At 40.2% G+C, this 144,179-nt stretch overlaps 1 protein-coding gene across 8 annotated transcripts; it reads right to left on the bottom strand.

Annotated features, from left to right (window-relative positions):
- Window positions 1–22,632: 22,632 nt before the first annotated feature.
- On the bottom strand, window positions 22,633–125,557 carry CBFA2T2 (CBFA2/RUNX1 partner transcriptional co-repressor 2). 8 transcript variants are annotated; one of them, XM_060772345.2, is made up of 12 exons: window positions 125,385–125,557; window positions 47,818–47,961; window positions 46,809–47,050; window positions 44,078–44,167; window positions 40,805–40,986; window positions 36,884–37,134; window positions 36,462–36,574; window positions 32,823–33,018; window positions 31,209–31,283; window positions 30,096–30,242; window positions 29,272–29,462; window positions 22,633–26,684 (listed from the first exon to the last, which is right to left on the bottom strand). In XM_060772345.2, exons 1-12 carry the CDS (start codon window positions 125,410–125,412, stop codon window positions 26,394–26,396), a joined length of 1,950 nt encoding a protein of 649 aa, XP_060628328.2. In that variant the 5' UTR covers window positions 125,413–125,557; the 3' UTR covers window positions 22,633–26,393. The 8 variants fall into 8 exon arrangements, with proteins under 8 accessions (XP_060628328.2, XP_060628329.2, XP_060628330.2 ...); XM_060772346.2 differs by having other exon boundaries at window positions 29,272–29,459; XM_060772347.2 differs by having other exon boundaries at window positions 36,489–36,574.
- Window positions 125,558–144,179: the final 18,622 nt, after the last annotated feature.

Genomic DNA, 144,179 nt, shown 5'->3' with positions numbered 1-144,179 from the left:
AATCACTGTTATAGCTCACATGGGGTACTTCCTTTCTTGCTGCTCTTCCAGGGAGAAATTATTGGAAGTCATTTCTTTTACAAAAGGAGGTCATTAATAGATTATTTGTGTTTGTAAAATAAATGCTTTCCTGGCTTTTCCCACCAGGACATTAGTGGTGAAAGAGTGATACTACATGAAAAATCCAAGGCAAAGTCAGTTTTATCTTGCTTTAATTGTGATTTGCCTGCCTCATATGATAAACTCCTTTGGAAAACAATTTTCACATGAATATGACTGCTTGTCATGAAACATCCAGGACTTTACAAAGGATTTGGGGGAGTCAGGATTTTGAGTCAGAGAGAGGCTGGAGTCCTGTTTGATATTTTGCTGGCATAGTTATTCATTCTTCTTCCTGCTGCACTGTTTAAATGCTTACATGAGGAGCTATTCAACGCTCCTTTACAAATATAGCTCCCCATTCACCCACAGTGCAACAGGAACAGGAACTGGTATCTTCTCCCTTGGATTAGATGATCCTTGTGGTTTCTTCCAACGCCATGCTTCTATGACACTGGAATATCCTCAGAATGGCTGTCATCACCCCTCCACTACCACCATTGCTGTTGTCACCTACATCCTTGTAAGTATGCTTTCAGTGAACAGGATTTGGGTGGCTGCTGTGTTCATGTAAAGTATCCTTACAACACCATCTGAGTGCAGCATTCTTCTGAATGAAGCAGAGAGTGTTTGAGGATTGGGATTTTCATAGGAGAGATTGAAATACTTGTTTATAAAGCTATTGTTCTCCCAACCCTGTTATATGCCTGCAAAACATAGACAGTCTACAGATGTCACCCTCAACTCCTGGAATGATTCCATCAGTGTTGCCTCTGAAAAATCCTGAAAATCTCTTGGGAAGACAAGAGGACAAACGTCAGCATGCTTGAAGAAGCAAAGATCACCAGCATTGAAGACACCAACACTGCTGGACTGGTCAGTTTGTCTGAATGGCTGATCACCATCTCTCAAAGCAGTTACTTTACTCTCAACTCATGAATGGAAAACAGAATATTGGTGGATGGGCTTAAAACTAACCTTAAAAATGTGGAATGAACAACAAGAATTAGGAAAACCTGGACCTCAAGTGTTCCAGCTGCTAACAGTACTATGGATGTTGAAGGGGCACTAATAAAGGGGAAAAAGGAGAAATAGGCCAAAAGGAAGGAACATTAAGCAAACCATGGTCAGGACTGCCTTCTCGAACTCTATGTCCTCATCGCAAAAGAACATGCACATCCAGAATAGGAAGGCAATAATTCTTGGCCACGAGTGCCAGGCTATGATGAGATTCTATGCAGTCTTTCCTTGTTTCAAGGCAGCTTTGAAACTCTACCACTTACTGAACAAGGGACCTAATTGATGTGTACACACACTCGTCATGCTGCAAAAGTGAGAATGTGAGTCAGAGTCAAGGAAACTGCAATAGCAAAAGCCCCAGAGCTCCTCCCTGCTGTGTTGCCTGACAGTCATCTCACCAGCAGAATGGTCCTGTTACATCTCTTGAATAACAGATCAACCAGAACTTCCACCTGGGAGTGGTAGTGAACCGCTTCCCTCTCCCCAACTGGATCACATAAGGGCAACATGTCAGCACAGAAATGAAGGAAAAAATGCTTGGCATTCTTAATTGGGAAGTGAAAGAAAACTATTGTACCCTGAGTAACACAGAATGACAGGCTCGGTAAAACAAAGCAGCTTTGGAGCTACGTTTTCCAGAATTCCAAAAGGTCCTGGAATTCTGGAATCTGAAAATCATAGTCCAAAACCATCATTACTAAACTCCAGTACAGAGCATTATCAAGGCCAAATCAGGGTACAAAATTAATGCCCAGACCAAACTACTACACCCGGGGGGGGGGGGGGGCACTTTTAAATAGTCTGCCCTTGAAGGCTTAATGGATCCTTTGCTGGCATAAAAATGACAGAGAAACGAGCCTCTAAATATTCCTCATTGCCACTAATGGGGAAAAAATCTTGACAAAACAATTATGAAGCTTTGGAGTTTCCAATTACTTATCAGATCAGGACCACTCCAAATCTTTACAAATAAAGCAGGGGAGCCATCTGAATCTACAAATTTATTTATTTATTTAGGGCATTTCTATCCCGTCCTTCTCACCTCCGAAAAAGGACTAAGGATGGCTTACAGCAGACAGTCAGTAGGTGCAAAAAAACAAAAACAAAAACCCACCAATACATTAAAACACATAGTTACAATTAACACAATTAAAACAATTATAAGCATTCAATTAAAAACAGTTTGCCATTCAAAGCATAATCCAAATCAATCCATTGCAGTCCGCTAAAACATTATTTTCCCAATTGATCCAAGAAGCAGTGAATTTCATCTTCTTCATACACCTCTAATTAGGAGGCCTTGCAAATATTTGGGAAACCCTTGTTTTCCTCCCTTCTTATTGTTCTGTATCTTTCAGTGATGGACTAGGCAGCTTTACAATTAGAAGATGCCTTCAAAGAGTAACTTATCCTCTTTAACACATGGACACTCAACTCAAAATTAACACCAACAGGGAAAAAATGGAAGGCACAGAAATTCTCTCTCAAAAGGAGACACTTTGCACTATTGAAAAACAGAATTTCAGCTTCTTCTGTCTGACGAAGAAGAAGAAGAAGAAGAAGTTTATTTCTTACCTGCCCTTCCTCAATTCAGAAAACTAGGATCCTAAACTATAATTGGGGGACTTTCCAATTATAGAGAGAAGAGTATTAGGACCAGTTGACATTATCAGACAATAGGCCTGCCCCTTGTCTCATGCAATACAAGCAACAGATTTAGGGTATCATAAAAGGGTAGCAAACTGTTATTATATTCATTGTGGTTGTAATTTTACAACCAAAAAAAGGAGCAAAATCCCTTGTGAGATTTTCTGCCTCAGGTGCCAACATAACCGGATTCACTCTAGGAAGAGGGCAGTATTTGCTTCAGGCAACAAATTGCCTTGGGCAATTTTCCTGGTTAGCTGGAAGTCTGATTTGTGTAGCATCCAGCACATGCTCAAGCAGTCATTGGATTGTTAAACTCACAACAAATCTGATTTTTTAAAAATCCTAATATTATACACTTTCACCACAAATTCACTGGGAGCAGCTGCCGGTTTACACAATTCATGATCACCACAATGCCAGCATAAACTTGATGGTATGAAGTGACTTTTGTTTGATTTAATGAGCTTTGCATGCTTCCTATCTGTCCATTTTTTTCAGGAACCATAAAATTTTCTGGGACAATATGACCTCCTTAAACATGCAACAAAACATCTACACTGTAAAATTAATGCAGTTTTGCACCACTTTACCTGCCATGGCTCATTGCTTAGATGATTCCATAGCATTAAGCCAGGACAGTCAGAGGTGGCAAACTGCATTAATTCTACAATCTAGATGCATTCATTTAGAGGTATTTTTCCTACCAGGATATGAAGCTAGCACTTAAACCCTTAAATGATGTGAAAACTGTATGCAGATCTGCATATATATCTGGGAAGTGCAGTGTGCAAAACATATTTTGCCAAGAACCATATCTCTGAAAATCAATAGCCAAGCACATTTAGTCTTTCAGAAAGTTGACTTTTAATTACACATCTGATGACTTCTTTTAATGCTTTGCCTCTGACTCCTGGATATTTATTTATTTATTTATTTATTTATTTTATTGCATTTATTGACCGCCCCTCTCAGCCCGGAGGCGACTCGGGGCGGTGAACAACAACAAGAAGACAGTGTACAGTAAACATAACGATACAAACCAGACAAACACAACATCTACTTATACTAAAAATCCGCTTCGCCAAGTCCTGGGGTCATAGCTAAAAATTCATAGTCCTAGTTCGTTCCATTGTCATTCAACACTCAGCCGAAGGCCTGCTCGAAGAGCCATGTTTTCAGGCCCCTACGAAAGGCCATCAGTGAGGACGCCTGTCTAACTTCAGCAGGGAGGGCGTTCCACAGCCGGGGGGCCACCACCGAGAAGGCCCGCTCTCTCGTCCCCGCCAGACGAGCCTGTGAGGCAGGCGGGACCGAGAGGAGGGCCTCCCCGGATGATCTCAAGGCCCTCGTGGGCTCATAGGCCGAGATGCGGTCTGCAAGGTATTTTGGGCCGGAACCGTTTAGGGCTTTGTAGGATAACACCAGCACCTTAAATTGGGCCCGGTAGCAGATCGGCAGCCAGTGGAGCTGAGACAGCAGGGGCGTTGTATGCTCTCTGCGTCCAGCTCCCGTTAATAACATGGCTGCCGCGCGCTGGACTAGCTGTAGCTTCCGGACCGTCTTCAAGGGCAGCCCCACGTAGAGAGCGTTGCAGTAGTCGAGGCGGGATGTGACCAAAGCGTGTACCACCGTGGCCAAGTCAGACTTCCCAAGATACGGGCGCAGCTGGCGCACGAGCCGAAGCTGTGCAAATGCTCCCCTGGTCACCGCTGAAACCTGGGGCTCCAGGCTCAGCGATGAGTCCAGGGTCACACCCAAGCTGCGAACCTGTGCCTTCAAGGGGAGTGCGACCCCGTCTAGCACAGGCTGTAACCCTATACCCTGTTCGGCCTTGCGACTGACCAGGAGTACCTCTGTCTTGTCTGGATTTAATTTCAGTTTGTTGGCCCTCATCCAGACCATTACAGCGGCCAGGCACCGGTTCAGGACTTCGACGGCCTCCTTAGTAGCAGGTGGGAAGGAGTGACAGAGTTGGACGTCATCTGCGTACAGGTGACACCGCACCCCGAAACTCCGGATGATCTCACCCAGCGGCTTCATGTAGATGTTAAACAGCAAGGGGGACAAGATGGAACCCTGAGGAACGCCACAGGTCAATGGCTGTGGCGCTGAACAGGAGTCCCCCAGTAACACCTTCTGGGTACGACCCTCCAGGAATGACCGGAGCCACTGCAATGCAGTGCCCCCAAGGCCCATCCCTGCAAGGCGCCCCAGAAGAATACCGTGGTCGACGGTATCGAAGGCCGCTGAGAGGTCCAGGAGCACCAACAGGGACACACTCCCCCTGTCTAGCTCCCGGCGCAGATCATCCACTAAGGCGACCAAGACCGTCTCAGTACCATGTCCCGGTCTGAAACCAGACTGTGCCGGATCCAGATAATCCGTGTCTCTCAAGAATACCTGGAGTTGTGAGGCCACCACGCTTTCCATGACTTTGCCCAAAAAGGGAAGATTGGAAACAGGCCGAAAGTTGTCCAATTTAGTGGGGTCAAGTGATGGTTTCTTCAACAGCGGCTTTATAACAGCCTGTTTTAGGCTCGCTGGAATCTTGCCTTCCCGAAGGGAGGCATTAACCACCACCGTTACCCACTCGGCCAATCCCCCTCTGGCCTCCTTAAGAAGCCAGGATGGGCAGGGGTCTAGGATGGACGTGGTGGGTCTCATTCCTCCAAGTACCTTGTCCACATCCTCGGGTTTCACAAACTGAAAAGAATCCAACAAAATCTGACAAGCAGGTGCTTGTGTCACATCCACAGAGACTGCATCTAATGTGGCGTCCAGCCCAGAACGGATCAAAGCGACTTTGTCCGCAAAGAACCGAGCAAATGCTTCACAGCGCGTTGTCGAGTTGTCAGGGCTCCCACCAGTGGGGGGAGTTAAAAGACCTCTGACAACCCGAAACAACTCCGCCGGACGGTTCTTTGCAGACGCAATAGTGGCCGCAAAGAAAGTTTTCTTTGCGGCTTTTATTGCCGCGGCATATGCCCTCAGAAAGGACACAAACCGTGCTCGGTTTGACTCGCTTGGGTCCGATCGCCACACACTCTCTAGAACCCTCTTCTTTCGCTTCATCGCTGCCAGCTCCTCGGTGAACCAAGGGGCTGGTTTAGCTCGGTTACTTGAGAGGGGACGTTCCGGAGCGATCATGTCAATAGCCCTGGTCATCTCCCCATTCCAGAGAGCGACCAAGGCCTCGACATTGTCGCCTACCGCGGTGGCGGGAAACTCCCCAAGAGCCGTCAGGAATCCATTCGGATCCATTAGCCTCCTGGGGCGGACCATCTTAATGGGTCCTCCACCCTTGCGGAGGTTAGGGGGCGCAGTGAGCCTGAATCTAACCAGGAAGTGGTCGGTCCATGGCAACGGAGAGATGGACAACTCCTCCACACCGCCACCCTGCTCCCATCCCTGGCAGAAAACCAAGTCCAATGTGTGTCCAGCACAGTGGGTGGGGCCAGTTATTTGTTGGGACAGCCCCATGGTTGCCATGGCGGACATGAAGTCCTGAGCCGCACCTGTGAGGGTTGTCTCGGCGTGGATGTTGAAGTCCCCCAGCACAAGAAGCCGTTGGGACTCCACCGCCAGGCTCGAGACCACCCCCGCTAGCTCAGGTAGGGAGACTGTAGTGCAGCGGGGTGGACGGTACACTAACAGAATCCCTATTCTGTCCCGGTCACCCACCCTCAGGTGGACGCATTCGAAATTTGTGGTCTGCGGGATGGGGCTCCTAGTTAGATGAATGGTATCTCTATAGACCACTGCGACCCCGCCTCCCCGTCCTCCGGCTCTTGGTTGGTGTTGCACGGAGAAACCTGGAGGACAAAGCTGGGAGAGGTTTACGCCCCCCGCCTCGTCCAGCCAGGTCTCCGTGATGCACGCCAGGTCTGCCCGCTCCTCCAGGATTAAGTCCTGAATCCAAGTTGTTTTCCCGTTGACAGACCTGGCATTCAGCAACACCACCTTCAAGCCAGAGGGCCCGCTCACCTGGTTACACCAAATTACCTTAGGAGACCTATTGGGAGTGATTAATTTGGAAAAGCGGTCCGAATCAGGCCGAATTCGAGGTCTCCTTCTCCCGCATCTCCTCCTTCCCACCACGACCTCTATGGGGGCCCCTCGGCTAGTGGAACACCTCCCCCCCTCCATGCCGCAGTTATGAGCTATAAAAGTGCTTTCTCCTATGCTTGTGGATACTCTCTAGTCTGCTGCAAATTGGGTCAATCACACTAAAATCACTCGGAAAGAGTGGTTTTAGTTTCCTTTGGTATTTGATACACCAGCATACATGTGGAAATCCAGCAAACAGGTCTAAGCATGTTACATGGAATTGACTTACATTTCTGCTTTTGGGAAAAGTAACATGCACTCAGTTAGTAATTTTCATGTCCTGGAAATTCACTGTGTTTTCATTGCAAAATCTAAATGCTCGGATACAGGTGAATAGTAAGAAAACAAAAATAATAACTACAATTGATTTATAGAACTTTTTAAAAGCTAGTGATTTTCATTTACCCAAAAGAGACTTTAAAAAACCATCATAACTCTAAGACTTTTAAGGGCAGCTTCGAAGGAAGTAGATAGAATACTCAGGTGTAAAAATATATGATTAAATACCAGAGTCAGAATCATCCATGCCATAATATTTCTGATTTCCATATATAGTTCTGAAAGCTGAACAGTGAAGAAAGTGTACAGGAAGAAGAAAAAATCATTTGAAACGTAGCAGAGGAGAGTTCTGTGGATATCACGGACTGTCAAAGAAACTAATTAACAGATCTGAGATTAAATCAAACCTGGACCGTATGTCAAAATGATCAAACTGAGGCTGTCACACCTTGGATATATGATGAGATGATGTGATTCATTGGTTGTAAAAGAGAAAAACTGCATTACAAATAGATTGATTCAATAAAAGAAATCTTAGCACTAAGTTTTCAAGATCTGAACAAATCTGCTGATGGCTGAGACTTGTGGAGATTTCCCACTGGGTTACAGTAAGTCAAAGCCAACTTGAAGGCAATCAACAACAATTTTGCATCACCAGATACTGCTTTGTGAACTAGATAATCAACATATCATGACTGGGAGGTGGCAGCTAATTACTTCTGTACCTGAGGAAAACCAGCATTGATTTTTATTGACCTAGCATTTAATATGGAAAGGAGCAGAATTCTTCTGCTGAGCATGTCTAGAAAATGAAAGAACAACTTATTTTAAGTTGTGTAAGCTGGCTGGCCCTAATAACAGTTATTTATTTAAATAACCCCTAAACATACTAAAATATATAATGATATTAGTGACGTGTTTGACATCAGGAGCTTCGTAGACTGAATTTTGTTCCAGTTTCCAAAGCTGCTTTTCTGCCTTAAGGAATTAATGCACAGGTTTTAACCCAGCCCTCAAGAAAAAAATCAATTGGATATATACTGATATATCTCTACAGTGCTGCTTCTTTTATATTGTTTTCTTCATTTCATCATTCATCTAACTGGATTTTATCAATTTCTCAGTAAATCAGATAATTGACTTTTTATATATCTTTTGCCTTTTTTGTGCCAGGAGCAACCTAAGAAACTGCAAGTCACTTATGGTGTGAGAGAATTGGCTGTCTGCAAGGACGTTGTCCAGTGGACGCCCAGATGTTTTGATGTTTTATCATCCTTGTGGGAGGCTTCTCTCATGTCCCTGCATGGGGACCTGGAGCTGACAGAAGGAGCTCAACCCACTCTGCCCGCACAAGGGTTTAACCCATTGCGACATTGGGGGCTTCCAAGGTTATATTGTAAGTAGTAGAAGGAAGAGAGACTTTGTATATATTGTACAAATTGTATACATTTTGGTTTATGGAACTGTAAAGATAAAAAGCCTTCTTGGTTGGAATGAAGACAATCTCTGCTGTTTGTTTAATGTGCTCCAGAGTTACTCAGAATATCAGTACAAACTTTTGCTGAGTAGCCTGAAGTTTGATAAAATATTTATAGGCTAGAGAATTATCCAGGGGATGCCTGTTACCTGTTTCATACTGCGATAACAGAAGTATGAATAGAAGATGTGTTACCTTCCTGTGGGAGGCTTCTCTCATGTCCCTGCTTGAGAAGCTGGAGCTGACAGATGGGAGCTCACCCCATTCCCTGGATTCAAACCGCTGACCTTTCAGTCAGCAGTCCTGCCAGCACAAGGATTTAACCCATTGCACCACCGGGGGCTACCTTTGCCTGACTTCTATTATCGCAGTATGAAACAGGTAACATACTTGGGAAAGGGGAAAAAATTACCCTTTTTCAGAAGAAAGTCTCAGTTGTGGGGAAATTAGATATACAAAACATCTGTAGATGACTACAAGTCCAAGCGGGTTGCAACTATAAATAACAATGAACTTTAACTAAGGCTGTTTACAACAGAAATATTCACTTCTAGTTTCTAAGCTAAGATCACCAATATTCTATCAAGCATCTGTCTGACCTTCTCTCACAACAAGAGCGGTTGCTCCTGACACGACAAAAAAAAATGACTGTTATGAAGCTGCCTATGTAAACGTCAATAATGAACCCATGGAATTTCTGAGCCTGGGACCCAGGACATTTTCAAGTCTTTCCTATTAATTTTTAAACTGTATTGAGTCTCAATTTTTAGGGGAAAGGAATGCTATAAATAAAATTAACAATAGGAACAACAATAAGTCTGTCATTAGATCTTCCTGCTGTGGGTTAGATCAAGATATAGTCAAACTTAGAGAAGACCTCATGAATCCTTATACTCATTACATTCTGTTCTATTCATTTATATTAGTCATGACTGATTTGCTTCATTGATCTCAATAGATCTCTCCAAACATGATGGAATCTGCTGTTTATGTGATAACACCTCTGAAGTTTATTTACAGAATTTCCATGCAAAGCAGACTCAGATGCTTTGCATGGAAATTTGGATGAGAGCTTCATCATGTATCAACCTTTCATATAGCCTATTAATGGTTAAGAAGCATTCAGCTTTTATATTTCATTCCAAAGCCACCAAGCAAATGATATAATAAAACGTAGGATCACTGGATTAGAGCATGAAGATTCTTTGATTAACATAGATGAGATCATTTGCCACCCTTCACATAGTTTCTTGTTCCCTGTAAATTTCATTACCAAAGTTGCAGAAACTAATATACTTTCAATATTGCAATTATAATGCAATATTGTTTGGTTTCGAACAGACAATCAAGATCAGCTAAATTAAAAAAATACAAACTTCTCAGATGATGAACCTTATTAGTCAGTTTGGCAGTTAAGTATTAAACCAGCTGCCTTGATGTTTGAAGTTGGCTTCAGGGACCATCAAAATGAGTATATATAGTCCAATATTTACCACCATGTCTCTGCACAAAGCTGTTCCTAAAACAAGTAGATAAGCTTCTGGAGAATTCTGAGGAGAAAAAAGCATGCATACAAATATTAAGGAAGCAGTAGAGTCAATGGAAGAACAATTGAAGTCTGAATGTCCTTCTCGTTCCATTTTATTGGCTGACAATCTGCTTGGGTCTTCTGTCTTCATAAATGATGTTACATGCGCACAAAATTGAACTGAGTGGTTTTATAATGTCCATATTCACCCAGAGGCTGCCTTGATGCCAAAACATATAGGCATCCATTGTACAATGGAAGAGTTACTTAAGTGCCATAGTCCAATGTGAAAGCAGCATTGCTAAGCATCAGAGTGCTCCACCGTGTGCACCCAAACACCAGCTAGCAAGTCGTGGAGCATGTCAGCAGTGCCTGATGAGCATAAGAAAGGCCCAGTGGACATCAGATGTGCCTAATGTGCATTGGAAGTCCCTGATGCACATTGGAGCTTTACTGCTAGTGCCCAGATGTGCATCTTTTGACTTCACTGCTGCATCCCTGCAATCTATCTATGGATTAGTAAAGTTATAAAATGTAGATTCTGACATAGGACCTCTGCCATTATTTTCATTAATTTACACTCATATCCCATTAATTACATTGCTATCTACTCCCAGTTTTAATCAAGTTTTTAAATGAGCACTCCGGGGTCATGGGTCCTATTCCTGACGACACCTTGGAGAGCTTGTTTAAAACTGGTCAAAACCTGGAATGGATTCACTACCCTATTGGCATGAGACCCAGCAGTTGCCATTGTTATATCCAACTTTCCTCCAGGAGCTTGGACTGTTTTCTCTTCTATCCCACTTTAGCCTCACAACAATTTGGTGTGGTAAGTGAGGCTAAAAGAGAGTGACAAGCTCAAGGTCACCAATGTGGTTATGTATTTCGCTACCAAAAGCAATTATATATATGGTATGTTTCAATTGTAGTTGTAAACTGCCTTATAAACATTTTTATAAACATTTTCCAAATAAATATTTCAGTACGGATTTCAGTCTGGATCTCTAACACGTTCTTATCATGCATTCTAATTACAACAACATACCGGCTCCTTTTCATCAAAACCTATCTGGCTATGAAACATTGGACTCTCCTGTACCAGTGTATCTAATCAGTGTACCATCCAAATCTTGAACTTATGGGGGGGGGGGGGGAAACATGTCGCCTCTTCTTTCCTTCATAGACTCGGGTGAAAGAATAATGCTTTTTGAAGAATTAATTATGCTGATAGATGGAGATGTAAATGGTGTATCATTGAACATTTATAGTACAGTAAAACTAATACAGATTGCTTGTACACATTTTAGATGTAAAGGCAATATGACAAAAGGATTTATATTATGACAAATGGAGATATGTGGAATCAGGTGAATCTGCTGTCAACAAAACAGCATAAAGTCCTAAATTCATAAATGATTGGTGTTTCACTCCTGTTAAAGTCATATAAATCAGTGCTTCCAAGCTACCTAATATGCAGATTCATCAATTAGTTTCTTCCACTGTACTAGGGAGAAGCACCACAGATGTCTTTCCCAGAAACTTACCAATGACTTAGAGGCCAACACTGATCTAGGTACTACCACTGATATAGTAGCATTTGTATAAATGCAAATATTTCAGATGAATTACAGAAGTTATACTCATGGAATAATTAATAAATCCACACACTGTGGTTTAGCCACAGAGCCCCTGGTGGCACAGCAGGTTAAACTACTGAGCTGCTGAACTTGATGACCAAAAGGTCAGCAGTTCTAATCTGGGGAGCAGGGTGAACTCCCACTCTTAGCCCCAGCTTCTGCCAATCTAGCCGTTTGAAAACATGCAAATCTGAGTAGATCAATAGGTACCACTTTGGTGGGAAGGTAATGGTGCTCCATGCAGTCATGCCAGCCACATGACCTTGGAGGTATCTATGGACAACACTGGCTATTCAGCTTAGAAATGGAGATGAGCACACACACACACACACACACACACACACACACACACACACAGAGTCAGACATGACTAGACTTAATGTCAAGGAGAAACCTTTACCTTTTTAGTGATTTTTCCCATGGATGTAGCAGTTGTGGTAGAAAATGTTCTCTAAAATGGAAAACCAAACTAATCAAACCACAGTATCTAAAATATCTTTGGCATAAGCACCATAATCTTAGGGCCCTTCCACGCAGCCATATGACCCAGAATATCAAGGCAGAATAACCCACAATATCTGCTTTGAACTGGGTTTTCTGAGTCCACACTGTCATGTATTCCAGTTCAAAACAGATAACATGGGATTTTATTCAGCTGTTTGGAAGGGGCCTAAGTTGACGATTTTAATATGCTTGTGATCTATAAAGAATTGATCTGTTTCTGTTGTTTGGCTGTTAGCTTAAAGACTGCTCTAAATTGAAAAAGGTTTGAGACTGTAATAACAAATTGTCTCTAACCTAGTGGAAAAACAGATTATGGCATATTGCGTTAATGGAAAACCTTACTGTAGCTAGCTATCCATCATTTTAGTAATTGTCATGCATATTTTTTAAAGGTTTGGTATCACCCCAGTTTTAAAGCAGCAATAACAGCTAATCTGGCAATATTCACATTCTGTCCTAAATTTTGTTAAAGTATATTGAGTTATGGCTTGACACATGCTTGGATAAATCATCCCATTCTGTTTATGTTATTGTATTGTATTGAATATCAATAGGTGGTCTAACTGAAGACCTTTATTGTGCTTTTACTGAAGATTGCTTGATATATTGTGCTGCATTTTGTCTATTTCTAAATCAAACATTTTTTTTAAAAAAATGAAAATTAGTGGCTTTACCTACAAATCTCTACAAATCTCTTTGTTAGAACAGGATGTCCTTTACCACTTGTATTTGATTCTCTGCCTCATTAATGGGATATGAACTGTAGTCTACATACTTCTAAATCCTTCTTCCATTTCCAGCTCCAGTTTTAGCCCCCCCCCCTTTTTTAGTATTAACTCCTAAACCAGAAGTGGTAGTCTTGTGACCCTCCAGATGTTTATATACAATTCCCAGTAGCTTTAGCTAGCACAACCAGTACTGAGGTATTCTGACTATTGCAATTGTAGTACAAAAATATTTTTTGCAAACTACAACAGCTACACACCTGTTTCCTGAGTTTCATACCTTAAAAATCAGAAAAGCAGAGGTCATCCAGAATGTTGGAGCGTGGTGCCACAATATCTGTTTTGAACTGAATTATCTGAGTCTACACTGCCATATAATCCAGTTCAAAGTGGCTTTTATACAGCTGTGTGGAAGGGGGCTGAGTCTGCCAGATAATCTAATTCAAAGCAGAGAATCTGGATTTTATACAGGTGTACAGAAGGGGGCCTTAGTTATTTGGTGGAAACCTGGAAGTTATCCTGGATGTACCAAAGTTTCCAGCTGGAGCTTGAAACAAATGCAAAGAGATAGCTGTATCATATCATCATCATCATCATCATCTCATTTTCACATTCACAGTATGCCATGACTTAATGGCAGCATCAGTGATTCAGAGTCTTTCCAACAATTTTGGAATATTATTGAGTAATGGCATGTTCTTGGTATTCACTGGGGTTTGGTTCCAGAACACCCCCCCCCCTCCCAGATATCAAAATCCATGGATGCTCAAGTCCCATTATATACAATTGCATAGTAAAATGATGTCCTTGATATAAAATGGCAAAATCGAGGTTTGCATTTTGGAATTTAAAAAAATATTTTAAGTCATATATGGTGGAATGGATGGATATGGAACACTGACTGTAGTGTTGCTTTTTGTGGTGCTACTATAGTAATCTGTGGGGCAATTTCATTCAGTTGTTTCATCTGTCTGGAACTACTCCCAGTATTATTACCTCTGGAAGCACATTTTGTCATCCTTTTCTCCTCTTTTCCCTACTCAGTTCCTTTGTCTCAAGGGATGAAGATGATGGTGGTGATGAATATTTTTATTCCATTCCACCACCTGTATTAGGACTCAAAGCATCTCAAATGCAAGCACATATGGGTAAAAGCATACAAAAATGAATGAATTATTATGAAGACTCTTGTATACACAAAAAATGTATTGTTAAACTGACATTATTATACTAATAAAATAGTTCCAAATAGTCCAAGATCCTGGATTCAGCTCCTGACTAGTGGAGAGTAGAGGAGTAACAAACAAGTCATTTTTCTATAGCTGGATGCACAGCAACAGGCACCTGCAAGGTTCTCCAGAGGTCTCTGCAAATGATGCCTTCACAGCTAAGAAAAAGGGGGGTAGGTAGAGGGTTGGTCTTTGTAAAGAATCCTGATCTCTGCATCAGCCAAAAAGTGAGTCATAGTGGCATCGATCCAATTTATGCCATTGTAACTCAAAACAGGAGGCCAGCCATATATTTAAAAGGCAAAGAGTAAAAACAGCACAGCACACTATTAAAAGCCCTTTCCTTATAGACAGTCATTTCCCCAAAGAAGAGCCTTGACCTGCTGATGAAAGAACAAAGGGGAAGCCAGTCTAGACTCCTTAAGAAAGAGTTGTCCCCTATCTCATCCACTCCTCTGATGTCATATAGTATGGTTGATCTTCTTTTCCTGATATCATTTACCTGTCTGTGCCAAAACTTCTCTCTCTTTCTCTGCCATACCCTCTCATACACACTCATATACATACAGATACATAAACACACACACACACACACACACACACACACACACAAGAGTCTCAGATCAGTGATGATAAGGGCATTGCACCCCAACATCACTGGCAGGCCTGTAGCGAGGGGGGGGGGGGTTAGGGGTTCAACCCCTCCCCCCCCGAAATGTTTCAGATTTTTTAAAAAACCTGGTTTACTCATGATTTTTAACTGGCTAACCCAATTCCCATGCTAAGTCTATGAGGTGCAAAAAATTAAACGTCCCTCCAGAACTGCAAGCACTATCTCAAGCAAATATTGACAATTTATTCACACTGTCATTACTTGCAGCAATAGCCAATGTGCCAAAGCAACCAAGTTGGGGGGGGGGGTGTTGAATGCTCTCATTAAGGAGGACAGACTTGGTGGAGGTGATTGACAGGGGCAGAGCTGCAGGCTATTGAAGGCTGCTCTGCCCCCTGCTGTGCTCTTTGGTTCAGCGTGAGCTAGGAGGCAGGTTTCAACCCCCCCTCCTGCTAAATTTTCAACCACCCCCCCAAAAAAATTTCAACCCCTCCCAAAAAATTTTTCTGGCTATGGCCCTGATCCCAGTGAGAAACACAAACAAAATGGAGAGAGAGAGAAAAATCACACAAACAACTTTAGTTTTTGATTGAAAATAGCAACAGTGCACTCACATTCCCTCTTAGGAATGTAAGAACAAAAAAGAAGGGAAATCCTACCATATTTATTATTTATGATCAACAATTGTACCCTCAATACAAATTCTTATTGGGGATTCATGTAGGGCAGAAGGATTATTGTCATTGCTCTATCTAGTATCAGACTACATATAACAATATGTACCAATCTGCAGATTGTTTTTTCCATTCTGGAGGGTGATCTTTCTGGGGGGGGGGGGGAGCTTTGTTGGTCTGAGCCTGGGAGCCAGAAATTCTCCTTCCTGCTCTTTTGGAAAGTCAGGGCCATTCCAACAGCCATATAACCCAGAATATCAAGACAGAGAATCCCACAATATCTGTTTTGAATTGGGTTATCTGAGCCCTACTGCCCTACATTCCCATTCAAAGCAGATAATGTGGAAGCGACTTCTGTTGTATCCAGTCTAGAGTGCTGAAGAAAGATCTAAAAACAGCCTCAATAGCTTACTAGACTGGGTTCCTCAAAAAAGATATACACTTCAGTCTTGTCTCAGTTGGGACCACTGTATTTGCTAGTTTACTAATAACGAGGAAACAAAATAGTTATCAATTAGTAATAGTTTCATTTTTTGGTGTAGCCTACATCAAGGGTTGATGTAGGCTACACATCGTTTAGCAGTATGGCCTGCTAAAAAATGTATTGATGAGGGCTATCAGAGAATTCAGGGAGATGAGTTCCCTTGTTTTCTTCCCCCATCGCATATTTCAAGTCCTAAAATCCTTCAGTAGATAAACATCTCATCTGGATGCAGATGGGAAAGTGCTTCCTTCCTGGCCATCTCTGTTCATGACCTTCTGCTGTCACTAGGATGTGAATTATCTTGACTATTCGCCAATTTGCTGCTCAACTTGAATATCATTGATAAAGTCTGTGGAGGTTTTAGTGATGAATATCTGATCCCCTGAGGGAACCCAGAGCAGCTTGGCTTCTACATCAATCTTGACTTTCACTGAAAAACTAAATGCAATACTTTAGATACTAAACTCCAAGAGTGGAGGAAAGAAAACAAATATTACTGGAGCTTTGGTCTGCTAGCAGAATTTTTCATGGGTGTATCTGTGTTCATATGACCATATCATCATTCCATTGTGGGTGGCATTAATATACTTGTTCCATTGACTTGCAATTCAGAATAATCATATCTGAACCTTAGCCAGGTCTCTGGACAATTAATTGCTATGTGTCTTCAAGTCAAGTCTGATGCATGGTAACCCTTTCAAAGTTTTCTCAGAAAGATGTATTCAGAGGAGATTTGTCACTGTTTTCAAAGACTGAGGAAGGAAGACTTGGGCAAGTCTTCCTCTAAGATTTACCCAAAGTCAAGCAGTTAATTTAAAAAAAATGTTTTAATGATGGGTTACTCCTATTTTGTATGGAGGAAAATGGTGTCATACATACATGGATGGATGGATAATCTATGGATGGATAGATAATCTGGGAGGCAGCTAAAGAGCACCTTTATTTACAAAGAAAAATATCATTTTCTGGGATGCTGATGGAGCACAGGCTTGAGAGGAAGCAATGACTTTTAGTTGGGAAGGTCTGTTTGACTTGTAGCATGGGAAAGCCATTGTAAGAATGCCTGTGCAAGTGAGCGGTGCTCCAAGCTGCATGATGATGAGGTGGTTACCATGGAGTTTTGAAGTGGTTAATGAAGTGAAACCTGGTGAGGTCCTGAAGGAAGCTGCTCAGGCACTCCTGAACAGAATGATTTTTTTAAAAAAAAGAAACCCATGCTTTCTCATGTACCAAAGTGGTCAGTGCTACAGCATTTAGCCTCTGACATGCCCACCTACTTCATATTCTAGCTGAAGACAAGGGACCGAGCCACTGACATCACTTCCACACAATGTCACACACAGTGAAGGAATACGGAGAATAGACATAGACTAAAGGTCCTGTTCCTTTATACAAAGGGAATATTTGACATCACTCCTGCTAAGTATCCTGAAATAATATTGGCAAAATGCAGGAGCAGTGGTGTCAGCTCTTGACAGAATGATCTGGCAAAAGTGGGCCCTAAATTCACGTGTATTTGAGCCTCCTTGGGCATCATTAGACAGAAGATTACAAACTACCAATCACTAAAAATACAGGCAATCCCCAAGTTAGAAACAAGTTAGGTTCTGTAGGTTTGTTGTTAAGCTGAATTTCTTTGTAAGTCAGAACAGATATATTTTAAGGGGTAGATGTCTCTTACTTCCTGTTGTCTCATCTTCATTCTTAAATATGAGTCAGATGTTAACTTTGTAACTCAAGGACTGCCTGTATAAAGATAGCACCCATCACTGAGCCTTCCTGGAAATTAGAATGGCTGCCTGAAATATATCCTATGAATATATTTGTAGGAATTGAGGTTGAGAACCAGTAATGTAGTAGCAATCTACATTAATGGGTCTCAACCTCTGGTCCTCCAGAGTTTTTGGACTCCAACTCCTATAAATCACAGATAGTTTGGCCAGTGGTCAATTTGAAGTTTCTAACATCTGGAGGGCCAGAATATGCAAACCACTGAGATACACTGAATATTTGCATGGCAAGTTGAAGTACACATTGTGCTTGTAAGAGTCTTCATATTCAAGATATTTCAGTAATAATGGATGTGGAAAACAATTTGCTCCCTCCTTTAATGTACATGACAGTTGGCAATTAATAATAATAATAATAATAATAATAATAATAATAATAATAATAATAATAATAATGTTGGCCTAGGAGGCTGAGGTCACAGCAACTAAAAAACAGTTTCAAGATCTCTGAAGGAAAAGCTGCATCTGCTCAAAATTTCTCTTCTTGTACTAGCAGTTCTGCAGTTCTTCTCTACCTCAGAGGTACATACAAGCACAAACATGTACACACATGGACACACTAAGGTTACAACAAAAAGAAAGAAAAACAAATTTAATTAGCTTCAAAGGAATTTTTTAGGTCATGGTAATGCATCAGAAGTGTAAGAAGTGTACGAAGAAGTGAAATGCATTCAAATGCCATGAATCTGGTTGATCATGTCATATTTCCACAAGTACGGCTGCTTCTACTGTTTTGCTTTGCATATATTCAGCGCCTTGGCTAATGGATTCCTGAGCATTTTACAAGCTAGCCAGAACTTCTGGGAGTTGGAGTCCCAAACACCTAGAGGACCAAAGGTTAGCTAGACCAAAGCTGAGAGAGTAAAACCCAGTGTGTATTGAAAGCCCAAGTCCTATGGAGCCTGCTATCTGCTATTATTTGGAGAGCTCCAGGCATATCAAAGGTTATTCCCTGGCCTTCCTTGCATCCATTGCTAATTGAGGTAGTGCTTCACTTTGCCTAATGGTGAGTCTTGTCCTGATGGATTTTAAATTTCATCTTTAGGATTTGCCATAGAAATGTTAACTGCTAAACTTCCAAACTTGTCTGCTTGCAAAACAGGGAGATTGAATGAGAGCATGGATTGCTTTTAGTCTGTGTTGCAAATTCTATAGTCCACATGTTCTAAAAAGTCCTGAGAGGATAGTATCTTCAACTTCTGTTTCTTCAACCCCATTTTGCTGAAGCACGTGTGTAAAGCACATGTGACTCATGATCCACTAAAAATGATCTCCTTTATTTCCTGTTTTCTTGCAAATCCAGCATCAGTAATAATATCTAGGGCCTTGATCTCTTTTATGTCCTTTAGTCTCTTCAGAAATACTGGTAATCAACAGTAATAATGAATATTTAGTGAGCAACAAATTAATTAATTTTTAGTAACTACCATGGATATTGTGATGAATTGAAGAAATGAGTCTAGCAATTTGTGTTTATTGCCCTGCAGTTTCCTGCAAACATCAAAGATGCTATCCTCCTTGGTGTTTTAATTAAGTCACTTGCTTTATCTGGAGGGGAAAAGCTGATGCTTTTGTAGGTTTTTATTAATGCAATTATTTTATGCCGATGCTTTAAAAAAAGTAAAACCAGCTGTTTCCTGTCCTTAAAGTCTTCCTGAAAGTGTTGTAATGACAAAGAATTGACAGCTTTGCAGGCCTACATTTATCAGTGTCCCCTCTAGATTCCCAGTTTCAAAATGGGGGCTCACTCAACTATGTCAATATGGAAGAAGAGAGAAAAACAGTTTAAAACTACATTCCTACAGTTCAGCGCTCCTCCCCCAGTGGACCATAGACTATATTGAGAATACTACTCAGTCTGTGGGATGACACATCCCTGGAGGACATGTGGGTGTTTCTACACCTGTGGAAAGCTCTTTTGCTGTAGATCGATGGTTCTCAGCCTGTGGGTCCCCAGATGTTTTGGCCTTCAACTCCCAGAAATCCTAACAACTCGTAAATTGTCTGGGATTTCTGGGAGTTGCAGGCCAAAACACCTAGGGACCCACAAGTTGAGAACCACTGCTGTAGATGCATATTCTGAGAACATGGCAGAGGTGGTTTGGAGAGATACTTTTGATCCACAAAACACAAAGTCCATACATTTTTTTTTCATATGGCCCACCAAGGGAAAATAATCAGGCATAGTGATTTTCTAAAGAAAACATGTCCAATACCAAATCAAGTCTAAACTTTCCCTAGAAGCCAAGATAACTACACTGAGACTGTCGTACTTTGGCCATACCATGATAAGACACAACTAACCAGAAAATATCATAATATTTGATAAGGCAAAATGTGGTAGGAAAAGAGAAAGGCTACATTACCAATGGATAGGGTCAATCAAGGAAGCCACAGTCCCTGAGTCTGCAGGACGTGAGCAGGGTTATTTATGGTAGGATGTCATTTAGGGAGTTGCCATAAATTGAAGTTGGCTTGTGGCAGTTAATAACAACAAATAGTGAATTCCATATAACCTAAATGCCCTTGAGGGTATCAGATCTTGGAAGCTAAGCAAAGCCAATTAACCTGGTATTTGGATGAGAGAGAGCAACAAAGAATATCAGGTACTGAGAAGAAGTCAACGCAACCCACCATACATGGGAAATCATCTTTCCAGAGTATTTCTTGCTTGTGAAACCCTATGAAATTCATGCATCTGGCAATAAGTCAACAGATGACCCATGGTCCCTGATGTGAGATGGTGGTGATGATAATGATAATGCTTATTTAAAATGAAATGGAGAGAGGAAACTCTTGTGCCCATTCCTCCATCCTTGGTAATGCAAGCATAAACAAGGTTAAGGAAAATTATAGTTTCTGTGCCATGGATTACACACAGAGAGATACCACTGTTTCAATAGAAATTGTTACTTTTTATAGGGACTAAGAATCTCTGATAGTGATATGTCAGTACCACAACAAACTAATTGGATTTTCCACCCTATCACAGATTTGTAAAGCTTATTATCAATTGGAATCTGAGTGCAGTAATGGGAATCATGCAGCTGTCTAAAAGCTATTGGGACTTCTACTGCAAACATTTTAGTGTCCAGGGCTGATGGTAGTTGTAATCCAACATCATCTGGAGGGCTCTCTTGGTGTGCAAAATCTGATAGCTACCGCAATGTGTGTGAATGTGAGAGAGAGAGTAAGACCTATTATTCTGTCTAGTTTACAACTTGAGTTTTTAACTTTTCCCATTCAAATTCTAAATAGAGCCAAACTAATAGAGTACACCAATCACAGCTTGTTCCTTGTGGAAATGCACGTATTATATTGCAAGCTTCAGCTTATTAATTTTCTGCTGGATTCCACTGGAGTACAAAATGTTAATTCAGCTCTAGTCTGAATCATCAAGGTATACAGCAGCCAAAAATACATGGAAAAGATTCAAACTAGCAAAGAGGCCCTTTTGTTCTACAAAGATAGATCACAGGCGCCACATTGTGGTATAAATTAGGTATAGGAGTTTGTAGTCAATAGCCAAGTTGGCAATCTCTCTGTTGTGTTTCTGTCTGTCTGTCGGTGCAATGGAGTTTAGTCTTCCCTGCTAAATAGTGCTGGAACCTTGCCAAACTACAAATCATAGGATTCTATATACCGTAATTGAGTGGTGGAAAATAAAGTGGTGTCGAACTGCATTGATTCTACAATGTAGATGCACCCCATGTTTTCAGTTGTACCCAAATCATCTAGGACTTTCAAAGTCAAAACCCACACTTTGTACTTTGCCCAGAAACTAATTGCCAACCAGTTGAATGACTTTAGTATAGGTGCAATATGCTCACTTCTAAATTTTCCTATAACCAATCTGGCTGCCATGTTTTGCAACAATTGGAGTTTCTGAACTTTGTACAGAGGAAATCCGATGTACAGCACATTGCAGAAATCCAACCTTGAGGTTACCAACACATGCAAATTCTAGGAAGGCGTATAGCTGGAGTATCAGCCAAATCTGATAGCAAGCACTCCTGACCACCTGGGCTGACATTTGGAGAGACAGATCCAAGAGCACTTCCAAGTTACGAACAGTGTTTCAGGGGGAGTGTATCCCGTCCAAAGCTGGTTGACACACCTCCTTCCCCAAGTTAGGACTCTTGATGGGAAGTATCTGTGTTTTGTCTTCATTCCATTTCCATTTGTTTTTCCTCATCCAGCCCATTACCTCCATTCAGAGGAAACACCCTATCCTTCGCTAAAGCTGGTTTTTGAAGGCATGGTGAAATGTATTTGGGTGTCATCAGCATACTTTTGCTTTGCTTTCCAAAATCCAGACCCAGACATACAGCTCACTTTCTTTTTACTGCTTCTAGGCTCAGATCAAAGTGCTACTTCTGGCCTTTAAAAGCATTGAATGAGCATTCCTTATGTAAGATCCTCCAAATGTGCTAGATGACAGACACACTCTGATCTGTATCATGTTCAATCTAGCAGTTAGTACATTATATGATTTTAACAGTCTTCATGGGAGAATGGGAAAATATGATTTTCAAATGAGATAAATTATAGCAATCACTATCCAGTTAGATAATTTGCAATATAACTTGCATTTTATTGATATTCCTTTATTGATATTTATTAATATTCCTTTATTGATATTTCCTTTTCTGGAAGTGGGCCCTCTGTATCTGTTGTGGTATGGTTCCAGGACCCCTGTGAATAGCAAAATCTGTATAGTAAAATGGTATCCCTTATATAAAATGACAAACTCAAGGTTACCTTTTTGGAATTTTAGGAAGTCTTGTTCTAAACAACGAAGTGAAAGCAGGCGTTGTAAGGTGAATATAGTCTTTTTATTGACTACTGTGAGTAAAACAAACTAAATACATCTGTAACAGTTTGGGTTCCTTTATACAGTACATTAAATAAGTTATGGACATGAAATAGGTAACAAAAAGAATCCTAGTATAGAACCAAATGACAAAAAATTATATAGAAAACAGAATCCACAAAGTCTTCCCATAGTAGAATTTCACATCTTTCACTCCCATTTTCAAAAATCATTTTAAAATCATGACAGGTAGTATTTCACTTATTTACATTAACATATTTTTTTCTTTTAATATATAGCAAGCAATTGTAATTGCAAGTTAAGTTATGGAAGACTGTCTATTTACACTCAATTTCAGAATACCAGCGTTCTCTCTCTCTCTCTCTCTCTCACTCACACGCACACTCACACAGATGCAGACTCAGAGTTCTTTGGAACTGATCTTGCAATATTCAGTTCTCTTCAAAGTGTTAAATGGCAACTGAGATTTTTTAAACTAATATTTTCACATCATATTTTTAAGGATCTCTGCTGAAGAGAACAATCTTAGCTGATCCCTACAGCACTAGACAGGTTTGATGTCTAAGACTTTTCAAAGTGGCAGGGAAAGTTCTGCAGCTAACAGAGATGACCAAGAATTTTAAAAATGTAGCAGACAAAAAGTATTTATTATTCCAAAATATTTCAAATTCTTTTAATCGCAGCAGTTTTTAAGGGAAATAGTCCAAATCCAAGTGTTAGTCCAAGGCCAGATCTACTCCATCAGTTACTAATGAATACACCACTACCTAAGTATATCTCACTGGTCTATTACAGTGGTTCTCAACCTGTGGGCCCCCAGGTGTTTTGGCCTACAACTCCCAAAACACCTGGGAGTTGTACCAGTTTGCTGTTAGGATTTCTGGGAGTTGAAGGCCAAAACATCTGGGGACCCATAGGTTGAGAACCACTGGTCTATTATAAATGAGATTAGCAATTGATTTAGGCCTCTTGATGTTGATATTATCTGACATCTGTGAAGGTGGACAGCCAGTAAATTTGGTTACTTCATTATTCAAGATCTCCCTAATGAAACAGTTGGAACAATACAGGTTCTGTCAACACTTTTTGATTTTTTTCAAGCTCTTGGTGGTGCATTTTGGATTTCTGCTTTATTATATCTGCCAGGAGATACCAATAAATCTTCAGATGCATACTCCTCCTCACAGATCATAAGATTTCCCTCTTTGGCAATGTGTCACTAAGAGAGGAGTTTCACGGATGATTTTGGATATTACTTTTCCAAGCATTTGCATATCTGGATACATTAAGACACATAACATATGAAAAAGGGGGAAAAGATAAATTATAATGTACCTCCTATTGGGCTAAAACGGGGTGATTTAGATCAAGGTGGGAAAAATATAGTCGTGGGCTATATGAGGCCCCCAGGACCCCTATTTTTTATTTTTAAAATGCCCATAAATGTCTTGGGGGGGGGGGAGAGTTTTTAGCACAAGAAGAAGCCTTTTTAACCAAGAGGAAATGACTCAGAAATGGAGGGGCACATGGGAAAACCTTCTTCTTCAAGGGGGGCTGCAGACCTGGTCATGTGGTGGACAAATCTAGCCCCTCAACCTCTGACAGTTGCCCTCCTGGTACAGACACAATACCAAACTACGTTTCAGCTTCATGCAAACATCATCTGTTTACATCCTCCTCCTAACTCTCTAACATCATTTTCTTCTTCCGATTTAACAGCAAAACATTGAAATAAAACAGAACAGTTTTGCTGCAAAACTAAAAGTGGGAGAGCACCGTGTACTTCCTCCTACATAGTGTATGTGTGAACTAATCCCAATAATGCCTCAAAAGTTAAACCTTCTTACAAAGCAACTCCTTTAAGGATTAAACTAAAGATGATTTCAGAGATGTGTAAACATTATTTCCCAATGCCTTATGTTTGTGTGTGTGGTTGTGGTGTGGGCTAAAAGCAGCTTTGGGGAAAGGAATGACTCATACTTGAGGGCCTTGATGTTTGGGAGGATAACCTTCTCCCCTCTTGTCCAGTTCCCTGAGATCTTGCACAATCAAGGTATCAAAGCTATAGTTCCACGTGTGGCATTTGGTGATTGCCCTTTGTTAACTTTGGTCTGGTCTTTATGTCCATTTGGCAATTTGGCATGTTTAAAATGAGGTGCCACAAGTCTGTGATTTAAATTCTTCCACAAATGTTGGGATAATTGTGGTCCTCCAAATAGTGACAATTTGCAACTCCCAAATAGCAAAACCAATGGAGAAGGATAATAGGGGTTGTAATTCAAACACTAGCTGAAGGGTTATGGGTTGCTCAGCCCAGGTTTGAACAACGGATTGACTCTATATCAGTGGTTCTCAACCTGTGGGTCCCCAGGTGTTTTGGCCTACAACTCCCAGAAATCTCAACCAGTTTAGGATTTCTGGGAGTTGAAGGCCAAAACATATGCGGACCCATAGGTTGAGAACCACTGCTCTATATGATCACAGTCAACTTTAGAGATGGGGAGACTGTTTTTACCCAGCTGCTAATCTACAGATATTTTCCAAAATACAACAGAAGTATGCAGCAGGTATGAAAAGATGGAAGGGGCAGAACTCGGATCCACAATCAAATGCTTTGGCAAGGTATCACAATGCAAGATTTTCCCTGTAGGAAACTTTTAATTGGAGTCAACATACATATACAATGATGAGAGAAGAAAGAGAACTGTATCAGCCTTTGGTGTTTGTGTAGGTTATTATAGCTAGCCAAAACTCTGCTTGGTTTAGCAAGCATGCTCTGAAAGGCTGGAACAGAAATTAAAAGATCAGCACCTAATGTGTACACTGATGAACCTCAAATAATATATTTCTAGCAAACAGCTCCTAGGCAAAGACAGAACAGTTACAACAAGATAAACCAATTTAAAAAATGGCAAAGAGCAGGAAGACATTTTGCAAACATCTTTGGATTGAACATTTCAATCTGTCAAACCCCAAGTACAACATAAACCATCTGCTCTCTAACTAGATGGGATTAAATGGGTCATGTGAGATAGCTGGTGAGTCATTATATGAAGCAGTTTTAGATCCTCCTTTTAACAAACAAAAATAGCATCCTTCTGCTGCCTCCTTCCATCCCATGTGTCCAGACTGAGGATGGTGGGGAAAATTAAAGGAGTGGTGAGATGCTGATAAAAATCCATACATGACCTTAAATGGAGGATGGAAGGAAAGAAGATGGAAATAGGTAGAATAAATTCTCTTCTACTTATCCCTCATTTTCAATCGATTGAGTTTTTCCCTAAGAAAACAGTTTCTAATAATGGCCCACTTGTTCTATCCCAGTATGTTCAAGCCCAGAGTCATGGAGTTTGTGTGTGTCGACAGTCTAAGAATGTACAATGAATCGAAGTATCAAACTGAAAGGAAAATCTGCCTCAACAGCTATGCTTTGTGATTAAAATGGAGACGGATCTATTAAGAAGCATGACGGGATAACAATAAAATCTCCTTTAAGGAACTTTAGATGAAACAAAACAACAGGCCCAAAGTCCTCATGGATTCCAGGAAACCAGGAAGACAAACCTGAGATCCAAGTTCTGGAGGGTGGACATGAATTCCAAAAAATCACATCAAAATGCACCAGATGGAATAACGTTAATGCCTTTGTGCTGAAGGACAAACTTTTGACCATGTTTTGAGGTGTTTTTATTTTAAAATGTAGAAAACAAATAAAAATGTGCTGAATGAAACCTTCTTTTTTAGAGACCATTTGAGTCTATTGCTGTCACAGAGGCTGGGGTGGAGGATCGTGAAGTGGTGGTAGACGTCTTCTCCAGAGCTGGACTGGCTATCCCGTCGACTGCTTTCACAGCAGCTGATGCAGACCGCCCTGCTGGTAAAGGGATTGGTTTGACTTGGCTGTGCAAGCTCTGCCCACAGATCCGGTGGTGCTTTTCCCAATCTTTGTGTTGGCAAAAGGAGCCACAATAGCGGGCAATGTTGCACCCACTGCACGTCTCGCTGGCTTTGCGACCACAGTTCCAGCAGCTCTGGAAAAGCAAGGAAAGAACATCTTTGTTAGAGCCGCTTGCCAATCAAGAAGTTTGATTATCATTTCAAGGATCACTAAAATGTCAAAGAAAGTGCTACATAAGGAACTGCTTCAATGTCCTGGTGGTGGGAAAAACACTTTTACATTTTCCATGAAATGTGCTCTATAATAGAAGGAAAAGATTTTCAAATCCTATTTGTGTGACAGCCTATTGACAACTAATCCCAAGTGAAACAATCAAAATGGGATAACAAATATCAACTCATAGTTCCATTAAGCAGATCTGATATGAACATAAGCAGCAATACTTCACAAGTCAACCTTCAGCTAGTTCGGCATACTGAGGATTTGAACAACCTCCTTTGGAAGAAGCACGTGAAAACCTTCCAAGACAGATTACTCAACAGGATACTGGGACATTAGCAAGTAGGTTTACAATGTGTAACAAATTTGCAATGGCAGGAGGGAACACTTGAGTATTCCAACAATTAACTAATCACTTATGCATTGTTTGCTACACTCAGGGGTTCATGGAAGAAAGTGGGAGGAAAAGTGTTTTTTGTTGGGACAAAGTATCTTATAAAGGTGTATTTATTTGACTGAATTTTACCAGCTGCCAAAATTCTTCAAAACGAGCAGGTGGCACCTAGAAGGGATGGGAAGCTCTGCTGCGACTGATGACCCTGTGCCCACTGGCATTGCTTTTCAGCTTTTCCCATTTTAAGTCCAACCAATCATTGTTAAAGAACAAACAAAAATACGAATACTGCCACATTTTCTGGGGTTAGCAACAAAGTTGTGCTGAAGGATCTTGAGATTCCCAGAGAAAACATCTTAATCACATCTGCAAAAGTGAAACCCGAAAAGGTGGAGAGCTGAGTGTATTAGCTGTGAAAAATTGTATTACTGCTGTTGAGCATATATTTCAGTTATGGCAGCTACAAAACACAAATAATATATATTACAAATTGTAGCAGTATTACTAACAATAATTTTATTAGTATCGATAAGACACCTGTTCATTATGTAGATTCCTCTTGTTTCTCACTGATGGTTGAGAAACACCATAGATCTGTGACTCTGGATTAGAAGCTACTATCAAAGAATTCTTTCACAGAGTCATAGAGTTGGAAGAGACGACATAGGCCATCTACTCCAACCCTCTCCCATGCAGGAAAAGCCCAATCAAAGTATCCCTGACAGATGACCATCCAGCCTCTGCTAAAAAGTTTCAAGGAAGGAGCTTCCACCACACTCTGAGGCAGAGAGTCCAGTGTTGAACAGCTCATATGGTCAAGAAGTTCTTCCTAATGTTCAGGTGGAATCTCCTTTCCTGTAATTTAAACAAATTGCTCATAGTTGTAGTTTCAAGGGCAGCAAAAAATAAGTCTGTTCCCTCTTCATTATGACACCCCTTCACATATACATGGCTATCATGTCTCCTCTCAACCTTATTTTCTGCAGGCTAACATACCCAGCTCTTTAAGATTCTCCTCACAGAGATTCATGGTCTCCAGACCTTTGATCATTTTAGTTGCCCTCCTCTGGACACCTTCCAGCTTGTCAATATCTCTTTTCAACTGTGGTGTCCATAATTGAAAACAGTATTCCAGGTGAGTTCTAACCAAAGCAGAATAGATAGGCACCATGGCTTCCCTTGATGCAGGTACTATACTCCTTTTGATGCATCCCAAAGTCCCACTGGCTTTTTTTCCTGCTGCATCACACTTGTTGTCCACGAAGACGCCAAGATCTTTCTCATGTGGACTTTTGTCAAGCCAAAAATCACTTATTTTGTATCTTTGCAATTATTTTTTTCTGCCTAAGTATAGTATTTTACATTTTCCCTTTGTTGAAATTCATTTTGTTAGTTTTGGCCCAGCTCTCTAATCTGTTAAGGTCATTTTGAATTCTGATCCTGTCCTCTGGAGTATTAGCTATCCCTCCTAATTTCATCCAAGTCATTAATACAGATGTTGAACAGTACTGGGCTCAGGACCGAACCCTGCATCACTCCACTAGTAACATTTTTCCAGGATGAAGAGGTGAGAACACTTTGGGTTCAGTCGCTTAACCAATTACAGGTCCACCTAACAGCAGTATTGCCTAACCCACATTTGACTAGTTTGACTAGGTGATGGGGGACTTTGTTGAAAGCCTTACTGAAATAAAGATATGTTACATCCACAGCATTCCCTGCATCTACTAAGCTTGAACTCTATCAGAAAAAGAGATAAGATTAGTTTGCTATTACTTGTTTTTGAGAAATCCATGTTGACTTTCAGTAATCAAAGCATTCCTTTCTAAGTGACTGAAGACTGCCTCCTTAATGATATGCTCCAGAATCTTTCCTAGTATTGATGTCAGGCTGACTGGATGGTAATTGTTTGGGTCCTCTCTTGAAGATCTGGACAACACCAAGTCACCCTCCGATTTGTCAAGATCAGACATAACAGAATTTAATCTAACCCGAATAAAGTGGTTTGATGAATCCTGAAAAGTCATGTCAGCCATCTTCATGATCTTGCCTTAGGACTTTTCACCTGTGCTGTTAAGACTCGGCAAAGTTTCCATTGTCTCCTCACCTCGGTAGACTCCTCCTGCTCATTGATCACTAGGAAAGCGTCTTCAGTGGCCTGCCGCTTTGCATCTGCAATGGTCTGCTCCATACGGGCCCTTTCAGAAGCAATCATTTCAAAGGCCTTCTGCTCAGCCTCTGCCACAGCCTTTTGGACTTCGGACATGGCCTGGCGTTTCACTTCATTCACAGCTTCTTCTGGAGAAAAACAAGAGTCTTGTCAAATGGCTTCACAATGGAATTATTATTATTATTATTATTATTATCATCATCATTATCATTATTTAAACATGACAAAACATACCAAACAATGCAACATGGTGGAAACAGTTTAAACTGCAGTACTATCAAGTCAACTATCTCCCAGCAACTAAGGCTCATAAACATGTACCAGACCTGAACTATAAGGGAAGTGTTGAGCCAGCAGAAAGAAAGGGAATGGAATGGTGATCATACATAAATAAAACCTCACCTTACCCTCGCCATCCAATGGGTCAAACAACTTAAGCTGAGAAATTCTGACTTGACCATAGATGCCTAGAAAGGCTCAAAGATAAGAAATTCATCCTGGTTTTCTTACACCAAAATACAACCTCTTCTTCCCAAGCCTTTCCCAAAACTTTACACACATTTCAAACAATGCTATCTAAATCCTATGATTCTATGTCATTCAAAGCCACTGGCCATACTAACAGAGATTAATGTAGTCCCAAACATCAGACATCAGACTTTCCTTAATGAGTTACACTGGAAGTTCAAAATATATTTTTCTCATTCCTTTCAGAAATAGATTATTGACACAGCCAAAGTGGTTACCCAAAATATACCCACCTAGATACATGTGCATTGCTTTGATGCCATTTGGCAAATTTTTGTTCCTTTGGCTGCTGATGCTTTGGGGTGTCACTTTCTTCTCCTTCTCAGCCTCATTTGTCCACAATGCAATGATTCTGTTTACAACCATCTGTTTACAAGCATCTATGATATCATCATATAAGAGGTAACTTTGTTGCATCATTAACAACATTGCATGAATCACAACAGCCAATAGGATCAAATGTCAGTGTGGGCAAAGGAAGCTCTTTCCTCTCTGTTGTATATTTATTTATTTTTACATTTTTAACCAGCTACCAAGAAAAAGAGAAGGCAGAAATTATCACCTGCTCTAAAGGCAAACATGTTTATTTGATCTTTAAGTTTTAAAGCTAAATTATAATTATAATCTTATCATTAAACAAAGTTCTTTTATGTTGGTAGCTGACTGAGAGTCTGTGTTGGGAGAAAGGGGGCAGATTTAATTGATTCATATTTAATTGTCACATTTGCCTGGATAGTCCTATTTTAAACAGCAGGAACCTATCATCAGCCAATGCAGAGGAAAGTCACCTCCAGTGGTAAATGCTAGGAAGTGGCAGAAAGGTGTTGGAGAAGAAAACTATTTGTTCAGCAGTCTGTTCTATGTCTCCTAAAATAGCCAATTGCTTCTAGATCAGTGGTTCTCAACCTGTGGGTCCCCAGATGTTTTGGCCTTCAACTCCCAGAAATCCTAACAGTTGGTAAAGTGGCTGGGATTTCTGGGAGTTGTAGGCCAAAAAACCCGGGGACCCACAGGTTGAGAACCATTGTTCTAGATGAAGGATTCAGCTATCATTCCAGTTGGCTTCTATAAATGGCATCCGGGATGGAGGGGCATCTTGTATCTCTCATGCAGCGAAAGGCAAGAACCAGTATTGCACTGAGATCTAATGGCACGACTGGCTAAGAGAATTTCACAGGATGCTGACAATGCTGCCTAAACTAACAAGCAGAAAATTGGGTCTTACTATTACGGCTAAGGTAATGAGAGAGCAATGTAATTCTGCTTTCCTCAAATCAACCTGTGTTTTTCTCTCTCCTCTGACATCTCAAATGATTTGGTCCTTTGAAGAAGATCTCCATACTTACCAGCTTTTTTCCATATCTCCTCAGTGACATAACTGGCGGGTGCTCCTGACCGGCTGCTGAACTCCCGCTGAGATTCTGTAGCAAGAAGAGTAGTGTCAGGAATATTAGAGACAGAAATGTTCCCTCTCCTAACTCCTAAGATCTATACAGCAAGAGGTGGCTCAATAATATATCTAATAAATAATAATACAACTTTATTTCTATACTGCCTTCTTTCCCCGAGGGGACTCAGGGCAGTTTACATATTAGAAGGCAGACATTCAATGCCTAAGTAAGTACAAAACATATCAAAATGCATAATTGAGCACAATAATAACAGTGAGTTTACCACAAATGATTAAGCATTGAGATAAAAATATAACACAATAGTCAGTAAGACAGAATTAACTAAAACATAAATAAACACTACAACAAAAACCCTCAAAACAGTTTAAAATACAGAACACTGGCACCAGTGTTCATGGCAGCCATATAGAGCAAGTGGAGTTGGTCAGCATTCCAAATGAGTAACATGTTTTAGTCTTCCTCCTCTCCACACACTAAAGTGTGTTTAGAAGTGTCTTAAAGGAGATGAGGGTAGTGGCAGTATTTTACTTCTTTAGGAAGGGAAAAGACCCTCTCTCTCGTTCCCACTAATCGAGCTTGTGACGGGAGTGGTACCAAGAGAAGGGCTCCTCCGTTGACTACAGTTCCCGGGATGGTCTGATTACACAAATGAGAACAGGGTAAGATTAATCACATTAAGCTCGAGCCTGGCGATTTCTGAAGTTAAGAGCGTTCATCACCTGGCAAAATGAAAAATGGCTGCTTTTAATTTGATGCCCCGTGTAATTTATTATACAGCACATGCCATTTCCATCTTTTAATACTCTTGTCCTCACAGGCTATGCACTTCTAAATGTATCTCATCAAACATCTGCTTTCTCTGGCTGTAATGGACATTAATCCTCGCTAATGGCATTTACATAGCACCTTGTTTTCCAGGAATTGCAGGCAACTTAAAGCAGCAGCTGAATTTTAAGGGATCAGTCCTTTGAGAACTGGAACGCTAAGATCCACAGAGATTCAGGGTACATCTACATTGTAGAATTACTGCAGTTTGACACCACTGTACCTGACATGGCTCAATGTTATGGAATCATGGGAGTTGTAGTTTTACAAGATCTTTAGCATGCTGGTGTCTCAACAACTATAAATTCCTGAACCCCATAACACTGAGCCATGACAGTCAAAGTGGTGTCAATCTGCATTAATTCCACCCTGAGTAAAGTGAAGATTGACCGAAGATACCATAAAATATTATATTCCCTAAATTGAAACAAATATTTTATATATAACTAGCATTCCTATCTTCAGCCCGCTCTTGAAAGGGTAAAGCATAATAGAGATTGCACAAATTACTGTATACTTGCAGAACAGCCCCACTAATAATCTGGATGTGTGGAACCTATTAAGCAATTGGGCTACAATGAAAAAAAACTTCCTACATCCACTCTTCTGTGATACAAAGTTGTGTGATAGTTATCCTTTAGCAATCAATCTGAAATGCGCTAATGCGCGTACACCTCACAACACAGTGTTAACAGAAGCTATCTCCTGAGTTTCATTCCTTACCACTGTTAATAGAGTCTGAGCTCCCTGGGCTGTGCTGCCTTGTGATGATGTCACTTCCCCCTTTCCGTGGCTCCGTGGGTTCACTGCACCGTCTCTTCCAGTAATTGAGCTCTTCCCTATCAGCCTCTTGACAACGGCGGAGAACAGACATGGAGCGCCTGGTCTTCTCTACCATTTCCATGATGCAGTTCAATGCCTGGGATGGGAGAGAATAATGTTATCAGCATTTATCCTCGGGGTGGGGGGGGGGGGGGGTGGAGGGTCTAAAAGAAGTAACTCAGAGGGAAATTATACTATTATCAAAACAGTATGGCACAGCTAGATAGTACCAGGTCACAATGGAAAATAGCATATGTTCTGTTTTATTTACGTAATAAATACATACTATGTGATTATGTTTGCTAGGGTTGTCAAGTTTTATATTTTTGGCTACTTTCTATTTGGTGCTAAGTTTATAGTAATAGCTGTTCTATTTTCTTTTATGTGCATTGCTTTGATGTAATTTGTTATTATGTCTTTTTCCTGGCATTGAATGTTTGCCATATATGACTCCCTTTGGGGAAATAGGGTAGTCTATAAAGATGATGATGATTATGATGATGATGATTATTATCATCATCATCATCATCATCATCATTATTATTGAATGTTCCCTTAGAAAAAATGATAACAGCTTACAAACAAAAAAACTCGCATTGTGGGAAAGGGTTGTATCCAAGTATGTGCTAATTTGGAACATGAAGAACTTTTTACATTTTCGAATAGAAAAATTTAAAAACATCTATCATCCAAAACCATAAAGCCTAGTAAGACCTATACCATGTGTTGTTCAGGACATATTCACAGATTACCAACGATTTATAAATTTTCAATAAAACAATATGTGGACTCTTCCAACACAATTGTCTGTGGAAAATTGTCACATGCAGAGTTTTCTATGTGAAGTAGTTTGCCGAATGCCAAGTGGTATTACCACCTTGATACTACTTCAGATTTACAATATATGAGTAAATGATGTCAAAAATGAGAGTGCCAAGATGAAAGAAATATCCAGTTTTCAAAAACGGTGACATATAAAACTTTGTTCATTGTTGGCCTATTCATTGTGGAAACTTTTTGCATTAATTCCAGGCACTCCTCTTATATGGACAAACTGGAATGGATTCCAGGCTGCATGTACATGGAAATAGACTATAGAGAATGTATTGTCAAAGGCTTTCATGGCCAGAATCACTGGGTTGTTGTAGGTTTTTCGGCCTGTATGGCCATGTTCTAGAAGCATTCTCTCCTGATGTTTCGCTTGCATCTATGGCAGGCATTCTCAGAGGTTGTGAGGTCTCAAACTAAGGCCCGGGGGCCGGATACGGCCCTCCAAGGTCATTTACCTGGCCCTCGCTCAGAGTCAACCTAAGTCTGAAATGACTTGAAAGCACACAACAACAACAACAACAACAACAACAACAATCCTATCTCATCAGCCAAAAGCAGGCACACACTTCCCATTGAAATACTTCGTTGTTGTTCATTTGTTCAGTCATTTCTGACTCTTCGTGACCTCATAGACCAGTCCACGCCAGAGCTCCCTGCCGTCCGTCACCACCCCCAGCTCCTTCAAGGTCAATCCAGTCACTTCAAGGATGCCATCCATCTTGAAATACTAATAAATTTATATTTTAAAAAATTGTTCTTAATTTTAATTATTGTATTGTTTTTAAGTGCTTTTTTTTGCACTACAAATAAGATATGTGCAGAGCGCATAGGAATTCATTCATGTTTTTTTTCAAATTATAATCCGGCCCTCCAACAGTTTGAGGGACTGTGACCTGGCCCTCTGTTTAAAAAGTTTGAGGACCCCTGCTCTAGAACATGGCCATAGAGCCCGAAAAATCTACAACAACCCAGACTATAGAGAGCACTAAAAATACATTTCAAAAGCTGGCTTTGACCTTCAGTTTAAAAAGAACAGCAGCTTAAACTAGTATAAGTGTTTATATTGTATAAAAAGCTGAATATATGGATAAGATGGATTTTGGGTGCACAACAAGATTTCCGTTTTAATTTTCCACAGTACAGATTTAGGCATTTTTCTTTTGAATTCTTGTACAGCTCCAAATACTTTTGCTAATGAAATCTGGGAATGTTCACATTACGGATTTGGTCCAGAAAACAGAACAGCAGAAAGGGGCACAATACTGTGCTTACAAGTGAACAATGTCCATATGAGATGGCACATGTAATCTCATTATTGGTCACATGTTTCTGCATGTGAGGTATGTTTATTGAATAGGGCCTATAGAAAATATTTCATCAGCTATTTATAAACAGTGTTAGAATAGCACTCTGATTTTGGCTTGCAATTTCTACCTACCAGTAGCAAAGCATTTTCAAAGCTTATTACTTGGCAAAATCTTAGCCTTTGAGACTCTTTTCCCTTGCAGTTCTTGCCAACTGTAAGAACGAAATATGAGTCTTGGTTGGATACAGAAATGCTAACTTAACTGTGTGCTTCCCAGCAGCTCTTTATAGGATGCAATCATGGGGATCGTAGTATAATCTTTAAAATTACATTTTACTGGGGGTTTCAAAGTAACAGTTTACCTCTATGTGAAATTCAACCCTGTTAAAGACAAACAGTCTGCAAATCTTGTATAGAAAATCACTTTGGATAGCAAGGCATTGAATGTTTGCCTTTTTGCTTGGAAGCCACCCTGAATCCCCTCGGGGAGACAGGGTGGCCTATAAATAAAGATGATGATGGTGATGGTGATGATGATGATGATTCCTTCTACCAATCAGATCACTGGCAAACACACATTTTGGTGCCTCAAATGTTAGCCCTGTTTCTGTGTATATTTGACCTGCTGATTCCAGAAATTGCATCAGTTTCTTCTCTATCAGCTCCAGTTTCTGAGATACAGAACATACGCCACATACCAGTCACCATCTGCTCACCCATGGAAAATCATGATAACAGTATCTAAGAATCTAAAGCTGATATGGTCTATATTAAATGCAATTTTCTGAATCAGAGCCCCAAATAACCCCAGGCACAGTTTTAAAAACCAAGACACCAAGAATTTTTTTTCTTTGGTTGGGCTGTGTTATTGATCTACTTCATTTAGCCCATGTTGCCTAATTTGACCAGCAATGGTTCTCCAAGGAATGTAAGCATTTTACAAATTGCTATTGGAAAATTCATCTAGGATGTCTGGGGGTAAATATCAGCCACTATAATACAGCCTTTCCAGACTAACGATCATATAAACATTATATTAGGTCTACTTGGTTTGTGAGCACACATACTTTTGTTTTGTCTCAATTTATGGGGAGAAAACATAAGAAGAGCCAAGCTAAATCAAATCAAAGGTGTATCTTATCTAGCAGTTGGTTCACATATTGGATAATTGGTTACTCATAGGAAGTCCAGAAGCAGGGTATGAGTGCAACAGCACCCTTCCATTTACGTTTCCCAGCAAGTGATATAAATGAGAACACAACATCTTTTCATGGAGGAATTATCCATTGTGACCAGGAGCCACAAATAGACTTAGCCTCTGTGAATTTATCCAGTTCTCTATGAAAGCTGTCCATATTGGAATTTATGGTAGCAAACATATGGATGTCTACGATGCAGCGTACCAAGACATACTTCCTGCAGTTTCTTACATGGTCAAGATGCTTCCATTCATCAGCCCACTCTCTCTCTGTTAAACGATGATCCACAAGTTCATCTTGATAACCGCCATTTAATCCTGAAGGCATGGTGAGGAAAATGGTACAGTTAGAGAAGTATATCCACAAGCTGATATAATACAAGGTCTACTAAACTATTATTTCTGGACAAGACCCCAAAGGATTTGCAAGATCAATAAGGAGTTCAGGGTGTATATGGTGGAACTTGATGTCTTTATACAAGAACAGAAAACACTACTTTGAGGTAGAATTTGACCTCCTGAGATTCTCAGACTACATTTCAAATAGGGGAGTTGATAATGGTTATGGCCAAGGCAATGCAATTGGAACTGTACAAGCAGGGATATGACAGAAAGCGTTCTCCTTACCTATACTATGTCGATCTCTCAGTTCTCTATGCTCTAACATCTTGCTTGGGTCTCTGTACAAATGGGATGTTGCAATGTCTTCCAGGGTGTAATGCTGGAGAGGGGGTGGAGTAGGATGGAACTGCCCAGCTGGATTTATGACGGGCAACATCAGAGCTGGACTGTGGCGTGGTGCTGGGCTAATGGTGCACACCCTCTTAGCAGGAGGCTCTGATGGGAGCGGTTCTCTCTCAAAGCTGTTTTCTTCCCTCCTGTAAGCGAGTCAAGAAAGGGAGGCTGCTGTTAGGGGTGAGAAAGCAAATGGGAGAATCCGAGGAAAGGAATCTTGAGCCATCCGAGAGAAGCACTATTTGGGTGTGTTTTGTGCATAGCACAAAACAGAGTTATAAAAGTGAACTCCCTGGAAAGAAAAATAAGTAAAATGCAATCTCAGGCATCTAGCTAGAAACAAAAGATGAGCTCTGATGGGTTTATATGGTCCAATAGGTCTCAAAATCTATTCCTCCTCTGCCAGCAACTATTTAAAAAGCCAATACATGTTAAATATCCCCAATCTGAAATGCTTGGGGTCAGAGTGTTTTGGATTTTGGCCTTTTAAAAAATATCTGTATTCTACAGTGTGTGTGTGTGTGTGTGTAGAGAGAGAGTGTTATTTTGAAGATGAGCCAAAGTCTAAATGGGGAATGCATTTCTGTTTCACATACACCTCATACTTATAACCCTAAAGTAATGTTATACAATGTTTTAATATGCATACATTGGGCAATCAGAAAGTAAAGGTGTCACTAACTCAGCCACTCATGTAGACCACCTGGGAGGATTTTAAATTTACAGATAAGGCATGCTCTACTTGTAGTGACATTGGAGAAGGAGAGCTTTCACTTATTTAATTGCCAGATAAGGAAGGAGTTATTTATATATACCATATTCTATGTGTGTTTTTTTTTTAAAAAACCCTCAGGCTACAGGGATACAGGAAATTAAACAGATCTAAAGAAATTAAATTTGTGCAAAATGCTATAGAGCAGTAGAAAATAATGTAAGGCATCATATATGGCAAAAGCCCCTTTGAGTATTCCTTTTCTAAGAAAACTCTAAGGGCCCTTCCACACAGCCATGTAACTCAGAATATCAAGGCAGAAAATCCCACAATATTTGCTTTGAACTGAGTTATCTGAGTCCACACTGCCATATATTACAGTTTGATGCAGAAAATGTGGGATTTTATTCAGCTGTGTGGAAGGGGCCTAGGAAAATTAATGGAGTCAGTATAAATCAAAGGAAGATTTCAAGGCACATATACTCACACACTTACTATATGAGGGATAGCATGGTGTAGTGGTTTTAATGTTGGACAATGACTCCAAGGACCAGGGTTCAAATCTCCAGTCTGCCATAAAAGCCCACTTTGGGATATCTCACTGTTTCAGCCTCAGAGGAAGGCAAAAGCAATTTCCTTCTGAAAAAATCATGCTGAAACCCCATGATAGGTTCATCTTAGGGTTGCTGTATGCCGGAAATGACTTGGAAACACACAATAACAACAACAAATACCCTAAAGGTGAAATGCACAATCCAATCAATGTACGGTCAATTGTCTCCAAAAGTTTTAGTGATGTTTTAGTTTTAACTTGGCACCGAATTAGGGCAAACAGCAGTACCAATGACATCTTCTAGAATGAAACTCTCCTCCCTAATGTTGTGGTGGCATGAGTGAAAAACAACTCCTCTCCAATCCTACTATTAAGGTCAGAAACAGAAACAAACCCAGACATGTTTTGCATCATGATTAGCTTGGTCCACAGTGTTCAGCCAGATACTTCTGGGAATCCAGCAGGCAAAAATATCATTGGACTGCTCCATGCCATAGTATCCCCCTCTTTTAAATTACCTCAATAGGTTGTAGATGAGGCTGCCATTGAAAAGAGCCAAGAAACTCCAAACACTACAGAGTGTGACTGCATGACCAGGCTGGAGTACAGTACACCAGTACTTCACCATCTTCACCAGTGTAATCTAGTTTTACACTGCTAATTTTGGCCTTGAATGCTCTGCTCCATGGCTTGTACCTGCCTTATGTAAGCTGTCCTCTTCTGATATGCACCTACCTGAGATTATGAAAAGAGGTCCTTCTCCACTGTGCACCTAAAACCTAAAACATGAAATACAGCCGAAAGAAAGCCTTGCTATGTGCCTATTTTCATGTTGGTTTGGCACCAGACAGGGACATTTGTATTCACACATGATTTTGAAACTCAGTTCTTTTTACGCTTGAGTTTTACTAGGGCGATGGGGCTCTTTGTGCTCTCTCAAACTTTAAACGTTCCCATTTGTTGCTGATATTAGTTTAGCTTCTTGAGTCATTGTTTTAACATTTGATTTATTAATTGATTTATTGCTTTTTTTATACTTTGCTTTTCTTATACTTTGTATGCTATCAAGACAGGATTTGAAAATTGATTTGAGTTAGATATAAGGATTTGATGGCAAAAGAAAGGTCAAATGATATAGATACACAATAAGTAAAATCAATCATGGTTTAAAGTCTGTATCATTATCTAATCCCTTTAAAAATTATTTAATCTAGTATCACAGAGACAGCAAAAGCTGTACTTTGAATAGCAAAGCCTACATTTTAGTTATGTACTTTGCAAAATAATATGTCCCCTCATCTGTCCCAAATCATGCACTTTTTATTATTCTATTCTCAAAGTGTAGTATCTTCTGTCAATCACCATTTTTTTTCTGAACTCTCTGGACTGATCTCATTAAAAAAAAAACAGGGAATGTGAAAAACATTAATTTCAGGGAGAGGACACAATTACTTAGCCAAAAAGTGAAACATCTATTGACTTAGGGGTAAATCAATGCAATGCTGAACAGCATTATAGTATTGTCTCCCTATTCCTAATATGCTCCTTCAGATGTACCTTAACTCATCCCAAAAATAACCAACCAAATTTCCTGTGAGAATTACTCAGAGATAAAAAGGGTTGTGCTCTAAGCTTCCTGTAGGGGGCTAAATATTTGTTAAGGAATTCAGAGAAACGTATCTGTGTTAATTCAACTCAGATGCATATATACACTAGGATTAAATAAGATTCTATGACTTGGTTACAAATGAGAAACAGAACGGTTGCTGCTGTATGTCTTCAAATAATTTACAACTTAGGTTAACCTTAAGATGAACCTCTCATAAGGTTTTCTCAGCAAGACTTGCCATTGCCTTCCTCTGATGCAGAGAGACTTGCCCAAGGTCACTGTTCTCCCATAGTTGTATTCCAACACTTAACCATTACTCCACACTAGCTCTCAAAACAATGAATTCAATATAACAAGTTGACATCTCTAATTTGACCTATCTTTTGCCATCAAATCCTTATTTCCAACTCAAATCGATCTTGATGCAAATGCAACACCTTTGTTTACATCAGTGGCTCTAAACCTGTGGGGACCCAGATGTTTTGGCCTTCAACTCCCAAAAATCCTAACAGCTGACAAATTGCTGGGATTTCTGGGAGTTGTAGACCAAAACACCTGGGGACCCAAAGGTTGAGAACCCTGGTTTACATGATCCTAATTCTTCCCTCCATTGTATCTCTGTTCTGAAAAAAAGGAAACTGAGAAATTGGGTCTCCAGTGTGTCAAAAATACGTGGGAAAGTATCACAAAAACTAAAACCCCAAACACTTGCAGAGATCACAAGTTTTATGACAGACCATGATCTATTTTCTCATAGAAGACTTAGGGAACTCCAGGTGTGCTGGGCTATGTCTCCCATCATGACTAAGCCATGATAGAGCTGATGAGAATTATAGCTCAACACATCTGTCAAGCTATTACATGGGGAAGACTGGCAGAAGGAGTCCCACAGACATCTTTTACAAATGGCAATGCACTTTGGAAGAAAGCTTTTGCTACCTGTCTGGACTATGCCTCTTTCCATTCCCGTTCACTTCCATCAGCAGCTCTGAAGAATCAGCTGGGGAGGCAGTGTTTGTATTCAGAAGGATGTGTTCATGCTGGGCTAGGTACTGAGAAGGGGTCTGTTTGGCTGCCCGAGCACAATGCAGTAGCTCCCTTTGCAGAAGTGGAAGGTTGGCCTGCAAAGGAAAGTTATCAGTTGCCATATAAATCTAGAAACTGCAGAAGGTCTATTACTGTTTTTCATTTAATCTCCTATGGCAGAAATGCAATTGCCATTTTTTTTCTCTAGTCCAAGATCCCTCTCCCAACCAAAATTCAAGCAGTGGGTTACTGTGAGTTTTCCTGGCTGTATGGCCATATTCCAGAAGCATTCTCTCCTGACATTTCATGCACAATTATGGCAGTTATCCTCAGAGGTAGTGAGGTCTCAACACCTCTGAGGATGCCTGCCATAGATGTGGGCAAAACGTCAGGAGATAATGCTTCTGGAATATGGTCATACAGCCTAGAAATCTCACAGTAACCAGTGATTCCAGCCATGAAAGCCTTCTACAACACAACAATCAAGCAATTGGAAGCTTCAAGAGCAAACAAAGCAAAATGTAGTGGAATCACTAGAATCACTAGCACCCTACTCCCGAGCATGACATTAGTGGTTTTGACAAAGATCCCAGAATACTGCAAGTTAGTATGGTTTCCTTTACCTGCTTCCTTCTACATGAAAAATATTCACAGAAGAGATACACAGTCCAGTAGTTCCACATAAGAGAGACAAGTGGATCAAAAAAGAAAAGAAAAGAAGAAAACAGACCTAAAAGGGCCTGGGGCATAAAATAATGTTCTTAAAGTGTGGAGCAGTGTCGTGTTACCTTTTAAAGTAACTTATTATTGGATTTCTGTTTCTGCTGTATGGCTTTGGCTATTGTGGGAATGATTGAGTTCAAAGGCCAATCTATCATTAAAACAGTAACATTGTATTTTTGGAGAAGGGACTAGCTAATGAAAAAACACCAGAAAAACCTTCGGTCAAATTGGCACTCCAGGGCAAACAATCTGTGAAACAGGAGGAAACTCCTCTCGCTTGGCCTTGCCATTTTGTCAAAGTAATCAAAATAGGAAAGTTGCTCCTGTTGTACACATGCTGCAGGCAAGGAGCAAGTACATAATCCACTAAACAGAGTTTGCTGGGAGGAAGGCTGTATTTGGGAAGATAGAAAAAAAATAATTCCTCAGCAGCTATTCTTGATTCTTGTAGAAGACCTTCCCTCCAACATCCAGACCCTTCCTAATAGAATCTCACAGCCTTGGAATTTTAATAAAATGCAACCCAATTAAAGGTGTGACAATTTCTTGCATTATTGTTGTTTAAGAAATTCTTAGGTATTTTTCATGATTATATTTATTATTTATTTTCGCAAAAGCCAAGTTTAAATCTTGCTTAAAGCAATAAGGAAATACTGCTGCCTTGAAATTCAGTAGACGTGCACTGGGACCAAAGCACGCCACCAATATAGTATGCCACCAATATAGTAGCATCACAAATTAAAGTGAGACTCTTTCAGGCATCTACACAAATCTACAACATTCTTCAGCTTCAACTTAAAATTGCTCTATTTTGTATTGTGTAAGAAGCGAATTGAGAATACACTTTATATTTATATATATTTTTGTTGTGTCAAGAGCAACTTGAGAAACTGCAAGTCGTTTCTGAGAAATTGCAGAATGGCTGTCTGCAGAGGCATTGCCCAGGGGATGCCTGGATGTGTTACCATCCTGTGGGAGTCTTCTCTCATGTCCTGCATGGGAAGCTGGGGCTGACAGATGGGAGTTTACCCCATCTCACAGATTCGAACCACCAACCTTTAGGTCTTCAGGATACATAAGGTGAAACATTATCTGCTGTGTTTGCTAGTCAAGGCATGCAATTTCCAAATCTGCAAAGTATTTGGTTGGGGAAACAATCTACCTTAGAATAAACTTGGCCTAACAACATTATCAAATATTAGAATTTAAATAATTTAAGCCATATGTGCTTTAATTCAGGAAATCTATAAATAAAATAGTTTATAAGTCTTGAATCCCCTTTCAAAACAATGACTGGGCAAAAAGTGGAAGCCTTCTGAAGAAGTTTCTTGTGTATGAGAAAAGCATTACAGCACAGCAAAAGGTATGTACAATGGGCCCTTGGGATCTGCTGGGATTTGGTTCCAGCCCACCCTCCCCCCCCCCACTTCCCCAAGATATCAAAACCCACAGCCACTCAAGTCCCACTAAATATAATGGGACCTGCCCTTATGTAAAATGGCAAAATAAAGGTTTGGCTTTTGGAATGTACTTTTAACATTTTCAAGCTGTGCATGGTTGAATCCGTGGATATGGAGGGCTGATAGTCAGGGCCATAGCCAGGGATGGGTGGGTGTTAAAAGTTTGACCCTGCCCTGAAATGTGTCAGGTTAAAAAAGAAACCTGATTTACTCATAGCTTGGTTAACTAGTTAAAATTCTTGAGTAAACCAGGTTTGGGGGGGGGGTGTTAGAACCTTTGGGGGGGGGGTGAGGACCCTTAACCCCTCCCCCCCCCCCCGGCTAAAGCCCTGCTGACATTAGTCTACTCCTGTACTTGGAACAAATCTGGTCCAAGAAGACATTTTGCTGTCTGAGGCTAAGTAGTGAACCCACCCTCCCTCAATTCAAGATTAACAGCGGTGATCGTTAAAGTTCTTCAAAGCTCTTCATCAGAACAGATGTTGCGAAAAATTGGAACGAGAAGAGACAGTAAAATTAAAGAATCAGGTCAGGTGTTGTGGCCATAAGTTCAGTACTTGGACTTCAGTCTCAAGACAGAAACCGAAAGCTGAAAAATGGCTGAAATATTCCAAGGAACATTTTTGTGGCATCTGTGGTATTATCCAAATCTGCTTTTATTCATAGATCACACTGCTATTTCTGTTTTTTTATATACAATAGTAAAAAACAACCAAGTTATATTTTGTCACCTGAGGCATAAAACCTTATAAGTACCTCCGCAACCTCCTTAGGGCTCTAAATATCATAAATTGCTTACTAATTATCTGCTGCCTACTGATAAGAGGAAAAGCATGTTGCCCGAGGCAGCCATCTAACAGTATGGTAGCCCTGACTTGCAATTCAAATGAAAACTGCCTACACAAGTGCAGATGCTGGATATTCTGAATATTGTAGGACTAAATAATCATCCTTTGGTAAAGCTTACAAAAAGGGTAGCGGTTACAAAGTATGAACTAATCACCTTCAAGAATGGAATCACAAATGGACGAAGAGGAAAATTAGTGGCCTCTTGAAGTTTGCAGTGAAACTCCTCTATTGTCACTGTAGAATTCTGTAAAAAAAAAAAAAAGAAGAAGAAGGGATTAATTGGGATTTAATTAATTTTACTAGCTCTCCCTTCCTGCACACTGTTTGCTTTAGAAGCTGGCTTTGCATTTACTGAGGGAGAACTAATTAATCATTTGTAGCATCCAGTTAGCTATTCAGTTCCATTCCACATGTATCTAAAACATACTGTGGATCACAAATCACACCAGCTCTAACAGAATATTCTAATTTAAACAGATTGAGATACAAAAAACAACCAAATGTTGAGGAGTCTTGAAAGCAAGTCCTGTGAGGGATGGTAGGGGGGAAATGGGCATGTTTGACTGTAGAAGATTAAACAGCCTTCTCCAGAGACACTCCATTTTGTTAGACTATTTAAAACTGCCATCCAGAATTGAACACAGTAGTCCAAACGACTAGCACAAAATAGAATGGAACTATGACCTATCCTAATATGGTTCTCTAAGCACAGTTTGAGATTGTTTTAGCAGCTGCATGCACAAATACAGCTTCTGATCTTTTATTCCTACATACTTTTTACATGCAATTGTGCCAAACAAGATCTTTCCCAATTAATGTGCCCATGATTTCTTGTACCCACATTTATACCTGCTGAAGCTCATCTTGTTGACTTTAGCTCTGTGTTCCAGACTGGAACTATAGGTGAGAGTCTTGCTTTCTGCCTGTCATGATACTAGCTTTCCTGCCAAGCTTCATAGCAGGCGGTCTCGAGTTATACAACATTTGACTTACGAACTACTCATAGTTAAGAACAAGGGTAAGACAAGAGGAGGTGAAAGAAATCTACCCCTAGGAAGGAAATTCACTCCTGAAAGAGTTATTATGCAGAAAAGGTGTCTCCACTGAAGCTTTACCACCAATCTCTGTTTCTACAACAAACCAATTATTTCAAAATCCAATTATCACAGGGACAGAAAGTGAAATGAAATCTTCTGAACAGAAGTACAGACAGCAAACCAAACACCACAAGAGTGTTAAACTTCCTTGTGCTATCTAAAACTTTAAAAAAACCACAATATTTTTGGCTGGAGTTACACTTTAAAAATGTACCTGTTCTGGCTTACATGCAAATTCAGTTTAAGAACAAACCTACAGAACCTATCTTGCCTGTAACTTGGCGACTGCCTATCTTTGAAAATGTGAAAAGAATTCCCTACATAATCTCCACTTAATCAATTATTAAAATGCTGACCAGCACAAGTTCTCAGACAGAGTTCTACAACTACCACTTGAGACCCTTCTCCACTTTTACACAGAAGAACTTTAAATTGATTCTGGCTGTTCAAGCAACTGCAAATTCACCTAGCTGTTACTATGTAGCCCATTTTGACCTGCATGCCAACAAAGACATCATAAATAACTCTATGAAATACTCAAAATCAGGACATGAATATAGCTTTCCTATCACCTAATATACTAGAAACTTTTTCAAAAAAGGATGTTAAGATTGATCTGGCATGATTTATAATGTATGCATTCTTTTCTGAAAGCTCACAGGCTGACATGCTATTTGTAAATTTGTAATATTTCTCATTTAAAACATATTTTACATACACCAAAATACACACTGAAGCTGGAGGTCACATTTTTATTAGTTAAACAAAATGCTTTTTTAAAAAGATACTTTATCTTCCAAAGCTGCTTCTACCCTGTTTTAGGATATGACTGAGCTTGTCAGAAGTGAGCCAGAATTTGATGTTTTTCCCAATCACCATACAGACATACTTTTAGTAAAACAGTTTTCAGAAGAAATTTAAAATTAATTTAAAGCAGTAAGAAAACAGAGTTCAGCCAGGATGTTTTGAAAAATTTCACAGAATGCAATTGAACATGAGAAAATAATTAAAACATCATTCTTCTGGTGCTTATGACATAATAGTTTCTCCAAAAAGATTCATAGCTGACTTCCAGAAGAATGTAAATAAGCTACTGTATAATACAGCCACAGGCAAACTAAGGCACAGGGACTGCAAGGAGCCTAGGTGCTTACCTTAGTCCTCCTCATTTTCCCTGGCTGAACTCTGTTTTCTTACTACTTTAAATTAATGATGTGGTGGTCCGTGACATCTTATGCCCGCAGAAAGGACGGGAGAGGAAGGCACACAGTAGCTGAGAGCTCTCTAGAGCACTCTCAGTTACTGCATGTCTCGCTCTCTTCCCAGCGTAAGGATGATGCGAGTGGCCCTTCACTTATGCCAGGAGGACAGCTTGAGGAAGGCACACCCTCCGGAGCACTCTCAAATGTCAACTGTCTTGCCCTCCTCCCAGCATAATGCTGAAAAGACAGCCCAAAGATTGAGGAGAAGGGCTGGGGCAGTTGCTCCATGTCTCATTTTCTTCCCGGCATAAGGATGGGGTGAGCATCCCTGCTTTTTATGCCAAGAGGACAACCTGAGGATCCCTCTCCCAGGCCTTCTGCCTCCTGGGCCCATCCCACCCACTGTGTGCCCAGCCAGCCTCCCTTCTAGTCAGATCCACAATGCAGCCACAAGGCAAAAGTTTGCCTATGCCTGGTATAACACCATTATGACGAAAAATTCCGAACACTGTGAGATGTTCCAGCAATCAACGGAAAGAGCCTCTATTTCTCATTTCTTTGCTGCTTTCAACCTATCAACACTCACCACTAATGCCAAAACAAGGGTTCGGACTTTCTCTCCAATCTCTGGTGAAATGTCGTTGCCAAACTGTTGGAGGGTGGTAAGGAAGCGCTTCAATTTGCTGAGCTGTCGAGCCCCACAGGTAGCGGGGAGCTGCTGATTGGTCAGAGAAGATGAAGATGAGGAGGCAGGCCCATTGCTGAACCTCTGAGGTGGTGACGGTGCCCCATTCAGTGTTGGGGGAGAATGGTTCATCCCATTGGGTACTACGGGCCAGGAAGAGATTAAAAAAAGGAAGATGTGAGATATTTAAAATCTGGCTACTTAAGGTCATCGTAAAACTATCACCAACCACCATTCCTTAAAAATACTGAGTAGAAAAAACTGTTGGACAATGCAGAATCTGTAGGACAGATATCTGAAGTTTCGTTTATCCATGTCTATCTCTATGGGTATTTTCTAGGTATTCCAGCATGACTCTGATTTTTCTTTTTTTGGGGGGGGGGGGGGCAGAGGTCATTCACTTCAACAAGGTTGGCTAGTATTTGTAGAAACATTTCTAAACGTTTCTAAAGGAAGATGTGTTTTTAGTGCTGTTGTAACCTGCCTTGAGCCACAAGGAGAGGCAGGTAAGAAATGCAATTGTTGTTGTTGTTCTTGTCGTCATCATCATCATCATCATCATCATCATCATCATCATCTGTGGTTTTGCATATCCACAGGAAATCTGGGAATGTATCTCCCATGGATACTGAGGTACTATAAAAACTTCTGTATGGCTAATAGATCGATTCCTTTTTAAACATCTAAATATAAGCAAAGTTTTCCCTAACTTCTCTCTTATTAAAATAAAAGGGGAATTCATCAGGCAATAATGTTATCAATTCACTTATTCCTCTCTTTTATATTGTCTGCATTAGAATGAAAGATCCAATGCCGACCCATTCAAAATCATAACGAAGAGAACCAATAGATATGACAAAATAAAGTAAAATGCTTGTTCAGAGCAAGTCTAAAGTTGCCACTGCCTTACATGCTGCTGGGGTAAAGGAGACAGGCCGAGGTCCTCCAGGGTTGACAGGTGGCAGTGGTGGCATGCTGGAAGGAGAAGTTCTTGACTGTATTTTGACTTCCACGGGGGATCCTGGCATTACTGCCACCCTCTTCTCACTAGCAACTGAAAAGGGAAAAGCAAAAGTAAGCATTTTAGAAAGCCATGTATGCAACAAGGACTCTCAGTAAAACAAATACAATGCTGAGAGAAAGCAAAAATACAGAGAAAAGAAATAAATGATGGTTTTAGCCATTACATAATGTTTCAGAGTACTCAAAGCATTTAACATCATAATACTTTAAAGAATCTCATGTGCAAAGTTTTAAAAACTTGGGAAAGATGTGGAGGGAGGAAGGAGGTACCAATTTGAAGGGAAGGTGCAAAGAAATAATTAAGTTGGAACAGAATAACTACCAATGACATAAATTTACTTCCAAATTTTGTTTGCATGAGGAAATAACATAAAAGAGATTTCTTGTAATTTCATCTTTAACAATGAAAATAAAAAGCAAGAGTATCATAAACGGAGCTGTGTAAATTAGAGGTGGTTTCTGGTTCTTTAGAGAAATATTTTACTAAAATGAAGAAGGAGTTTCAGTCTATTGGCTTCTTCTGTATTTGGGGACATTTTTTGTAGAACTGCACAATGGGCTGGAAGGTTACCTTTTTGTAAGTTTGCAGCCTAAAATATACACTTTGTAGCACACTTTGTAGCACATATGCACCACAGGGACTGCCTATTTATTGAATAAATAAACGGGCACTTGTCTCATTTGATTATTTCATGAGCAACCTGGGACTGATACTTAGCATTTCCTTCCTAAACATATTGACAGGTTTCCAACAGATCCATCTGTGTTCCATCTTCCACCCCACAGCCGTACTCCTTTTGTTAAGGGGGAGACAAGTAGGGATGGAAGGAACTGACAGTTGTCTTTCACTTTTGCATGTTGTGCACAGAGTGTGAAAGCCCAAAGGGAGCCCTCACTTCAGACCACCTGCTTGTTCAGCGATGGGCGCCAATAGGCCCAGAGGAGGTCTGCTCTGCAGTCAGATGCGTTGCAAGCAACCTTCAGCAGTTGGCATAATCCTGGGATTCAGCACAGCTCACCAGCAGGCATGCTGAAAAGCCTGCTCAGAAGGTAGGTGGAAAACTCCACATGCTCTCTCCAGTCAAAAATAAGCAGCATCTACATTTCCGCAGAATACCAAAATAGCCATCTATACAAGAATGTGAAGGGTAACTATGAGAACAATGACAGACTATGAAAACAAATTGGGTACAATGGGAGACTTGATTACATTTTTCTAGCACTGGAAATTGCAGCCTCTATTAGTATACACAAAGAAGCCGTTACTTACTCAATAAGCATACAGAAAAAAAGCTCTCTCCCAACCCCCAACTTGGCACACTGGAGTTTTGCTGCTGCTTTGTGTTGGCTGATGTTCAAATCTGCATTCCATTCAATGCACACTAGCAGTAGAGTTATCATGTAACTTCAATGTGTCATAATTAACTTACAGAATACATAATTAACTTTCAGGATTCACTACTGTGAGATGGTGGTGACAGCTACTAGCTGAAGTGGCTTTTTAAAATGAAAATGGGCTACAGAAATTTATGCAGAGAGTAAACAGAATTTTAAAGTTAAAAAGAAGTGGTAGTCAGTCCTCCATATTTTCTGGGGCTTGGGGCGCAGAACCCGTGAGAAGGGGGAAACCACAAAAGACCACATAGTTGTGCTAGAGGACCCAGAGCAGTGGTTCTCACCCTGTGGGTCCCCAGATGTTTTGGCCTTCAACTCCCAGAAATCCCAACAGCTGGTAAACTGGCTGAGATTTCTGGGAGTTGTAGGGCAAAATACCTGGGGACCCACAGGTTGAGAACCACTGACCTAGAGTTTCCAGGCAGGTGTTGTCTCTGGGAATCGCTAGGTCCTCCAGCACAACTATGGTAAACGTTCAACAGAGAGCATATTAATAATATTGGTGAATGAGTGAAACTGCAAAAGTTAAACCCCCAAGTATGGAGGGCTGATTGTACACCTGAAATTATTAGATACAGAGGCAGAGCAGGATAACATAGCCCCATCAATGTCATTTTAATATACCAACAATTAGCAGGAAATTTTTAAGATAGATTGAGGGCCATTTCAGAACACTGGAATTTTTCAGCTTCCAAGATTTGGACTTCACTGGCCATGACACTTTAAGGGCAGAAACTATGGAGGATTTCACTGGACGTTTTGTCCTGTTTCCATTTAAATTCTTTTACATTCATTGCAACTCTCTCCCCTAAATGTAAATCGAATTTGGTATTCTAACAAGGTAAGTATAATTCACGAGTCTTGAAAAGCATTTCATTTCCTCTGCAATATTAGAACCTTTTCCAAATTTAGACTCAATGATTTTTTTAAAGAAAATTAAGTTAACTTGGTTGGGGATAAACTATCACATTTGATATAATAGAAGTATACTTTATTTAGAAGTCAATTTCTAATCATCAGTTTCTACCCTTTAAAGAATATTTCTGTAACAATAGGAGCTCAAAGGTCTTGAATTGGAAAGAACACCTGCACTATATGTGGCACCACTTCGATCCTTCAACTCATGTAAAGCGGAAACTATTGAATTTTCAACATAAAAACGCTATTCCTAAGATACCAATAAAAATGAGGTGGAAATATTCATGAACTCTGGAGCAGAATGTCAGTAGTGGGGACTAATACTGATCACACCAATCCCTAAAGATGCAACTACACAAGAAGATAACACCTTTTACTATTCTGTTTCTAGAGGTTCAAAAGAAATGGCTCAAGAACGAGGCCCTATTTTTGATGTTATCAACCCAGCTTCAGAAGAAAGAGATTGCAACATAACCCAAGAAAATGATTTTTGTAAATTACAACTTCCAGAACTTCAAAAATGTAAAATGCAACATTTCCAAGCTTTGGACAGAGACCCAAGAACACCTGGGTATCACCATCTCAGTTAGCCCTTCACATTTGTTGGGGTTAGGGATGCAGAAAAATGAAAATAAAGTGAGAAAGTGAATAAAGATGACCAAAGAATTGCACTGGAGATCCAAGAGATTCCTAGAAAGAATATTTATATAAAATTTATGAAAAATCAAATTTGCAAAAGTCAAAACCACAAACATGTGAATGAGCAATACAGTTAGAGCATTTTCCTTTGAACAAAGTCTAAATTCCTGCTGAGAGCATTGAGTATTATGCATGTAAAGAGCTCTAAAGAATTGGTGAGGCCCTTGGTCAAATAAAAGAAAACTCCAGGTTTTCAATGAATGTCCATGACAAAACAAACACCACTTTGAAACTTCTGTTGACAATCTGTTCATTCAAAGGTGGTGGTGATGGGGAACACACAAAAAAGTTAGGGTGTAAAAATATGCAAGACACAGAGGTAGCACAGGAAGACTTCTGCACAAAGGTTCAGCTGTCCTTTACCTGGAAATTCCTGTGGAAATTCAAAGCACGTTTTGATTTACTCTCAGACTGTGCCTTGAGCTGGCTCACTTTTTCATTTTAAAAATCCAGAAGGGATAGCAAAGCAAGCAAGAACTTGTTTGGCATTCTCTCCAGTGTCGGTATTGGTGAAAACAGCATCTTATCAAAGTTGTGTCATGTAACAGACACAAAACATAAAAACAGAGAAACCTGTTAGTTAGACAATTACGGTGAAAGGATGGTGGCATTTCACTACAACACCAGGAGGGTTATTGTCTGTAAAATGACAGGAGCATTGTGGTTTTTTTTAACTTGCTCAATCTCTGGTTCATCAGACAGTTTGCAGAAACTTTAGAAAAAAGGTTAACCCTAGCAATCAAGAACAAACATTATTTATGGCATTAATATGTTTCAATGCCTGACCTTCCTGCTATGGAGGTTTTTGAAGGAAAAAAATCTAGCAAAAACTATGGATTTACAGAATTGAATACTGGAAAGAAAATGTATCATTCCTTTTCACATGTGTTAAGTGACTTAGAAAGTGATTTTTTTTATCTTTAAACTATTTTAAGGCAAGACTGATCTTGCTTACAGAGTGCATCCTAGTGCAAATTAGTGTTTTAACCACAACTGCAGACCACCAAAAAGAAATACAGTGTTCCCTCACTTATCGCAGGTGTTACGTTCCAGGACCACCCGTGAAAAATGAAAATCCACAGACTAGGGACGCTATATATGTATATTGCATTCCAAGGTTGAGGCAGAAGTGAGGAGAAATTTAAAGGCACAGCACACCTCTTTTTTTTTCTTTTTTGCTAGCAATCTCTGCTTTGCTTTGCAATCTCTCTGGATTGGCTGCCTCTCTCCTGAGGGGGAGGGTAAAACCCCCTTCCACACTCCATCGTTGCCAGGAGGCAGGATTAGAACGCCGCTCTGGGCAACGGCAACCATTCATAAACGGGGAGGCAAAACCCCACAAAAGAGCAAGTCCATGAAAAGCGAACCGCGAAGTAGTGAGGGAACACTTTACTAACCAAACCCTGTTGATTGCTAGGATTTCCCACCTTTCCACTATTACTGGGCCTAAATCATCTGATGCATCATGAAAGAATTTCCAAAGTGCTTGATATGTGCATCTTCTATGTTGTGCATTTACAATACTCTCCATTTTAATACAATGTGAAAAACACTAGAGAATGGTCAATGCACCTGATTTGCCTGAAAAACCACTAAATGTCTTAAATTACATCAGTCGCTGAGAACGCCTTTAGGAAGTTTATTTAAAGTTTCTTTTAGGCTGCCTTTAGGTGTAAAGCCATCAAACAGGCTTCTCATTACTCAGAATTATTTTGCTGGGTGACACATTGGTGATGCATTGTATGCTTATTTGTGCCTTCACGTGGCCTGTCAAATTATTATGACACTATGAATATCATATGGTTTTCTTAGGCAAGGAACATTCAAGAGATACATTTTGCTAGTTCTTTTCTCTAAAATATAGCCTACAGCACCTGGTATTTGTTGTTGATCTCCCAACCAAGTACTAACCAAAGATGACCCTGCTTAGCTCCCAAGATCAGATAAGATCTGGTGCCTTTATAGCAGAGACAAATAAGGTTTCAATATTTAGGAGGGCTTCAAATGTTGACCGAGCAGGTGGGATGAAATCCCACCTGCTTCCTGTTCTCTGCTTCCTGTTCTCTGCATCTTGTGTACTTCAGAATAGTATTTAGTGCCATTTGATAACCATCTTGTGATTATCAAAGGGCACTTTCTTTGTGCCCCTCTGCATCTTGTGCACTTCTGAATAGTATTTAAAGAGAGCTAAGAAAAGTACACACCTCCGCTGAAACATTAAAAAGAGCTTCTGTGGGGGGAAAAGAGACTGGCCTTCTAATCTTCCTTTCCTCCTGCATTTAAAGTATCTGAAGCTACTCATTAAACAGAAGGATTTCAAAACTCTGGATAGAAGACATCAGAATCGGAATCTGGAATTCATTAACAAACTTAATGATAGCATTTTTCAGAAATCAAATATGGTGGTTATGGGGATTCTCATCACCAAGATGCCAGTTACTTCTCATCTGAATGCATATTTTATACTCTGGTGATGCAGGACATGGAGTTATTAACCTTTGAAAGGCGTATACACAATATCTATGCAATCCAGTGTAAACAAAGATGTCAATTGTTAACTACCAAAAAACTTGTGCATCAAATATAACTATACTACTTTCTACTGCTGTAATCTTGATAGGATTTGTGTTCTGCAGGCACCCACCCAACATGAAATGACATTTCATGCACTTCAATAGTTGTAATGCTAAATATCTAAACTATGCAGTCATCTGACAGCTGTACTAAGGTCAAACTAGGAACACAAGGTGGCAAACACCAAATACAAGTCTACATACTCACAGAACTTGTCCCCGCCTTGGTCAGCTCTTCACGCCATTCAAAGAAAGGCTCAAATGAACCTCCCTTGTTTACTTTTATTTTCAATGACAATCCTAAATGAATTTATCTGGGAATATGTCCAAATGAACTCGGCAGGGCTTACATGCAAGAAAAAAAATACACGGGACTGTGCCGTTCTCAGAGTACTTCACAATAAGAATGCTAGATCTCATAAGCTGCTGGGGAGACAGAGAATTCAAGCTGATTTACCAAACATCCTTCCTCAATTTTGTATAATATGTGCACCAACATCCTCCTTCCCAAACTGAAGCTATTCTTGCTTTAACCTTCTCAACACAGCCTCTGAATGTCATTTTAACATGAATTCCCACATAAAGGTCTTTAAAGACTTTATAACAGGCAGGGAATTTTAGCATTTCATTCAAATTATGCCATTAACCTTTTTTCTCTTTGAAACATCATCAAATTTGAGATCATGCCTCAAGCACTGGCTAGTACACATTGATCCAATGTTAACAGTTTAATAAATCTAAGAAATATTTATGAATGTGGTCATCACTTTCAGAATAGTGTTGGATGAAGACTGAGCATATTCATCATAGAGACACAGAGAACTGTCAAACTTCAAAAATTGGTTACATGTGCCGATATTCCAGTGTAACAAAAACTTATTAGTTCCTACAATGCCTTTAGTAAAAGTACTAAGAATGCACAGTACTGCTCAAAGTCAAGCAACAAGATCTAGAACCCAGAACATGATTGTGTGCTTTTTAAAAAGTAACCTTCTACCTAAAGGTTTTATTTCAGTCTATTCACAATCTGCAGGGGCATTCACATTTGTGTAAGCTGGATAATAATAAGATCCTTTTTCTGAATATTGGAGTGTCCCAAATAGCCAGGAAAGCTGGGGGATTCTGGGAATTGTTGACCAAGCAAGCAAGCTCTTTCTAAGCTCTTCAAATGTCAGACTTCACAAAGCATGGACAGAGACATATTAGTTAAAAACCTTTGCATTCATTTGCAGAAATTGTGTTGATTATTCAATCATCATCAATATGTTCTTTTTTATCATAAATTTCAGTACACAAAAACTAGGCTGATGTATTTATGACTTAATTGCTTTTTTAAAAAAAACCCAAAGTAATAAAAAGATGAGAAGAACTGGCTGGCCAACTGAAATCACTATCTGAATCACCACCACCCAGTTCAACAGGAGAACGCGCCCTGGGCTTCTGGCAAGGAAGAGCCTAAGCAACATCTGCAGACTTTGCTTGGGCTGTAGTTTGAAGAAACAGCTGAAATTTCTCCAGCCTGTTTTTCTTTTCCACATCTGCACTGCAAGTGAAAGAATACCCCATCCTTCCTTCAAGTTCACTGCATTTGCCAGAGGATCAGAGAGAGCCAGTCTTGTTTCACTTGTGTATAAGTCTTGATGAGTGAAGACACTGCAGATGTTTGTCCCATTATTTCTAATCATACTCAAGTCTCTACTCAACTGGGACATGGCTCGATCTTTCTTTCTCTCCTTTCCAACATTTCTGTGCATGCTGCATGTTTACTTGAAGAATGTTCTAACAGTGTAGTAATTTTGAGCAGAGAAGCAACAGCATCTCCTCATCCCTGCAATGTACACAACCTAAATCCCTGCCTCCTCTTCAAGCTTATATGAGTTGATGGGGGGACAACAGAAAAAGGCTTGCTAGTAATCCAAGACAGTATCTATTGTCATACTCCCTTCTACTGTTTCTCGGTGAGGTTACACTCCTACAATGATGGCAGAAACCACTAACTGGCATAATTCTTGGCAGGATCAAAGCTATACTCCCCCAGCTTGGTGCTTTGGATTCAACTCTCATCATAGGTCAATGGTTAGGAATTGTGGTAGCTGTAGCCCAAAACATTAGGGAGGTGGGGGAAGTCTGTACATCAGTGGTTTTCAACCTGTGGGTCCCCAGATGTTTTGGCCTTCAACTCCCAGAAATCCTAACAGCTGGTAAACTGGCAGGGATTTCTGGGAGTTGTAGGCCAAAACACCTAGGGATCCACAGATTTAGAACAACTGCTATACATTATCTACTACACTCTATTTACACTGATGCTTTTTAAACTGTGGATCCTTACTCAAAATGGAGTCCCCTTAGTTCCATGTTGAGGTCCCAAAAAAAATTCTGAACTTCACCTAATTACCATTTTAGACATTTCTGCAATATTTACCTTGGACTCTGCAAAAGATGTTTAAGTTGTACTTCATTAAAAGGAAAATCAACCTGTTTAGCAAGCCTTGCAAATGCTGATGTGTTATCAGTAAATGTTTGATATATCCAGGATCAAATAAAAATGTTCAAGACAAAAAGGATCCCAAGTCAAAAGGTTTAGGAAGCCCTGCTCTACAGAAGCTATGTCCCTGTTGCTCATTGATTTGTCTGGTCATTTTTCCCCTGAATATATAGTTTCATGGCTCCTGTGCTATGCCTAACTTTGTCCCAGCACTACTTTCTCCCTTTCAGATATCTCCACTACTTTATTTCTTTGTGTTCTCATTTTTGGACCGCTTCTTATTTTTCTCTATTTCCTTCATCTTTTCAGGCCAAGCCCTCCCACATACCCTTATTGGATATTTTAACTTTGCCAAGCCAGTGTCCTTTTCTTGTATGGAAGGAAAGATAGGTGTTTAGTTCCCTTAGTATTCTGAACAATTGCATCATTTCAGGTTTGGGAAAACTGGCTTTCCAAAAGTTATTGGGACTACAATTTTTGTAAGGACCATCATAACAAGAACTACAGTTACTCACCCCTGTTTTGGTTGATCCATGCTATATCTGTCAATGTCTCAAACCCATGGATGTAGACTTCACTGTAGCCATTTCCCCATTAAATCTTTACCAATAATAAAGTATTAAGAGGGTTTTTTTTAAAAAAAGAGAAGACAATTTAAGATTAGAAATCTTCTTTGAAGGGCAACTTTAGGCCACCCACCAGTTGCAAATCAAGTAATACAGTCAAGATAAGAGTACCTTAGAGGGACAGAGAGTGACTGCTGACCATGAAGCAAAGAACACACCATTCTTTTATCAAGTTCTCATTTGACCAAAATGGCAGGATACTTGTGTTTCCCAAGTATCCTGCATTCTAATCATTTTAATATAGCTAAAAGTAGTTTCACTGTAATTGGATGAGATAATGTAAATATGGCTTGTCACTTCTCCAGCTTGAGTAAATGCTTATTTTGAAAAACATGCTTATCTACTTCAGCTGTTCACCATCTGTTTTCAGTTTTCCTCAAGCTGATTTCTTCCCCCACGTTGGGAGCCAGGAAAAAGGAGGGGATTTCTGTCTTTTGTTTTATAATTAATATCGTTCCCTCCATCTGAGGTCATGTGACTCAAGCCTATCCATTACCTGGTGGGTTTTATATTCATTGGCATTCTCAGCTGACAGGGTGCATGCATATGTGTAAGCATTATGCTCGTATTGGTCGCCAAAACTTCTTTACAGCAGTTCTGTTCTCAAAAAATCTGTTCCATATTCCCTTATTTACTGAAGAACCTTTGAATATTATGGAGGATTCTGGGATACATCCTGGCTGCCTAATAATATGTTGGTATAAAATTCCATTATCATAAAAAGTCTAGAGTAGACACCGACCATACTATTAGATTCTGGTAGCTTGGTCTGGTAACTTCTAGTAACTAGAAGATGATGAGGACTGACACCATCAAATTGGGGTAAAGGCTACTATTGAATATCCCCTTTCAGCCATTGTTAGCCGCTAGCCAGGCTTGTGGACTCAACTGTAAACAACTGCAGCCCAGAACTAACGCAACACCATTCAGAGAAATTAACCACCTGTTTGGTTCTGCAACTATCTTTGTGTAGTTGATGTGCCATGATTTACTTCAGACAAATCTGCAAATAATGTACTGACAAAAGACTAACTCGCCCTTGGAATGTTTGGAAACTATGCTATTGAAAGAGTGTTGTCAATGCTTGGAATATTCAAAAACAAAACTTACTACAAAAGGACTGAAACAACAGTAAATCTATAGAGAGTACCCTAAACATAAAGGGGGGGGGGGGGGGCATGGTCAGCTACCATCACGTAATTGAACTATAGTGAGTAGGGTCTTGAGTGAATTGAATGGAAGAATTAGATGTATTGAAAGCAGTCTTCAAAGCTTCGGTTCCATATAAATAAAAGTGACACACATATTGATGATTCAAGAAAGTGTAAATAAGTGGATTATAGGGCAAAATTGGACTTGCCAGCAGGATACTTATAGGAAACAAGAGACTACAGCCATCTGAGGCCTCAAGAAACATTTTATGTGGACTATTTCTATTCATTCCTACCACATGTTGCTATCAGCCCATCCTCATAAATTCCCATATATCATCTCCCATTTCTTTTTTTTTTATATATAAATCTTTATTAAAGTGCATTTTCCAGAAATAGTACAAAATACATCAAAGAGGTGGGGAGGAGAAGGGGGGGGGATAGAAGGAAAGACAAGAGGGATGTTGTATTTTACAATGTTGTATTATATGCTTTTATAAAAAAGTCTTAAAATCAAAGAGGGGGGGAGGAAAAGAGGGGCGAGGTGGGGGGGGAGAAAGACATGGGGGGGGGATGTTGGGGGGGGGAATGGCTTCCGTGTCCGTTTACACCGCGTTTTTGGATTAGTTTGTCAGCTTCTTGTCTTGCTGTGTGGGCTATCCCTTTATGTTTCTAAAGTGCTCTTAAGTTGAGTCACTCTCTCCTCTCTCTATTTACTTCTTTTCTTCTTCTAGAAATCTGTTGAGTAGATTCCAGTCTGTCCTTTTTAGGGGACGGCCGTATGAGTCCTTTAAATTGTAAGTTAGGATGTCCATTTCTTTTATCTCTAAAACTTTCTCCATCCATTCCTGTTCTGTCGGGATTTCCTTTAGTTTCCAGTACCTAGCGAATACTATTCTCGCTGCTGATGTAAGATATGTTAATAGAATATCTTCATTCGTAGCTAACTCCCATTCCTCTTTAAATATGCCAAGTAAATAACACTCAGCCCTTTCATCAATTCTGATGTTTAATATTTTCTCACAGATTTTATTAATGTTCTTCCAATAAGTCTGGGCAACGGGGCAGGACCACCATTGATGGAAGAAGGTACCTGTATGGTCTCCACATTTCCAGCAGTTGTTGTTAGCTGATTTATACATCTGGCCTAACTTCTGGGGAGTTGTATACCAGCGATGAAACATTTTATACCAATTTTCTTTTAGTGTGGTGGCATACGTATATCTGATCTTTTTCGTCCATATTTGCTCCCATTCGTGGAGACTTATCGTCCTGCCTATATTCCTCGCCCATTTGACCATGCAGTCTTTAATTTTCTCGTGTTCCGTGGCCCACTCTAGAAGAAGGTTGTATGTGGCGGTGATGTTCTTCTTATCTTTTTTAAGGATCTTTTCCCAGAACAAATCTTTTTCCAGGAATCCTTTTTTCTGGTCTCTAGTAAAATGCTCCCTTAGCTGGAAGTATTGGAGCCATGAGAGTGAGTTGAATTCCTTGGTCAGTTCTTCTTTCGTTTTTAATTGGAGTGTCCTATCTCTTTTTATCGTTGAAGTTCTGTAAGTGGGCCATTTCCTCCAGCCAAGCAATCTCCTTTGTTCGGCCTCGATGGGAGAGAGCCACATGGGAATTTTCCCTAAATATAAGACATTTTTGTATTTTTCCCAGATCTTCAGGAGAGGTCGCCTAATTGCATGGTTATTAAAGTTTTTTTCTTTTTTTGCTTGGTTTAGCCATAAGTAGGCGTGCCAACCAATTCTCAAGTTAAAACCTTCCAAGGCTAGTGTTCTCTCTTTTTCCAATAAAATCCAATCTTTTATCCAGGATATGCCACAAGCATCATGGTAGAGGCTCAGGTCCGGTAAGCCAAGCCCGCCCCTTTTGGTTGAATCGATCATATTTAGATGTTTTATCCTGGGCCTTTTACCGTTCCAGATGAAAGTTCTTATCGTTTTATTCCATTCGTTGAAAGTTCCTTTGCTTTGGATTATAGGAAGATTTGAAAAGAGGAAGAGCAGCCTTGGAAGGATATTCATTTTGACGACACTTATTCTTCCCAACAGGGAAATCTTGAGGTTAGCCCAGGACTTGAGATCCTTTTTAATTTTCTCCCACACCGGCATATAGTTATTTTTGAAAAGGTTTGCATTATTTGCTGTTATGTAGATACCCAAATATTTTAGTTTTGGAACTATTTGCATACCTGTGGACTGTTTAAGTTTTTCTTGGTTTTCCTTGTTTATGTTTTTTGTAAGGATTTTTGTCTTTTCTTTGTTAATTTTGAAGCCTGCCAACATTCCGTAGGCCTCTATTTTTGTTAGCCAGTTTTGAGCATATTTTCTTGGCTCCTCTATGATGCCGATCAGATCGTCAGCGAAGGCTCTAAATCTCAGAGCCTGTTTCCCGACGCTTAGATGAGGGAAAGATTTATCTGTTCTAAGGTTTCTGAGTAAAATTTCTAAAGTCAGGATGAAAATAAGCGGGGAAAGCGGGCAGCCTTGTCTTGTCCCTTTCTTTATGGCAATCATTCTTGATGGACGATTGTTGATCCATAGAGTTGCATCTTGTGTGTTATAAATTGCTCCTATTGCATTTGTAAAGCTAAAACCGAAGTCCATTTCCTCCAGGATCGAACGAAAGAACTCCCAGCATACATTATCGAAGGCCTTCTCTGCGTCGACCGCGATGAAGGCAACTTCTATCTGATGGTGATGATCATAATATTCCATCAGGTCAATGATGTTTCTTGTGTTCTCCCTCATTTGTCTCCCTGGGAGGAAGCCTGACTGTTCTTCCCCTATCCATTTAACTAGGAAGGATTTTAGTCTCTCACCTAGGATCGAACTAAATATCTTATAGTCTAGGTTGAGGAGGGAAATGGGCCTATAGTTCCTCACTTCCGTTGGGTCTGTATTCTCTTTTGGTATCACAATGATGGTAGCTGTGTTCCAAGAGTCAGGGATCTTTTTCTCCACCATGGCTTTATTCATAACTTTCTTCAGGTACGGAGTAATTTCCTCGCACATTGTTTTATAAAACGAGGCCGTGAAGCCGTCTGGGCCCGGAGCTTTCGCTGGTTTCAGTCTTTTTATCGCCTTTTTAATCTCTTCTTCTGAGATTTCTTTGTTTAGCATTTCTCTCTCTTCATCTGTAATCTTTTCCAATTTCTGTGCTCCCAAATAGGACATGATTTCATCTTTGTTGATTTGGTCCTCTGCGTATAGATGTTCGTAATAGTTGGAGAATTCCTCGATGATATCTGAGTCAGTGGTGGCGTCTCTTTTTGTGGTTTTAATTCTTACAATGTAGCTTTCTTGTTTTTTCTTCCTGATCTTCCTAGCTAACCACCTCCCAGGTTTATTCGCCTGCTGAAATTCTTTCTGCCTGATGAACCGTAGCTGGTTTCCTAGCTCTTCTATGGTCAATGATGTCTTCTGTCTCCTGAGGCGGTCTATTTCTTTTTTTGCTTTTTTGTCTTCCACATTTCTTTTAAATTTTTGTTCCTCTATTTCTAGTGCTCTATTAATCTCCTCTAGTTTCTGGTTTTTTGCTCTGTTCTTCTTAGCCTTCTGCTTTATAAGGTGGCCTCTCATCACGGCTTTACAGGCGTCCCACAGGGTTTCGACCTTGATATCCTGGGAATCGTTCAGCTCGAAGTATTCTCTTAGTAATTTTTTATTCAGGTTGATATCTTTTTCATCCTTAAGGAGATTATCATCTAATCGCCATCTGGGTTGTTCTCTTCTCTGGTTTAATATGAATTCTAAGGCACAGTGATCCGATAAATCTCGCGGGAGTATTCTGATTTTGGAAATCTGTGAGTTGAGGGATCTTGAGCACCAAATCATATCTATTCTGGACCATCTATCATCTCCATATCATCTCCCATTTCGACCTTAAGAAAACCAACGCTTTGGGCAGGTTGATGTTGCCACCTCTGACAACCATGTGGAGAAGTGTTATGAAGTGGCAGAACACACTTGATTATTAAATTTGCTGATAAATAATAAACTTAAATAATAAACTTTATTTATATTTTATCCTATCCCCCAATGGGGGCCCAGTGGTAAATGATTTTGCATTTTCAATTCCAGATGGGGAGAAATGTTTGTGCCATTTCCCGCCATATATGGCATAATACCTTGGCCCGCTTTGGCCATTATTCACCTTGACATGGGTATGGTTGATATGCTGATCCATTTCATGGAACAAACTATCTTAAAGTGATCCTGAATTCACTGTCAGCCTCTCTTAAGAGGGGCAAAGGAGAAAAAAATATAATGGAAGACAAACTGTTTGGAAACACCCTCCCATGCTCTTAAAATTAAATAGAGAAGCAAGGACTGAATAGCTTACTCGTCCCTTTTACCATGCCAAACTTGGGCCATGCTGGAGCCATTTGTGAAACAGTTGCAGATGTTAGCAGCAATCGATGAGATTAACCCTGGGAGGAGCAGCTTATTCAGTGCTGAAAATATGAATTTAGTAGTTGCCACTCCTTTGTATTTTACATGAAGTCAAACCCATTGTATACAAGTGGTGGGTTCTAACCCACAACTGGGGCATTTTAGGTGTATTCTGGGACTCTCTTATTCACAAAATGTTAATCCTCGGTGTCAAAGGTCCTGGGACAGGACATAAAAAGAATTTTGGAACCAAAATTTAAATAAACTATTTTCTTTCATTATTTCTCACTGAGCAGAATAGTCTTATCCTGTTTCCTGGAGTGCTCTGAATGTCTTATCAAAGCACTCAAGAAAAGGCATAAATGACCCCCTACATTTAAGTGGAGTGAATATCAGTGTACTGGTGGAAATCCATCCCTTGGTGTTTTATTTCTCCAGGATGTAGTAGGAGGGAAAGTGATTTAACACTTCTTGTGAGCTCTCAGCAGCTTGCAGGATTGAACCCTAGAAGCATGGGCCAGATACTAGACAATTCAAAAATAAATACATGCCTCTCCCACACACAGCTGTTTCATTTTATGTTCAATTCAGCAGTAAAATAAGCATAAAAGGTTGGTACAGCAAGAGTATTTTACCATTCAAAATCCATTTAGCAAGTATTTAATAAAGGAGGGAAAATGAATATATGGCATTTTCCTGGTGTAAAGGGAAATGAAGAGCTCTTACATGGATTTGACTGAAACATAGCCCTCTATCCATCATTAAAATTTATTCATATTCACAGCCTGAAAATTATGATAGCTTCTCTTCTATTACTGTTATCACTGTTATCATGTGTTTAATTTAGAAATTATAACTTCAGCTTCTGCTTGCTTCTCTCTGCAAAGAGAATGGTCAGCCTCAAATTTGAGTGTTTCAACCTCAACCACAATATTATGGTAAGGATGACCAAAGATTTCTGATGTAGCATCTACCATGGTTCCAACCATAGTCAGAGTCATTGTAGGAAAAGAAGACTGAGACTGAGCACCTTCTAATCACAAGTTACATCTGATGAAACCCCCCTTCATCACACAACTATTAAAAAGTACAAGGTACTTTCCTCATTCTTTAAGTGGAAGCACTTAAAGGAGAGGTAGGGATTGTCTGGTCTTCCCAATGATGTTGGTCTGCAACTCCTAGCATTCCTCTCTTTCTGGTACGTACGCTAGGTAAGGTTGTTGCTGGGACTTTTAATCAAATGATATCTGGAGAGCTACAGGACTGCAAACTCTGAGTAACAAAAATAAAAAATGTTCAGCTCAAGCAGAGTTCTTGACCTGTCATTGTCTGAAATAAATCAGAAACCAGTTATAAAACCTGGGTCCAGATTCTGCCTTCTTAAAGGAGTGACAAACCCCCAATAATCCCGGTTTCGATTCTTTTGCTTTTGCCTCTTGCTCAACAATAGATTGCTCTATTTTTCCTGGCAGTAGGAAAGGTTGGCCAAGATAACTCAGGCAGGGTGTATCAGCATGCTTCTTAGGAAAAATGCTCCAGATTTGCTGGAATTCTGGCCCATGATGATGTACAAAAAGAGCCACTTTTTATGCTTATAATTGCCCTGGAAAAACTCTCAAGTCTTAGAAAAGCTTGTAAATTTCCCTTTGCATTGTTATCTTGGCAAAGCCATTGAAAACCGAAGGACAGTTGGTACTGCCTGAACCCCCAACCCTGCAGGCTGGCAATATATTGTAACTGACTCGCACATTTGTGGGTGGGCAGGTGGCTAATAAAAATGGTAGAAAGGAGATGGCGAGCACGTTTTGCAGATATTTGGAAGTTTTTAACAGCATGCATAGAGCACTTCTTGGTGATTTAAGAGTTTATTCCTATAATGGCATCTCTTCTAATATTCTACTTTCAAGTCATGTCTTTGCCTAGTTGGGGACATCTGTGGCTGACTGAAGAATGTAATAATTTCTTAGATATGGTTATCATGATTTTTGTGGTCGAGCAGATGGCGATTGGTAGGTGCCATCTCAAAAACTACAGCTGATAGGGGGAGCTGGTGCCATTTTTGGAATTAGTAGGTCAAATATATCCAGAAACAAAGCTAATAATAATAATAATAATAATAATAACAACTTAAATTTTTTTACCCCGCCTCCATCTCCCCAAAGGGACATGGGGCCATGCCCAGACAACATACAGTTAAAAACAGAACAACAAAATATAAAGCAGCATAACAACAATATCATAAACAATAAAAACAAACATCATAAACAACAATATAGGTAACCTCTAATCTCATTTTTAGGGGGAGAGGATCAATATCCAAAATGAGTTAAAGGATAGGTTGGTCAAAAAAGATGGATAGAACGAATATTAGAACAGGAATAGAGCAATTATAACAGGAACATTACAGCTTAGCTTAAAAATATACTAATCAAATATAGGAAATATAACATTTGAGGCATCAAAATGTGTGGTGCTCAGAGGACAGGAAATTGGCATGGCACATGGACATGAGGTCACATGATCAAGAACAATGAAAAAGCAAAAGTTTTTGGCTGGATGGTCATCTGTCGGGGGTGCTTTGAATGCAATTTTCCTGCTTCTTGGCAGGGGGTTGGACTGGATGGCCCATGAGGTCTCTTCCAACTCTATGATTCTATGATTCTAGGTGAGTGCTGAATACATCCAAAGGTGCCAAAGTGAGGGAAGAGAACACGAGAAAGACAATTCATCTAGACAAGAAATGACTAGGAAATAGGCCAAAGCTTTTGCTTAGAAGACAGCAATATATGTCTAATTTATAATAACACAGTGCTTATGTAATGCTTTGCCAGAATCACATAAATTATTTTAAAATTTATTACCTCTTACAACCTCTTACAACCATCAATCAAGATAGGACAGTAGGAATCCCATTTTAATGATAAAGGTAGAAAAGAAACAGAGAGAACAGCAGCTTGCTTAAATCATTGAATTTAAGACTGACGTGGGCAATCCCTTTCACTGCTCTTGCTCTCTCATAACCACCAACCTCTTTAGCATTTATTATACCTTAAAAGACATCAGTTCTCATCTAATCTTGGAAGTTAAAAGTGGAAGACCCATATCAAGTGCTGTAGGCTATATTTCCGAGGAAAGAATTGCCAAAACCTTGACTAAGTAAACTCTTAAGAAATCCATGGGATCAGTATAAATCATTAGGCCACAAAGGCATATATATTAAATAAACAGCATGACTGTTAATATGTGTATTGAAAATGCACAGGGTACATAATCTTCTATGGTACTGTCACTGAGTAAACTCCCTTGCATGCCAATCCTTCTCACTTGGCCAAAGGAATTTAAAGTAGACCTACTTAGGACTGCAGCATTAAATTTAACACTATAAGAAAAGATTTCTTTTCAGTCTGTTCATTGCTAACAAAAGGTTCTTTAATGCTCCCTTTCAAGTATTTTAATACAGATTGAAGTTTTTCAAAAGGCAGAAGTTACAACATGCTGGTGGAAAAAAACTTCATATGTGACCAAGAAGTTTTAAGAAAATTGTCTCCTGTGTGTGCACTCTGAATATTCCTGCTTCAATTTAAACTATTTCACTTCAACAATGAAGCCTAGAATTACTTTCCAGATGTGAACATCTGTTTCACATTTGCTTCAGCCAAGAAAACATGGGGAAGATTAATGACTCCAAGCCCAACACTCCCCAGACATAACAAGTAAAACCAAAGAAAAATCTGGAGCAAAAATTGCTATTATTGAGCCACTCACAAATACTGAATGCATTGAAATTTTCTGAGCGTTCCTTTAAGCAGACAAGGTATTCTCCCCCTCTCTCTTATAGATCCAAAGAACAATATAATTATATCTTGAAAGCAAATATGCTCATCTGCATAATAAAAAGGGCAAGAAGATGAAAATAACAGAACTGCTTGAGTATTTCCCATGTCACCAAGAAATCAAAGATACTATCTAAAACACAGATTGCTAGAAGATCTGAAAAAGAAGATCTATTCCACACACAAAAAACCTGCAGAAACATGGATTGAATCCCCAAACAGGCCGCAGAGCATAAGTGGTGGAAATCAATAGATACATGGCATCACTGGTGCTTGGTCCCACTCGGTGTTACTGAAAATCAATCAGCTTTGACACCCCAAGGCTCAGCAGAGAGCATACATGTCACATGAGCTCCCTGGAACAGTCTCAGCATTGACAAGGGTAGGCAACCTGATTTCAGCCAAATTTCACGTAGTCTCTAGTTTAATGTCAAAATATTCTCTACAAGCAATCAATCCAGGTTTCTGATAAGACTTGATCCACCAAAAGAATATTTGTCATTTGATAGATTATGGAATATACTCATGTATAAACTGAGGGTACGTTTTGGGGCCAAAATAATGGATTTTTATACAATAAGTTAAAGCTCATTCTGCAAAGAAGGTAAAGCACCAATGCTATCCAAAGGGGCCAGCCACTCCTGGCTGCCGCTACCAATTCCCTGCCCAGGCATTCAAAAAGCACAACAATGGCACAACAATGGACAGAATAGAGCAAGTCCCTGCCTCTTTCAGGTTCCCTCAGAATAGATTAAGCTCTTGCCTTTCACCACCTTACTAAGGGAATTGGATGGTTCAATATTCCCACTGACATGTGGGAAATGTGGATAAATTGAACCTGGTTTTTGGGGGTTAATTTTGTAATTGAAATTTTTAGACTTATGCATGAGTATCTAGGCTGAATATGTATATATCTCTTTTATCCAGATGAATTCTGAGCCCAGAGGAAGATGAGGAGGGAAGAAAGGATGAGCAGAAGCACTTTGGGCTCTGGTCACCATCAACCCCACCCACCACTGATATGTAGCGGACATATTACCATAGCCAAAACGTGGCTCTAAACAGAAACAAAAATATGGTTCATCACTTCTGAAGAAGACAATCCTTGAATAGATATGTGGAAACAAGGTTGTTAGTTCAAAACAGGGCTAGAGAGTTTGCTGTCCTTCGGCTGTTGTTGAATTACAATTCCTATCATTCTTGACCACTACTTGTGCTGCCTGGAGTTGAAGGCCCATCCCTAGAGAGCCACAGATTCCCTTCCTGATCCTACTGAAGATAAGGAAGCTCCATCAGGTCCCTATGCTCTACATAACAGCTCAATGTGTAGGCTTTAGTGACATATTTGGAATGAAGAAAATGAATCTATTTCCTAAACTGGGAATGGCACTAAGATCAGCAATATACATCTCACCTTGCAAAAACTCTGGTCCTCAGCAGAATGCTGACTCAGGACAGTCAACATTAAGAAGAATATGAAGTATTGATGGTATATTAAACAAATTATTTGGAGGACAAAGTGGTACTACAATATGTGTCAATTTAATCCAAAGTATGGAAACTCTCATTTGCTTGCATTATTAAAGAAAAACTAGCACAAACAGCCAGTGTCCAAATAATCCAGCATTATTAAGAATGGATGAAAATGAATCCTTTTACTCCTAGACAGATTACAGTAAATCTGAATAAAGAACTCTTTGTGTATGCTCAGTCCTGGATCCTGTGCACAGGGATGATTTACTTGCATACTTAATGCTAAGCACATGTTGGCCTTGATGACTTCAACTCCATGCATGAGTTTTTACACAAATCACATCTTTTCCTGAATTCATTCCAAAACAACATTTATTTTTCCAGTTATCAGAAAAGTTCTTGAAATGAAAAAAAAAGAAATCCCCACCTCATTTTTCTGTCCAGTGTTCTTTTCTCCTTATTATCTTAAAATGCTTCTAGGTAATTGACAAAATGCATAGAGCTGATTTTGAATCATGCTTAGTCTTTTCTTCTCAATTCCTCATGCATCCTGGTTTTGCAAACAGACTTCCAACTCCCTCCACTGTTGTGGTTGTTATTGTTTACCTTCAAGTATTTACTTACTTTTGATGACCTTAAGGTAAACCTGTCAAGGTGGTTTTTTTTTTTTTTTTTTGGCAAGATTTGTTCCTCCAAGGCTGAGAGAATGTGACTTGGACAAGGTTACCCAGGGGGAGAAAAAACCGAGACACAGCAATGTTTGAAGAAACAAAAAGATACACAAACCAGACACTATTACCTATTGCCTAAAGAGCTGACTTGTTTCCTTCAACCTGAGACTTGAAAAACAGCCTCATCAAAGATGTTGGATTGAAAAGGGGAAAAGTGGCCTTCTATCCATCTCCAGTTGGGATCTGAGCAGGCAGAAAAAACAAGATCACAGAGAGGAATTATGGGCCCTTCCAGACAGGCCCTATATCCCAGGTTCTGACCCCAGTTTTTCTGCTTTAAACTGGATTATATGAGTCCCCACTGTCAGATAATCTCAGATAAACAGAAAACCTGGCTGGGATCAGATCCTGGGATATACAGCCTGTCTGGAAGTGCCCTAAGATGTTTCAAACCAGATACTTTGGCTGTAAATGGAAGCACTGGGTTTCAATGTTTTTCTCAAACTTACAACAGGAGAGGAGCTAGAAACATTTCCTCATCTATAAGCTTAGTTTAATAAGGCTCCTTCCTCACATGTATGTGGCAAGTAAGCCCAAGAGGCTTAATTAAAACATTTATAAAGAACTTTATAACCTTTTCCCAGACATGTAGGTGGTCTTCCCGCAAGCAAGGCCATGCCGCTAGTCACAGATAGTCGCCCCAATCGTTTCCATGTGGGGAAGCCTTGGAGAACAGCTGGCCCATAAGAAGAGAGGAGCCAAACATGCAGAGAAAGACACAGGGATTTCCCAGAGTGTGGAAGTATTACTTTTTTAGAGACAGCTCTTAAAATCCCCCAGCCAACATGAAGCTGGAATTACAAAAAAGAAATCAAACTTTTCCAAACTCTGGATATAACATATGCTTTGTATCGAAGAGAATTATCTGGCATCGGATGTTAAGGACACTTGGCTAGTAGAGAAATAACTGCCAGTTACAATAAATTATTATATAGACAAACTGGGCTAGGAAGCTTTGCACACTGTTTTCCAAAAATATTAACTAAAGGTATAGTAGACCCGCTTATTATGTGAGCTTGTTGAATAGCCTATTTCATGCTCAATGAGATTTGTATACAATGGATGGAATCATGACTGAGAGCTTAAAGAGAAGACTTTCTGGGCATAGCTATGTCCTCCAGGGCAATTCTATGGTATGCTTTGGCTAGAAACCCAAAACACTGTTCATTTCAGGTAATAAAAATAGGATTCCAGATTATATGCAAAATATATTACACTGGGGGTCCTGGAACAGATTCTTCACATAATACAGGGTTAGTCAATACAATACAATACAATTCTTTATTGATTAGTCAATTTTGACCATATCAAAACATACAAGTTAGTCAAAACATACAGGGTTAGTCAAAATGAATAGGCCAATAAGAAAATTAATTGTAGCCGAATGTATGTTTACTGTAACCAAACCACAGCTACGTAGCGACAGATAAACTATCAATTTTTTTTGAGCAACACACATGTACGTTAATGCCGCTAGGCGTCGCTAGGAGTCGCTGTTTTCAAAATGGCGGAATCAGGCAAAGAGAAGGCGTTTTGTGTGATGACATTTGCTAAAACAATGTCAGTAATTACGGTCCAGCGAGAATTTCGAGCCAAGTATGGCAAGGAACCACCTCATCGACATTCCATTGCGAGGTGGGTAAAGCAATTTGAGGAGACGGGCTGCTTATGCAAGGGTAAAACCACAGGACGACCTCCGAAGACACAGTGGAATCCATTCGTGCATCCTTTCAACGAAGTCCCCAGAAGTCGACAAATCGTGTTGCCATGGAATTGAACGTTCCGCAAAAAACTGTGTGGCGCGTGTTACGCAGACGTTTGCAGTTCAAGCCGTATAAATTGCAAATGGTGCAGGCTTTGAAAAAAGGTGACTATTCGAAATGACACGATTTTTGCGAATCAATGCAGCGAAGACTAGAGGAGGAAGGCTTTGCCAACAGACTGGTCTTCAGTGACGAGGCAACGTTTCACCTGTGCGGGAACGTCAATAGGCATAATCTCCGCTTTTGGGGGATCTGAAAATCCTCATGCCGTATTGGAACATGTAAGCGATTCGCCGAAGGTAAACGTTTTCTGTGCAATAACCAACCGTCACGTGTTTGGCCCATTCTTTTTCGTGGAGAAAACCGTAACAGGCATAGTGTACGCTGACATGTTGTCTGAATGGTTGATGCCACAGTTAGAAGAGAAAGTGCATTTCGTTGGAATTTCGTATTCCAACAGGACGGTGCCCCTCCGCATTGGCACAACAGTGTACGCAAGTACCTCAACGAACACCTTCCCAGACGTTGGATTGGCCGTGCTGGAGTGACTGATCTTCCATTCCTCCTGTGGCCCCCCAGGTCCCCCGACCTCACACCATGCGACTTTTCTCTCTGGGGGTATGTGAAAGACACTGTGTTCCGACCTCCATTACCGCTGACCTTGGACGACTTAAAACAGCGCATATGTGCTGCATTCGATGCCATTACGTCGGATGTGCTGCAACGGATGTGGAATGAACTGGACTATCGATGGACGTCTGCCGTGTCACACGGGGCGCCCATATCGAACATCTCTGAAGGTGAGACAAAACTTTGATAATTTATCTGTCGATACGTAGCTGTAGTTTAGTTACAATAAACATACATTCGTCTAAAATTAATGTTCTTATTGGCCTATTCATTTTGACTAACCCTGTACATTATATGGAATGCTATATGTGATCGGCTTACTATTTCCAGGATGGCATTAGTACTACAGACAACAGTCATATTGCCTGGATAGTTCAAAAAGTAACTTTTTCAAGCTCCGAGATTGTCTCTCACTACTGATATGAATGCAAAACTCTGTGCTTACTAGAGATCTGAATCTATCGGGAATACTACACATCCCTACATTACATTGCATACATTTTGACTACCTATCTGCAAGTATTAATGGTTTCCATACTAGCAAAGATTACCCACATGACATCTATTAGTAGCTCATAAGATGTGTTTTTCTCTACTCGATCTACTAAATAACATAAAATGAGCCTAAGGACCTAAATCCTAAAGGCACTAGATCCCATGGAAGGTAAGCAGAGTCATCCTTGGTTAGTATCTGGATGTGTAAAATAATCCCAAAATACTGTAGGCTGTATTTCAGATGAAGAAATTGGTAAACCATTTATGAGTAGTCCTTGTCTAAGAAAATCCTTTGGGATTTCTAGAGTCACCATAAATTGCCAGGCAACTTGGAAGGCACACACAGATAATATTAGCCTTTGTTCCTACTTCTCAAAGTTGAAAGTCATGCATAGTCATGCTCTCTAATGCAACCTTCTAAAATTCTTCTCCCTCACACAATCTGTGCCTCTTCTCACTCTGTCTCCTACCATTACCACCCACTGCATCAACACACTTCATAGAAGCTTGAAATAAGCAAGCTCACTGTGCTCACAGATTTGGAACAACCCCCACCTATTAAATAGTGCTCATATGTCTTAGTCTAACAAAAGGACATGGAAGTATGAGGAAGCCTTTGAGATCTCTAGAACTCTTCACTGGGCAAGATGCCGTTTTATTCAATATCACCACAAGATCTTGAAGACACCCTTATTTTGTTTTGAATACTATACAGAATTGACCCTGGTTGCTACTTGTGTGGGAAACCACCAGGACCTTCTACCAGAAATCCTGCAAAGCTATTGCTAGTTCAAGTTGACTGAACTAAACAACCCAATAGTCTGATTTACTATAAGACGGTTTCTTACACTGCTATGAAAATATCGCAATGAAAATATTTTCCCCTTTCTCCTTCCATACACTTTGTGTAATATTTTTGTACCCTTTTGTACTCAAGTAGACCTTTTGGTTGGTCTAATTGAGGCACTGTACTAATATTTTTCCCTCATGGCTAACAGAACCAACTTTGCTTTTCATACTACTTACTGCTACTTCCAGCTTTACATTGTTGGAAGCTCTACAGCTTGACTTTGAATTCCTTTTTCTACTGATGTTATACAGGCCTCTAAAGAATTTGTCTTCCAGTTTGTGAAATGCTATATGAAATGTGACATTATTTTTAAAACAGTGAGAGATAGATATTAACAAAAATGTGTACCTGGCTTTACAAAGAGTACAATCTTCTTGCCCCCGCAGTTAAAGAAGAAAGTTAGAAGCAAGAAAAGCACTACAATCTGAGAATTATTTAAAGAAGCAAATAATGAATCGTATTGCTTTGGGTACAGTAAATAAAAAATACAGACAACTCACAAAACATCCCAAAATATTTAAACTGAGATTTGTAAATGAAGAAAACAGGCAGAAAAGTATAAACATTAGTCAGTAGTGTAAATAAAAGATGCAATTACCTTATGGAAGCAATGTAATTAAAAATAAAATTCGAAACAGTGATGAAAACTATAAACAAATCCTAATTTGAATTTTATCCATCAGTCTGTTATTTCTTCAAGTACAGAAACTCTGGGGATAAATGATTATGAGATGAGAGCCTTTTAAGTCACTAGAAAATATATTTGTGAATTAAATATCATCTAAAAGGAGACGTGTTAAAGAAACCATGGCAGAATAACTCGATTTAAGGCTGAAAAACAATCAAGATTTAGAAATCTACAAAGCCTGCTATAAAAATCTGGAAACTGCACAGGCCTTTTTAGATAACAACTGCAGAATAATCTAAGTAGTGTTTAGTCTTTGAAGAAGCAACCTGGTAAGTAAAGCCAAAATGCAGTGCATAAACAGGGATCTTAAGTTCAAAATAAAGGGGGTGGGGAGATAATGACAACTCTAAAGTGTACAACTGTTGAACAAAGTCAGTTTTAATTAACCAGACAACAGGCAGCACACAAAAATGAAAGGGACAACTACCAAACTGAGATGAGAAACAAATTTCCTTGTAAGTTCAGTTTTCCTTGAAAAGAACCAACAAAGAATCAATAAACATGAAAGAATATAAATGCACTTTGAAAACCTCAAAACACCTTGGGCAATCTGGCAATCTGCTGAAACATTAGGAGACTGACCTTCTCTTGAAATAAGAAAAGTGAGGGATAACATGGTAAAGAATATGCTTTCGGGTAAAGCACCAATTTATTATTACCCCTAGTAACAAACTGAGATGGTGAGGTTCAAGAGTAAATGAGCCAAAACTGGCCAGTGAGAAACAAGAGCGGATCTCAAGGCTTTCAAGAGAAACATGTGATTTATAAAAAGTACAAAAGGTGTTGGGTGGAAAAGAGCAAGAAAGAATTTTACCAACACACATAATTATAACTGAACCAGAGAAAACCTGAGAAGTTTCTTACTCATATACAGAGATGGGGAAAATGAAGCCTACGAGCCATAAGTAGCCCCAAAGCCCCAAATTTGCAAGTTCCCCTTTATCCTTACAAAGCAACTGAAACATATTATCATAATGCCCTAAAAAGATTACCTGGCATGACCTGGATATTACCTTCCAGAAATACTGAAGTACCCAATAATCAACCTAAAATATCAGAATGCAGTAACTGGAAATAAGATATCTGGTCACTTCTAGGTGAAAACAGTGTGTCCTTCAGCAGGGATGAAAATTAGCCCCTGCTATACTGGTCCTCTATCTAATATATCTCAATATTTCTTGCAGATCCCATATTTTCTCTCTTAATAAGCTTTGTAGCCCAAAATACCACCAAGAAATTCCAAGTGAAATGAAGGTCAGATAAAACTTGGCATATTTTTGATACAATAACTTCAGAACTGTGAACATATCATCATCATCACCACCACCACCACCACCACCTTGGCTGAGTATGATTGCCTTCCGGGGTAGTGTCTTGGCGGTGGATTTGTAAGTCACTGTAGAGACATATTCTAGATCCACATGATCTTTCTCAGCTTTTGTTTGTGTGTGTGTGTCAGAAGCAATTTGAGAAACTGCAAGTTGTTTCTGGTGTAAGAGAATTGACTGTCTGCAAGGATGTTGCCCAGGGGATGCTCAGATGTTTTATCATCCTATGGGAGTCTTCTCTCATGTCCCCACATAAGAAGCTGGACCTGACAGGAGGGAGCTCACCCAGCTCCCCGGATTCAAACCGCTGACCTTTCGGTCAGCAGTCCTGCTGGCACAAGGGTTTAACCCAGTGGTTCCCAAACTTATTTTGCCTATCCCCTGGAAATCAATTTTTCTAAATCTTCTCTTCTTTCTTTTATGCTTTCACCGCCCCCTTAGTTATTCATCGCTCACAAATACATCTGTGGCCATTACCACCCAACCCCCCACCCCGGATTGCTGCAGTGCCCACCAGGGGGTGGTAACGCCCACTTTGGGAATCACTGGTTTAACCCATTGTGCCACCGGGGGTCTTTCACAGTGAGCACATGCATTTCCAACTGGAAAGCGGTCCTGACAAGGGTTTGCTTGATGTATTTCTCCCTTTCGCCCTTCAGTGATTGGTCAGTTGACCTTATCTACAGCAGATATCTGTTTCTAGGATTGGGATGGTGCGGTCCTTCATACGTTTCTGCCTCACAACTCACATCACATTTCACCACTGAAGAACTACAGACCACAAAATTCTCCATCAGGAAAGACAATAGTAACGGTGGGGTGGTGCAGAAGTGGCTGATGATCCATGAAGTGTCCACTCAAGCACAGACTGACATCAGACTTTATAATTACAGTTCCAAAAAGTGATGACACAGTGGGTGGAGAAACAGACCAACGTCATTGGTAGATCCCCAATATCTTCACTGTGAAAATTTCATTTCTTAAACCAAACTAAATTCATCTTTAGACAAAACATAAATGGTACTTGGAAGTATCAAGAATCCTGCAGTGACACATTCTGAAAAATGAACTCTATGTCATTGAGAGGTACGGTTTGGGTCCAAACATTGCATCTATGCCTTGGAATCAATGACACTTAATTATGATTAACTTCAATTACATTTATTTCTATAGGTCTGCTCTCAGGACAGTATGAATGAATGAAGATCCAACTCTTTATAGGTATGACATTATGGCAAAACTGATAAGCTTTATTGGAATAAAAAGCAGATTAATTGCTTTGGTCAAAAATGGAATGTATTTCTAAAATATTGGAAAATTATCAAAGTGATGTTTCAAATTTATTTAGCGTGTTATAATAATTTACCAAATATGTAGCAATAACCAATTTTAGCAATACATTGGTAATGACTTTGTAGGAAGGTTAATGCAGGCCACAAATCATCACAAATCAATCATCAGAAAAGATGTTCTGCAGCTCCAAGTGTAAGACAAAAAGAGATACACATTGCTCACTTTTCAAATGTCAGTCAATACTATGGGGCCTATAAATTTCTTTGAAGAAAGCAGATGGAGCCATATTGGTGTGTGAGCACAGGTGAGCCTTCACCCAATTACTTAGGATAGAAAGTCTTTCAATTACATTCAGAAGGCCATTAAGCAAATTAGGTTTGCCCAGGAGAAGATAACTGGCCAGACAAGAAAGAGACCCTTAAGAAAAATAGATATAATGTGCCCATGAATTATGCAGGCAGATGTTTAGAACTATTCATGAGCCGAGACTATATTTAGTAGTAACAGATATGAAAAAAACTGGGCTTCATGACAACAGTGACCTTTCGCTATAACAGCCATCAATTTACTTGGTGTCCTATGAAGTGCACACGTAATTAATTGTGAACACATTTAGGACAACTTACCACTGTGGACCTGAGTTATCCTTGCCACCTGTGTTCAAATCTCTTTATAGAATATTTGATACTACACAAAAGTGAATCCCTCCTGCCTTGACACATTGACCATGCAAAGCAGATGTGAAATTGCTAACATGCATAAAGCATATTTACAAGAACTTGAACATCAATACTGGTTCTGGTAAATATGAGAATATGGCATCCCAAGGTTAAAGAGAAAGGAACAAGTACATGTTAATGAGCATCTACAGTTGACACACATTAGTACTCATATGGTACTAATGGTACTAATGTCATCACAGTTTGGGACATTCAACTGGCAGGACTAAGAGAACCAAAGTGAAGCAGCCCTAGATGTCAAATATACAACAATATTACTGGATTAACCAAAGCCATCATCAGCTGCACAAGTGACAAATATATCGTACTATTCTATATACCCAGTGTTGCCTGGGTTAGGTATTTCATAATGCTATTTGTTAAAAAAATAGTCATTGTTTTGGTTTTGAATTGTATGAATGGTTGCATTACAAAATGTGTAACCATATAATGGGACCATTTATAAAAATTGTACATTTGATGGGGTTCAACACTAACTCAAGACCTGGTCGGGGTGCAACTCTCATCAGGTCAGCTGCAACTCCCATTACTCCCAGATCCAGCAAAGTACAATTCCCATCAGCAACTGTAATTCCTATAATCCATTATCACCTCCTCCCTGGAGCCCCCGGTCACACAATGGGTTAAACCCTTGTGCCGGCAGGACTGAAGACCGACAGGCTGGAGCTTCAAATCCAGGGAGAGCGCAAATGAGCTCCCTCTGTCAGCTCCAGCTGCCCCATGTGAGGACATGAGAGAAGCCTACCACAGGATGGTAAAACACCAAAAATATTCAGGTGTCACCTGGGCAACATTCTTGTGGACATCCAATTCTCTTATACTAGAAGCAACTTGCAGTATTCTCAAGTTGCTTCTGACACGAAAAAAAACCCCAATCACACTAGTATTTTAAGTTGGTTATGATGACTGTATGTTGTGAATTTGGTCCAGATCTATCATTGGTGGAATTGATATGGCTTTACAGATATAGTTGGATTACAACTCCCATAATTGTCTTTTAATTTGTCCCAAACCCCATCAGTATTTGAAGTCAGTTTACGAAAGGTATGTATACCAAGTGTGGTTTAGATCTATCATGGGTAGCATACACAGAGAGCAACAGGTCTAGAGTATGCGAAAGAGGGGAAGTGTTAGAAGCAGTATTCTTGGTAAGCGGTAGAAGCCTGAGGATGTATTTTAAAAAATAGAAACTACACAGGTATCCATAGCCAAGATTAAAAAGCCACTAGAGGTAAGTTGTGGGTAGGAAGAAAGGTGAATTCAGGACACAATGAGCCATAAGGCAAATGAGGACAAAGTCAAAGAATACTAACAGGTGTTTTACAAGGTAAAGGTTTGGCACAGAGACTGCTTTAAAGAAGAAATCCACATGACAGCTGCTATTATGGAGCTTCATCTTGACAGTGAACACACAGAAATTATATGATGTAGTGCTGTGTGATAAACACTTCATCCACATGGTTTAGAAACAGCTGACAAACGGTCCTCCACATAAAAAGACTTACTTGTTGTGATCTGATATGTGGACCCATTGTCTAAAAATTTCAGGTAGTATAAAATATAGTGTCAGGAATACTTTAGTTTGGATGAAGACAGATGTTCTGTTTCCAGGCCCCATCTATACTGCCATATAATCCAGGTTCTGAATGCAGATTAATTGCATTGAACTGGATTATATGGCAGTGTAGGCTCATATAATCCAGTTCCAACACATGTAATCTGCTTTCTGAAACTGGATTATATGGCAGTGTAGATGGAACTTGAGTTCAGTCCTATACCTATCTATACAAAGAAGGTCCTTTTATTATTTTGGCATTGCTTTATTCTTACTCCTAGACCAGCTTTGGTTTTATGTGCTGTATGGTTTATATCCTATTCTACTGGTTTTGTTTTGGGTTATAACTAGAATGATGCCACCCAGAGAACTTTCTTTATTGAACTGTCGAAACGTGGAGGAACTGCAATGAATGAATAAATAAAATGATTCTAGGCTCCATTCTGTGTTAAGCAGATTGTTTTATTGTCACATTTTTGTGACAATATCTTTGGATGTTATTGATGCCACTATTTTTGGTTATTTTGCTCTGAGAACAAATGTTGTAGGAAGATCAACAAACTGAATGATGATAAATAAAATGTGTGCAACAGTATCTGAAAGGGTGATTTAGAGTTATCTGCATTTCCTATGCTACACAGAGAAACACTTTCCTTCTAGAATAGGAACACTGGTAAAGTGCATAAACAGAAGAGTCTACTGGTAGATCTCCAAGACACTAACAACAGATCCCGACTTCAAATTGTTTAAAAACAATAGCAGTTAAAAGCCACTGGTTGCTGAAACCTGGGTCTGTGTTTCTACCCAAAGAGGCTGAAAAGAAGCAGATCCCATAACCCTTGAGTTAAAAGGTCTTTTTCTAAAAATTGAGTAAGACAGTAAACAAACTTCCTTCTACTTACCAAATATGAATTTAAGGAAACCCCACAGTCCCAAAATGGATTTAGTCTTGAGGAGTCCCCCTTTTTTTATTGTGTCAGAAGCGACTTGAGATCATATTAGCATGTTGCTTCTGGTGTGAGAGAATTGGCTATCTACAGAGACATTGCACCAGGGACACCCTAATGTGCTACCATCCTGTTGAGAGGCTTCTCTTATGTCCCTGCAAGCTAGAGCTGACAGGCGGGAGCTTATCCCATCTCATGGATTCAAACTGGCAACCTTCAGGTCAGCAGTTCAGCTGGCACAAGGGTTTAACCTATTGCGCAACCGCAGCTCCTCCTTGAGGAGTCCTGATCAAACACATCAAGAAACATTGATGTATTCTGCAAGAGCCCTGTGGACTATTTTCACACATATCACATATCAGTATCACATATCTGTACATGATAGCAAGCGTTTATTTAATGCAAGATACTTTATAGGGAAAGTATATTTTGAGAAATAATAACATATGTAACGGAAAATTCAAGGTGGGAATTTGAGATTATGAAATAAACTGTCACGAGTTGTGATGTCTTGTCATCTTTACATCGTGACAATATAAATCATTGTCACAATTCTCATAACAAAGCTTTCTTTGGAGAAATCAGAGATTCCAGGTTGAAGATGCTTAGAGCACTCTGACTTCAAAAACAATCCAAACTTTGCAGATATTGACAAAGGACGATATCGATGTTACAAATAAACTGTGACTGTAACAGACACTTGCACGTCATGTTTAATGTGGGGGGGGGGGCAGAATATATATCATCTCCTCTACACTTAAGATGCACACAATCCAAGTGTATGTGAACATCAAGCAATTCAAACATCAAGCAACTCAAACACAAAACCAGACACTACTAAAGTAACTTGTAAGTTCCCTTTCAAAGTTGGTTTGCAACCTCCATATTCTCCCAGTGTTAACCCTCAAAAAGGAATACGTAAGTAACAAATGAAGTTTTTTCTGCAGCCCATATTAGCTAAATGGTTGTGTCAGCAGCTGGAATCAAACAACTTGCTTGATCACCACCAGCTGGGAGGTTTGTCCCATTAATTTGTAAACACAGCAGGAAAAAATCAATTCTGTCCCACCCACGCACATATCCACCAAGAGCAGACAGACCTCCAAATCTGTTTTCTCACATTTTCAGAGATACAGATGAGGAGGAGCTTTTCCCGCTTTCATTATGACCAAAATGGGTGAGAAAAAGGAAATGGAACCTGGAGTGACTGCAAGTTCAATACCACAGAATAATTAAATTAAACGATTAAGTTAACAAGGGATGCTCAAGCTGGCTTCCGAAGTTTTGGACTCCTGTTCTCTCGAAACAGGTTATTCTGAAGTCTGGTTCAGAAGATGTTGTCACAAAGTAAATGGAAAAAATGTCTGCTATACATTGTTGGGAAACTATTGCATTAATTGTCTAGACCCCTGCAAGCTGGTGGTAGGAATCAGTGGTATTTTACAGTTGGGTAAACAGAGGAATTACAGGATTTAACTAAAGTTTACAGTAATTGAGTGCCATTCTGTGAGAAGAGAATGCCTACATTTTAGCTCTCAGCCAGGTTAACCACCAGGCAACACCATTACATTAATATAATGTTGCTATGTGTTCAAAACACAAAACTGCGTAGTTTCTTTAAGTGGCCACTATACTGTGTAATATGCACTTAAGCACAGTACACAGGAAGGAGGTTGCTAAGTGCTCCGGTGTGTGAGAAAATTGAGGATCTGTTAAGTTTGAGCACAGATGATGATTTTGAAGAATTAGCCTTGAACAATGTAATGGCTATATATTATGGGAGCCCAATCAGCTTTCTTCTTCTACCTACTCCGCATGTTAGGTATTTGTGTATTTAAACCTTTCAAAACTTGATGTCCATTTTCTCCACGGGAGACCCAGGTACAGTTTATTTGTGGCCAAGAGAGATAACACATTCTCTCTCTACATTTAAAAAAAAACATCCAAAAGTCTCAACAGCAGGAGAGTGGTGGGCTGAGGGGCTCTGTTATCAGTCTTTCTTTGGCTTTCTATTCCATCCATGGAGATATACGACCAATAAGTAGAACAGCCAGGAATCTCAAATCTAGTGAGTTGCTAAGATGGTATTGCCCACCTTCGACTTGGATGTGTTACTGGCACATTTTATAGATTGGGCCACAAAATCACTGGAAACTTCAGTGGGCTGTGAGTCTATCATGGTAGTAGAGCTGGCTGCTTCCTTGCTATCTGCTTCCACATTAATTGCTTGTGAGAGGTAAGACTTGACACAATGGGAGCTTCCTAAAAAGGATAGGTAGTCTGTTGTACCTCGTCAGAAAGGATGATGTTCCTGCTTGTTGTCGAGTTGAATTTTCAAGCAAATGGGATTGCCGTAACTTCTCAGGATAAGTACTTCACACAGCTTTTGAGTGTTGACTAAGTTATGGTGGCCACTTTCAAGGTCAAAGTGGCCATTTGCCAAATGGCGTGACTTCCAAGAAGCAAAACGGAGACTTTCCATAACACTAGAAAAGAGGGGGCTGGAGAACAGAAGAAGGCTTTCTGGGGCATTCCTGCTACGATTGCTGGGGCGGGGGACAAGAAAACAGGCTGATGCCCCTCTGATAAGACTCTTCAAGTTTTAAAAACAGTAGAGGTCTTCTTAGTAGGGGGTTGGACTGGATGGCCCATGAGGTCTCTTCCAACTCTATGATTCTAAGAGGCTTCTTTAAAGCTGTTCTTGCAAGATACAAAGCAGGAAGAAAGAGGCAGCAGGAAAACAGGAGGTCCCCATAAATCCCTTTCCGTAGACCAGGTAAACTTCAGCAACTCTTAATAGTGAAAGAGAATATGTATCCTTGTACATGTCCTTCTCCAATACTGGAAACTCTAAACACATGAAACAAGCCATGGATCCAAAGACTGTTACAGTGTGCACCTCCTAGTTATTTTTAAATTGGAATAATTAGTTTTCATTATCTGAAATCCAGAAGATGCAGTATCATTTTCAGTAACGTGGAGGAGGGATAGTTTAAAGGTCCCTAGATGTGAAGCTGCTGTCAACACTGAGGAAGTGCACCAGGGTAGAAACTCAGATGTTTCTAAATCTTGGTAATAGGAGCTCTTCTAGCAGCAAATAAAACAAAGCAAATATTTTCAGGAATATCCTGCATTAAAATTAGTATTTCCCATTGAAACAAATTGGATGTGGAACTTTCAATCCCATATGAGCACATTCTGACTTGTCCTGGTGCTGCTGAGAGCAAAAAAGGACCTCTCCCTAAAACGATCACAGTGAAAATGGAACCCCATATGGAGTCTTATAGTATTTTTTTAAGGTTTCATTTCATTAATTCGAGTTTTCTAGTCCCAGTCATTTTGGGAAAGGACTATGACTCAGATAATTCAGATCCCTTCTTTCTTGCTCATTATGCTTTTCATGCAAAGAGGAGAGGGAAAGAGCACTTAGGTGCAGTTAGGAGATCTTTATTTTGGGATTTGATTGTAGCTTGCCTGAACTGTCTTTAATCTCCTGTAATTAATTAAGTCTCTTCGCCTTCCTTCTTAGTTCCACCCACAAAGCAACAGAGGCTTAGGCACACTGCTATGAAGAACATGGGGCTGGCAAATATATAAGAAGATGGTAGAATGCCAGCTGGAACAGTGAGATAAAAGCAATTCAAGTTCTTCCTGAAACAATGCATTTTTACCTTGACCCGTTGAGGGAAAATTAAGCTTTCTCATTCATCTGAAGCACAGTTCCCTAGCCCCATATAATTTCTTTCCTTCTTGCACTGAGAAAATCCTTCATTAGAGACTGGCAATTTTAGTTACAATAACCATGATTTACGCAATCTCAATCTCAATTAATGCACAGGGTATGTGTGCTCAAATGCTACTTGCAGCAAGGGAAGGAACTCATTAAGAGACATTTTGTGTGACAACCCCCCCCCCCCCCCCATTTTGTTTCATTTCTAAACACAGGTAAAATATTCAAAAGTATGAGCCTTCCATCTGCAATCCAAGGTGGTACGGGGCAGAATTCTACCATATCGTTATACATAAACTATTTATCAACTCCATATCTACAGAGGAGCAGCCCCCGGTGCCGCAATGAGTTAAACCCTTGTGCCGGCATGACTGCTGATTGAAAGGTCGGCGGTTCAAATCCAGGGGGCGGGGTGAGCTCCCATCTGTCAGCTCCAGCTTCTCATGTGGGGACATCAGAGAAGCCTCCCACGGGATGGTAAAACATCCTCTGGGCAATGTCCTTGCAGACTGCCAATTCTCTCACACCAGAAGCAACTTGCAGTTTCTCAAGTCACTCCTGACACACCATACATATATGGGTTTCGTACAGAACAGGTTAAAGGGCACCTACCCTCACCATGTGCAGTGAGTCACATCGGTATCACTAGAACCTATTCAGAAGTTTTGCAGGTACTGTTCTATTATCTGGGCGGAGCCAAAAGGGAGCATAAACAGAGAAAGAAATCTATTTTAGGGGAAGGTAGGTGGGGGGGGGGGAGGGAGGGGAGCTTGAAATAGTAAAATCATTTCCCTCTCTTTTCCTTTAATTCCCCTACCCATGTCGCCATAGTGGAAACAACCCTAATCTATGAAGTGAGAAGTGGGGGAGGGGGAATGGTTTTCTTCCTTGAACTGCCCCCCCCCACCCCAAATAAAATGGACTGTCCTTCTCTCCCTCTCTAGCACCCCCTTGTGGCTAGGTAATGGAACAGTACTGATTTGCAATCATTATTATTTCACATTTACCTTTTATGACAGGAGTAGGAATCAGCCCTGCCAGATAAGTGTTGCAAGGTAACTTCCACCAACCCTGACCAATTTATCCAATACAATCAACAATAAGGAATCCTTGGAGCTGGAATCCGCCAACTTGTGGGGATTCCCATCCTGTTTGAAGGGATAGAATATGATTGAGTGACAAAGCATATGCTTTGCCTGTAGGAGGGCTTAGGTCATCTATGAAACTTCTGGATGAATATTATGTATGAAACCTGAAAACATGCCCCTCATACAATAATGATCCAACTCAACAAAATCAATTACAGGACATGTTTAGTGGTATCTAGCTAATTATACAGAAAAATAAGTTCAGTAAGTAAGTGCAACAATAAAAATGACTAGTGAATACTAATGATGATACTTTTGTTCATACTGTAAGCCAGTGGTTACCAACCTTTGGTCCCTCAGGTGTTTTAGACTTCACTCCCAGCAATTCCAAACAGATGGTAAGATGGCTGGGGTGTCAGAGAGTTGGTCCAAATCAACTGGAGGACCACTGTTGTAAGCTTGTTCAGAATAAAAAGGAAGTCCTTGTAGTTAAATACTCCCTTACCCAAAAAGTGTATGTTTTCATTGGTTTCGAATTCTTTAGACAGAAGCTTCTAAAAAGTGATATCAATGGAACACTTATCATTCAGTAACACCATAAGAAAAATCAGGCACAATCACTGACATTGTTTGGAAAATTAATATAAAACATATTGGAGGAGCCCCACTTTCCTCCTGTGCTGCCATTCAGAGCCAGCATGGTTCAATGGTTAGATGTGGGACTTAGGAAATCTACGGTCTATTCTCTATTGAGCCATGAAACTCATTCTTTAACCACTTCATCAAACTAGAGAAAAAAATCCACTTTAAATCCAATTGCTACCTCCTGCAGAATTCTAGGGTTTGTAGTTCAGGGAGGAGCCTTTAACAGCCTCACTAAACTACAAACTCCAGAATTCTGCAGGAAGCAGAAACCAGATTTTAAGTGGATTTTTTTCTCTAGTGTGATGAGACAGTTGTGGTCTGACCTACCTCAGTGCTGGGTGGATAAATTGGAGAGAAGTTGTGTACATATTGTTGTTGTTGTTGTTGTTATTGTTGTTGTTGTTATTATTATTATTATTATTTTATGTATACCCTGCCACCATCTCCTCAAAGGGGACTCAGGGTGGCTAACATGAGGCCAAGCCAAAGAGTTACAATAGAGCAAAGCAAAATGCAAGAAACAAGTAATAACATCAAATAAAAAACAAACAATCACAAGTATACAGTAAGCAAACACAACTTAAAATGAAAGAAAGATAAAAAACAGAGTGGGTGGGCCAAATTCACAGGCTAAAATTGATAAAACCCTGGGTGAGATAAGTGAATGGAGTAATGTGTGTCTGAGGGGGAAAGCTCAGGGACAAACAGTGGGATTGACATTCACTGGAGGACGAGAGAAAAGGCATCAAGAGGACAGATCTGTATTGGAGCAATAATCTGGGAGTATGTGTTCATTCGTCAAAGGCAAACGGAATGTTGGTGGGCAGGAAAAGAGATTTTAAGATGGGCTCAAAGCCAACCTTAAAAACTCTGGCATAGACACTGAGAACTGGGAAGTCCTGGCCCTTGAGCACTACAGCTGGAGGTCAGCTGTGACCAGCAGTGCTGTAGAATTTGAAGAGGTATGGATGGAGGGCAAAGAGAGAAATGTGCCAAGAGGAAGGCACGTCAAGCCAACCCCAACCAGGACTGCCTTCCATCTGGAAACCAATACCCTCACTGCAGGAAAACATGCAGATCAAGAATAGGACTCCACAGTCACCTACGGACCCACAGCCAGTACACCGATCTTGGAAGACAATCCTACTGGGACAACAAGGGATTGCCTTAGTAAGTAAGGAGCAAGCATAATATGGGAGTATGTGTTCATTTGTCAAAGGCACACCGGAAGAGCCAGGTTTTTAGGCCTTTCTTAAAGGCTGCCAGGGTGGGGGCTTGCCTAATCTCACTTGGTCACTATTTTTCTCACCAGAGAAAAAGTGGGATAGAAATCTAACTTTAAAATGAATTCAATTTTATGATCCTTGTACAAGATAACTTCCAGTTGACTTCTGCCCTCCAACTAAATTTAAGAGAAAGACATCTATTCTCCCTCCATCAAACTCCACATTCCTGTCTTCATTTGGCTATTTTTAGCAAATTAATGAGCAACAAGTTACCGCTCTTCTCTTGAGACATGGCTTTGCTCAACTCATACAGGAGTGGCTCAACAGGATACAAAAGTTCATTGACTAGATGATCTTAAATGGAAAATATGTAAACACTAGCAGAAAATTTCCAGCTAGTGAACATCCACGCAGTTGGCTAGTTCAGAGCATTGACTTACTAGCCAACAGTCATTGTGCATTTGGGAAGCCTTGAGAGAGGAACAGAGGGGTGGAGAGAAGAGGGTATAATTAGCTTCACTTGTAAAAATGTTCACCATAGTTGTAATGCTGACTGATGGGAAGCCCATTTGGGGGGATGTCTAATAGATTTCAGGATATTGTTCAGTGCAGATAATAAAGTGTATGTGTTTCGGGGTGGAGAAATTGGTAAGTGGATACCACTTCTCGCCACAAGCCCATATGGAAGTAATCAAGCGCAAGGGTGGCAGCTGGGGCCAATAACAGTCACCTGCAGTTGAGGGACATGGGGGCTTGGGATTGGTTTTTAATGTTAATTTCCCCTCCAAAACAATGAGCTAGAAAGAGCAGAGTAACAGACGAGACCGGATGAATAGAGACCCGCTAGAACAATAGCTGCACCTGGTGTTAGGAGCAGAGGAACAGAGCTGGCACGCGTCAACAGCACAGGGCACATCTGTTACCCTCGCAAAGTGGCCCATCCTCCCCCTCCTTCTCCACCAGCCTGTGTAAGCCATATGAGGTCTTTAAACATTCACAGCTTGACGTATAGCAACAAGTTTGAGTTCTTTCAAAGCTCCAGTAGTCCCCTTGCTCTGTCTTGCCTAGAAGGAGATAAATGATAGAAGGCTATCACAATCTGCCCCATAGAACAGGGGAATACCCTGGTTAAGAATGAGAGAGAGAGAGAGTGTGTGTGTGTCTCAAATTAAGTTAATGGAAGGCCCCCAAAGTCTGGGAAATCAAGGCACTTCTAGGCATATGGACGTTTCACTATTTCACAGGTTTGGTCCATCTCCCCTCCAATCCTAAATTTGTGTCACCATTCAAATGCATCATTGCCACTGACTGTCACTAGAGCAGAATGCCTTAGACTATACAGCAATACATGCCTTTTAAAAAATAACTCACTTCATACTTGTGAAAACATCACTCTAGAGATGACTAACTTCTAAAAGTCTCGGTCAGTCATAGGTTTCATATCATATGTATATATGCTCCATCAACTTTAGAGAGTTTGTTGGTGAGGCAAGTATGCACAGGAAATTCGCAAATGCTTCTCTCTGTAAATGTATTTTAAACCCGTTCTCTACTTTTAAGTATGAGATTCTTACACTAGTTTTTTTGAGCTTGTCGTGTTTATGTTACCACTGCCATATTTAATTCAATAATGAAATATATTAAGAGAACTCAAAGTTTTATGACATTTTCAATAAGCACGGAAAAGTTCATCATTGAGTAAGAAGATCACTATAACATCAATAACAGCAACAACAAATATTTATTTTCTTCTTGAATTTATTCAACTTTTAGCCATGGCTATGAACCAGCAAAACTCAAAAGGTTATTTGTGAAGAACACAGATCCTAATTGGACCACGTTCTATTCATGGCACCAGTAAATGAATAGAATAAATGAATACTAGAGAAAAATAAAACATTTAAGGACTTTAACATGCAATTCTGTCATCCAAAGAAGTCAAAAACAGAGAATTTCTTTATAAGCTATGTATACTTTGAGCAGCATGATCTACAGAAGGTGCTGTTTTACTCCTTCCAACTTCCATCTGTATATGGTTGTAGAAATGTAATTTATTTGAAAGCAAGAAAGGCTTCATATCTATTACAGATTTTAAGAACCCTCCTTTTCCATTCAATACAGCCAACAGTTAAACTACCTAATTGAAAAGGAAGCAGTGATATTCCTACTAGAACTGCTTCATAAGATTGTGCTTTCCAGTACTGTATCAGCACTGAAAATGTGTTCCAAACTGAATGCCAGCATCAAAATGTTAAGCACCAACTCATCAGGGGATTGGAAGCTTTCGAAGTTCTGGGCTGCCTCATTTCAAAGAATCTTATACAGACAACTATGATAACAGTGTCATACTAAACAGGTTAGAAATGTCTGTAAACAGTGACATGTATGTGGCGTAATGTAAAATAAACCACGTGTAGTTCACGTTTGATCAGTCCACACACTGTCTTGCCAGAGAAAGAAAATATGCCACACAGATGATCAATAAAGAATAAGTAGTTTACTCTTTGTAATTCAGAACAACATATGTACAATCATGTGATCAGTTGCATTAACTCACATAATGTCCTTTTAGAGAGATTTAAAATGGTCTTTCTTTGTCCATGTGGAGAATCTTCCTCCAGCAGCTCATGAAACAAGAGCACTCTCCAAACTGTCTCCCTCTGCTTCTCTGCAAGCATCTGCACAACACAGGCCTAAAAATGTAACTGTAACCAAAAGTCTCAGGCTCAGCCAGCTCCCTAGATGTAGCCCAACCAATCAGCTTTGTGCATCTTATTTTACAGTTGACACATACACACACAAACTGATTCCTTACATGCTCCAACAACGTGTGCCACCAATTCAAGCAGCTACTGCAGTTTCCAAGCAGTCTTCAGCCTCCCAGAAATGATAATTGCAGTAGTCCAGTGTGGGTATCACCAGCGGGTGAGAAACTGAGCTAAGATCATACTCTCCAGATAGGGACAAATCTGGTAAAAGGCATTCCCAAATCAGCTTTCATGGTTAGTGAGGAGTCTAAGAGAACTGTGAAATGTCACAGTTATCCCTTCATGAGAAATATAACTCTATCCGAAGCCAGTTGAAGATCTCAATTTTTAAAAAAGCTGCTTTTCCTACCCATGTACTACAGAAGACATCCTATATTTGTTGGAGGAACTACAGTATTCACTTTTCAGTACTGGAAGAAAATAACTATAAAACGTTAATCTTTGGGGAATTATATTCATTTTCCTCTCTTTAAGCAACAAGTATATAACTACACATTTTAGCATTTTGTAAACAGAAAGAAAAAATAAACATTCCCTAAGTACCCTGAAAATCTTTCAAATAAGCCACCAAACGCAAAAAAACAAACAAAAAAACCCCTATTTCAAATATCAGACTTATTACTTCTAAAGGACTACATTCAGAATATAGCTTTTCAAAGGTCTGGAGGCAGCACTACAAAGTTGAAGTTTCCTTACATTACACACACTGGCTTTTTGTATTCTGGATAGAGCAGGTTTACAAGTTTTTACCATACTTCAGAGTGGACTCGGGGAAAAACGAAACTTTCCCAAAAGTACAAAGAGCAATACTATAGTATGTGCATGTTTTGCTGAGACTGCTACTCATTAAAACATCATCAGTGTTTGTACACTAATGCCATGATTGATAATGTATTCATTCCACATCCAGAGGAGTTCTGAAAATAGTATAAAAGATAAAAGTTCAGTACCTAAAAGGGTTAGTAAAACTCCTCCATCATTTATAGCATTACACCTATTCATTCTAAATTCAACTACATATTCTTCCAGTTCTGCTCTTTCAAAGTTTTCATTACAAATGATATTATCTATCCCATAAAAATGTGGAAATCAACCTTGAGCCTTTGCTCCATTAAGATTATAATCTTCAGGAGAAGGTATGTCATGTTTAACCCCTTATTTTCAAATTCCTAGTTATCAAATTCCTGATGTTACCTTAAAACTAATGCCCCACAAACATGGCTTGTTTCCCCATTTATCAAGGCACTTGTTTTCTGGCCTTTTCCTGGTGTTCGCCCTTCCTTACTTAGCAACCATTAGTATCCTGTACAACCTCACACTGTGAAAGCTTTACCTTCCAGATTAATTAAAGAGAGCTTATTAGCAGGGTGGATAGTCACAGGGAGAAAATGGAAACTGAATCCAAGCCACACAGATCTCCCTAGAAAGAGAAGATAATGCTGAATGTGACATGTAACAGCATAATATCTCAACACCAATGTTCCCAAGGTTGTGCTTTTTATTGGAATATTTACATTTATATTAATCATCAGAAAACAATATTGTACACTTCCCTATTGTGGATATGATTTCTTAGCAGTGTGGATTGAAAATGACCAAAAGGAGAGGAGCAGCAGAGACACCGGTGAGTCCTTTTCCCTCTCTGCTTAAACCAAGGAGAGGATAAAGCTTGTTCAATCTAAATGTTTCTGGGTTCAAGGCAGTAAAAGCTGTTTAAGATATGTGTGCCATTGTAGACATGTAGTACATTGCAGCTAGGGCATAGAACAATGAACAATTGAACAGACAGACACTGCAATTTGGTATTCAGAAATAGGAAGCCCCTAATAGCTTGCAAGAACCAACTACAGACATTCAACGGGGAATAAAACTTGCTACAGCCTAAGTGTCCTGCTCAATGTACAATCATTCAAGTCTCACCTCAAAGTTAGAGAATGAAGGAATTCAAAACCACAAAGAGAAAAATGAAAGTATACAGGGATCAGTATTTTAGTTCTGTGCCTTATTTATTTGTTTACCCTATTTATACTCCCACCTTTCTCAACCCCAAAGGGGACTCAAGGCAGCTTACACATAGGCAATTATTCATTTCCTTAAAACACATACAATTCCAATAAATTAAATGAAAATACATATTAAACATTTAAAAACATTACATTCAATATTAAATATTAATACATATTTTTACAATATGCAATAATTTCCAATACTGAGATGTTGGTGACAGCTGGATGCTCAAAAGAAAATCCAAGTTTCTGTAGAAAATAAAGATAGACCTTGCAAATGATGACTTACAGAAGAGTACACTTTGCTGCATCACATACTGCACCAAAAGAGTTAAACACAAGCAGAATTACCAGCTACTTTCACAGTCCACCACACACAGTCCTACACAGGGATGCACAACCGCTAACATAATGCAAGCAGAAGAAATTGAATATAGGAAATGTTATCACTGTGATGATTTAAAAGACAAAAGATCATGCTGGAGTTCAGTCTTTTTTATTTAAAAAAATCCCATTTAAGTATGTCAGCCATTATTATCCATAGATGCGAATAACCATTTCTCACCATGGAAGTGTATGGTACCACAAAATTGTTCTGCTCTTTCATTTCCCCTTGAACTATGAAATTGTGAAAGCTAGTGTTCCTCCCAAGGAATCAAAATAATAAAAAGTCGTTATGGCAGCCACAAAGAGGGGAGGCACAGATTCATGCTATTTGACTATGTTTCTCAGTCGCAAGAATCTATATACCAAATCAGCTCATCTAATGAAGTTTTGACACAGCAGAGGCACTGCAGTCAAACTGATGTGGGGAGGAGGTGCAGGGAAGAGAGGTAGCAAAGTACTGCATCTGTTCACATTTTCTCTTACACACACAGATGAACACACAAAGAGCAATCTAAAGAAAACCATGCTTCTGGTGCAGTTCAGCCTACAAAACATTTTTTCTAAATATATATATATACATATATCCTCACAAACTCAACATCCAACAGCTTTGTTCAGAGAATTATTATTTAGAGGAGGTTGCTTACCGTATGCACCCAAGGGCCCAAGTAATCAGGTGGTTGTCGCAGACACCCAATTTCTTTAAAATACAAATAAAAAATGGTCTTCCTTTTGCGGCTCCTAATCCTCAAGCCGAGCCTGCAACCACCCTTCCTTCTCTTTTCATTAGCTGGACATGTGTCAGCTCTCTCACATCTGCGATTTCTCACTGACTTAGAGCCGCCTGTCCGGTTCCAGAGAAACACAGATGGATCCCAGATGGGAAGGTCCTGCCAAACAGACCAGCTCTTTACCTTGCCAGAATACCCAGATCTGCTGCGTATATGCACAAGCGCGTGTACACACACACACACACACACTCCCTCCCTCCCTATCTAGCTCTCCTTTGCTTCTCTGTCTTTTGCTCTCTCTGTTACCAGGGCTCTTTGCCAGCTGATGTCATTAAGTACATACCTACCGGTGGTTTTCTGCTACTCTGACATTAATATGCGAAAAGAAATATAATTTGTATATGACCAGCAGTAAGGATGACATTATGTTAAAACTACTTAGGAGCCATAGTGAGCCAGAGCCCCAAAACTATGACCACAACACATATTGACACTTTCAAAAGCCCCATTGTCTTCTCCTTTTTAAGGTTCTTACCAAAGGAGAAGGACTTCAATAAAACATACCAGCAAAATTAATTGAACATTTAGATCCATTAAGTGGCTCTATACATACATACTTACATATATACATACAGCCATATGCTGACATGAGCTCATTCTGTGAGACGAACCTAACCATCAAAGCGAAATGGGGTTGTAGTAAGGCAGTAGGTATGTCACATTACTATGCCAAAGCACAAATGAATATAAGGAGCTAATTAAATGGAAAAGGATGGATCAATATGACTGCAATTCACGCCTGGCTATTGGACACAGGAAGCATTTGGGCACACCATAGTTAGAGGTCTAAACAATGTGTGTGTGTGTGTATATACACACACACACACTCATATACACACAACACACCAACAATAGGGGATCCCTACTTTCCACAGGCTACTCCCAGCTACTCTATTATGAACTTTTCCCAATTTTGTATTTTCCATATATTTTAAATTGCATTTCTCATCCTTCTCATCCATCATTGCCAATGGTAAAGGAGGATAGGAACTGCAATCCAGAAGAACCCTGGAAGCTAATTCTTAGGAGGAGAAAGATCAAGATTTCTTGTATTTTAGACAATTCAGCTGATTTGCTAGCTATCTCTAGTTTGAGATAAGTCAGACTTTATGATAAGCATTTATTCTTTCATTTCACTTGTATCCCACCTTCCTCCTGAGTTGGAATTGTAAAGAATCAATTAGAAATGTAACAATAGCATTTTAGAAACAATTACAATTGTCATGTCAAAACAGTATAATTTATTTAAAAGGCATATAAACGTTAAGCCACATACCACAATAAGAAATCTCCCTGCTTACAAATTGAAAGTATTGTCATTGTGTACCTTCAAATAGTTTTTGACCTATGACAACTCTAAAGTTGAACCTGTCATGGGGTTTTCTTAGGAAGATTGGTTCCGGATTGGAATTTGCCTTTGCCTTATTCTGAGGCTAGAAGAGTATAGCTTGCCCAAGGTCATCCAGTAGATTTTCATGGCTAAGCAAGGATTCAAACCCTGGGCTCCAAAGTTGTAATCCAACACTCAAAGCATGACAACATACTTGCTTAAACAAAAGGTCTTTGCCTCCTGGCAAAAGGTTAGCAAGGAGAGGGCCAACTTAATCTTCCATGGAAGGGAATTCCACATTATGGGTGGGTCCTCACTCATGTCCTCACCAATGAACCTGTGGTGGTGGTAGGACCAAAAGAAAGACTTTTGCTTATATTTTAAGACTCTGATAGGTGTCTATAGGGAGATTATCTTGACTTCAGTCAGCTGTCAGTTCTGATAACTGCAATACATTATAACACTAATTGATGTAAAATACTGCTATCATTTTGCTTCATGGTTTTAGGTGGTTAGAACATGTTACTCTGATATTCTACATTAATTAGCAGCTTCCAAGGTCAAATTAAGATTATGGATAGCTTGGAAGCTATGAAACTGAGAGATTACCTTCTATCATACATATTGACCATACTCAATAGAACCTTCCTTAAGGTGACATGGGGCATGGAAAATGACTAATAGGAACAAGGCCTTCTTGGGGGTTACACCATTGTTGTGGAATGCTATATCTGAGAATCTCAGCAGAACTACACAGCTTGATATCATAGGCAAAAGTTGACTTTTGTAAAGTATCTGAACCAATGTGCTTGTTAACTTTTCCTTCATTTTATTGATGGTTGGATTCTTATCAACATTTTTCTTTAATGTAGATTTGTGTTAATTTGCGTTTATATTGTTGCATGCATTGTGGCCAAAATGTATGATAGAGTTTACAGGAAAGATAATTTGAATGCTCATGAACTGTTATGTCAGCATAAAGATTTTACGTTGAAGTGCACTGCCCTGAAGAACCAATGGTGGGATGCACATTCCTAAAATAAAATGTGGGCTACATAAATATGCATATATACATTGCATATGTCTACCAACGACTTCATGCATCTGATGAAGTGACCAGACCCTTTTTGCAAGACATAATTAAAGATACCCTCTGGAATTCCCACAAGCCTTCAATATTGAAAACAGATTTCATCTTAGCTTGCAGATTTCTAAGAACTTGGATTTGGAGAAGCTGTTTGGAAAATTAGCCTGTTAATTTCTGAAGCCTTCCAGGAGTATGCAAATCTTTCCTGTAAAAACTCTCTCATACATTTTGGCCACAATGCATGCAACAATATAAACTTGGCATATGTTAGCAATTAGAAAACAGCACCTCCTCCTCCTCCTCCCCCAAAAAAGTGAGGGAGGAAGGGAAAAAATGATGAGTTCTGATGTTGCAGAAGCACTAATCTAAATATGGAAACCCCAACACAGGAACTGAATATTTATAAAAGGCAAGTTCTCAAGGACTAAGGGAAATGTAGGGGGCAATTCTCACAGGCCAAGACAAAATCTCACTGTCCAAGGGAATTTAGGAGGAAGCAAATGTAAGGGTTGAAAAGAGGTAGACTGTGCAGAGAGGGCAGCCAGCATTAAGCAAATAAAATGAGTTAAGCAGACTCATGGATTTAAAGACATTTGAGTGTGCTTTAGACTTCTAATCATGATCAAATACTTTGGCTAAGATTCTTGAACTGCCATCAACAACACTATATAACGAAAGAGAATATGCCAGTCTCCAGCATAGTTTCAGGAATGTGAAACCTAGCCATATGATGTTTGGAATAGAGACTTGCAGGTTCCCTGGGAGTATGCATCTCAGCATTATTTTATGCTGGATGGTCTACAGTATCTTCATTACACATTGTAATTGTTGTTGTGTACTTTCAAGCTGTTTTCAATTTATAGCGAACATAAGGCCAAGCTATTGGAGTTTTCTTGGCAAGATTTGTTCAGAGAGGATTTGCCTTTGTTCCCTACTGAGACTGAAAGAGTGTAACCTGCTCAAAGTCATCCAATGATTGTCCATGACCAAGCAAGGATTCGAATCCTGGTCTCCAAAGTTGTAGTCCAACATTTAGATCCTTAAGTCATCCTTTGCACATTTGGCAGTTCTAATCTACTATACAAATAAGTTGGAGGCAGACTTGGGAGTTACTTATTTGTAGTCAAGTGCATATGCTGCTTCCCTCTGTAGATCCCAAAGTTTTTCAAATCATTTGGAGGAGGTATGGATTCCTGGTGACTGTTATGTGGAGGAGAGAGAGTGATGTGAGAGAAAGGCTCATTTGGCAACATGAGAGAAACTAATGGGAAAGGAAAAGGGGGAAAGGGGGAAGAGAAGAGAATAGAGAGAAAGGAAAAGAACAGAAGGGGATGTCAAAAGGATTTTGCATTCAGGTGAAATTCTGCTCTCTTGGTTCTCAAGAAACTCCCAGCACCCAAAGGTAGTTTCTTAGATTGCTGTTGTGTTCCTTTGGCATTTCCAATGTATGATGATCTTGAAGCAAACCCATCACATGATTTTTGGCAAGATTTGTTCAGAGCGGGGTTGTCTTTCCTTTCCTCTCCTCCAAGGCTGAGAGATTATTACTTGCCCAAGTCCACCCAGTCGGTCTCCGTGGCCAATGAATTAAAATAACATACACATAGGGATGAGTATAAACAGATCATGGTCCAATTGTGAAAATTTCTGAAAACTTCTCTATCATTTTAAATTTGTATTCACAATAACTAAGCAACACATGCACCAATTCTTGCTTTGGTGAATTCCACATGGTGAGGAACAAGATTTTAATGGAGGAGAAGATGTTCAGGACACAATCTACTTTCTGTCAAAAGCATTAGAAAGTACATAAAACATGTAAGATGCAGACCAATCATGGCCACAGCCAAGACAAACAGGAGATATAATCACCTTACATCTTAATGTGTCAATGGTAAACTCCCTCAGGTGACATTTGATAAAACAAAGCATGTGGATTTAATTTGATAAAAAGAACGCAAATAATTGATTCAGAAAGGTTATTGAAGACAAAAGAGAGTTTTCCTTTAATAACCTTCTTATACAGTATACAGCTAGCCCCCTATATCCATGGGGGATACATTCTCTGTCTTCATGTGGATATGCAAAAACACCCTATTGAAAGAATGAAGATCTTCTGACCCAAGACAACCAAGACGGGCCAGAGGACCTAGAAAATGCCTAGAGGACATATTTTAATCACATATATCTGTCTCATGGATACAGAGGTCATACTGTAATTTAATGTGTTGGCATTCCTGCATATGTATATGAAGATAGCTGGACTAGTGCAGAGTAGACTTATCCTTTAAAAATGTAAGAAGCTGGTTTTCTACCTACAATAAACTACTAATTCTCTGAGATGTGGTTAACATTTTCCAGCTACTGGCAAGGCACAATTTTTTGCAACATCATATTATGTCAAAAGAAGACAGCAGGATGAGGAGGGAGGACAGGCAAAACCAGCTGTCCTCATTGCTGTCCAGCACAGTTTGGCTGCACAGCATCAGCCTAGCAAACCAATGTTCCATTTTATTACCATAAACTTTCCCGAATCCCTGGTTGCTATTCAACCAGCTAAACACATTCCTATACACACTTCATTTGATTCTGTACATGTGAACACAAACACTTTTCTTAAACAGAATCAATCAACCCTCAATCCACATTGAAAAGTACACAAAATCGCCTATTTTTCTCACAACTTTTGTATGCGCCACACAAACTATACATTCAACCTTGTTTCAGGTGCCAAAAAACAACTCAAGTTTCTGTATTTGAAGGCTAACTCTTCAAAAAATCTTAATAATGGACAGTATATGATTTTATATAAAAAATGCTTGTGCACAACAGTAGCAATAATCTCCAAGTCCTAAAAAATTATGATATTTCCTTGTGGTTGAATGCTTGATTGTTTTTTTTTTGTTTTTGTTTTTTGTCCTGAGGAACTGCAAGTCACTTCTGGTGTGAGAGATTTGGCTGTCTGCAAGGGGACGCCCGGATGAATTGATGTTTTTATCATCCTTGTGGGAGGCTTCTCTCACGTCCCCGCATGAAGAGTTAGAGGTGATAGAGGGAGCTCATCCGCCTCTCCCCGGATTTGAACCTGCGACCTGTCGGTCTTCAGTCGTCAGTCCTCAGTCCTGCCGGCACAGGGGTTAAACCCACTGTGCCACCGAGGGCTTGATTGGTGCAAAAAAAAAAAAAAAAAAAGATGGTGAACTCACCAGTTAGATGAACAACTATAAAACCTGATGATAATTACAAAGCAAGTGCAGATAGATGTTATTATGAATTACTAGAAGCAATATTATTGCTAGCTAGAATTGAATCAGTGGAATGAATGGGATGTAATTTGGTTGTACCCCACAAGTTCCTTTTATTTTGGGATCTGTACTCTATAATAGCCTAATATAGGGTATATCACAATGAAACTACTTAAAAAAACAAATTAGTATAATAATTAACACTGTTCACCAAGGGGAGGGGAAAATATGCTGCTTGCTCCTGGTTCACTCTGAGAATATGCCAACTGGGCACATGGGGGGAAAGTGATGGAAGGAAGCTCAGATAATCTCTAGAGCATTTGTTCCCCTTCCCCTCGGCTGGTTGTCACTCATATGATTTTAATCCAGACTGGTCCAATTCAAGGTGTGCCACTTTCTGCCTTGGAGCAGAGCAATGAGCATGAACCCAGGAAACAGCATCAGGCTCCCCAGATACTCAAGTTCTTTTCCATTGCTCACTTCAAAGCTGAAATCCTAGGCGTCTCTGCTAAACAAAAGCAAAGAAAGGCAAGCTGTCTCAAGGAACCAGGAATCTCTTTCTGCAAATAGCATGCAAAATCAGAAGAAAATGGTTATACCATATTGTGAAAATTAATAAACATCAGCGTGACTTCAGCTTCTGGAGTAATTTTTTAAATGGACCTTGATAGGTACTGAAATTTTGGCATAGAACTAAAATACTTTCCCAGGTTTCCTTGTTTCCTCCCAGAACCACATCAAGGATGCAGGTATGAATAGTCTTCTGTGCTCAAACACTGGTTTCCCTAGCTTGTTGCATGGAAATGTCTTAGGAGAAGAAACCAAAATGAGCTTCAATCCATTTTCCCGGTCACTGCAGGCAGGATTATTTCTTTCCATGGGTTTGTTGTTGTCTCAGTTTCAGAAACTTTGGCAGAGGCCTCTATCCCACCAAACTATTTCACTTCTGTTTTTTCTCAAAAGCTCACTCTGTTCATATTTTTCCCCTCCATGTGTTTGAGGATAGATATTCAGGATATGGAAGGACAAACCTCTGGTTTGTGGAATCTGTATTTTTTTCCCTTTTACTGGAGCTGGTAAGAACAGGATGTGGTGAACTAATTCAAATGGCTGGATAAAGAAGAGTGAACAGCTAATTCGTTATCTCTGGCACCTTGTAAACCATACATTACATCTAATTGTGCAAGTCCGCAACCATTTTTGAGTTTTCTCCCTTTTAAGCTGCTCCTGGACACTGAGATACCTTCTCTCAGCCAGAAAATGTAACCAAAAATATGTGTAAATTGATACTGGGAGTTCCCTCAATCCCCTTCCAAACCAAAAAGGAGTTCTCGGGCACTCAGTCCCAAGGTAACAAAACCAAGAAAAGAAATTGCTTGGAGCTAATTTTGGGAAAATTCGTAAGACGTGGACAGCCAGTCTTCAGAGAAGGACTCAGTTGTTTCCCAGTGGTCCGTCCATGCATTGGTGCTGGGAGGCAGACTTTTTACAGCCCTAAAGGGGAGACGTTCGAGCCCTCCAAGTGCCCTCACTTGTTCATTGACCCAAGAGTGAATCTTTCAAGGCAACATGTTGCCCACTGCTTCATCCAGGAGAGCCAAAGTAAAGACATGGCTCATTGAGACAGTGCCAATAGAAATTGTTCCTGGGCCTCCATTGGCCTAAAAAGACCACTTTCTTGCTCAGAGACCATTGGCTGAAAGTCGGAAAGGTTATGCAAATCCATTTCCAGAAATGGTTTCAGTTCTGATCTTGGGGATACCAATTCACTTGCAGGTGAAAAAAAAATCCAAATGCAAAAACAAAGCATGACAGTTATTAACCTTTTGTAATTTATTGAAATATATTCCTTCAAGTAGCAGAAGAAAATTGAAGAGTATTCTTTACATCCCTAAGTAGTAGGCATACAAATATTTCCTGAGAAGTGACCTATCTTCTTTCTACAGCAGAAATAATGGATTGCAACTTGAGTTTTGTGTGATCAACTTCCACAGTACAGTCATGTTCCATACTCAAGTTCTCAGATGAAATATAGTAACTCTGCTACTTAGGTTTACTTATACTGCAATGTTCAAGCATATCTCAGAGTCCTTTCTCCTGCCCACAATATCATGAAGTAAGAGAGTACTTGGTGATAACAATGGCTGTGTTTATCTTCCACAAAAAATAGAAGCTCAAAAAAAAAAAGAATGGGGTCATTTGGGGGGTTCCCAAATCTTACAGGGATTAATAGAGTTAGAATATTTTAGCATTGCAGAGTAGTTTCCCAATTTGTGTGCAGCCCCCTTTTAAGTAACTGCTACCTATTGTTTCCCTGATAACACAATAGAAGAATGCCCAGGCTTTAACCTATCAGTCAAGGTGGGAACTAGTGGTGAGGAAGAGGCTTCTAGGATAATGGCATGAATAGAGCCACTTGCGATGCATTACAATAGCAGGTTAATCCCTTTTAGAAACTGAGAGAAACAGCCAACAGCTTTGCAAACAAAGTCACAGGCAGGAGGTAGGAGTTTTGTAAGCTTAGGATGCCTATGCAAGACAGATGGGCCTGTTTCACTTGCTAGCAAAGCAAGATCTTTGCTCTCAAATACCACATCTTTAACTTTAAACATAGTTTTCACACACAACATTTTCTCACATTACTTGTGAAATGCTTGAACAGTGTTAATGGGGAATGTAATGCAACACAAACGACAAGAAACATCCTCACCAGTACATGTTTCATGTGGTTATTACACAGATGGATTCAAATACAAAGCATCTACTTAGATGTATGCCACAGATTTCTACGGTACTTAGACTGCACTTCAAGAGAGAGCAAAAGAACCCATTTGATAATAGACTATGTAGACTTTATAATATTAACTTTAAAAAGCTCTTGAAATACATATAGAGAAATCTTCCTTGGATTTGATAATCTATTGTTCAACAGGCGAAGTATTAATATTGTTTTCTCCTTTTCTCATCTTACACTTTATCACAAGCTATGTATTCCTAAATAAGAGGTCACACATGTGCTCACCTGCACACGGTCTTAATGTTAACGTCTCAAGTCTAAGTTTACTGTCACTTGGTCTATGGGATTAATAGCATTGCTAAGGGAGTGGGGAACACAGCCAGGAAAAGGGGGGGGGGGGGGTAGGACAAACCTTTTGTGCCTGCCCTGGCATTCCAAACTCTCTCCTCTTGGCTCCACAAAGTCTGATGCAGCGGCAGTGCTGGGAGCTATTAGTTTATGAAAGGACCAGCACGCCCACCCAAGCGCAGACGAGGACTGTGTGGGGCTCCTCTTATACCCTCCACACCATGTGCCTTTCATTTCGCCTTAGTGGACCCTGAAAGGTTGTGGTTTTCACTTAAGACAGGAAACCAATCAAATGGCCAGAGGAGAGGAGAGCGGAGGTCAAGAGAAGAATTACAGGATCTCTTCCAGACTGTGTGCCTGGCACAGGAGATATTAATTAATGTGCAGTTTTTTGGGACGTTTTGGCACGTCACTATCCATTAGCCTAGGTCAATGTAAACAGATGTGTTCTTTGCACTTAGTTCTTCCCTTTTCCCTTTTTTCTTGGTGAGCTGGGTGGGGAGGTGCTCTCTGTTCTGGTAAAGATCAAACATTCTCTCTCTTTTATTCTTCATCCATTCTCTCACTCCTTCTCCTCAAGGAAAGAGGTGTCAGTAAGTTCATTTCAAACTGGTATCCACTGGGTTTTAGTTTTGGGACCTCCTACGGATACCCAAATTGGGGGATGTACAGTCTCATTATATACAATGGCATGGTAAAATGATATCCCTTAAATATATTGGCAAATCAAGGTATGGAATGGTTTTTTTAAGAAAACATTTTACAGTTATAACTGTATCTCTAGCTGCACAATTCTTGGATATGGGAGGAGGGCTGAATGTACTTCTTTAAAGTTTCCTTTCCTGTTCTAATGCATCCTTTAGTCATCTTTATTTACTTTTTTTAGAATGCAAAGCAAATGAGAGATAAAGTACAGATGTGTCTATGTGCCAGTGAAATGGCATCCATTTATCTAGGACAGTGGTTCTCAATCTGTGGGTCCCCAGGTGTTTTGGCCATAACTCCCAGAAATCCCAGCCAGTTTATCAGCTGTTAAGATTTCTGGGAGTTGAAGGCCAAAACATCTGGGGACCCACAGGTTGAGAACCACTGATCTAGGAAAAGGAAATTAATGGCTGTGGGCTATCAAGGTCTCTACATGGCTCTCAAAGGATCCCTAACCCAAAACTACTTCAATCTACAAACAGGTACGTAACATTCCCAGTGTCCACTTTAATACTGTTTGGGGTTGCACATCCTTTGGGGATGGTGGAAGGACACTGATGGGGGGGGGGGGTCAGAGTTCAAAGAAAGTTGAACAATAAGACAGTTAAGCATTTGTATTATATTGACAGCCAGTCAGCACAATGCTTGAGTCTTGATATAGGATACTGGGAGGGAACCAGCAGTCCCAGCATCCAATTGGGAGTCTGCCAGCATATCTCACAGACTAAGCATTGATCGTTGTGTTTGTGCGCAGATTGAGCTGTGTTTGGGCACTGTTGCAGCCTTGACAATCTACACTCTCTGTCTCTGCAAAGGACACCTTACTGTCTGTCTCTGCAAAGGACACCTTCAAGGTAAACTCACTAAAAAATAAAGCTGTCAGTGGATCTGGTAGATATGTCATCATAATGCCCTCACAGTCTAAACTAAGAGTAGACAATCCAGCATTTCTTATACATTTTATTGTGCTTTTAGAAGTGGAGGACAGGATCCATTTGTGTCCCTGAGTTTGAAGAGGCAGTTCAACGACATTTCTTAGAGTAGGAAGTTCCCACATACAAGAACTACACAGGTTGAGGATACTGTTCCTCCTGTTTGGTAGCAAACTTCTTCTAATAGTGTTAAAGATTCAACTGGGTCCTGGAGAGGAAACTCCAATATAGTAGTTCTCTCCTTCCCTCCTCTTTCCCAGAAAATAATGGGAAAGCCATTCATGTGGAAGTTTACTCATCTATTTTCCACCAATTTACATGGAACCTGATGTTACGTAACTGTACACCACGTGGAATTATTTCATTGCATTTCTATGCACACTTTCCAGGGGATAGGTGCAATTTAATTCAATAGGGATAATTTCCAACACTGCTCTGTCTTCCACCATTGCCTGCAATTAGGGATAAGAGCAAGATAAAGCACTTAAAGATGATTTCTCAAGAAGCAGAGGCTAAATATTAAGGAGTGTTTTAATAGTTTTAAGTAATGGTAAACGATGGATGCTGGACAGGTCATTGTAAACATGGCAGGTCAGTATAACCACATGTAGTTCCAAGAATTCTCAATATTCATGTTGGCATGATGTCAATCTTCGAAGCTAATTTCCTAAAGAGTAAAAAACAGAATTGCTTCTACAAATGCCTCTATAGTCACAGAGCTTGACTGATTTAGCAGCTTAAAACTATACAAGAAATGCCGAAATGTTACCTACATATGCACACTGTCTTGACACATAGTGTGTTCCCAATGAAAACATTATCTTCTTTCCATTTACCTTGCTGAAACAATCCCTTCAATCTTGATAAAGTATAAAGGAGAGCCAGCATGGTGTAGTAGCTTAAGCAGTGGACTAGAACTGCTGGAGAATAGGATTTGGCAATGGAAAACAACTAAGGAACTTTGGGCAAGTCAGGCTCTCTCAGCCTCAAAGGAGGGCAAAGACAAACCTCCTCTGGGCATATCTTTTTAAGAAAACTCCATTGATAGGTTGCCTTAGGTTGGAAAATACCTGAAGGCACACAATAACAAACAGAAACCAAAATGCATACTCTAATTCAGGGGAACTGAATTGGACTTAACTGACAGTGTCAAATGTCTCTTATTTACTATACTTTGGTTGCAAAAATATACACTTGCAAAAGAAACAGAAAACCTTCATGCACTTAACACCTCGCACATTCCTCCACATTGCACTTTTAAAAAGTGACTAAGAACGGAGAAATCCTGGCAGCTTTGGCCTAGTCAATAAAGCTGTACCTTAGCTGTAACTTTGGCCTAGTTAATAAGCTATAATGTATATAATTATAATTTGATTATGAACCCTGTTTCAGTAGTTAACATACTCACTGTTAACAAAGTACAGCTCAATGGAAACCTGATACAAGAGCATTAAAGGAAAATTTAATTGGGTTCATTTTTTCTGAGTCATAATTTCCTTTTGATCTCACTTTCTACCATATCCTCTTTGCCCGTATATATATATATACACACACACACACACTATGTGAATTTTTAAGTAATTCTCAATATACATAATGAAGCTGGCTAGAGTTCATCAAAACACATGGTATTATAAATTTAGTACGTGCTATTATAGGTTTTAAGGTGGGACTCGTTCCTGTGACTCCTGTTTTTCTGCAATAGATTAACGCATTAAACCACACACATCCTTTAAAATGACATAAATAAAACAGAATTGGGAAACTCTGGGAGGCTAGAAAGTCATGCTGGGCTTCCAAGGAGACCTTGTAGGGATACATAGACCTCCCAAAACCAATTTCACCAAAATGTACTCAGAACACCTTGAAGCAATTTTGTCATGCCTTACCCTCCTCATGGGCCATGTTAGGGCCATGTGACAGTTTTTTTAGCAATAAGAAGTGACCAGAAATATATCCTGCTTTCTAAAAATCTAAATCAGCTGTTGGAATGTTAAAAAAACAGAAGACCTATCACTTCCAGCAAATCTACCCAGTCAATTTTAACTATGAATTTTAAACTCATGTCCTGTGTCTACTGTATTTTAATATAGATGTTTAACATAGGTTTTTTTCAAGTGTTTTAGCTATACTGTGCCCTACTTTGTGCCACAAGGAGAGGTGGATAAGAAATAAAATTGTTGTTGTTAATGTTGTTGTTGTTGTTACACACAACCAGATTAGTATACAGCAAACAAGATCACTATGTTGACTTTTGTATTTGATCACATGTCAGACACTTCCCACATGTCTTGGACTGTGTGATGTATTGGCGAATAATGTCAATCCAAGTAGGGTGGGCTTTGGTAATTTTGTCAGCACTGATTGTTTTTAAGTGCAGGCCAAGGTTTTTAGGCACTGCACCCAGTGTGCCAATCACCACTGGGACCACCTTTACTGGCTTGTGCCAGAGTCTTTGCAGTTCTATCTTTAAATCCTCATATCGTGTAAGCTTTTCCAGTTGTTTCTCATCAATTCTGCTGTTGCCTGGATTGCAACATCGACAATCCATACTTTGGTTTTTTTTCTTTCTGCAATTGTAAGGTCAAGAGTATTGCGCTCCAACACTCTGTCAGTCTGAATTCACAAGTCCCAGAGTAGTTTGATGTGTTCATTTTCTACAACCTTTTCAGGCTTGTGATCCCACCAGTTTTTTTGTTGCAGGCAGATGGTATTTGTGGCACAAGTTCCAGTGGATCATCTAAGCAACAGTACTATGCCTCTGCTTATAGTCTGTCTGCGCAATCTTCTTGCAGCAGCGGAGTATGTGATCCATCATTTGTCTGCTTCCTTGCAGAGTCTACATTTGGAATCTGTTGTCAACTTTTCAATTCTGGCTTTGATGGCATGGTTCTAATCATTTGTTCTTGGGCTGTAAGAATCAGGCCTTCCATCTCCTTTTTCAAAGTTCCATTTGTGAGCCACATCCATGTTTCTTCCTTGCCAATTTTGCTCTCAATTTTTTTCCTGGATGATGATGATGTTGTTGATTATTATTATTATTATTATTATTATTAGTCCTTTCATGGCCCTAAAATTCGCTGGGGAAGGAGAAAAAATGGCAAAATATCCCCTGTATTTCCTAAAGGGATTTGGGAGCTACCATTAAAAAAAACCTTAGGAAATGACCCACAAGCCCTAATATCTGCATATGGCCTGAAAGCTGCACTTTGGCCACCCTTGTTTTAAAACCAATACTGCAAATAACCAAAACATTCACTTTCCCAGCCCAGAGATAAGATTGAGAACCTGTCATTATGTAGCATTAAGAGCAGAAAGCCTTAATACAGTGGATGGGATGAACTGTTTGCTGCACATTACAGTATCTTAGAATTGACATCAAACTGCCTCGTGAAATCAAAGCAGCAATTATTTTCCAATTAGTCTTGCTTTTGCAAAACATCTATTCATTACAAAGAGTTTTACAAATATGGTTAGATGCATTTAATACAAAACAAACATGGAGACAAATTATTAGACTGTGTAAGGGGAGGGAGAGAAAAGAATCAGCTATTTTATAGCATCTGCTTTCCTTACTCTCTGGGGGACCTTACCATTTTGTGTATCATTTCTTTAATACTACAAGCTGGTGTTTGCTCGTATCTGTAAGCTTTAGATGAAGAGTGAAAATAGTTTAAAGTGTGAATAAAGATGAGTGCTGCAATCCTGTGATCACATACATGACAGTAGATTCCACCAAACTCAATGGGACTTACATCTGGAGATTGCTCTTTGGGTAGCCTTAGGCAAACTGCTACCTTTCAGCTGCATCCCTTCATCTGCAATATGAAGATAATACTGACCTACTTCACAAAGCTGATATAAGGATTACCACATATTATGAAGCACACTTGCAAAGCACTAGGCAAATGTCTATGATTGCTGAGGCTTATGTTCAGCGCCAATATGGAACTTGCTCTTTTATCCTGTAAGCCTGTTTTCCATCCCCAATGCACATATTGGGACTCCCAATTCTCTGGAACTGGTTTGGAAGGGGATACTAGGAAGTGGAGGTGGGGGGTGGGGCAGTAAATGTCACCTCCTGTGGTATGCTGACAGCAGCAATTGTCAAGGGGGGGGGGGACCTACTGGATCCAAATCATAGTTTTCTTTCTTTAATTTTGCCCATTTAATGACATGTCATATTATATTTAACTGTCCTGCTTATGAAATTGACCTCAACAGGAGCTCAGCTTTGTAAATGCTGTCAGAGCCCTAGAAGGACATTCCAATATCCAATATTTGAAGCCTCAATAACACACATGTAAACAGCACATAGCAAGGCTTTCTTCTAGCTGCTAATCTAAAAATACCATGGACAAATAATTGAGGAAAGGAAGCACTAATAAGCTGCCTCATACCCCCAGATAGGATATAATGAAGCTGTCAGGATTATTCCTTTTTGATCCAATCCACTGCATCTCCTATACCACACAAAATTGGCAGTAGGAGTGCAGTGATCTACGCCAGTGATTCTCAACCTGGGGTATGTTTTTGGCCTACAACTCCCAGAAATCCCAGTTTACCAGAAATCCCATTTTACCAGAAGTTAGGAATGGTGAGAGCTGAGGGCCAAAAACATCTGGGGACCCCCAGTTGAGAACCACTGATCTACATCATCGAATGAATGCAGGTTGACACCACTTTAGTGGTCATGGCTCAATGCAATGGAATCATAAGAGTTGTAGTTTTATGATGTCTCTAGCCTTCTCTGCCTCACCAAACTACAAATCCAAAGATTCCGCAGCATTGAGACATAGCAGTCAAAGTGGTGTTGTACTGCATCAATTCTATGGTGCAGATGCATATTTCTACAGGTAAATAACACATTTAAAAAGGCCAATCCTAACTGGTATCCTTGAAATAATAGCTGGTTTCAATTTTCCTCTAGGTCACACATGACTAATGCAGTTTGGCATGCAAATGAACCAGTAGTTTTTTTCTTTCAGCAGAGCTATGTATTTTCTAGGATATTTTTAAAAAGATGCTTTCCATAGTGTAAGTGATACAGTCAAAGGGAGATCTACCCGAGCAAGCCTAAGGAGTGCCCAGTCCCAACATCTTAATAATGCTGGTATCATTACAGACACTGCCAAGTAAAAGGGGACCAACTGTGGCAGGACACCTGTCTGACAGGAAAAGGACTAAAACCAGCCATTCATTTCACACAGGCCAGCAAACAGCTGTCAGATGGTAATAACCTCATCAATGCCAACCTGGGCTGCAGCTGATCTAGTGACCTCCAAGTGAAAGGCCCCATATGCCATTCCTAATCTGCGGTAAGCCATTTAGCTTTTTGCAAATAATTAGTGGCGTTTTTCTTATTCCTTGTCAAAATGCAAATTTAAATACAGCTGGGGGGAATAATTGATCAGTGGCAACAACTTATCAATTGCTTCATTAATGGCAACCCTCATTAAAAGACAGTAGACCCAAAGTGAGCCAGATCTACAGCAGGGGCTGAGTAATTTGGGGGAGTTTGAATTGGAGGTTATGTTGTTGGCGCCATCATTAACAAGCTTTGCATACTTTCTATAATGTGATGCTTCAAAAACATGGCCATAAAGAGAGCTGGCTCAGGTAGATCAGTTTCTGGGATCCTTTTCATCTCACAAACTGTGTTTATAGCTTCACTTTTATGACTCTTCTCTTGTGGAATAATAGTTATTTGTTAGTGGTGCTTTTATGATACAGTACCATTTTTACACAAAGTATCATCCAGAAGAGGAAGATGAATCTATAGCAATAGCGGCCTTCTAGAATATGACTCAATGCCATAAAAAACAGTAAGATACAACAGAGAGACACTAAAAATTGCATTCTTTACACAGAGAAAACGACACCCATGTTTTCTATCAAGTCTGCTTTCTCGGCAGCCAGGAATGTTTTTTAAAAATGTTAACTACCTGCAATTTTCAAGATTTTGCTTGGGAGCTGAATAAAGAGGAGGGCACCATCCTTTATGAATGCAACTGATCATTATTGTTTTCCCAGCTGGGTACAATCCCAGCCTCTCTGGACAAAGCGTGACTTCTGTGCGGCCTTGCAACAGTCTAAAAAGGCTGGCACATGCTGGGAGTGTTAGCCTGTGTGTCAGAGGAACATGTGGCAGCCCCAGGTGGCCGTGGGCAAAAGCGGCCTGCCTACAAAGAAGTTCAACAGCTTGATCTCATCTCCTTCCCCACAGTTCCTCACAAAGGATGCTTAGCATTTAGCTACATTAATGCTGATGTATCTGCACCTCCGCAGGACACCGGAGAGGGTAGGAACAGGCTGGTGGTTTCATAACACCGGGGTTTTTCTGATACAGCAGACTCGAACAAACCTACCCTATAGACTCACATATAAGTCTAGAAATTTTAATAAAAAATCAACTCCCAAAAAACTGGATCAAGTTATCTATGGGTCAATGTGAATAGTGTACCTTAACTCTTATCAGAAAGGAACCATCCCTTTCTCTGAATAGAGTGACAAAGGGTGAGAGCTTAGTCCATTCTGAAAGAACCTAAAACAATGCTTCTCAGACTTCCTAATGTCGTGACCCCTTAATACAGTTACTCATGTTGTGGTGACCCCCAACTATAAAATAATTTTTGTTGCTATTTCATGACTGTAATTTTGCTACTGCTATGTATCATAATGTACATATCTGATATGCAGGATGTGTTTTTATTAATTGGACCAAATTTGTCACATATACCCAATACGCCCCTATTTGAATACTGGTGGGGTTGGGGGGGATTGATTTTGTCATTAGGGAGTTGTAGTTGCTGGGATTTATAGTTACAATCAAAGAGCATTCTGAACTCCACCAGCGATGGAATTGAACCAAACTTGACACAGACAACTCCCAATAGAAAATACTGGAAGGGTTTGGTGCGTATTGACCTTGAGATTTGGAACTGTGGTTCACCTACATCAAGAGAGCACTGTGGACTCAAACAATGATGGATCTGGACCAAACTTGGCATGAATACTCAATGTGCCCAAATATGAACACTGGTGGAATTTGGGGAAAACAGACCTTAACATTTGGGAGTTGTAGTTGCTGAGATTAAAGTTTACCTATAATCAAAGAGCATTCTGAACCCCACCAGCAATAGAATTGAGCCAAACTTCCCACACAGAATCCCCATGTTCAATGGAAAATACTGTGTTTTCTGATGGTCTTTGGTAACCCCTCTGACACTTTGTTGCCACCCCCAGGATACCGACTCCCAGGTTGAAAATTGCTGACCTAAAAGAAATAACCCACCTCTACTCTCCAGCATAGTTTCGCTTCTGACCTTTTTGAATACCAGAGCAGGAAAATTGTAGTGATGATAGCATGGTTGCTTTCCCTTCTGTGGAATGTCCCTTGATCATGTCAAAATCCATAATTTTGACCCCAAAACCTGCCATCAATTTGTACTCAAGGTCAACTTGTTCATGAGTACATATGTTATTATGGGGCAACATTAGATATCGGAGCCCCTGGTGGCGCAGTGGGTTAAACCCCTGTGCCTGTCTCTCTCAGATTCAAATCCGGGGAGAGACAGATGAGCTCCCTCTATCAACTCCAGCTCCTCCTGCAGGGACATGAGAGAAGCCTCCCACAAAGATGATAAAAACATCAAATCATCTGGGCGTCCCCTGGGCAACGTCCTTGCAGACAGCCAATTCTCTCACACCAGAAGTGACTTGCAGTTTCTCAAGTCGCTCCTGACACGACAAAAAAATCATTAGATATACATCTTAGGTATTTATTGTTTAACTTTATTATATTACTCCTGTCTTCAAAATGTTCAACAATTTGCCCTTAAATTGAGGAGAAGCCAACATCTCTTGTAGAGCTTATTAGATCATGTTCAATCACCTGCAGCTGTACAGAAGCACACCGATTTATCTGAAACCGAAGGATGTGCTATAATAAGAAGGGATGGATAATGTGTCCAAAGGTCATTGACTGCAATTTCCATCCTACCTCCTTACTGGCTACAATGGTCTGGGATTGATAAAGAGTTACAACCCAATGATACTTGGAGCATAGGAGTAGCCTGGCCCTGAATTTAGCAATAGTCTAATATTCTGAAGACATGACTTCTTTTAATGGCTCTTCTACTAAAGTTATAAAGTTGCATGCATGAATAGAAGATCTCCTGGGAGAGATGTATAATAGTCGTTCTCAAATGTGACCATTGAGTTTGGACTTTAATCTCTTACCAGCCCAGTCATCATAGCTCATTGGTGATGAAACCTGGAGGTCACCACCAGCATCAGCAAGTAACATAATATGGACAGGATGAAATTCTCAGTCAAAAATGAACAGAAGTCCTTAAGGATTTTCCAGTACAAAACTTTGACTACATCACACTTGCATCATGTATCACCACTGTAAACAATACTTTGGCAAACACTCCTCATGAAACTCCTATAGCCCCCAACACTAGTTTGTATCTGCAACTAACCAAAATACCCTTGCAAAAAACTTCAAAATTCCGATAGCTCTCAAGACACTATTTTTAATGGTGCGAATTTATCAGGAAGTAAATTTCAATAGAAGGCAGCCATCAATGTGCCATAAAATTAATAGCTATGATTTCATTTCTGTTTTGTTGGAAGAAGCTCTGTAATGCAGAATAAGTTTGCCAGTGAAGAAATCATAAAATACATTTCAGACATTATTCAGCACTTAAAAAATATTTCAAAACATGACACCCAGCCTACAGCCAAATCAGAAATAAAAATATCTCCAGTTGACAATGTTTTAGTTCAGCAAAGTAAATTGGCTTTCTGGTGTACTGTGGGCAGCCTCAAATATAATCATATCTTAGTTAACAAAACTTCTGGTGAAGATCCTTTTTAGAAAGTCTTTTAATGCCAGTCCACACCATATCCACTTTTCTTCCTTGGCCTCTGTCTTGCTAGAATTTTTAACAGCATCAGTTGAGGGTGAAGGAGGGTTGGATAAGTACACATTTTCAATGTTTGGTCCCAACAGAATGTGTGCAATAAGCAATGCAATAAAGGTTGAGCTGGGAAAGAATTTAATTCTACTCTAACTGGGTGTGCCTGACTAGAAAAGGCAAGATAAACAGCAGTTTCCTCTAGCAGTATGTGTGAAAAAGATCTTGGAGTCCTCGTGGACAACAAGTTAAACATGAGGCAACAATGTGATGTGGCGGTGAAAAAAGCCAATGGGATTTTGGCCTGCATACATAGGAGCATAGTGTCTAGGTCCAGGGAAGTAATGCTACCCCTCTATTCTGCTTTGGTTAGACCACACCTGGAATATTGTGTCCAATTCTGAGCACCACAATTCAAGAGAGATACTGACAAGCTGGAATGTGTCCAGAGGAGAGCGACTAAAATGATAAAGGGTCTGGAGAACAAGCCCTATGAGGAGCGGCTTAAGGAGCTGGGCATGTTTAGCCTGAAGAAGAGAAGGATGAGAGGGGATATGATAGCCATGTATACATATGTGGGAGGAAGCCACAGGGAGGAGGGAGCAAGCTTGTTTTCTGCTTCCCTGGAGACTAGGACGCGGAACAATGGCTTCAAACTACAGGAGAGGAGATTCCATCTGAACATGAGGAAGAACTTCCTGACTGTGAGAGCCGTTCAGCAGTGGAACTCTCTGCCCCAGAGTGTGGTGGAGGCTCCTTCTTTGGAAGCTTTTAAACAGAGGCTGGATGGCCATCTGTCAGGGGTGATTTGAATGCAATATTCCTGCTTCTTGGCAGGGGGTTGGACTGGATGGCCCATGAGGTCTCTTCCAACTCTTTGATTCTATGATTCTATGAATCAGTTGTTGAGCAGAATAGAGAGAAAGGGGGAGAACAGATAAGCCTGTCCCAACAGCTATCCAAACCTCGGTTTGTTTGTTTTTTAAAAAAAGCATATATCTGTAAGTCTGAACAACAAAACAAAAATAGTAAGAACTACACACTGGGAAAATAAAAAAAGAATCCCTACATACTTAGTGGAACAAACTTGAAAATGTCTCCAAGAGGATCAAGATATTTTTGTTTACTTAGAAAAGGCTTTCCTGACCTGGTTGTTTTATTGACCTGCATATATGATTAGTTTTGAATTTAAAGGCTTGCTGAAACTGACTAAAACAAACTGAAAGTTTGCTCTTTCTTTGTGTAATCTATTTCTATTTTTTCCATGTTATTTCTGCTCTTGGTACTAATCCTCATCTACTTCATTAATTGAGGAAGATTTGAAGACAAATTAAGAAATAGAGCAATTTTCTGACATACACGCACTCTCTCCCAAATACATGGCAATAGATTCTACTCTATGAAGCAACTCTTTCTAGCAAATCTAAGACTACACTTCAGCGTGAGTGATGGTGAACAGCATTGCTGGCAAGAACAAAACCAAATTCTGCAGGATGCCAGCCAGATAAAAGTACATTCCTATTTAGCCTTCCTCATAACATACTGAGGCTAAAAATGCCCTGGGGGGAAGCCACTCCACCTGGTCGTACCAGGAGGTGACAGCCTGGAGGTTGCTTTCATTCTCAGTGTAGATGTGTTATTTTCCCCAACTGTTCAGATAAAGTTTCATGTCAGAATCAAAACTTACGAAAGTGCAGTCCACTTTTTAAATGCTCTCTTACCAATTAGTGCATTTAAGTTATTTTCAACTTATGGCAATTTTAACGCACCATTTCACAGGCATTTCCTTGGCAAGATTTGTTCAGAAAGAGCTTGCCTTTGTCTTCCTGAGGTTGAGAAAGTGTGACTTGCCCAGAACACTCAGTGGCTTCTCAGGTTGAGTCAAAACATGGTCTCCAGAATCCTCGTCCAGCACTCAAACCACAACATCACACTGGCTCTCAATCCCTCTCTCAATTAGAACTAATAAGCCAAATAAATGGGGGAATGCTTGTTTTAAAAAGTTATCCTTTTTAAAACAGGTACAGGACTAAAGACAAGATCCAGTTGTTGTCTACTTTCCCCAAAAGCCACCCCCAAAGTTTCAGAGATTCAGGCTGTTCTGATTTAAAATGTTACGTAAAACAGGGTCAGGAATGGTCTTTTATGCTTCCCTCGTGTCTTGTGCACAATCCACTTGTAAAGAAAAAGAAGGGTCTGGCGAACATCTACATGTACAGTGTACAAAGATTCTTATTCTTGCTTTTTGTGCTTAGGACACATTTGCTGTTCAACACATGGCCCAACTCACACAATAAATTAACTGTTTGGCAGGCTCTGAGCTATGGCTGGAGCCAAACCAATTAGGGCCTTAATGTGATCCCAATTTCCTTTTTCTGAGAATAAGAGGAAAGGAAGAGAGGAGGAAAGGAGAGGGAGGGGGCTAAGTAAGTAAATCCCCTCTTGCTTTATAAATCCTTGCCAATCATCCCAGATAAACCTGCCAACCATAGTTCTTAGATCTACATTCACACCCCTCAACTCAAAGACAAGACTAGGACTGATCACACACAGTGTTCAGTGTCTCTGACTACTGACATGTGTTTTCCATAGCTTCGAAATTCAATCATTTAAAAAATATTTACTGAGCTGTGCTTTTAATCAAAAAAATATGGCCAACGATAAAGCAAGCTTAGCCCAAGTTACTGTTTCTCTTACTGGAATGCGAGAAAAGCTGGTGATGTCACCAGATAAACTCTGTTCCTTGCCCTCGGGAGCCTTATGGTCTGCTCTAAGTTTAGAAGAGGTGGGACAAGACTTTGGAGGCCCCAAAGTGCAGAGGCGCATAGAAATGTTATTCTGGGAAAATGAGAATTGGGGAAGAAACTGGTACAGTTGAAATTTGTCCAGGAGTGATAATACACAGGGAGGGGTTAAAAAAACAGAGATTGGTGTAGCATTCACAGTTCGTGTGGTATTTTCCCATCAAAGTACCAATGAGGACCACCCCACCATTTAACTTCAATTATGCTATATCAATAGGAGTCATGAGATCATTTGGCTTGACCTCGTAAAGGTCTCCTCCTAATCATGAATAAATTCAGTGGCTTAGTCCAATAAGTCCTCTGGGACTCCCATGTTATTGCCAGATCAATCACCTTTTCCATGAAATGGATTCAGGATTCTTAAGACAGGACTAACAACAAGATTTAAAGAGCTCTTTTTTAAAACACCACCATAGACTCAGTGGGATTTTTGACTTTCTCTTCTTTGGACAGATGCCCACCCACATCCCACAAAACCCCTATCTATTTTGAAATATTTTCTTCCTAAGTTCTATGTAGTATGTGGATTCATTTAGCAACAACCCAAATTGTGCCATTCATTCCACTCTTCCACTCCTCAAAATTATATATTTTTCCCACTGGTCTACAGCAATAAAATTCAGTTGGAAGCTATACTTCAACAAACAGCGAGTGCTATTTGCTTGGTACTAAGAGCTCTCACAACCCAATGACAACTGTGAAGAGAAGGAAGGAAAATAGCAGACCAGACTTCCTCAACCAGATGTTTTGGATTTCACTTCCCCTGCTTTTTTTCCTATCAACTATGAATTGATGGGAGGCTTTAGGACCACAATGGCACCAAAGGTTGTAACAACTTACCCCGTAGACTCATTTCTTGGCCAGTAAGGAGAAATGAAACTCATCAAAGGATTTGCCAAATAACAGTGTAAAATGAGTAAAAATCTTAAAAATATAAAAATGTACTCTTAACATTGAATGACAGTGTGTGTGCATGTTGGCATGTTTTAAACAAAGCTTCAAAACATCTTTTTAAATGACAACAGGAGTTCTAGTCCAAAAGAACAACTTTTCCAAGCTCTGATTTCAAATGAAGCTCAAAGATTTAGAACAGCTGACTGTAACTAGCACTCAGGGTGCCCACAGTATTGTTTCAGATGAATTTAACATCAGGTGTACAGCAAAGCACACTCATTTATTTCATTTCCTGCTTCTGAAAGGATAATTGGAAAATTGCTAGATTTTAGATCTGATACTCAGTGACATGATCTTAACATGACAACCATCTGATCCAATATAGAGGTATACATCCCATTGTTATCCTTCATTAAAGTATTCCCATTGAATAGTAAAACTGCTGTAATGTTGACTAATCAAGTTCTCTTTCACTCAGTGGCTGCATTCTGGCTTGGACTAACACTTCCATCTGTGGTTACTGTAGCCATCTCCCTACGATACCCCTTTTGTAAAGCCTCCAGTGGCACAATGGGTTAAACCCTTGTGCCAGCAGGACTGCTGACCAAAAGGTTGGCAGTTTGAATCTGTGGAGCGGGGTGAGCTCTCATCTGTCAGCCCCAGCTTCCCATGCAGGGACATAAGAGAAGCCTCCCACAGGATAGTAAAACACCCAGGTATCCCCTGGGGAACATCCTTGCAGACGGCCAATTCTCTCACACCAGAAGTGACTTGCAGTTTCTCAAGCAGCTCCTGACATGGATAAAAAAGTTTTTGTATGACCAAATGTATAATAGTATATAAGACAAATTCATATATCTTACAGATGACCAGATGACAAAAACCCTGGTCTTGGATCTCAGGACAAGCATGTAAGAGCAAACACAGTGGACACTGGTGAAATAAAAGCATGAGTCACTTTTTTATCTACCTTTCTGATTCATTGTTCCATAGGAAGCGGAGGCAAGTCATTCCCCATCTGTTATTGTTTTATAGTGCCTGAAAACCTCTTTGCATAAAAAGAAATAAAATAATCTCTGCACAAAACTGGAAGGGGAATGATGGCACCTTACCAATGATTTTACCAGTGACTGATGAACAAGAATTGTTTATTATTATTGTTGTTGTTGTTGTTGTTGTTATTGATTTGATTTATAGCCTATATTTCACCCAAAATGGGAATCAAAGAAAAATACAATGAAAGTTAAAATAAAATAGGTAAAACAGTGAAAAAGTTTGAATTTTTTTAAAATGTTTAAAATGCTTGTGCGCTTTCTATTTTTACCTATTTTACCCTAATTTATACAATGCTTTTGATACAAAATAAATACACTGAAAAATGTTGATCAATCTCATTAAAACCATGCTTTAAAGACAATTTAAAACACTAAAGAAAACCATAAAACAGACTGAGAGAAAGCCTCTCCTGAATATGGTAAAAATTAAGCAGACTCCAGACGATCAGTATTGTGATTCTTGATACATGCAGCATGATAAAGAAGTGAAGACGATAACTATCCTGTGTCTATAATTGGCCCTCTGTATCCACAAACACTTCATCCATAGATTCAGCAATCTGAAACTTGAAAATATTCCAAAGTAAAAATTCCAAAAAGCAGATCTTTATTTTGCCATTTTATAGAAGGGATGCCACATTACTATACTATTGTATACAATGAGACTTGAGCATCCACAGATTTTGATTTCCACGAGGCTCTTGGAACCAAACTCCAAAGGATGTCAAGGCCCAACTGTATTGATTGGTCTCCATTAGGTCAGAAATTAGTGGTATCTTGGAGATCCCCTAACACAGCATGCTACCATAAAGAGCACACAATAGAAATATCCTGTGCCAATATCTGTCAACAAAGAACTCAGTTGGCTCTAACAATGCTCATGGATCTAAACTTGAAAGGCTTATTCAATGAGTAGAGTAGCAGACAACACATAACCATCTCCCAAAAAGGTACTTTTCAAATTCCTATTTATTCCCATTCGATCTTTTAACAAAGAACAAAGATTCTTGTGCTCTTTCTCAGCTCATCTTTTCAGTTGCCAACTAGACTGTACGAATATCCAGTGCAATTATTTTTCAATGGTCATCCCTTTAGCAGAACTTACATTATGTACTTTTAAAATTTCCTGAAATGCAGTCTCAACAATGCTGTTGCTGATATCTTCATAAATTTAGTTGATAAAATACCAGAAAGAGGTTCCTTAAAAAACCAGCATATCGCAGTGGCCAAAATATAGGCAATTTTGTTTCATATTACTGTCCATCTCTGGAATTTATTAATGACCTTAAGCAATTTACTACCTATTGGCATGATCTAGTTTACAGGGTTAATGTAAAGCTAGAATATTGCTCTGGCTTCCTTAAAAAGAAGGAAATACAAGTAGAAAGGTAGCCTTGTTAGACTGATGCAACAAAACCAACAAATAATATTGTAGCAAATGAAAGACTTATCAGATTTACTTGAGAATAAACTTTCACTGAATGCAGTTCACTTCATCAATTACATAAAGTGCTGTCTCAGTTGGCCTTTTGGACACATGCTTGGGTAGCAAACAAAGTTAGTGGGATGAAAGAGCGTCAATACAAAAAAAATGTAAATAGTAACTTACCAATTATTAGCTGACTATTGTACAGGTTGAACATTCCTATCAAAAATGCTCAAAGCCAAAAGTGTTTTTGTAATTTTGAGTATCTTTATTTGAATTTATGTATGTAAGGAGATATCTTGCAAATGATACCCAAGTCTAAACATAAAATTCATGTATGTTTTGTATACATATTACAGACATAGCCTGAAAGTAATTTATACTTAATAATTTTGAGAATGAGACCAAAGCAAAGATGTCACTATCTCAACCATCCATGTGCAATTGCCAAAACCAAGGTTACAACAACATCTGTTATAGAACTCCAGTATGCTGATGACAATGTCATCTGTGCGCATTCAGAAGAAGATCTACAAGCCACTCTAAACACCTTCGCAGAAGCATACGAGAAGCTCGGCCTGTCACTGAACACTGAGAAAACCAAGGTGCTGTTCCAGCAGTCACAAGCCAATCCCTCTCCAATGCCAGTAATACAGCTTAACGGTGTAACATTAGAAAATGTCGACCATTTCCGCTACCTTGGCAGCCACCTCTCCACCAAAGTCAACATCGACGCCGAAATACAACACCGCCTGAGCTCTGCAAGTGCAGCATTTTCCAGAATGAAGCAGAGAGTGTTTGAGGACCGGGACATCCGTAGGGAGACCAAGGTGCTTGTCTATAAAGCCATTGTCCTCCCAACCCTGCTCTATGCCTGTGAGACGTGGACAGTCTACAGACGTCATATGCAACTCCTGGAACGATTCCATCAGCGCTGCCTCCGGAAAATCCTGCAAATCTCCTGGGAAGACAAGCGGACAAACGTCAGTGTGCTGGAAGAAGCAAAGACCACCAGCATTGAAGTGATGGTCCTCCAACATCAACTCCGCTGGGCCGGCCACGTTGTCCGGATGCCTGACCACCGTCTCCCAAAGCAGTTGCTTTACTCCGAACTTAAGAACGGAAAACGGAACGTTGGTGGACAGGAAAAGAGATTTAAAGATGGGCTGAAAGCCAACCTTAAAAACTCTGGCATAGACACTGAGAACTGGGAAGCCCTGGCCCTTGAGCGCTCCAGCTGGAGGACAGCTGTGACCAGCAGTGCTGCAGAATTCGAGGAGGCACGAGTGGAGGGTGAAAGAGAGAAACGTGCCAGGAGGAAGGCGCGTCAAGCCAACCCCGACCGGGAACGCCTTCCACCTGGAAACCAATGCCCTCACTGCGGAAGAAGATGCAGAGCAAGAATAGGGCTCCACAGCCACATACGGACCCACAGGGAAATCCATAATGGAAGACCATCTTACTCGTCCAACGAGGGATCGCCTAAGTAAGTAAGTAAGTAAGTAAGTAACTATTTTGGATTTTGATATTCCTGATAATGGATATTCAACTACTAAGGTTGTTGTTGTAGTTCAGCCTTTGATTGCGCCTGCACCTAATCTCTCTGGGGATTCTGGGCCTGTTAGTCATTCTGATGATACTGGGGATTCTTGGTCTGCAAGTCAGCAGAGGAGCCAGCAAGAGATTTTAAGCCATGAAAATGAATGGTCCATGTCTGAAGGCCACATTCCTAAAAGGCAGTTTGATAGGGAAGCAAGGTCAGGAGCAGATCTGAGAACAGAAGATGGTAATGAAAGTCCAGGTGGACAGTGTAATGAGCAGTTAGGTAGGAGATTTACATTCCATCAATATAGGACATCTCAAGAGAGAGTATGAAGGTCAAGAAACTTATTAGACAAGAAATCTTTATCCATTTCCCAGGGGAGATGGCAAGATTTTCTCTCTATATTAGCTAGCCCAGCAGATGGGCTCGTTATTCCAAGCAAAATTGGTGTTGAGTTTGGTCAAGTCAAGGGATTTATAGTTCTATGTTTCCTTTTGTTCATGTTTCATGATTCCTGGTTTTGAAGACTGTTCCTGAATTTCATGTTTTGGATTTATTCTGCTTTTGTATTCTTGGTTTTTGATACTACTCCTGTACTTTGATTTCTGTGAATTATTCCTGATATTTGAGCTTTAGTTTTTTTATATACTATTTTGCTGAATTGCTTCTCATATATATTTTTCAATAAACTGCTTTGCTATTTTACCTTGGACTGGAGTGTTAAGTACAGAGGTGGTTCCCAGCCTTGGAGTGCAACAGTTGTCCAGTGTCTCTGGGACATATTTAGGAGAGAAGTGCTAATCCAGCAACAGCAAAGGGCCCTATTGCTCTGGCATTACTGTGGGGAAATCCTCAGCCCAACAGTTCATGACATTGTTTGTTAATGGCCACCATTAAAGCCCTTATCACTGTGCTTTCTGCATTTTATTTTGACCCCAGGTATCGCTATCCATAAGAATAGATTTAAACAGTCAACTGCTGTAACATAAATAGGGTGAACCTACAGTTGGAAGAAAAGGGCAAATATATTGGGTTCTTCCATACTATTATCCTAAAGCTAGTTAGCTGAAAACAGATAAAGGAGTTATGTATATCAGTTTATACTTCCTTGTATGTGCTACATATCCTGCTAGGATCATCCCAGCAAGTAAATTTCCTAAAATCCTTGTTTTAAAAAGTAAAATGGGATACAGTCCTTGAAATAAATACTGTTGTAATTAGCAAACCTATTATAGAGTTTTCTTGGCAAGATTTATTCACAAGGGGCATCCTCTGAGGATGAGAGAGTGTGACTTGGCCACAATCACCCAGGGCCCTTCCATACAGACCTATATCCCAGAATATTATGGCAGAAAATCTCACAATATCTGCTTTGAATTTGTTTATCTGAGTCCACACTCAGATAATGTGGGATTTTCTCCCTTGATATTCCGGGATATAGGGCTGTATGGAAGGGCCCTCAGTCGACTTCTATGCCAGGGATTCACACCCTGGTCTGCAAAGTTATACTCAGATAGTCAAGCCAATGCACTGTGCTTCCTCTCTGACTTGGAAGTCAGCAGTTAAGCAAAAGGAAGGGCTGGACTAAGCCCACAGCCAAGGTCACTATCTTGTTTCCAGCAAAAGAAAAACAACTTTTAAAGACAGTCAAGGCCACCAAAATATGGCGTGATCCCATGAAAGCTTCAGATTAATTAAAGAGAGAGGGATCCACTGTGGAAATTATGTTCATGTGGAAAATATAACTGCAATATAATGTAAATAATTATAATGCAAAATCTAAAACATAACTATAATACTGTGTACACGTTGCCAGAAAAGGGCTTGCAGGGTATCATTAAAGTGGAGGGATATTAACCAAAGTGTTGCAGAACAGGAAGGCCATCGACACATCTGAAAAGGAATGTGCAAATGATGAGTATCTCTTGCTTTGTCCTCCCCCAGCTTTTTTTCCTTCCATCTTTTGAACTTTCCTAAACACATGTTCATCCCCCATAGATTAGAGAAAGCCCTGTTTTTTCCTGGATCAGAGTACAGTGCTGGACAAATGAGAACCAACACCACAGTGAAACAAGCCACAACAGAAACGGGAAAGCTTTTGTGGATGTTGGGAAGAAAAAAGAAGCATAGTGAGAAACAGATGTGGCTTCACTGAACTGAAAACAAGTTGCAGAACTTTTAGGAATGTGCCTAAGAACTTCCAGAAGGGAAGCTGCAGCAGAAACAAAATATTCAGTGGCACCTTAAAGAGAAACAGATTTATTGTGGCGTAAATGTTCATGGAATAGAGCCCAGCTCATCAGATCCAAGGAGCGCTACGCTACATTTTAGTGCATCAACTTCATACCGGGGGAGGACAAAGAATCAAAGGAAAGCTAAAAGAGAAACCTAACTGGTACACATTTGATGAGTAAACCTAACGTGCATTGAACACAATTAAATTGCCACCTGAACCTCAGAGGACACTCCTATGCTTTACTTTAGTAAGAAGTTCCTATGCTTTACTTTAGGGAAGCAGAGTGTGAGGCACTATAAGAGGATCAATTTTGTAAGGCATTATAGAAAGAGTGGACATGCATGGAGGGCAATCTTTAGTTTCCAGTTCACTTCAAGTGCTATATCTCACCATTCCCATCATTACAAGTGCCCTTCTAGACACTTCTACTTCTTTAATCATGATTTCAGGCTATTTTAGGGTAGGAATGGGATAAAAATAGCAATTTATCACATTTACCAGAGGTCAAAATCAATTGACCCTTTTAAAAAAAATCACACAAGCCCCCAAGTATAATATGGTGTGGGAACTCATGATTCCTGCTCATGGATTAGGATGTGGGAAATTCCAAATTCTAGTCCCTAATGGCCCACAAAATTCACTGGATGATGTTGAGTTTTTGCTTTCAGTCTGTCCAATCTCACAGGGTTTTGTGAAAGGAAGCCATGCCTGGCCTCTTGAGATATTTAGAAGAATGGGAAGATTATAATTAGCACATTTAAAAAAAATCTTCCTATGAGCAGAGTAGTACAATGTCACACATGTAGGAGAGAAACCAGTAGAAGTGCTATAGCAGCAAAGGAGCTGGAACATATATATTATGGGCTGTCTGCATTGGTTACTGAAGTCTGATTGCTTAGGATTCACAGGCTGAATCAGACTCTCATTGTCATTTTATGTGGCCCTCTTCCAGGTGCTGGACTCCAACTCCTGTATTCCTTATCTCTGCACATGACTACAGCCAATGGGAGTTGGGATATAGGAATACCTGGAAGGCTGCCACTTTTTCTGTTTAGTCAGGGGAGTAAGGTCTATATTTAGATACAAGGCTTGTGGATATGAAGCCCAACTTTAACATGTCTTTAAACTACTGGTTCCCAATCTGTGGTCAGTGGACCACCAGTGGTCCGCAAAAACTAAAATATGGCCACGCAGCCTCGCTGTCACTATACCATTGTAATGAGAGTGACTTGTCTCACAAACCCTCTTATAGTGCAGAGGCTTATTGAATACGGTTTTCTGTGGGCAAGCAGATGGCAAGTACTGGATGGCATATGTTCTGAATCAGAAACTAGAACCGATGTGGTCTAGCCAATGCAGTTTTCTGAATCAGCACCCCAAATAACCAAACTGAATCTAAAGTTGATCAAAAACTTATTTGCAACCCTTTTGGTACTAATGTTAGAGAGTCTTCCCTGGTCAAAGTGGTCCCTGTCAATAAAAGGTTGGGAACCACTGCTTTAAAACTTTTCCCAAGCTCAGAGTCACAAGTCCTACTGGACTGCAATTCACATTGTCCCATGGCAGATAATCAAAAGTGTTGGATGCTGCCATTCAATAACATCTGGGAACCCAAACTGGGTAAAAACCCTCTGTATCCACGGAGTCTAAATTCATAGATTCAAAGACACTTTGAGGGGAAGCATAAGGCTGATTGATGTGGCCCTTGATGGAAACAGTTGGCTTGGGAGGATGTGTATATTACACTTGGAGAAGAGAAGGTTAAGGTGATACAACAACCTTCTTTAAATACATGATGGGAGAATATGTTGAAGGTGAAGCAGCAATGAGTTCAGGTTACAAGAAAATAACAACAACAACAACAAGCCATTAGAACAAATGTCATCTGCACTCATTATTCGCCGATCCATCACACAGTCCTAGACACTTGAGAAGTGTCCAACGTGTAATCCAATCCAACAGCCAGCAGAGTGTCTGCTGTGGACTCATCTTGTTGTGTTTCAAATAATAATAATAATAATAATAATAATAATAATAATAGGACTTTATTAATTAATAACCTGCCCTCTCTCCCTGAAGGGATTCTACCTAAACACAAGGAAGACCTTCTTTTCTGTTAAGATTTTACTGCCTCAAAGGTTGGAGGACTCTCCTTTGAAGGTCTTTTATACACAGGGTGGACATGCTTTAACTATATATTCCTGCATTACAGGGGTTGGATGGGATGGCCCTTGTGGCTCTTTCCAGTTTAAGAATGTATCATCCATCTCTAGAGCCAAAACCACCACGTTTATTATGACCATTAGAGCTCCAAATAGTTTTGGACCTCACCATTGGAAGAATGGCTTCACCTGCATGAACTTGCTCAGCCTTTGAGATGACAACCCAGTAGCTTTGCTCTTGGACTTGCCATTGTAGTCTATTACAGAGCAGCAAGCATGAGATAAGGGAGCCTTCCTTAGCATTGGGCCCCATATTTCTAAAATGCCCTAAAACCCCAACAAAAATTGCGATTCCTCCTTATTAAAAAATTGTTGGGGGGGGGATTCATTTCAAAATGAATCATGCACAGAAATCTTCATCTATCATTTTACACTGCTTCTGTTTTGATATCAGAAAGAGTCGGTTATAGACTGCAGTTTCATTGATATGTTCTGCCATTATGGTTTGGTACAGCCTGCTTGAGGGCAGGACATTGCACCCAAAACAACATATAAACATAAATATTTGACATAAATAGGTAGAATTATGTGACATAAGAAAGATCTAAAAACTTGGCTTTTCCGATGTGCCTATGGAGAGTGACCATATATCCCAGCCCTATTGTTTTATCCATACTGTTTTCCTCATATTACACTTTCCCCCACCTTAGTTTAACTCCAGTTCTGTTCCCTATGAGCTCCTCCCTCCCATAAATATACATTTTTTTCATTGCTATCTCATCCAGTTTTATCATTTTATGTTGTACATTTGGCCCACCCACTGTGTTTGATTTCCCATTATGTTATTTTGCACTGTTTATTTTACTTGAATGGCTTATTTATTTTATTGTGATGTTATTTTTGTTGCTTATTTTTTATTTGGCTGTAATGTATCACTGGGCTTGGCCTCATGTAAGCCGCTCCGAGTCCACTTTGGGAAGATGGTGGCGGGATATAAATAAAGATGATGATGATTATTATTATTATTATTTGAAACACAACAAGATGAGTCCACAGCAAACAAGATCACTCTGCTGGCTGTTGTATTGGATCACAATTCGGACACTTCCCAAGTGTCTAGGACTGTGTGATGTATAAGCAAATAATGCATGTAGATCCCAGTAAGGTGGCCTTCTGCAGCTGGCAGATGGTAATTTTATCAGCACCGATTATGTTTAAGTGCAGGCCAAGGTCTTTAGGCACTGCACCCAATGTGCCGATCACCACTGGGACCACTTGACTGGCTTGTGCCGGAGTCTTTGCAATCAGATTATTAAATCCTCATATCGTGTCAACTTTTGCAGTTCTTTCTCTGCAATCCTGCCGTCACATTATTATTATTATTATTATTATTATTAACACTGAACACACACACCCCTTTCAAGCCTGAGGTTAACATTACGAAGGGCTTATTTTCCCCACAACTGTTTATTTACTACCAACCCAACCACACTGGGTTGCTCTTTTGTGCAAAGCAGCAGTGCATTATATAGAAAACTAGACAAAACAAAACACACACACATGCTATTAAGATAATATCCTTTGTATTGTCGAAGGCTCTCATGGCTGGAATAACTGGGTTGTTGTAGGTTTTTTGGGCTATATGGCCATATTCTAGAAGCATTCTCTCCTGACATTTCACCTGCATCTATAGCAGGCATCCTCAGAGGCTGTGAGATCAGACCTCACAACCTCTGAGGATGCTTGTCATAGATGCAGGCGAAATGTCAGGAGAGAATGCTTCTAGAACATGGCCATATAGCCAGAAAAACCTACAAGAACGCAATAATAACCTTTGATAAACCATACTACAAAATACTATTACTACTTCAAACCCTTTTCTCAAGGCAGCACAGCAACAACTATAGTTCTCGCCTCCCAAAGTAATACAAATATTCAATCTGGAGAGAGGTATAGATCCTATCCAAATCAGTTACACCAAAACAAGGGTTAACAATGTCACATCTGTTCTGCGAAACACTACCCAAACTATTCCTGTTTTCTCTGGCTCTCTCTTCTGTGGTTCCACAGTACAATAAGAGCATGTGGAGGGAGATGAAGTTGGAAAAAGGAGGAGGAAAGTTTCCCTCTGTCCAAGAAAATCTATTGCCCAAAACTGCAACCACTTAGAACTACAAGTCCCATCATCCCTTGCATCTGATAGTCAAAAAAAGCTTTGAGGGCCAAGCCTTCCCCATGCGTCTCCAAGTTAAATAAGCTACAGTTAACTTAATGTAACTGAATTCCATGTAAACATAGTTTGGATCATATTACAACAGTCATACTATTTCTTGGGTGCATCTACACCAGGTATGGGCCAACTTGGGCCCTCCAGGTGTTTTGGACTTCAACTCCCACAATTCCTAACAGCCTACCGGCTGTTAGGAATTGTGGGAGTTGAAGTCCAAAACACCTGGAGGGCCCAAGTTGGCCCATGCCTGATCTACACTGTAGAATTAATTAACGCAGTTTGACATCGCTTTAACAGCCATGGGTCAATGCTATGGAATCCTGAGAGTTGCAACTTTGCAAGGTCTTTAAGCCTTCTTTGCCAAGAGCCATGGCTGCTAAAGCGGTGTCAAACTGCATTAATTGTACAGTGTAGGTGCACCCACAGGGAAGGTGGGTTCCAACCCCGACTTAAAGGGAACCTGCTCCGGCTTTTCCCCAAAGCATCGCCCTCCTCCTCCTCCTCCCGTTCGAGATCCGAGAGTGGGACTTTTCCCCAAGGGATCGCGGGTGGGGCGCGGAGGCCCTGCGGAGCGAGTCTTACACGGGGAAGCTCCCGGGATGCCGACCATCGTCGATCCGCGTCCTTCTTGCCCTCCGCTCCGCTTCCTTCCTTCCTTCCTTCCTCCCGTCCTTCTCGGCGGAGGCGACAGGCAAGGCGAGAGCAGCCGAGGCCACCTCCGCCGCCGCGCTAGGCCTCCCTCCGCCTTGGCCCGCCCCTCGCCGCCGACGTCGGCCGCCCTTTCCCCGCCCACTCCGGCTTCCCCTTCCTCGCTGCCTTTGCCTCCCTTCGGGCGCTTGGCAAGCCTCCCGTGCGCTAACTCTACCAAGCCTAGGAAAGTTTGTCTTTCTTTCCTTCCTTCCATTTTTTCTTCCTTCCTTTTTTCTATCCTTCTCTTTCTTTCTTTCCTTCCTTCATCTTTCTTTCTTTTTTGCTTTCCTGCCTTCCTTCCTCCCTTCTCTCTTTCTTTCTTTCCTTCCCATCCATTCCTTTCCTTTCTTTTCTTCCTACTTTCTTTTTCCTTTCCTTCCTTCCTGCTCTAATTCCTTCTTTCTTTCTTTCCTTTCTTACCCTCTCCTTCCTTTCCTTTTTTTCTTCCTACTTTCCTTCCATCTTTCTTTCTTTCCTTCTCCTTTCCCTTCCTTTCTTCCTTCCCTCCTTTCATAGAATCATAGAATCAAAGAGTTGGAAGAGACCTCATGGGCCATCCAGTCCAACCCTCTGCCAAGAAGCAGGAATATTGCATTCAAATCACCCCTGACAGATGGCCATCCAGCCTCTGTTTAAAAGCTTCCAAAGAAGGAGCCTCCACCACTTTCCTTTCTTTCATTCCTATTTTCTTTCTTTCCTTCTCTCTCTCTTTCTTTCCTTCCTTTTTTCCTTCCTTCTTTTCTTCTTTACTTCCTATTTTCTTTCTCTCCTTCTCTTTTTCTTTCCTTACTTTCTTTTTCCTTCTTTCTTTCTTTCCTTCCTTCTCTTTCTCTCTTTCTTTCCTTCCTTCTATTCTTCTTTCCTTTCCTTCGTTCCTTCCTATTTTCTTTCTCTCCTCTCTTTTTCTTTCCTTCCCTCCCCTCCCTTTTCTTTCTTCTTTCCTTCCTACATTCTTTCTTTCCTTACTTTCTTTTTCCTTCTTTCTTTCTTTCCTTCCTTCCCTCCCCTTCCTTTCCTTTCCCCTTCCTTTTATTTCTTCTTTTCTTCCTACTTTCCTTCCCATCTTTTCTCCCTTCTTTCCTTCCATCCATCTTTTTTCTTTCCTTCCTTCTATCTGTTCCTTTCCTCCCTTCCCATTTTCTTTCTTTCCTTCCTTCTCTTTTCTCTCTTTTTTTCTTTCCTTTCTTCTTTCCTTCCTATTTCCTTCCTCTTCTTCTCTTTCTTTCTTTCCTTCCTTCTCTCCTCTTCCTGTCCTCTTTTCTTCCTACTTTATTTTTTTTCTTCCTTCCCTCTTTCTTTCCTTCTTTCCTTCCTTTTCCCCTCCCCATTCTTTCCGTCATCTTCCTGAATCTTCATATTAGGATGTAAATGGTTTTGCAGGAATGGGGGGATTCTGGGAATTGCAGTACAAAAAAAGGAGGGCCCCTTTTCAACCAATGGCGGGAAATGAGTTGAGTGGTCTCTTCCAACTCCATAAGTCTTTGATTCATATAGTTTCTGTTCTATTAAGGACCAGCCTTGGGCAACTCACATTCTCTCAGATGAAGGAGAGAATGATGTGGTCAGAAATAGTCTTGGAAGGCACACAACAACCAAGGTTGTGTCTGCACTGTAGAATTATATCAGTTTGACCGCACTTTAACTTCCATGGTTCAAGGCTATGGAATTCTGGGAGGTATTTTACCCTCCTTTGTCAGAGAGCTGTAGTGCAAGAGCAAACTGCAAATCCCAAGATTTCATAGAGTGGAGCTATGGCAGCAAATGAGATATTGAACTGCTATAATTCCACCGTGTGTACTATATCAAAGTGCAACAGAGGGTATATCTACAGTGGAATTAATACAGTGTGGCATCAGTTTAACACATGCATGGATAAATTTGGGCCCTCCAGGTGTTCTGGAGTCCAACTCCCACCATTCCTAACAGCCTCAGGCCCTTTCCTTTTCCCCCTCAACCGCTTAAGCGGCTGAGGGGGAAAAGGAAAGGGCCCGAGGCTGCTAGGAATGGTGGGAGTTGGACTCCAAAACACCTGGAGGGCCCAAATTTACCCATGCCTGCTTTAACTGCTATGGAATCATACTGGTTGTAGTTTTACAAAGTCTTTAGCTTTCTTTGCTAAGGAGTGTTGGTGCTTCACCAAACTTTAACTCCCAGATTCCATAGCATTGAGCCATGGCAGTTAAAGTGGTGTCAAATTGCAAGAAGTACATGCATCCTCAGATTGAGTGGGCCTTGCCACACTGTGATAAGCCTGTACAAAAAGCGAGATGCAGATGATTTAAACCAGCTTTAAGAAGTGAGCTCCTTTTAAGATGCCGTGTTGGACAAACTTGGCTTCTTTTACACACCGAGGAATTTTCCAGTCCCTGCAATCATGCAGACTTAAGCCCTTATCCTTTCCGATCTCTGTTTCCCGCTTAGGCTACCATTATGGTATCTGCTGTCTGTGTCTGTAAAGCCTGAAGGGAAGGCACTTCAGCCCCATCCACTCACCGCCTCCAGTAAACAGCCTTAGCTGCAAATGTCAGTGAGCAGCTGCTGTCCTTGTAATCTGTGTATGTGTGTGTGTGCAGAAGTAGCTTTCATTACTGGGTTGCTGTGAGTTTTCTGGGTTATATGGCCATGTTCCAGAATCATTCTCTCCTGATGTTTTGCCCAATGATGCTTCGGGAACATGGCCATACAGCCCAGACAACTCACAGCAACCCATAAAAGCCTTCAACAACACAACTTTACATTGTTGAAGGCTTTCGTGGCTGGAATCACTGGGGTTTTCGGGCTCGCCTGCATCTATGGCAAGCATCCTCAGAGGTTGTGAAGTCCTTCTTTCCTATCTCACAACCTCTGAGGATGCTTGTCATAGATGCAGGTGAAACGTCAGAAGAGAATGCTTCTAGAACATGGCCATATAGCCCGAAAAACCTACAACAATCCAACTTTCATTACATTTAGCAGGATTCAACCCAAGATAAACTAGTATAGGTTTGCAATCTAAAAGTTTCAGTGGGCTTTAAACTCGCTTAAAGGCCCCCAGATCCCAACTAATCTTGGAAGATAAGCAGGATCAACCTTGGTTAGCCCTTGGATGGGGGACCACCAAAGAACACTGGGTGCAGTAGTGTCTACTTCAGAGAAAGGAACTGCCAAAATTACTTTTGAATATTCCTTGCTTGAGAAAACCATATGAAATCCATCGGGCCACAATAAGTCAGCAGAGACATGAAGAGAAGTGAGATCAATTTCAACCTAAGATATTTTGCTGCCTGAGACAAAGTTTGGATAGGAGACTGCCAATGAATACTGGGGTGCTGTAGGCTATATTTCAGTGGAGGGAGCTGACAATACTACTATTGCACTGTTATGAAATGGCATCATCATAAAGTGACAAATGACATGAAAACACATATGCAGAAGACTGAGACCAACACTGGCCTAAGATATTTTGCTGCCTGGGGTGATGGGAGACCATACCAAGTGCTATAAGCTACATTTGAGAGGATGAATTGGCAAAATTATATTTGAATATTCCTTGTACAGGAAAACACTGTGAAATTGGTGGGGTTGCCATAGGTCAACAGGCATCATGAAAGCACATATGCACACAGATGTTCAAAGGACCGAGATCAGATATTTTGCTGCCTGAGGCAAATATTGCATCCATTTTCAGTAGCAAAGCGATGGACTGTTAATGTTTATTTGAATACTGGAAATAGGAACAGTGTACCCTTCACTGCATCTGAGACTTGCAGTATGTCCTGTTTAGTGGGTGCTGGGCAAGCAGCTCTATCCTCCATCAGAATAGAAAGGCAGGAATAAACAACCTGGTAGCATTTGCCTTCTGAGGCCTTTACCTTGCTCTGTCCAGTGGAATAGCCATCCCTGATTGCCCTGCCATGAAATCCTTAATGAACCTGTTAGGACTCCATTCTCAGAGGTCATGCATAGGTTTAAGGGACTAATAAGTATCCAGTTAGTGTACTTAGTAGTTTATGTAATGCTTAGACCACTGGTCTTTTACATACAGGACAAACAAATAAATACATAAAGTACATTGTTAAATACAATAAGAAATAGAACATTAAATACTATATAGATTCATAGAGTTGGAAGAGATGTTGTGGGCCATCCAGTCCAACTCTCTTTCAAGAAGCATGAAAATCACATTCAAAGCACCCCCAGCAGATGGCCATCCAGCCTCTGTTTAAAAGACTCCAAAAAAGGAGCCTCCACCATATAAACCAGGGGTCCTCAAACTTTTTAAACAGAGGGTCAGATCACAGCCCCTCAAACTGTTGGGGGGGGGGGGGCAGATTATACTTTGAAAAAAATGAATGAATTCCTGTGCACACTGCACATATTTTATTTGTAGTACAAAAAAACACTGAAACAATACAATAATTAAAGTGAAGAACAATTTTAACAAATATAAACTTATTAATATTTCAATGGGAAGTGTGGCCCTGCTATTGGCTGATGAGATAGGATTGTTGTTGCTGTGTGCTTTCAAGTCCTTTCAGACTGAGGTTGACCCTGAGTGAGGGCCGGGTAAATGACCTTGGAGGGCTGTATCCAGCCTCTGGGCCTTAGTTTGAGGACCCCTGATATAAACCATTAAAATGCTACATAAATCAATGGTGGGATGCACTTTAAATACTACATAAAATACTATATGAACTAGCTCTTGCATAGTTAAAAACCAAGTAAAATTTGGTATTCTTAAAACTTAAACAAGAAACACTTTGGATATAAACAACCACACTATGGTTAGGTAAAAGCATCCTCATTAGTAAAATGAGCCAGGTCTTTTGAGAGTCTTGGGATTCCAATGGGCATTAGTTTCAAAATGGTCAGCTAAATGAAAGGGAAATAATGTACTCACATGATAACAGTTGTTGGTGATCTTCAGCATCCCAGATGTAGTTGGACTGCAGCCCCCATCATTCCTCACCATTTATGCTGATGACTGGAGTTCCTCCACCTGGACAATCTGGAAGCTTTTCTCCTCCCCTTGGAGAGAGATTTCCTCACATCTGTGCAAACGTTTCACGATATTATCACCAATCATTGATTAGAGATAATGGGGATTCCCACAGCTGAGGAGCTCCTGCTGTTATCTCCGACAGCGGTTGCAAACAGCAGGATTTCATTGCAACTCTGTTTTCCAGCTGAAAGAGGGAGTTCTGCTATTATCTCTAATCAGCGATTGGGAATAACAGCAGGGTTTGATCATGTTCACCAGAGTTCACCAGTCCTCACTCACGGTAATTCCTAAGTCATTATTGAGTGTTAAAATAAGTATGGGGATCATGTGGCCCACCAAACATTGGTGAACTACAACCTGCAGCGTTTTTTAGCATTGATTTGGCTAGCTGGGGCTACTGGGACTTTTAGTCCAGCAATATCCAGAAAACTGCATGATGCATCTTCTCCACTTCCAAACACAGGGCTGATATTTTTGAGGGGAGAAGGAGGGGAGAGAGTCACAGCATTCAAACAAAAGGGGGAAATGTGAAATATGTTTTACTCCATTTTTTACAAACACTTTAAGACACTATGATATAGTTTGATTTAATTTTATAAATGCAAATTGCATTTTGTTATAATGAAGGTAACTTTTTACTGGCAATTAGTATTTTGATATATTAAAATGGTTGTACCACTTCACTAGATAATGCAACATTTGTCCCTCTGGATCAGGCAATGCTGAAGCATATCCTTTCCAACATAAACCGCAAAATCCTTGCCGGATTTCCCAGGGGAAAGTGGCTGATCTTCCCACGGTTGCCTGTGCCAAAGAGAACCGACAGGCTTATAGGATGATGGGACCAATAATAATTATCTTGGTTTCAACAGCAGCTTCAGAAGAGGACAAAAGGGATACAGTATAGAACAGATTTCAATAGTACAGTGGGCCCTTGGTATGTGCTGAGATTTGGTTCCAGGGCCCTCTCATGGATCCCAAAATACATGGATGTTCATTACATATGGGCCCACTGGTGGCAGAGGGGGTTAAACCACTGAGTTACTAAACTTACTGATCAAAATATTGGTGGTTCAGATCTGGGGAGCCAGGTAAGCTCCCATTGTTAACCCCAGATTCTGCCAACCTATCAGTTTGAAAACATGCAAACGTGAGTAGATCAATAGGTACCGTCTTGGCAGGAAGGTAATGGCGCTCTGTGCAGCCATGTCAGCCACATGACCTTGGAGACATCTATTGACAACTCCGGCTCCGGCTTAGAGATGGAGATGATTACCCCCCTCCCACCCCCGAGTCAGACATGACTAGACTTAATGTCAGGGGAAACCTTTACCTTCATTACCTACAATGGCATAGTAGATTCACGCCCCTTATACAAAATGACAAAATCAAAGTTTGCTTTTCGGAGAATGGGGATTTTCAAGCTGTGAATGCAGAATCAATGGATATGGAGGATCAGCTGTTGTTTGTCAAGTCGATTCTGACTTGGGGCAATCCTATGAATGAGCAACCACAAACAGCCATAGTCATTAACTGCCAGAGGCCGTTTCTGGTCAAAGGATATTTAGTATAATGCCAAGTTTTTAAATTTTGTTTATGTTTTTAAATACATTATAACTGTATCCTCAATTCACTTCTGACATGATAGATAAATAAATAAATAAACTGGTTTGCAAATTTGGGAGTAGCTTCCTTGATTGATTGAATCAATCCACCTGTGGTGTGGTCTTCCCCTTTGTCTATTGCCTTTCACTTTGCTGAACATTGTTATCTTTTTCACTGTATGTCCAAAGTATGTCAGTCTAGGGTGCACTTACACTGTAGAATTAATGCAGTTTAACACCACTTTAACTGCTGTTGCTTAATGGCATGGGATCCCAGGATTTGTTGTTTGCTGATGCACCAGCGTTCTTTGGTAAAGAAGGATAGGGACCTTGTAAAACTGCAACTTCCACTAAGAATTGGGAGCTAAAGTGGTATCAAACTGCACTAATTCTACAGTATAGATGCACACAGCATTTCATCATCTTTGCTTATATACGGAGAGTTCTGCCCAGATTTTCTTTAGAACAGCATTTCTCAATCTGGGGGTCAGGACCCCTGGGTGTGTCACAAGGGGGGTTTCAGAAGGGTTGGAAAAGACCATCAGAAACACACATTTCTGATGGTCTTAGGGACCCCTTTGGTGGAGAAAGCTGAAGATCTCTCCACCTGTCGTTCTCTTCCTTTTTGGAAACAGACGACAAATCCTCCCACCAAAAGCCCTTCTCCTGTAGGTGAATTATAAATCCTAATAACTACAGCTCCCAAATGTCAAGGTTTATTTCCCCTTCAAAGTCCATCAGTGTTCACATCTGGGGATATTGAGTATTTGTGTCAAGTTTGGTCCAGATCCATCATTGTTTAAGTCCACAGTGCTCTTTGGATAGAGGTGAACTACAACTCCCAAACTCAAGGTCAGTGTTCCCCAAACCATTTCATGGGAGTTCTGTGTGCCAAGTTTGGTTCAATTCCATCGTTGGTGGAGTTCAGAATGCTCTTTGATTGTAGGTTAAGTATAAATCCCAGCAACAACTCCCAAATGACAAAATCAATCCCGAACAGCCCCACCAGTATTCAAATTTTGGTGTATTGGGTATTAGTGCCAAATTTGGTCCAGTGAATGAAAATACATCCTGCATATCAGATATTTACATTACGATTCATAACAGTAGCAAAATTACAGTTATGAAATAGCAACTGAAATAATTATATGGTTAGGGCTCACCACATGAGGAACCGTATTAAGAGGCCACAGCATTAGGAAGGTAGAGAACCACTGCTTTAAAACCAATTTATTTGTTTTTACAGTCCACGTTATCCATAGAACGTTTCTCCAGCACTACATTTCAGATGAAGACTAGTAGTCAGTAAAAATGATGAATTTATTTAGAATTTGATCTGCTGTAATGCCAAAATAATGCTATTCTTTTGGACTACAACTATAAGAGAATCCCACTGCTGGCATGGCCACTTTGCTACAAAAAGGAACACTGAAAAAAAGTAAAGTAATTCAAATGGAAGGTACACATACACACTTATTTAAGGTTTTAATTATTCCTCGATATACAAAGGTACTTGTTTGCATTACGATTTGACCTTTTCTACTCTTAAGTTAGCTGTTTTAAATAATGTTTCTCAATACTGTGATAATCGCTCACTTCCTGAGACGATAAAATATGTATCTTTTGAACACTTCCGTGGCATTGCAGGAACATTGATAAAGGACTAAAGAAAACAAAGCCCGCCTTAATTCCATTTGTTTTTCTTTGCTGTAAAACCAGTTCCTGAAATAACAGGATGGCTTCAGGCGAGATGTTGTGGCTCAGCAGTAGTCCCATTATCTCCACTAACTACAATAAAGATACTGACCTATCTTAAAGGGGTAGCTTTTGCCATTGAATGGAGTCGTTTTCAGAGATAGTTATATGTTTCAATGTAAAAGGGAGGGAAGAAAGCAAAGGAGGAGGAAGAGTGGAAGGGAATTCTATCACAGCTTTAAGACTACCCAACTGATTTCCTTATAAACTTTTGTTTCAGCTTAAGTTTTTTTCAGATGCCTCCAATTCCCAGCAATCCCATTAGCTTGTCCAATGGAAAGGCATTTTGGAGTTGTATCAAATGCCTGGAGGGCCCAAGGTATCCCCATCTCTTTTGCAAAGATTACGGAGATCATTTCCATGAAACGTTTTAGAAAGGTTTGTGTTTGTGATAAAAACAGTGATTTGGGGTGATTATGATCACTCTTGCAGTTCAACATCTGGAAGGCAGAGGATTGGGAAATGCTGCCCGACTCCAGGGATATTTGAGGGTACTTGAGAAAAGAACAATATGAAAGAACACATCAGGAGACCAGATGGAGGTTCTCCCTTAGGCAAGGAGCCTTAATGCTATAGGTTGAGACCCTTAAAAATGCAATTACTGTGTGCTAAAATGGTAACTACATCCTCCAGATGATACACCCAGAAGCAATGATACTACTTCACACAACTTCACCCCTGACTCTGGAAATGGTTAGTGTACATCTGGTTGATTATGCAACTTGGAAATATTCATAACGTAATATTAACCATCAAGGTAAGTAGGTTAGTTTTGGCAATGATGGCTTTTCAGGGGAGAGAGGCAAGGCCAGCCATGAGCAAATTAGAAAGAATACCCCTCGATTGAGACAAACATCCCTGAAGTTGTTGTGTGTCTTATGGAGACCCGTATGGAAACTATTATATGAGTCCACATAGTTCAAAACAGTTAAAGTTTATTATGAAACTGCATTATATGGCAGTGTAAACAGGACCACAATTTTCTCCACATCTGTATTTAAATTATCACTGTAATATCCATATTTGCATGTATTGATTTAAATTAGCATATGCAAATTTGACCTCCCTTCTCTTCACGTTTGGAAGGTCATCAGCGCATACTCTATGAATTAAACTGTGATGTCCCCCCAGTTGTAGAATACTTTTCTAAGTCTAGTTTGTCTGGGGCCTACAGTTATCCTTTCTAGTGACGTGCTTGCTAGACAAAAACACTTTTTATTACTATTATAACAGTTCTGTTCCCTGTTGGCATTGCAGCAGATATCATAGATTGCTTTTTACTACCGTTGCTCTGTTTTATTGTTGATATTGGATTGTTTGTCCATTGTATTTTACTGTGCATTGCAAAACTGTCCTGGAATTTTCTTTCTTTCCTTTTTTGGACAGGTGGAGCATAAAATCCTTTTATAGAAGGAATTTGTGTAACCAAAACCCCACGCAATCTGCAAGCAGAATAAACCATGCCAAATGAGACACTGTAAGATTAATGCACGTAATGTCCATGTTTTATGTAGGGTAAGCAGCATTTTCACAAGACTTGAAAAAGAGAAAGTCTGTAGGCAATTGAGCAATTTTAGTTTGGACTGAATGGTTCTTAATGGTCCCTGCTTTGGTCAGATTTTATCAAGTTGGGAGGTTCATTCCTAGGACTTTCTGGGGTGCACCAACCCCTCCTGACTACAAACTGTTCCAAAATCCTCTGGTTAGGAATGAATTTGTGGCTCTGAAAATGGCACTGTGTAGGTGAATGCATCATACAAAGGGGAGTGGGTCTTGGGGTAAACCTTTCTAACTGGATTAACCTGCATGAGAACGAGAGGCAGCAAAATATGCCCAGCAGCTATATTATAAAAATAATAAATAAAATAACATCCTATACATTCTTATCTTCAGTGCACATGATACATCCAAACATTGTGTTACTGCTGGGTCTTGTGGGAGGTTCTGCAAGACAGGCACTTTACTCCTTATCTCTCTCTAAAATAGCCTGAGAATATAGACCCATCCCTGCTCACCAGTGTCTCCTCATCTTAGTACAATACTGGCTTTTTGTTGTGCTAATGCTTTCACAGTAATCCACTCAACCATCTGTCAAATGGAGATAGGTGAAGATGGACTTCCATACAAATCTCCTCATCCAGAGTTGCTCTCCCTAATATTTATCTACCTGCCTGGATACCCAGAGGAGTCTCCTTGTGACTTCAGCCAGTACCCTGACATCTAGCAACCATGTCTCTAAGACTGACATAATTTGGACAACACTGCAGAATTAATGCAGTTTGACACCACTTGAACTGCCAGGGCTCAATGCTATGAGAGGCTGGGATTTGTAGTTTTGTGAGGCAGATAAGGCTAAAAACCTTGAAAAACTACACACATATCCCAGAATTCCATGGCAGCTAAAGTGGTGTCAAAATACATTATTCCTACAGTGCAGATTCACCCTGAGTCAGGAGTAGGCAGAATGTGGCCTTGGACCAACTGTACAGTTTTGCAGTGCTCATCCCATCTAGACTTTCTAATGTGCCCTTTCTCTCGCTAAAAACAAGGATCAATTCCCTTTCCTGCAAACCTCTGTGTCAAGTCAACCTATTCAGGCCTGCCTTCCGTTTCAGGGCTTCCTTCTTCACATCCCAGCCAAAATAGCAACTAGAAGTGACATTGTATCTTTTACAGTTGCCATTTTCACCAGGATGCAGAGCAGAAAAGGGTTTGGGGGGGTGTTTTGTGCATTTCCCAGCCATTAATCTTAATTGAGAGAGGAGATTATTTTCGCTCAAACATCATTCCATTTTTTAAAGGTGTGTGTGTGTGTGTCAGGAGTGACTTGAGAAACTGCAAGTCGCTTTTGGCGTGAGAGAATTTGCCATCTGCAAGGATGTTGCCCAGGGGATGCCCAGATGTTTTGATGTTTTACCATCCTTGTGAGAAGCTTCACTCATGTCCCCTGCATGGGGAACTAGACTTGACAGAGGGAGCTCAACCCACTCTCCCCAGATTTGAACCGCTGACCATCCTGCTGGCACAAGGGTTTAACCCATTGCACCACTGGGGGCTCCAAGTGAGAGAGAGGTTGTCAGGCTTTGAAAGATTGGAAGGGATCTCCAGAGGCTAAAAAGTGTTGCTGTAGCTGTACTATCCATCCCCACATTAGAACGATAAAAATAATAAAACAGCTGGACAATACAGTAATATAGCAATATATCATAAGGTACGCTTCCATTTATCCAGGCTGAGGCCAGAGGAAAGATAGTCAATTTTATGGTGTGTGTGTGTGTGTGGGGGGGGGGGGGGGGAGTTGAAGGAGGAAAACAATTTCCCCACTTTTCACTGGTTATTCCCCCTTTCCACTTCCCATTTTATAAACAAGGGTTGTTTCCATGATGGGGTTTATGCGAAGGGAATAACAGGAAAACAGGGGGAAATGGTTTTACTCCTTCAAACCCCTCTCCCCCTCCCGTAAAATGAACTATCCTTCTCTGTCTAGCACCCCCTTGTGGCCTCCACCCAAATAATGCAACAATCATAATATTAACAATACTTGTTCCAACTTAATTATAAATTTATTCTTTTTTTATGTTATTGTAAAATATAAAGAAACACCACCTTTAAAAACAGACCTTGAACCAATTCTGCAAAACTTCTTTTAAAATGTCCATCTTAGAAAAACACCCTCTAAAAAGATGAAGGCATTGATCTTGCTTGGTGAGCTTCCTTAAGCAAGGAGTTACACAGACTGGGCACTGCAACAGAAGGAGCCCTGTTCTTTGTAACTGCCACAGCAGCTTCAGAAGACACAGGCACTTGTAACAAGGCTCCTCTTAAAGATCTAAGTAAACGAGTATTCAAACCTCTCCTAAATTCAACAGGAATTTATGTGGCTGCCAACGAATAGCTATACAGAAAGAGCCTGTATCTGTGATTAGTTTGTAACATGAGATTACTTCTTGCACAGATATGCCAAATGAAGTCAGCAAGCCAAATATCTGATGCAACTCAACTGATGTTTTGGTTTTGGGATTATCCTGTTCCCTTAAAAAGAAAATAAGCTCCCCAAAGTTCATTTTGTTTTTGTTAAAAGGTTGCTAGAGCCCATATTTGACCATTAAATTGTGCACATATGCCTTTTTGATGTTCATCCTTATTACTTTGCCTGATAGTTTTCATGGAAGGCTTGACAGTGTTGCATTGCTAAAGTAGGAGGGTGACATTTGTATTGACTTATTGCAGGCAAAGGGATCTGTGGCCCTCCAGACCTTATTTGAACGTCAGTCCTCATTAGCTTAAAACAGCATTCCTGGTGGAAAAGATGAGAGCTGTAAGCAGCATCTTGAGGGACACACGTCCCCAATGCTCAATACTGTATTAATGTAAAGCTCCCAATTGCCCCGCTTCTTCTTTTCCATTTTAGAGTAAAAATTGGCTTGATATGGCCAAGAGATACTGCTATGTCTAATAATCTCTTAATGGAAACTCTCTCAAATGAGGTGTTGCACAGAGCTCAGAAATATTATTTATTTGGTGTACAGCTGTCAGAATTGTTCAACCACATTCACTACAGGAATTCTGAGAGTTGTGATCTCATAGAATGTGAAGAGTGACTTTCCCCAAATTCTTGGTACAAATTAGAAGTGCCTCTAAAATGCAAGACAACAAGAAGGATGAAAGGAAGATCTTCAGGCATGGTTGCCTACAGCTGTTTTTGTGACCAGCAACCAGAACCAGGAAAGTTACTTTTTGGAAGGAATATAAATATATGCCAAATTGATTAGGGATTGAAATATCAATCTAGTTATAGATTTAGTAGGTCTTTAGATGTATTCTTCTGAAAAATAACCTTCCAAGTTCTGCAGCAGCCTGTAAATTGTCTGGGTATCTGGAAGACCCATGTTTATTTAAAAATATGTTATCTCTAGGTACTTTGTAAGTCTTCTGTCATGATTTTATGGTATGTTTCTGCTAGACATTGTCCATAGAGTCATGATGGAGAAATGTTAGGAGGCTATTCTCTCTAGGCATTTTCTAAGTCCTCCTGTGTGATTGTGTGGTATGCTTCTGTCAGAAGTCATTCATTTCAATAGGGTTCACTATTATCATTTCCATGATAAGTAGCAATGCATCCTTCATGAATATGTACTGTATTTTCTACATAATATGTTTAATTAAAAATCAAATTATGAACAGTATCTGTACGGGGAACATGGTTACATTTTCCATTACTGATTTAAAAGTGGTCGTTAAGAAACTGCATGTTTAACTCTCTAGTGCAGATATGGGTGAACCCAGGTCCAGGGACCAGATGGGGCCCCTTGGACTCTTTTTTTCAGGCCCTCCTCTCTCACACCATTCTATCCTTCCTTCCTTCCTTCCTTCCTTCTCTCTTTCTTTCCTCCTTTTCTCCCTTCATTACCTCTCTCTTTCTCCTTCCTTCCTTCCCTCTTTCCTGCTTTATCCTTCCTTCCCTTTTTGTCTTTCCTTCCTTTCCTCCCTCCCTTCTCTCCCTCCCTCCATTACCACCCTTCGGTCCTTCCTTCCTTCTCTTTTCTTCCTCCTTCCCTTCCTTCCTTCCCTCTTCCCTCGTTCCCTCTCTCCCTTCCCTCCCACCCCCTTCCTTCTTTTTTTCCTTCCTCCTTTCCTCCTGGTAACGTTTAGCTGGGAGAAGAAAATGTAGAGAAGGAATATGAGAACCATGTTTCAATATTTAAAAGGGTGTCCCACTGAGGAGGGAAGGGAAACTGATTTCCCACTGCTCTAGAGACCTGGACACAAGGGAGCAAAGGTTTCAAATGGCAGAGAAAAAGAAGAGGAAGGGGAGGAAAGGGCAGGGAAAGGACTTGGAGAGGACCCCCTCCCTCCCAGTCCTCCCACTCTGCTCTGGCCTGCCATGCAGCCCCCAAGTTAGAAAGTTTGCCCATGCCTGCTCTAGTGCCAATCAATATGGGTAGGCCAGCCTAGCCAATCATAGTTTGGCTTGAAACTTTCAAAGTAGCAACTCTTTCTAGCTCTCTTAAGGAAAAGATCATGACTAATGCTCTAAGCTGGCAACAGACCAGTAGCCTATGAAATAGACCAGTGCAATGTGATGCACATGTGCCTGTGAATAAGTATGTGGATTCAATTTCCTCCTGAGATAAAAATTCCTAAGTTTATACTTTTGTATCTATATTTTATCTTGCTTAATAGCTTAATATATTGCAAATCAATATATTTTCTAATAAATCCTATGTTATAGGAGAAATATCTCAGCTAACAAGTGCAGATTTGAACTGAAAGCATAAAGTTAATTACTGTGTAAGATAGTGGCTTCCCATTAGCCTAATAGTGACCCTAACCCAGCAGTTAGTGGTGGGAATACTAAAGGAGCTGTCCAAGGTACTGAATCTGGGTTGTTGTTTTTAGTTTTCCCCCTGAAGGACTTGGGAACAATAAGCTAATACTGGCTAAGGGATCTCTATGGTATAAAATGCTGAGTATTGTATATTAACCTATATGGCTCAGGCATGTGACATCATTTTGGATACAAAATGAGTGTCTATAATGTCCAATGTTTTGGAATGCAGCTCCCAGCAACCCTAGACAATGGAAGTATCTTCGGAGATCCAATTCAACAGCACCCAGAAGGCTATGTTAGTATCCCAATGTTAGCAAGGCTGGCGATTCCAATCACATATATCTGGATTTTTTTTTCTGCACCAGAAAGATATCTTCCTTTGATCCAGGTTACAACTTGAAACCAATCAGCAATTTCCAAGTACTAATCTTCACTTTTAAATGTGTATCTCTCTTGCTGAAAATCAGGCTTCCTCCCACTATTTCAAAAGTGTCCCAGTTTCTCTTATTCAGAATGACAGTCACCTTTCCCAGTGCCGAGCCTAGCAGACTGCCTGCCATCTGCCATCAGCAAAACAACATACAGTTAAATGTTAAATACACAGCAATGCCATGTGACACCTAGAAAAAGGCAATGGCTTAAAGCTATATGTGCTTTGTTACGTAAACAGCATCCTGAAATTAATGTTTGCTTTTTTGAAAAGTAAATAGACATTCTGAGCGTTCTGCCTAGCAGATGCTAGTAACAACAGTTCCTTCCTGGGGGGAAATTTGCTTGGTGACCCGAAGGGAACTGAATTCCCTCTGCTCCCCAGATTGGGGTCCAGAGACAATTTGTTCCATTAATCAGGTGATCACGTTATACATTTTAAAAATATTTGCCTGCTGGTTGAGATGTCAGACAAATGATGGAGACTGAACAAGGTTAACAAGTGAGTAAAGTCTAAAACAAGATATTTTAAACCAGCAAATCAACAACCAGAGAGAGAGAGAAGTTCTTTCCGACGATATCATTAATTGAATGATTGAAATGCTATGGTGGTATGAAATGATGTTGCCAGGTCCTGGGAAATGTCCTTATTAGGCAACAGAGCCCATTATTTGAAGCAAGATAATAGAGTGGCTGGGGATAATGGGTGTTGTTGGCCAAAAAGCAAAATTTCTAAGGTTTGGTGACATCATGGCATGTGAAGTATCACCCCCATTGTCCATACTTGTCCAAGCCAAAACCAAGGCCACAATAACATCTGTTATAGAACTCCAATATGCTGATTATAATGTAGTCTGTGCCCATTCAGAAGAAGACCTACAAGCCACTCTAAACATCTTTGCAGAAGCATACGAGAAGCTCGGCCTCATCAAGAAAATCAAAGTACTCTTCCAACAGTAACCAGCTAATCCATCTGCAAGGCCAGAAATACAACTTAATGATGTAACATTAGAAAATGTTGACCATTTCTGCTACCTTGGCAGCCACCTCTCCACAAAAGTCAACATTGACACTGAAATACAACACTGCTTGAACTCTGCGAGTGCAGCATTTTTCCAAATGAAGCAGAGAATGTTTGAGGACCAGGACATATGTATGTGCTTGTTTATAAAACTATTGTCCTCCCAACCCTGCTATACGCCTGTGAGACATGGACTGTCTACAGTCGTCACGTGCAACTCCTGAAACGATTCCATCTGTGCTGCCTCCGGAAAATCCTGCAAATCTCTTGGGAAGACAGGCAGACAAATGTCAGCGTGCTGGAAGAAGCAAAGACCACCAGCACTGAAGCAATGCTCCTACGCCATCAACTCCACTGGACTTGCCAAGTTGTCTGAATGCCTGATCACCATCTCTCAAAGCAGTTACTATACTCCCAACTCAAGAATGGGAACATAATGTTGGTGGACAGGAAAAGAGATTTAAAGATGGGCTTAAAGCCAATCTTGAAAATTGTGGCATAGATGCCGAGAACTGGGAAGCCATGGCCCTTGAGCACTCTAACTGGAGGTCAGCTGTGACCAGCAGGTTTGCAGAATTCGAAGAGGCACAAATGGGGGGTGAAAGTGAGCAATGTGCCAAGAAGAAGAAGGCGCCAACCCTGACCGGGACCACCTTCCACCTGTAAACTGATATCCTCACTGTGGGAGAATATGCGGATCAAGTATAAGGCTCCACAGCCACCCACGGACTCACTGCCAATACACTACACTTGGAGGACCATCATCTTCAGGTTACCATGCTGTTTTCATGATTTTGGAAGCTGATGTCCAAAAAGGTTATTCTATGCAATTGGACGCATATTATCTACTCAAAACCAATCCTACTATTTACAGCTAAGCAAACATATAATGGTTCCAAAAAAATAACAAAACAGTGTTAAAATATCAATTCTCATTTCTGTTTGTGAGAAATGAAAATGTCTATCATCAGTAATCTTATAACCGCTAGTAGAGTGTGTTCTATATATAGCCCAAAGTTCTGTTCCCAAATGACACTATATTAATAATAACACCACCTACTTTCTATTCTTGACCTTATTTTTCTCATTAAAATCTCCCCATAATACAAGGACCATGGACTATGAAATCTAGCTATTTGCCTCATTCTGAACAAGTATCTTTGTTCATTTTCATTCCATAATTAACCAAATAATGGGAATTCTTAAGAAAGAAAAGGTTAATGGTTTGAGAGCATAGTCTTCATTAGAGCTCTCCATTTATTAACAGCCAAAGATAGGGACAGAATAATATCTAGTTAATGTGGCTTGCTTTCTGGTCATATTATTCATACATTTGTATTGTCGAAGGCTTTCATGGCCACAATTGCTGTAAGTTTTTTTTTTTGGCTGTACGGCAATGTTCCAGAAGCATTCCCTCCTGACATTTCGACCACATCTGTGGCAGGCATCCTCAGAAGTTGTGAGGTCTGGTGGAAACTAAGAAAAGGGGGTTTATATATCTGTGGAAAGTCAAGGGTGGGAGCAAGAACTCTTGTCTGTAGAAGGTAGGTGATAATGTTTCAATTGGCCACCTTGATTAGCATTTAATGGCCTAGCAGTTTTCAAGGTCTGGCTTCTTACTGCCTGGGGGAATCCTTTGCTGAGAGGTGATTAGCTGTTCCTGATTGTTTCTTGTCTGGAGTTCCCCTGTTTGTGAATGTTGTTCTTTATTTACTGTTATGATTTTAGAGCAGTGGTTCTCAACCTGGGGTCCCCAGATGTTTTTGGCCTACAACTCCCAGAAATCTCAGCCAGTTTATCAGCTGTTGGGATTTCTGGGAGTTGTAGGCCAAAAACATCTGGAGACCCCAGGTTGAGAACCACTGTTTTAGAGGGTTTTTTTCAATACTGGTAGCCAGATTTTGTTTGTTTTCAATGTTTCTTCCTTTCTGTTGAAATTGTTCATACATTTACGACTTCTGTATACTTCTTGTTATTTATTTTTCTACTTTCTTTTGAGGATGGAATGGAATTCTCATCCTTGTGTCAGTTTTCTCAGCCAATGCCTTGACTGTGGTTTAGAGGCTTAAGATTTACTGAAGGGGATTCTTGCATGTCATTGGCAATTTTCAACTTTTTATTGGATTCCCATGCTTCTTTCTCAAAAAAGAAAAAAAAGTGGGGGGGATGATAACAAAGGCACAGCCAACCAGAAACTAGGTGAAAAAGATTTGGTGAGGACTGAAGGATCAGCTATTTTCCTTTGAGGCAAAACAAGGTTAGCATTCCCTCTCTTTTTGGGGAGGGAGGGATATACATCTGAAACTGAATAAATAGATTTGGCTCAGATCCAAAGCCCAGTGTCACATGATGTTTAATCCATCAATGCAGGACATAGTGAACCCCTGAGTAACCTCCTCCTCTTCCCATGGTCTTGAACCCCCTTTTTCCACCCAGCCCCCTTTCCTCTCCAATGCTGTGCCCTTGGCTGCTGAGCGGCCACCTGCTCTTACAATCCCACCCCACAGCTGCTGGTTTAGAATAACAAATTAACACCCACTTGCAGAGGCCAATACCTACTAGGCAT

Source organism: Anolis sagrei, chromosome 4 (genome assembly GCF_037176765.1).
Source record: "Anolis sagrei isolate rAnoSag1 chromosome 4, rAnoSag1.mat, whole genome shotgun sequence".
NCBI classification, from domain to species: Eukaryota; Metazoa; Chordata; class Lepidosauria; order Squamata; family Dactyloidae; genus Anolis; species Anolis sagrei.
The sequence above is the reverse complement of the archived record's forward strand: the minus strand, read 5'-3'. Positions and strand labels throughout refer to the sequence as shown.

What these genes read in the sequence shown, in the direction of transcription:
- CBFA2T2 (XM_060772345.2), bottom strand. Translation starts at nt 125,412, where the DNA reads ATGGTCGGCATCCCGGGAGCTTCCCCGT. An exon ending in CTCCTTTACCCCAGCAGCAT is followed by an intron (nt 47,051 to 47,817) that starts GTAAGGCAGTGG and finishes CCTGGCCCGTAG; the next exon opens with TACCCAATGGGATGAACCAT. An exon ending in GAGAGATCGACATAGTATAG is followed by an intron (nt 36,575 to 36,883) that starts GTAAGGAGAACG and finishes CCATGCCTTCAG; the next exon opens with GATTAAATGGCGGTTATCAA.